Source organism: Macrosteles quadrilineatus, unplaced genomic scaffold (genome assembly GCF_028750875.1).
Source record: "Macrosteles quadrilineatus isolate MER2022 unplaced genomic scaffold, UCM_ALF_1.0 Scaffold_6__1_contigs__length_79288215, whole genome shotgun sequence".
In the NCBI taxonomy this organism is placed as follows: Eukaryota; Metazoa; Arthropoda; class Insecta; order Hemiptera; family Cicadellidae; genus Macrosteles; species Macrosteles quadrilineatus.
In genome coordinates, this window is record NW_026542599.1 from 29726867 (window position 1) to 29871045 (window position 144179).

Here is a 144179-nt window from a genome sequence, read left to right on the forward strand (position 1 = left end):
ATTGTAAGGTAGGTACAATTATCAAATAGCGAAACATACTTCAAGTTTCCATGCTTGTTATTATACAGTAATGCTACCTGAGTGCTAGTGTGGTTACGAAAAATCTCCATTACTCTCACATTAATTCCATACACAGATTAACACGTTCCCTACCGACCGTCACAATACACTGAAACTGAGGGATGGTTATGGTTGGTAGCTAATGTGTTAACACGTTCCCTACCGACCGTCACAATACACTGAAACTGAGGGATGATTATGGTTGGTAGCTAATGTGTTAATCCTCAAGTATTCAAAGGTCCCTGATGTCCAAGACCACTACAAAAGTAGACAACTATCACTATCAGAAGAAAAGGACCCAAACCTCTGCGTCTGAGCACGCTTCCCTTGTTTAACACCTGATATCCCTGGATATCTGCAGCCTATGTATCCTAGGATTGTAGTGTCCAGCGTGCCGCCGCACAGACTTGTCACAATACTTCTCCCGTTTCAAGGGTTCCGACTCTTAGCGACACAATTGTCAGTAGAGAATGGTCGCTGTTTTGTCAAAACCCCGTGTTTGCTCTAAGGCTGTTAAAGCTGCCCACGTTTGGTTTAAGGTTACAGTAGGAATTCTCTTGTTGTTTGTTGTTGCATTGGGTCGTGGTAATGTATACTTCTAAAAACTATTCTTTAATACCAAAAGTGGAGTAGAAGTGGTTTTATAAGCTACATTTATAAACGAATTGTTTATGGTATAGTATTTTATTAATCGCGAATGTAGTATTTTCTATTTGTCCTATATGGTTAAACTCGAATCGGGAGTGTTTCTGGATTTAATAGAATTTACGCTATAGTTCAACGCAAAGAATTGACCAAAACACTCCGTAAATAATGTCAGTTTAATTTTTGGTACTAAGTGTTTTTGTTGAATCAATTTTCTAAATAAAATTGTAATAACTATTCTAATACATCTTATTATTAAAGGAAGATATCCCTAAAAATGTTTCAAAAAATCCTAGTGAATTACATGAGTGACGCAACTTATTATTTAGCTTTTTTCAAAACGCCATATATACAGGGTGTCCTGAACTCTCTATCAATATTTTAGGGCATTGCTCCTGGGTAATAAACATACCTAAATATCATATTTTAATTGTCCGGAAGTCCTTAGTTACTCACACAGCCACCATTTTGTTTTTTCAGTTATTAAATTTTTCTAAAGAATGGTTAAACATACGAAATTGAAACTTTGCACAAACTATGACAACTAGACAAAGCTCCAAAAAAATTATAAAGATTTTTCAAATTCATAAAACAAAATGGCGGCTGTGTGAGTAACTAAGGACTTCAGGACAATTTAAATATGATATTTAGGTATGTTTCTTAACCAGGACCAATGCTTTAAAATATTGGTAGAGAGTTCCGGGACACCCTGTATATATATTAAACACAATTCCAACACCCTTTTAGAAGCCATCCCCAGATGAAGCCAATTTTAAACTCAGTTCTTTCCGGTTGACTTAGAGTTGGTTTTTTGTTTACTATTCGTATATTCTATATATTAATTTGAAACTGTTTTTCTTTGTCATAGCTATTTTGAGAGAACGGCTGGGTGTAGAAACTCGGTAGTCTAAAGAAAGGTCTTGGTCTGTAGATGAGCCATCAAAAGAGAAACATGGTGAATTCCCTTGGGGCTCTGCCCCAGTGGCCTTTAAATTCCTATCCCATGTTATTCTTATGGAGGAAAACGGGGTTTTTGTCATAGCTAATTTGAGAGAACGGCTGGGCGTAGAAACTTTGTAGGGGTATCTAAAGAAAGGTCTTGGTCTGTAGATGAGCCATCAAAAGAGGAACGAGGTATATTCCCTTGGGGCTCTGCCCCAGAAGCCTTTAAAGTTGCCTCTTCAGATTTGTTTACATTACGACCATATGCATAATTCTAATTATTTTTTTAACGAAACAGCTGTTAATATTTAAATTGTGATTTATTGAATTTGTCAAAATGAAGTACAGTAGCCTATTTGCAATGGGTTTTTCTGATTTTAAATTAGATTTTCTTCTGCATCGATTCATGTTTTGCAATATAATGTTCTATTACCAAATCAGTGGAAAATCCTAATATCACAGTAACTCTTAAAGTTATTCCTTTTGGAGTTATCTTATATTTATTGTATGGGTTGGTTTCTGCCTTTTTTACCACTTCTTGGTGATTGTACGTAGGTGATATTCGTTGGCATATTGCATCTGTAGACGTAACTTGGGTTGGTGTAATTATTACAATGGAAAAGAGCGAGAAATCCTGGCCAATTTGATATAGGCTAAAAATAAAACTGAATTAACACTGTTCTACATTTCTTGAGCAATCATCAAAATAATCAATTTGCAAACAATGGAAACATTGAAAAAGTCATAGAACACAACCAAGAAGAAGAAATAGAAATATTTTTTTTTCATTTATAATCGTTGTCATAGACAACCTAATGCGGCTATGAGAGGGGAAAATTTTTAGAAAACACTAAAAAACAAGATAAGCTTTTTGAAAAAAGATAAGATATTTACAAAAGATATTGATTATATCTAACTGTTGTGTAGATCGTGAGTATTTCCATAATCTTTGAGTCGCCTGTAATGCTTCGCAATTGCTCGAATTCGAGCAACAGGTACACTAGTTTACCTAATTTTAAAACCATTGTCTACCAAATAGAACGATATAGTTAAAATACTATCTTGTAATGTTACAACCAAACAGTACAGCACAAATTCCGAAATTTAACTTTCAAATTAATATGAAACATTAGCGTACTGTAAACAAGCCACATGAAACACGGCAAAACATTCTTCAAATATCCAAGAACATGAGAAATCTACTTCAAAGTCTTCTTCAAAGTCAATAATGACACTTATGAAGCATAACAACAGGTTTGGGCAAGTTGTTCATATTACTACATGATATATCATCCTCTGTATAGGATGGACATTTGGGGTTTCAGAAAGATGTTATTAATCAACACTGGCTGGGAGTGGAGACATTTATCATAGAGTTTGAGAATATCCAGCTCTGGGAACTATCCACACTCCACAGCCAATGGATACTATCCTGGGATACTTGTGATCTAAAGCCACTATAAGATATATACTAATGCTATTACCATTTAAATATATCGACACCAACCAAATCGATCTTTAAACGATGGCATTGCCAATGAATAAATTAAGTGCACAACCTAGTTTAAAATAATTGTTTACTATTGAAGATTCAATCGTATATGTGTGGTTAAACGCTTCAAAAACACCAAATCTTTAATAATTGTGTTTTTCCGTCTTCCTGTAAACAAATCAATACAAAAATTTCCTTAACCTTAAAAATGGTAGTTCTGAAAGCCAATGGACAGAGCCCCAAGGTGTAATAATCGAAACAACAATAATACAACAACCTACAATATAGCAATAATTTAAATTATTATTTTAATAATTTAAATGTGTCAATTTCCCATATTAGTGAAACAGTACGTGGTCTCGTCCAAAGCCCATAAATACATGGCTCATTAATTAATAGCTCATTTATTAAATTAAAACAACCAATTCAAATTTGCGTTAGTTATGTCAGACGTCACAATCTCTTAATACCTCAAATTATTCAGTAAACTAACGAGATTAATCAAAAGTAGAGACACGCTTTTAATCCAGCTATCACGAACACTGTAGTAACTCTTGACGAAGATTAAGTTTTTTATTTATCTTTTGAAATAGATTTTGAAAATCATGTATATTCACACTACACGATCTACATTCTGGTTTAAACAAATGGAAATGAACTACGCGTTTGTCTACCACAAATACATAGATAAGAGGTCGCCGACAAAAAGCAGATCAAGTCTTTGTATGTTGAGCTACCGCGGTGCTGGGCGCTGGTCCGGTAATCCCTTGATGAGCCTGCTGGGCCCAGTTGGCTGTAAAAGTGTCAGAACTAATGTTTATGTAGTGACAATGCCGCTGCACGCCCCGGCAGATCACTATGGCAGGGTTGTGTTACTATCTGGTGACATTCGGGGCAGTTTGGTGCAGTTGTGCTTCAAAGAAGGTTATCGTGGAAATATTTAAATCAGGTGGTTAATATTATCATTGACTACTGAATACAGAAGTTGTTGTATTAATAGTCAAAGATATTACAAACCCATTTATGCTAGTTGAGTAGCTGAGTGGTTACAAGGGGCGAGGCCCAGCGAGGTTGCCTCTTGAAGGGCTTCGCCAACATTCACAATTCACTAAATTCACAAATTGTCTTTGGAAAACACAACAACATAATCATGTTCATATACAAAAATAATTTATATTGTAATGACGTCATTTATTTCAAAACGTTAAAATGTTTGGAAAATATCATTTTTTTACTCTGTAACCGTTCACATTAGCAAATATAAATATTATTTATCGTAAATAATTTTTATAGATAGCGAATTTTGCGCTAAACTAAAAATAAATATTTAAAGTTAAATAAATATTTAAGTTTTTAAATATTTTATAAAAAATACCCCTGCCACAGAAAACATGCAGACTAAGTGAATTTCCAGTTACCTGGTTGGATTTTCATTTTTCACTCAAATATATCCTTAAAATGACATATTTATTTCTTATTTAAATAACACAAGTTTAATAAGTACTTACAAGGAAGGTAATAAAGTACTTTTAGTGACACGTTAATAGTTCAGTATGTAATAAATCAATTTTCCAAATATGATCAACACACGTTCATAAACAAGCAAATTACAACAGTTTACTTAATTTCCATAATAATAAACTGGAAATTATGAATTTAATGTTAGTAAATTTGCTTCTTAACCATTAATTGCACATCAACGTGTCAATAAACTAAACTATTTATTTTTAGCTCTACAAAACTATATGTAAGGAAATTGAAATATTGTATGCTTTTAAAGTCAAAAATGGGAAAATTCAATTTTTCCCCGTAAACCCCCTTATACACCGCCGTTACCGTAGTCTGATCTTGCTGGTTTGCGAGCTTGTTCGTATAAATGTTTGTTTACATTTTTATACAAAACTACATCTTAATCGGACCATGTTTGCTCGAGTCATCGTGCTAACGGACATATACAATATATGAATTTGAACGGATGGTATTTTTGGCTTCTTGGGACCTCCGAACGAAAAAGTAAATCGGTCTCGGGTTTAGGTATTGCCATGAGACTAACAATAATAGCTAATTCCTTATGAGAAATTTGCTAACACAAAATTTTTTTGTCTTCCCCCCTCACTCCTCCCCCAAACACGGGATTAAAAATTGTGTAACTTTTCACCATAAGTACTACTATATTGAACATTTTGCAGTCGAAAGCTAGCTTTCACTTTGAATGTTGAGGTTAGGCCGTTTATAACAACAAACCATAAAACAGTGGAGTTAAACAAAAACACACACGTTTTAACAACGACCATTTTTCAAGTTACCTATCGAGAGATGGTGAAAGCCATTAAAGTGGCCCATACTTCAAAATGCGAGTATTTAGTAATAAAAGATTTCAGCACAAAAGGGAAAGTCATTTACAACCATTATAATCTCGTTTCCCAAAAGTTGTGGTCGAAGTTTGTGTTTGTCAACATTTCGTGACGCTGCAATCGCCTTCCTCAGGGCAAGAGAATCCACCAATCACGACGCGGACGCTGAAAGGTTTTGCTACGCCTCGGGGGATGATTAATGGAAATTGCCACTGATTGGTCCACAGCTGATTTCACTTGTTTGGAAAAGTAAATGACACAAAAATAACAACAGGCCTTGGATTAGGCCAAAGCGGTAAATCGTTACGATAAGTTACGGTATGACGCGCTTCAGCAAGATACAGTATCATAAAAAACTCCGTCTAAATACTCTACTTTCCCTAAATAGTACAGTAAAAATAAGTTTTGACCCCAAAAAAATTAGCACAACCGGGGAATTTGGTACAGATGTTGGGTGTACCTTCCTTTTGAACATACTAAAAGTCCCCTAAAATTGAAGCTGTGCTACGGCCGCCATATTGGAAAATGGCGGCATATTTCTGTATTTTTCGCTATAGTGACTTTATTATTAGAGATACAGGAAAAAGCTAAATGTACAAAATGTAGGTCATCTAAAAATACACATTGTTTGTATTTACCATCTTTCTCTAAACCTAACGGTTTTTGAGTTATTTGTTATTAAGTATATTAAGTTTTTTATATTTATCAAAAATAGGTGAAACACATGAAAATTGACCGTTACTTTAAAGGATTATGATAATTTATCCTATTTAGTTAAATAGTGTGATACTATAAAATCTAAAAATTTAAGCTTATTTTATGAATAAAAAAACTCCACCACAGCAAACCTGCAGACTCAGCAAATTTCCATTTGATTAGATGTTTTATTAAAAAACGTATATAAATAAAATTTGGTTCAATAGGTACCTAGGTTTGCTGCTACAGGTAGGTTATTATAGTGTGTTTTTTAAGTAAAATATCAATACCTTACTATAAAATAATTAATTTTCCAAGTTTGATCAAAATATATCTATAAACAAGCAAACTGCAACAGTTAACTAATACATAAGAATAGCATGGGAGTTTTAAATTTGCAATAAACAAATATTTGAGTATACAAATTTTGGTCGTGTTTACTAAAAAGATGGCGAATGGTCACGATTAGAATATTAACCAAATGGGTTTTCAAAAGGAGATGGAGCCTGTTATTTAAGTAATATTAATTCGTACCAAGCACCTACTAAAATATTGTATGCAGTAAGGTAATCTACCATATTTTGTAAAGTACGCAATATTAATATTTTATCTTCATTTTTTACCCATTTAATAGTTAACATTTTAGTATTTTGATGGCACCACCACACTAACTAACTATACTTGAAATCCCAATGTAAATTTGGAAGGGTGTTTTTCGTGTCTAGTTCATGTTGGTGACTAATTAAGTATGGTATAGTATAGTTAGTTTTATTTATCAAAAATCGGTGAAACCCATCGCAATCGACGGTTACTTTCAAGGTTTACGACAATTATTCCTCCCACTTAGTTGATATCAGAGTGATAGTGGTAGTGCCATCAAAATATTAAAATGTTAATTTATTAAATGGGTAAAAATGAGTATAAAATATTATTGCGTAGTTTACAAAATATGGTTGATTTCCTCACCGCATACAATATTTCCGATACTTGGTACGAGTTAATATTACAGTACTTAAATTACTTGCTTCATCTCCTTTAGAAAACCCCTTCGGTTAGTATTCAAAACGTGATGAATAATCGCCATATTTTTAGTAAACACAACCGAAATTTGTATATTTAAATTTGTAAATTGTAAATCTTCAGCTACCATGCTATTATTATGAATTAGTTAACTGTTGCAGTTTGTTTGTTTATAGATTTATTACTTTATGCTAAGTTATTGATATTTTACTAAAAAAAACACACACTATAATAACCTACCTGTAGCAGCAAACGTAGGTACCTGTTGAATTTAATTTTATTTAAATACAATTAATCAAACATCCAATCTAATGGAAATTTGCCGAGTCTGCAGGTTTGCTGTGGCAGAGATGTTTTACTCATAAAATAAGCTAAAATTTTAAGATTTTATAGTATCACACTATTTGACTAAATGGGATAAATTATCATAATCCTTGAAAGTAACGGTCAATTTCCATGTGTTTCACCTATTTTTTATAAATAGAAAAAACTAAATATACTTAATAACAACCGTTGGGCTTAGAGAAAGATGATAAATACAGAAAATGTGTATTTTTAGATTACCTACATTTTGTACATTTAGCTTTTTCCTGTATCTCTAATAATAAAGTCACTATAGCGAAAAATACAGAAATATGCCGCCATTTTCCAATATGGCGGCCGTAGCACAGCTTCAATTTTAGGGGACTTTTAGTATGTTCAAAAGGAAGGTACACCCGACATCTGTACCAAATTCCCCGGTTGTGCTAATTTTTTTTAGGTTTATGGAATTTTTATCTTATTTTTACTGCACTAAAAATGATTACTTGTAATGCTCTACAGTACTTGTAAGAAACAGCTGTTTGTTTGTTTCACTAATACTGTAGTAGCTTCGTAAAATTGCTAGAGCCAATTCTTGTGCCAAACGAAATCGAAATCGTTATAATAATTTAATTAAGGAAGGGCTAAATGTGTAACATTTACCGGGTACACATAATTCAGGACATTATTTACCAAAATGCTTAAGGTTCAAGACAAATAGAAAATATGTGATAAAACCCAACCACGTCGAGGTAAGTTTCATTTAGATTTTTTCTGCTAACGTCTAAAAAAGAGCCTTTTTATTGTAACACTCTTTACCCCTGCATCACGAAATTTACAGAATAATTGAAGGCTAGGAGAAAAATTGTGCATTATACCTGGCTACGCATTCGAATATTACTTGCTGTAGATGTGTAAAAAGAATAATGACTTTTGGGCTGACTAAGAAATTTCTTATTTTTCGCAAAATAATCAAGAAACCTGGGTTGCGGTTAGTTCTGTGGTTAGAGCGCAGGACTCCTATCCTGAAACCCCTGGTTCGATCCCTTCAATCACCAATAACTTTTATCTACGTCGTACCGTGATAAAATAACCGTAATACCGTGACAAGGTGGCTGGGAGTGGATCCTCAGCTGAAGTTTTTCTATTGAATAAACAAAAAAACAGCTCTCACATACGAGATATTTCTTTGTATTGGAGAAATCACAATAAACACAAATAATAAGCATATTTACCAAGAAACATAGAAATCGAATACTCCTCAGCAGCACAAAATTGAGAAAAAGTGAAACCCAGACCTACCTCATATTCAAATGCCTACTGTGGTAAAAAATGTAAAATATTTGACTCGGACTAAGGATACACAAGGTGGCGCCTCGTATCACCTTGTACGATAACAAGCCCAATTAAACAGTCCCAACTAACCCCATTAGCCTCTCATTGGTCTATAAGTAATCCTTTATCTCGAGGCATCGGCTAGGCGCCGGCAAAACTACCCTTTCATTGGGACGCGGTTCCCGGTAAAACGGATTTGGCTTAGGTTCTCGGTAATTCGCTGGTTTAATGGTGCTAACGGGCGGTCAGTAGTGCCGAGGAATGTATAGAGAAATTGTGGATGATTAGTGATAGTGATTATGCGTTGGTGAATGCTTCGATTTCTTTCTTTGAGTTTGGAGAATTTAAATTTTATTTAATTTGAAGAATTGAATTTCAATTTTTTGTGCGGTGAACTGGTGTAATAGAATCTCGGGTACATTTTTGAATGGATAAAAAATCATTATCAAACATGTATTGTAGTTGACAAGTGATTATGCAAAATCGTGAGTACAAATTTATTCTGTTATCTCAGTAACCTATAGTCTAATTAAAGGCAGATTCATAAAATGGTGTTAAACCATCGCCTGGATATGTTCTCAACAACCGACTACAACAAATCAATTAACAATGCCTAATTATGCACAAGTTGACGACACCCGTGACGATTAATAAAAACTATATTGTACTCTTCCTAGCTACTCAACAAACCAATAAAAAAAGTGATATGCATACAAACTATGTGAAGCAATGGATTGCTGATGAAATGAACGTAAACAATTCTACTCATCCCATTGTTATTATGAGAAGAAATATGGCTGGAAACCTGGCATGAAAAATTTAGGACTATTAAAATGATGAAAATATGATCAAACTTCTAGGGCATGTTTTTTTTAGTACTGGAAAGTTAATAACGTCCACACTTAAGATAATTCTAGAAATATCATCATACTTTAAGGCATAGTTTTTTGTACTAGAAAGTCGATAACGTCTACGCTTAAGATATTTTATCATCCTGTTAACTCCATAGCAGTAACAGATGTCAATCTGCGGAGAGATTCAAGCCCACATTTCACCGGATTTTGAAGTTTTTGCTACCCGAGTCCCGATAAGGGGGTTAGGGACATTAACGGATTAGCGAGGACGACTTAACATGCTGGGAGTGACGGGGTGGAACTGAGCTACGGTAGTCCAAGGGGGTAGCTACCCTTACACAAACATACATACTGCAGCATGCTACGGTAGACCAAGGGGTAGCTACCCTTACACAAACATACATACTGCAGCATGCTACGGTAGACCATGGGGGTAGCTACCCTTACACAAACATACATACTGCAGCATGCTACGGTAGTCCATGGGGATGGCTACCCTTACACAAACATACATACTGCAGCATGCTACGGTAGACCATGGGGGTAGCTACCCTTACACAAACATACATACTGTAGCATGCTACGGTAGACCATGGGGATAGCTACCCTTACACAAACATACATACTGCAGCATGCTACGGTTGACCATGGGGGTAGCTGCCCTTACACAAACATACATACTGCAGCATGCTACGGTAGACCAAGAGAGTAGCTACCCTTACACAAACATACATACTGCAGCATGCTACGGTAGACCATGGGGATAGCTACCCTTACACAAACATACATACTGCAGCATGCTACGGTAGACTATGGGATAGCTACCCTTACACAAACACACATACTGCAGCATGCTACGGTAGACCATGGGGATAGCTACCCTTACACAAACATACATACTGCAGCATGCTACGGTAGACTATGGGATAGCTACCCTTACACAAACATACATACTGCAGCATGCTACGGTAGACCATGGGGATAGCTACCCTTACACAAACAAACATACTGCAGGATGCTACGGTAGACCATGGGGATAGCTACCCTTACACAAACACACATACTGCAGCATGCTACGGTAGACTATGGGATAGCTACCCTTACACAAACACACATACTGCAGCATGCTACGGTAGACCATGGGGATAGCTACCCTTACACAAACATACATACTGCAGCATGCTACGATAGACCATGGGGATAGCTACCCTTACACAAACATACATACTGCAGCATGCTACGGTAGACCATGGGGGCAGCTACCCTTACACAAACATAAACACATACTGCAGCATGCTACGGTAGACCATGGGGGTAGCTACCCTTACACAAACATACATACTGCAGTATGCTACGATAGACTATGGGGATAGCTACCCTTACACATACATACATATTGCAGCATGCTACGATAGACCATGGGGATAGCTACGCTTACACAAACATACATACTGCAGCATGCTACGGTAGACCATGGGGTGTAGCTACCCTTAAATAAACATACATACTGCAGCATTCTACAGTAGACCATGGGGATACCTACCCTTATACAAACATACACACATTCATACTGCAGCATGCTACGGTAGACCATGGGGGTAGCTACCCTTATACAAACATACACACAAACCGCAGCATGCTACGGTAGCCCATGGGGATAGCTACCCTTATACAAACATACACACATACTGCAGCATGCTACGATAAACCATGGGGATAGCTACCCATATACAAACATACACACATACTGCAGCATGCTACGGTAGACCATGGGTGTAGCTAACCTAACACAAACATACATACTGCAGCATGCTACGATAGACCATGGGTGTAGCTAACCTAACACAAACATACATACTGCAGCATGTTACGGTAGACCATGGGGATAGCTACCCTTACACTAACATACATACTGCAGCATGCTACGGTAGACCATGGGGGTAGCTCTACACTTACACAAACATACATACTGCAGCATGCTACGGTAGACCATGGGTGTAGCTAACCTAACACAAACATACATACTGCAGCATGTTACGGTAGTCCAAGGGGGTAGCTACCCTTACACAAACATACATACTGCAGCATGCTACGGTAGACCATGGGTGTAGCTAACCTAACACAAACATACATACTGCAGCATGTTACGATAGACCATGGGTGTAGCTAACCTAACACAAACATACATACTGCAGCATGCTACGATAGACCATGGGTGTAGCTAACCTAACACAAACATACATACTGCAGCATGCTACGATAGACCATGGGTGTAGCTAACCTAACACAAACATACATACTGCAGCATGTTACGGTAGACCATGGGGGTAGCTCTACACTTACACAAACATACATACTGCAGCATGCTACGGTAGTCCAAGGGGGTAGCTACCCTTACACAAACATACATACTGCAGCATGCTACGGTAGTCCAAGGGGGTAGCTACCCTTACACAAACATACATACTGCAGTATGCTACGGTAGACCATGGGGGTAGCTACCCTTATACAAACATACATACTGCAGCATGCTACGGTAGACCATGGGGGTAGCTACCCTTACACAAACATACATACTGCAGCATGCTACGGTAGACCATGGGGGTAGCTACCCTTACACAAACATACATACTGCAGCATGCTACGGTAGACTATGGGGGTAGCTACCCTTACACAAACATACATACTGCAGAATGCTACGATGGACTATGGGGGTAGCTACCCTTACACAAACATACATACTGCAGAATGCTACAATAGACTATGGGGGTAGCTACCCTTACACAAACATACTGCAGCATACTACGGTAGACTATGAGGGTAGCTACCCTTATACAAACATACTGCAGCATGCTACGGTAGACTATGAGGGTAGCTACCCTTATACAAACATACACACAAAACTGCAGCATGCTACGATAGACCATGGGGTGTAGCTACCCTTACACAAACATACAAACATACTGCAGCATGCTACGGTAGAATATGAGGGTAGCTACCCTTATACAAACATACACTCATACTGCAGCATGCTACGTCAAGACTATGAGGGTAGCTACCCTTACAAAAACATATACACAAACTGTAGCATGCTACAGTAGATCAAGGGGGTAGCTACCCTTACAAAAACATATACACAAACTGTAGCATGCTACAGTAGATCAAGGGGGTAGCTACCCTTACAAAAACATATACACAAACTGTAGCATGCTACAGTAGATCAAGGGGGTAGCTACCCTCACACAAACATACACTCATACTGCAGCATGCTACGGTAGACTATGAGGGTAGCTACCCTTACAAAAACATACAAACATACTGCAGCTGCTACGGTAGAATATGAGGGTAGCTACCCTTATACAAACATACACTCATACTGCAGCATGCTACGTCAAGACTATGAGGGTAGCTACCCTTACAAAAACATATACACAAACTGTAGCATGCTACAGTAGATCAAGGGGGTAGCTACCCTTACAAAAACATATACACAAACTGTAGCATGCTACAGTAGATCAAGAGGGTAGCTACCCTTACAAAAACATATACACAAACTGTAGCATGCTACAGTAGATCAAGGGGGTAGCTACCCTTTCAAAAACATACAAACATACTGCAGCATGCTACGGTAGAATATGAGGGTAGCTACCCTTATACAAACATACACTCATACTGCAGCATGCTACGTCAAGACTATGAGGGTAGCTACCCTTACAAAAACATATACACAAACTGTAGCATGCTACAGTAGATCAAGGGGGTAGCTACCCTCACACAAACATACACTCATACGAACGTAGTCACCTCTCAAGTAATTCCTCTGGCGGTATAGCTCAAGATGATTAATTTTGATAATTAAAAAACAAACGAACAAAGTGATAATTCTTGCCTCAACGATTCTTTATGAAATCGACCTAATGAAGTCAATCTAGAAATGAAACACATTTATGAATATTCCTTTCAATATTTCAAGCAAAATTTAGAAATTCGAGGTGATTGGTTTGTTTATTAGTTCTAGAGGAACATTATCAACATTTTTTGTGAACTTTTGTAAATAATATTATTTGGACGGATCCTTTTTAAATACTTTTGTTTGGCAAACATAAAGATAATCAGTATTTTAAGTGTGGACTATTTTCTGTGTCGTTGGCAACCTTATCAATTCTTTTCTCTTTGGTTATAGAGGAGCTAAATTAACCTCCATTATTTCAACAACTATGTCACATCCACTAAGTGATCAATATATAGATGTCTGATTTTGTAAACATTTCACGTATTCCATCAAGTAAGTAAGTTGTTTAACCATTTATTCAACAACTGTTATTATAATTAGCATAACCAAATACTTTACGGGTTCTCTTGTGGTCGCTGCTCTAGCATCTATTCTATGCGAAATCCCTTCCCCTACGCAAAACGAACACGATATAATACACTTAAATACTACATGAAACAATAGTCCTACTACTGTACTAAATCATAGACTTTCTTTGGTACGTCTGAGAAACCGTATTCCCAAGAAAAAGTTATAAATTCAAAAGTTAGTAACACTAATTATTTACAATTTTTTGTATTTTTTAATTTTCTGGTTTCATTTTAGTATCTTTCGTTTAGCCTTTTTTGGGCGTATTTATATGTTTATCATTTGACGTTTGCTTTTAAAATATAAGTATTTTTCATATTTTAAATAATTGTGTTACACTGTCGTTTTGCTTGAAATCGCTTTTGATATTTTAAGTAATTTATATTGATGTAGGCTACTCCAAAATATGGTGATTTTTACATATGCTACAGACATTCTCGCTCTTTTCAGTTTCCATTTATATCTAATATATCCATTTCTGTTCATCAAACACTCTATGTGATGTAAACTAAGTTGTAAAACCAACGAAGTATTTGCTGCGCAGTTACACGTTACACGCATTCAACCAAGTACCTAGTACAGCTGATAACAGATATCACGGTTGTGTCGGGTGCGAGGATGCGCGCGCCTAGGCGCAGGGAGAAGGGATGGGGGTCTGCGCGCCTGGGCGCATGTCTTTAACTCATCGACTGGACATTAGGGGGTAGACTGGCTCAAAACAGCGCACTCCATCCCTCTCATGTACATTCAGTTACATACGCTGAATATGAGACAAAGGATTCGATGAAACGATGTGTTGTAAAATGAACACAATTTAGAGAGGACTTTTTCTGGAACGGTTCCTCCGGCGCAGAATCTTTGTGGTTAGAGTACTCGAAGGAGAGATGTTTTGTGCAGTTCAAACTTCAAAGTACAGTATGTGTAATTTATATTGTGAAGGTAGAACTACACGAAAATGAACTACATGAGCGATTGAATTATGTTTTATGTTCTACTAGACATAATTTTCCACGAATTAATTAACGTGGTAGATGTCTCAAGATTTCATGAAAAATTACATTTATTTAAAATAAACCAACATAAATTCTAACCTACTTACTCACTATTTACTCACTATTTCTTCTTATTAGTTCATTTTTGTATTACTTCTTATAGGATTATTTCTCTCGCCCTTTCCCCTATGCTGTGTAAAAATTTAAATATCCAAAATAGCTGTTTTACTTTAGAATGAAACCAAAAAGTATAGCAAACACACATTGATAAATAAACACATTTTATAATATAAAATAAAAATCAACCAACTACCCGAACTATAGATTCGCAGAAATAAGTGTATTTCCAAGTAAATCTGTTGTTTGTGTTTGTAATTTTCCAGAACCATATTTATGAAAATATAGACCATCACTTAAAAGGTTCCTAATGGCTTGTTTTTGTTTATTCTGTCAAAAATGATTTCTCTTGTCAAAATAGCCACTGGGTAAGTTCCTCGACACGTTTTTGTACACGTGAATTGAGCAGATTTTTATGAACAAAAATCTTTCTTAAAATGTAGATTGATTGAGGATTTACTCTTTTTATTACTGGAGTTGGATGATTCAACAATCATGAAACTGGTTAATTAATGGATATTTTATTTGGAGAAATAGCATCTGTAAGGATATTTTATATTAAACACACTTAACAAATGGAATATACACCACAAAGTTTAGGTTTTATTCTACTTCTACTTTGTATATACAGTAGGCTAAACCTATTATTTTATTTATGAATAGAACTTATGTATATTTTCATATTTTATTCTTCTTCTTCTTCTTTGTACGTTGGGAAACCTATTGCTTTTTTAGGAATTGAACTTGATGTACATTTTCTTCTATTTATTCTTCTCCTTATACTTTGCGCATAAACCTATTAATTCCTTCATGAATTGAACTTATTTATATTTTCTTCTTTTTATTATTCTTCTTCTACTTTGCACATAAACTTATTAGTTTCTTCATGAATTGAACTTATTTATATTTTCTTCTTTTTACTATTCTTCTTCTACTTCGTACATAGGGAAACCTATTTCTTTCTTTAGGAATTGAACTTTATGTAGGCCTACATAATCTTCTATTTGTTCTTCTTCTACTACTTTGCACATAAAGCTATTAATTTCTTCATGAATTGAATTTATTTATATTTTCTTCTTTTTATTATTCTTCTTCTACTTTGTATATACAGAAATCTATTTTTTTCTTTATGATTTGAACTTTATGTACATTTTCTTCTATTTATTTTTCTTCTACTTCTTCTACTCTGTATATAAGGAAACCCATTTCTTTCTTATCTTTATAAATTGAACTTTATGTATATTTCTTCTATTTATTATTCTTCTTCTTCTACTTTGCACGTAATCCTTTTAATTTCTTCATGAATTGATTATGTATATTTCCCTCTATTTATACGTATATTTTGTAGGCCTATCCATCTCCCTATTTTGGTTCTGCTACAATCCACGTTTTTTGCCCTGGCTCCTGGTTTTTTTTTGTTTCAACTTTGTTTTTGCTATTACCGTTACTGTTCTTTTTCGGTTTAAACATATTTTTTAGTGTGCCCCATCTCCTCCCAAACATTATACAAATTATGTAGATGTACACTTATTTTGTAACGTGAATAATCTAGTTCCACAAGTGAAATAACAAAATGTTTGAAAACCGTAATAAATATCAAATAGCAACTGTACTGTAACTGTATATGTTTCTAAAAATCTGAAGTTTGGTCAACAGAGGGTATTGCAGTTTATACAAGGACTTCGTCTGTGAAAGAGGGGCGTTTTCGAAATACTTACAGTACTCACGGTATCATAAAAAAATTATTGTAATGAAAATTTTATCGGTTGTAAAAGGATTACAATTATAGTAGGGAAGGGATAAATTCAGAATACAGTAATTCTATTGATGACAATTTTCATGGTAGGCGTACTATTTTTACGTAAGATTTAGTAACGTAGCGAGAGTGATAAAACCAGCGAACACAGCGAATACAGCTTTGTGTGCGAAACTATAAACTTTGTTTTTTCCAAGAACGTTTGGTAAGGACCTATACAGTATACAATTGTTTGATTTGTTTAATCAAAATTCTTTTTAGATTGTTAAGATTTTGCTATCATGTTAAAACAAAGACTAGGGTATTGTAGGTCTACGTGTTTAAAACAATAAACTTCAAAATTATCATTCTATTTAACCACTGCACAATTCATTTCGCAAAAAAGTGCACAACCCTTTATTCTCAATGAAAATGTTTTCCGAAAAATTCCCACCTAGGGCAGTTCGGGAGAATCGATCGAGGGAGCCATTTTCTCCCTCTCTTCTCGCGGGTCGATGCGGCGCGGCTCGGACCAATCAGAGGGCGGGGGCGTGGCTTGACTACGCATGCGCCGACGGCGACGCGGCGTTGCCTCAGTGACTCGCCGGACGTGAAGTAGTGCGGACGTGCGTGGCTGTGCGTGCGTATGGTGGATAGAGCGAGGTGCCTCGGCCATTGCTGGGCCCGGTCAGAACTGTGCACTTGTTGTCCGACACCGGCCTTCGCCCTGGCGAGCGACCACCTACACCACAGGGTGGTGCCGTCCCTGGTAGTCAACCTGAACCAGAGGGGCATCAAGATGTCTCCGGTCAAAGCCGAGCTGGACTCGGACCCCGGCCCGAACAGTGAGTACGGTAGGAAGTCTTGCAGAGTAGGATAGACGTAGTCAGGGAATAGCACTAGATAGAGTAGGTTAGGCTTGGAGAAAATTCGCATGATTAGGGTATAGCCGAGGAAGGACAATGTTGGGAGAATAGAAACCGACGAAGAAAGACTGTTAGGGAGTTCGGTAAGAAATCTCTCTATGGCAGTAGGATGAGTACCGGTATATAGTGAGGGGATATTTATATAAACAAAGTTTAAGAACTGATATGATAAGTGGTTAGGTTCAATAAAAGAATTATACAGGTAGTGCTTTATAGAGCGCAGAATCAGAACTTAGGGCTGTGAGACATTAGGATGGGGGTGAGGAAATACTTCTAGCTAGATGAAAGAATAGTACCTATATCGGATGAGAAGTTAGGTTCAGAGTAAATTCGAATAAGCAAAGTGATGGGGGGGGGGATTCAAGGTATTTAGTGAAGTGCCTGAGCTCAGGTAAAGTAATAGAAACCAACGAAGAAACCCTCTTTAGGAACTCCCCTTGGACAGGATTCTGTATGAAATATTGCTGAGGAGGTAGCAATATTCAGTAGCTAAACAATTTCTAATAATTTGGTTAAAGAATAGAAACCGACGAAGAAAAACTGTTTGAGGACGGGCCATGTCAAAGGATTCGTGGTGAAGTCTTGCTGAGAAAGATATTCAGTAGGCTAAGCATAAAAAATTAAAATCTTCATTTTTGGATAGGCATGATTGGAAAAAGAGGAATAACCTTTACAGTACCTATAAGAAACGTTAGAAACTTGGGCGGTTAGGTTAGGCATAATATAATTTCAGCGGCAATGCAAATTTTGTACAAGTTCCATTAGGTTTTTTGGAACTCTAAATTAGGTGCATCATAGAGTGCAGAATTATAGATAGTCTGGATATTCAAGGTGGTATACATTTTGTAAAGAACTTTTGCTAAGGTGAAGGAATGGAAACCGACGAAGAAAAAATCAAAGCCGCCCGTGTCAAAGGATAGGTCAACGAAACATTTTTAAGTGCCGTGTTCTACTTCAAAAAACACAGATGTTATGAACCAAAATACATAGTACAATAAGGAGTTGCTTGTGACCCTACAAAAATTGATGATCCACACATATTATTCTTCAAAAAATAATACTGGATGCAGTAAATGCACACTCATACGCCACGGGGCGTTTTGAGTTATGTATTCTATTTCTTGAGCATTTGTATTTTGCAAAACGTAATTGTGTGGTTACTGTAAATGGTTTTAAGTGCCTATATCTCAAGATATAGCCTACGGAGTGCCCTTATCCTAGTTGAATTCAAATCGTCTAATAAATCTAAAACTAGGTTCATGATTTCCTGTAGGTCTACTTATTAAAATAAAAGCAATATCTATGATCTCGTTATCTATATATAAATAGGCAAGCATGTTTCTCTAAAACCTTTTTTCTCAGTTCGTGTGCATCGCAGGGTAAATCTGTGCATACTTTTAGAAATATATTTTCCTGTAGATGTACAGAATCCTTTGAAAAATTTAAATAGGCTCAAAAATAAATACAAAAAATCATTTAAAATTTAAAAAAAATTACATGAGCCTTATGGGTTGCCATGGTGGTGACGAAATAATAACGAAATATAAACAGAAAATCAAAACAAATGGAAGAGATTCCAATCACATGTTTTATTTTCAGTGTGGGGTAAAATTAGAGAATTTTGCGCAGTACATATTTTTGTCAAGTTTTCGATCACGGGACGACCTCTAGTTAGTTTAAAAACACAATAATAAAACAAACGTAATATCTTTTTATCAAATAATAATATGAGTCGTAGCACAATAATTAACTAAGATACTTTTTGTTTTCTGTAGGGTAGTATATATGGGAATGAAAGATTTTTTTGTATCCTTAAAGAATGTCATTATTTGGCCTTTTTTATTTTAATTAAAAGTTATTTTTCCTGCAATTTCGCTTAAAAAAAGGCACAACGCATACAGTCAACGGCAATACACATCACCATAAAAGAATTCCAATTTCTCATATCCTACTTAAATATTTAGGGGATATTTCGTAACTTACCTATTCCTTCTGTACATGGTCAATAGCAATAAATTACTCATACTTAACGTTACAATTTTTCTTAAAACTAAAATAAATGTAAATGTAACTAACCATTGTAAAAGATAAAAATACCTGTGAATAAAAATAGCTGTCTTACCATATGTATGGCTTAATTCAATATAAGATTCTTTGGATACAGAATTTCTGAAATTCAAAATGTTTATAAATTGTCACTTTAAATTACCGGTAGTCTTGTAGATTATAAGTATGAGATGGTTCTATTTTATGGTAATATATAATATATACTTCTTAGCAACATAAAGAATACAAAAAATATAAACTATTTTTTGAAGGTCTTGACTTAGGGAATGAATTATAATGAATGAAAATATAAATAATTTTACAGTAAATAGTTTTAAATTGTTAGAAGAAATAGTTTCATCTAGAACTTTATTTACTTCTTAATACGAGAATATATTTGACGAAGATTAGTTGAATGTTGAATGTGCTTTAAAAGTTTGTGTATCATTATTCCTTAGACCTGTTACAACAATCGTTATTGGTCAAGGCATGTTTTCATGTTTGTAGGTTATCTCTCTAACTAACTTAGTTAATCTAAAACCAATTAGCAGACGAAATAATGGTTGTTTTTGTTTTTGGAACGAAATGTTCTTGACTGCGAAACCTTGGATACAAATCGGATGTATTTTTACGCCTTCATAAAACGAAAGTTTAATTATTCTGGGTAACCTTTCGAAGCAGTGTGTAGCCCTATATATTATTTTAAATATGGAGTTTATTGATATAGAAGGTCATTGGTTATTTATTTTTTTTTAAATTGTGTAATAGAGAAGAAATATATTTTTCATGTTGTGGTTGAGAGGACATTTTCAGAAATACGAGGTTGGGACTTTCATTTCAGGATTTTCAGGACTTTCATTCATCGTACCATATTAGGAGATTAAAACATAAATTTTTATCTTTGAAATAACTATATTTATGTATTAGATGCGGCAGCATGGCTTGATTATCATTTCAAAAAATAGTAAGAAAAATATATTTGATGTTTTTGAAGTTGACTTTAATGCTAGTTTCTTAAGAAACTTTTCCAATCATTGGTTTGTATGTAGTATTTTTTTAGTATTTATTGTATAAAACTGCTGTTTTGTCCGTAAAAGTGTTTTCTGTCTAAAAAATAAACAAGGCAGTAAAGTAAGTAGGTTTTATTATTCTGTAGTAATGTGGTACGATAATTTTCACAATACATCTGAATCGATCTGCTAACAATTTCACTTCGAAAATGTTGTGACTTTCTTATTATCATTTTTTTTTTAACAAACAAATTATTTGCGACTCCTAGTAGTAACAACAAGAAATGACGACTCTGCAATTAAATTTAACGCAGGTTGAAAAGTTTCATTCAAAAAGAAAAATGAATTACGATCTAATTGAATCAATTTTCTAACTTCTCCATCCAAAAACTTTTCTCTTCTTGTACAATTCCCTATACCTAGTGTATGATATGACGAGTGACGAGTCGGCCAGTCTGTTGTCACTCATTGTTATCTGTTATCAGAAGACACCTTGTCCTGATAAACACTTTGTAGGGACCGCCTAATGTCTGACTTGATATTTTCAATTAGCCTATCTCTTATCTACTAAGTGTTTACACTTCGTATTTGCTCTAGCGCCATTTTCAAGATCGACCAATCTCGATAGGGTGGTAGATAATGCATGATTTGTACAAACATGGTAAATGTTTTGTTTTTGGAGGAAGTTACAAATCTATTTTATTGTTTGGGCGTTGGTTAATTTTAAAATGTAGACCCCTACATGTCGGAAAGATTTAATAGTGTTTATCGTAAGAGTATAGTGTTTTACCACATAGTATTGATGAAAGTGTGTGTTGGAATATTTTAAACTATATTTGTCATCACTCTATGTACGAAAATAGCTCTTTTCCATACAGCTGATTTATTCGGAAACAGTTTTTCAATCTATACATTTTCCTGTCATAAACATGACTTTTCCTCTTCCAAACAAACTTTTGCCACCATAACCACTATCTTGTCCCAAAATGTGACACTTTCGGGACTAGCAGGAATAAAATAAACTATTAAATTTGCAAGCTATGAGAATTGACTACTTCAATACTTTTTTTAGGTTATTTCAATTGAAATAGGTTAACAAACTTCAAACTCATGCCCTACTGGAACAGAAATTTTACACCTAATGGTGATTGCAAACCTAAACGTAACCAATCAAAAATTCTACTATCTTTATTTGCACATTTGCTTAAAGAACCTTTGCACGACTTTTCGCTCAATCAAACAGGATTTCTAGTGCGGTTTTTTTACAAAATATGATACATAATGACTTAATTTCTCTGCTCAATTTAGCACAGCATACATATACCCAAAACAAAGCAAATTAAGACATATAAATTTTCCTACCTGATACATATGGAATCCTAACCATAATATCATGATTTTTTTCTATTTCCCAGGATAAAAAACCTCCCTGGACAAAGTTACATGGTCATCACCGAAAGTAGTCAGTTAGTTTCAGAACGTTATATTTTCCCAGAAAAATGTTTGTTAAATCCTTGCCACACTATATCAATTTTTTAACAGGATGTTTTTTTAGATTAGTGTCATCCTAATTATACTAGGTTTATAATTTTTAAATGTAAATCATCTAATTTCAGAAAGTTACAAAGATTCCCCCCTAATATTTTTCAACGATAAAACATATATTCTTGTATATGTTGTAACTAAACGTTTTACCAAACCTAAATATTGTATCGCCATAATTCACATTCAATGTTATTAGATCACGATTAAAATGTAGCCTACATTAATTTTTTTCACAAGTAGGGCATACAATTTTTCAAGTGCTTGTGTGGATGTCAAATTATATATCATCACCTGAATATTTTTCATTTTTCAATTACATCACACATCATCTTTCAGATACTTATTACATGTACTATAACACTGACCAAGTTATAACCGTAACACTTTCAGTTTCTACAATTCCACATTTGTTTGTGTTGTAACGGTCAAGTGTGAGTCTATCACTCGCCATCTCGACTCTAGCCTCTAGTCTGTCTCCAGCAATCCTACGACCCTTGCAGGTCTACACGTCTACACTGCAGAGAGAGTAACTTGTAGATTTGCTATCATTTGACGTCGGAATCAAAACAATAAGCCGGCCGACGCCGCGCCGTCGGTGCAAGTGTAATTGTAAAAATATGCAGAAACGGATTTACAAATCAGTCATGCTATTTATATACAAGAATATATAGACTACAAGAGAAAACTAGCATGCAGATATATTTAAATCAATTGACAAATAGTGTTAGAAAGTCTAAAAACTTCGATTTATAAACTTTGATGTTAAATTTAGTAAACTATTCTCAGTCCTGTGTTAGCATTTTCCCCAAGGTGTCCAATTTGAAATTAAAGACGATGAACCAAAACTAAGATACTTTTGGTATCGGTGATTTTAGTATTTATCTTGACTAAAGAGTTTATAGATCGTCGGGGTGAGTTAGGCTTGAAGTGTTATAGTTTAATTGTTAGAATTTTGAACACCATCAATCGTTAAGAGTTCAATAGCCATTTTCATACCTTATATTTAAGATAGACTATTTACTACTTTTGTAATCAGAGCGATAAAAACAAGACTGTTTTGTTATGGGTTGGTCAAACTTAGCTTGGCAGTTTTAGACTGTTACTTCCTTTTCTCACGATCAGATAAACAACAAACAAGACCATTGGTTACTAAGCGCAATTAACTAAACTATTTACCAAGATACTCGGTCTCACGGTCTTGACACTATACTCTCACAAACAAAATAGTTGTATTTTAACTCCTTCTATTCAGCTAAATGAGATGCGAGGACTATTATGGTTTTTTGTTAAAGTTTGGCCGAGCATTTGTTGGGTTCACAGTTGATTCTTTGCGTCAAACTCTGAACAGTTTCCGTACTGACACTTTTTGTCAGAAGCCGGTTACATTAATTCACTATCTTTGCAATCCGAGTAAGCTAGCAAACCGTCGATGCTTCATGTCCAAAGCAATAAACATAGGCTACCATCTTTTACCTTTTCACCCAAGACTACAAAAAATATTGCTCGTATTCAATGAAGTAAGCAGCAGGACCATTGGTTCTTCAGCTTGTCAGCACCAGCGGTAGTCCAGAGCCCTACAATGATGGACGAGGCTTGAGGCCGTGTAGGTGTCCTTGTCGTCGCCGCTAACTAGGCCTCTTGGCCTCTAGTGTCACATAAAAACTCCTAGACTGTCGCCTCTGCCGACACAAGATGCCGGTCTGGAGTCAGTCACACTCACACTTCCTGTGGGAACTACAAGTTTGAATTTGAGAAAGTATAAGTTTACCGAAAGATTGATAAAGTATTGGTTGGACTATGGATAGGACATTTTGAACGTTCAACGTATTTTGAACGTTTTCTCCGTTCCTAAATTGAACAATAAAGTGTAGCTTCTTACCCCTCACTACACTATCTAGCCCACATCATATCCACTAATCTCCCCATACAGATAAGGGAATGGGAGGGAGACTGTCACGGTTTTCAGCAGAAAGATCGGGCGTTGGCTTCTCGGACTGAGCGATGATGCTGCCGAAGAGCTCATCAGATCTCAGTACAGGACATGATAAAGTTGATGATAACAATTCCAAAACTAAATTAGACTAAATAATTGCAAACTACTTCAGTACTGGCACCCTCATTCAAGTATTCTTAGTTTATTATATTATAGATCTGTTATACTCTTTCTATAGTAATTGTTCATGTTCATTTTAGTCTTTTTTACCAACGTTAAATGCCTACCCAATGTCAATTAAGTTTTTCAAACTAAAATTATTATTCTCACGTCGGCAATGATGAATAAATTAGGCACTACGAACTTTGTCTTACATGGGTCCTACTGTACTCACATCCAATAGGATATATTCTGATTGTTGTGCAAATATTATTAAAGAAAAAACGATTGAACTAATGTTATACAAAATAATTGCAATGATTCAGACCTTATTTTCAACAGTATTGTATTAGTGTATTAGTGAACATTTATGATAATGCAGTACAGTATGAAGCTGTGTTAAGTGCAACTTATGTTGTTGGTATACTACATCTTAGGTTTAAATTTCGTAAGTATCGTTATTGCATATAGAAATTTTGAAATGTTCAATGTTTGACGAACAAGTTAATTGATGTAGCATTTCCGAAAACGACGTTAACGATGAATAAAAATATGATTTATAGCCTTATATTGTGTTACCGTAATAACCAGTTTCGAATTAGGTTAAAAATATATTTAGCTCATAGCAAATCTATGAAGTTTTCTAATTTGTCTTGCTGTTACGAATGTATTTACGATAATATCAACTCATGAATATTTTCCGAAACAATCAGATTCAGAACCCGTGCTAAAAGAAACAATCAATCGGGCTAAATTCTCTCCACTATTTAGAGAATACACGCAACATCTAATCTACGCAACAATTTACTTCAGTAAAACCACGCGTTGGAGTCTCCGCGGCGGAGTCACCGCCTGAGTTATAAATTGTCTGATAAAATTTCTTTATGTATGTTTGGAGAACTCGCCTCGAAATTTCGATTAGTCACATTAATATATGCCTCGGAATATTCGTCCCACTCGTAATTATATTATCTGGAATAGTTCCAATTAAAATTCTGGATGGGTTCTGAGAATAGTTGTATAAATACTTTCCAGTCTTGCGATTAATCTGGTTAACGTTTTTAGGAAATTAATCACTTCAAGCTTATATCCGTCAAATCAGACGGTTTTAAGCATCTGGATATTTAATTTTAGGACATTTAAGCTAGATGGGAAAATGCATGACAATTTCGATATAAGAGTAGATGTGTGCGATGCGATATTCAAATAGGCTACTTTAAAAATTTAGTATGAAATAATTTCACCCTAAGATCTGTTTCAAATAAGTTTGAATAATTATTTGACCTTTTTGTCGTACCGGAAAGTAACGGTACCTTTTTCTCTGACGACATTTGTTTGATGCAAAGTTTAAATTTTAAAATGCCGTAGAAATTAGATTTACTTTTTGGTAGTAAACAAATTAAACATTTCATTTTTAAACATATGCTAGACAATGTAGTTATCTATGTAGTGTTCTACCAGGCTAAATTTCGTACCGTAGGAGCTTCGCAAGGAGTTCATTTCACATTTGAATCTAAAGAGTGGCAGAGAGTTCGAACATTTGATTTTTGGACGTTATTATCAGACCAAGACCAAGAAGTGATTGTACATTTTTGTGAGAGCATATCTGTGTGATACTACGTTAGAATTGTTATTGCCTTAAAAGTAAATCATTTCACTCTTAAGTCCACTCTAAATCCGTAAGTTTTAAAGCATTTTGCCATATAATTTTGAGATAAATAAGTTATTGACCATTTAAATTTCCGTATGACACGAAGAAAGAAAAAATGAAATCTTTTCACACTCCGACGAAAGGGTGTAAACATGATTTTCTGTGTGTTATACAACTATTTATTTCCGTATAAAAATATCCATTTGGTAAGATGGTCAAATTCAGTAACATCTTAGGAATTTAGCAAGACTTTTTCCGTCAGGTGAACCGTTTGAGGTGCCACATATCCTGAAGTCATAAAACAGAAGTTGAGACAACGCTTTGAACCCCTCCCAGTGTCTGGCGCCTCAAGGTAGGCGTCTAGAGGACAGAGAGAGGGTAGAAGAAAAGTCAGGCACAGGAATGTCTTTGATTCCTGTGTTCTAGGAAAAAGTTTCAAAACAACCAAAATAGCCAAATGTTTGCGAGCAGTGGTGTGGTTTATTTCGCCTTTGTGATGCAGGTAAACTATTACTATCGTATGAAGCGAGATACGTCGATGGTTTGACTTTCTATTTTTGATTTATTTTAACACAGTCCTAGAAAGTGGCGAAATGAATCTTGATTATTACACAGATACACTATTTTGATAACAAGGTTGGAAAACAATATAATTTCGTTTCAGTTCGATCCTAGGTGCATCAATCTTGCAAACCTTCTTGTAAATATTTTGTTTTAAACTATCACAATATTTTAGGTAAAACATGAGTTTTTTTAGTTAAGTTTTTGAATAAATAAATTTGTTTTAAGAATTTTGTCAAATCTCAAATGGCCTGGCAAAAATAATTTACAGATGAACGGCAAAACGTAAATTAAAATATCTACAAGAAACCAAAATAGTATAAATCATTGTAAAAAATGAAACCAAATTAATTATCAGTCTTTGACGGTTATCACACAAAATCTAAGTACCTCCTAACAAGTACCAATAAATAAACGAAATTGCCAACAGCGGATCCATAATTTCGACTCTCGGCAGTTATTTCTTATAATGCGGACAAGAAATAAACAAATTGATATAGAGCGGGGGGCTACAAGATAGGGAACGAGTATACCACCTACGGTATAGCAATATCACTTGATAGGCGTTATCAGCGGCGGCGCGGACATGACTGGGTGCTGTGTGAAGTTGCCGACACTGGAGTGACGTCATACTGGACATCAGCTGATCTGATCAGATGATGAGTAACAAAGTGTCGTAGGTCGTACCAAATCCGGACGGATGATTGATATGCCATACCTCGATGGCCATACCCGCCAAGTAGTCCTAAATATTATTCTATCATTAACTTTAAACCTTTATAATTTTTAGGCTTTCATTTTCTATCAACCGATCACTGCTAGTTCTTGTACGGATGTATAGTTGGTTTATAGTCCTATATTTTAAAATGACCCATTTGTACATGCAATTTTAGAAAGCATTGGAATGCTCAGAAGTAGGTAAATCCGAAACGTAGAAGATTGAACTATAATTTTAAGAGTTAACTATTGCTTTCCGAGGATAATTGAAAGAGAGGAGGAATCTATAACTGTATACAAAACTATGTTAAAAGGTCCAACTTATCAGAATCTGATTTGTGTTTTTTAACCCTTCACGTGGATAAGGTTTTTCTTAAGTTTTTACGTGGACAAAATGGAACTTTTTTCTAGGAAATTAGAAGTTGGACGTGATGAAACTTGGATTCTGAAGCGCATCAGCTGATAAAGAAAGATTCCATTATTGGTATTTCGATGCGGCGTTGACACGGCGCTGCGGAACTTTGGGACGTTGTCTACAACGGCCATGACGTAATTATGGTCAACAACTGATAGTGAAAATATAATTTAAAATAACGTCATAGTGAACATAAGCTGATACGGCACTGATTCATGATCACATGATATTGCAGCGGACATGGAGTATCTTGTTTGAAGTTGCCGATGATTTTGATAGTAATAGTTGACATAGTTTGATACCATGCTGATTCATGATTTGTTATCTGCTGAAGAAGGAAGACTAACTTCCTTGTCTTGATTTATACCTTACGAAATAAATTAGTAACAATATCGCTAATGCTGTTGAAAACTGGAATTGTCTAAAAATACTTTGAGAAGTTCATTTTTGGTGATGATGGGTTTAATTTAGTGTTGCCTTGCGTTGTGTCATTTAGAAGATTATCGCGGAAACAGTTCGTGAAGGGTTATGTCTGCAATAGATATTCAAACCTTGGAAATATACGCGTTGTTTCAAAACGTATCATTTATGGAACTCTTTGGGATCCAAGCCACCTTTTTGACACAACCTTTATGAACCAGACTGAAATAATTTTCAATCTCTAACGACTTAGACACTACAAAATTTCAGTCCCACAGTTTTAGAACCGAACTGAAGTTCCCAAAGACGCATCCTCGTCGGAAACGGGCGACATAAAAAGTGGACCAGACGCTGGCAGGACACTACCCAGAGACACGGGTACGTAGGGTCGGCGAACTGATGAATGTAAGGTTGTAAATGTCCAAAGGACGAAGGACGCGACCAGGCGCCAGGCTGGAAAGTGTGCGACGCCTGAGGACCTGCCGTAGTTGTGAATGAACCTAGAGTTGTAAGCCCATTGTCTTTAATTGGGAACTTGTAATCTAGTTTGGACGGTCCCTTTAATGTGTTATGGCTTCATTAGATTTGATTTGACCCGTTTGTCGGTTTGGATTTTACGGATTTTTAAGTAAACTTCGAAACTTGTTGAGTTTTTCAGATGAGAATTCGGTTTAACACTCCAAGTGAGAAGCTACGTCCGTAACTTCTTCTAAAAACTCTTTTAATACATTTACAGGTACTCTGTGTCCGATAAAAAAAATTGATAATTTAATCCAATCATACATTTGGTATATTTGGTCTCATTCGGTGCATACTGTGCAACGTATAAGTTCCTAGCATATTCTGAACACTTCTGAAATTCATGCAGTGTTTATTTTTTTGCTTGTTATTTGATTAACCGAGTCACGAACGTTCCTCCTACAACGTCTAGCGTCTTGAACAAAGTATCAATTCTATCCTTACAATACACTATAATGTTCATACGTACAGTGTCCCTTTGCTTGTTGTCTGCTAAACGGAAGCTTTTTTCGTCATAAGTCTCATTCTTCCGCACAATACACTATTTACAGTGTTTGCTTGATTGTTTTCTGATGAGGGTTTGTACATACTTTTGATCGTGTAGCTATTTCTTGGGTCATTTCCGTATGTACAACTAGTGTGAAATAATATACACCCTATAATGTTCGTTCATTGTTTCGCTGCTGATTTGGTCTTACAGTTTATCTGAATGCTATTTCTAGTAAAAGTCTTAATTTCATTAGTCTCGTACGAAGTTTCACATTCATCTGTGTGTCCCATATTTATCAGCTGAATACACTGCATGTTGGCACGCATAGGTCGGTTTGCAGTCTCCACTCTGGACTTTGCCCAGACTGGCCCCGTGTTCACTGTCCAGGTTACTCGGGCTTCGTTCAAATCCGCTTATTGAGATCCGATTTGCCTGATATTGTCATATCTTGGCCACGCTCTTCAGACGATCGAACTGGAATCGGGGATTTCGATTATTTACATCACTTCGATTTCTGAGTGTGAAAAACAACCTGGACAGCTATTAGTGGTATTTTCCTTCTTTATCTGTTTAGCTGATCACAAACATAATAGCTTTGTTCCATGTATCAACGTAGGTGTTCATAGGCGTAGAAGGGAAATGTTTACAGGAAGAATGAGTATAATAAAAAAAAATACATGATGGCACCTTACCTCTGAAATAAACAAATGTAAGAAATGATTGTTGTTACGACATAGCTCTATCCTGTGATTTAATAAAATATAAATTTATCATCAGCTTATAAATGTGCACAAACACATGGTTCTGGTCTCTTTTTAACACACTATAAGGGTGTTAGTAATTTAACAGGTACGAAGTAAACACGTATAACCAAATAACAAGCAAATCATGTTTATGTAAAACATTTCAATACAAAAAATATACGTTTAACTTGGAGAATTTACGTATTTAAGTCTCGTCAGTCATGAATTATAGCAAGATAGTTTAATTTAGGGGTTTAATCACAATGGCATTCGGTTTTTATAACTTACAAGACAGAACACTGTTTAATTCTGAGAAATACTAAAACAGTACTAAATACATTTAATTTGGCCTCACTAACTTCGTTCGTGTCCATGAGAACTTTGATTGAAGTCGAATTAAACACGCACCTATCTTTGTACGGGAAAGATTCATGTGACCATAAACTATTGTAAGCTAATTTTATGATATCATAGCCATCGGTACATTAAGTGCAATGATAATTTCAATTCTTAAGAGTAAACAATTATTTTTCACGATATTCTCTGTTTATACGTGAGCTTGGTTCTACCATAGGCTTTTATTTCTCAAAGTGTGACTGATGTAATAATAATGTATGTCCGACCATAAGTAACGATAATTTCAGGTAATATTAAAAAAGGAACTTCTGTATTCGTGATGCAGACATATTTAAATACTGTAAAGAGAACCATAGTCATGACACGTGTCATAGATTACAATGAAAGATAGCCATTTTGCATGTGCACCCGTCACGGTTGTACCTCGAGCTATGATGTTAATTAACAAATGGAACTTACAAGTCTAATATAACCATCTTGACTTTATACCTAAAACGATATACCCGAAGGATTTTAAGTTAGAAATTGCGTAAAAGCACGAAAATGTGTTTTTTTGTGAAGAACAAAAATCGTCTCGAAAACATATCCTTGGGGGACGCCTTTCCGTTCATTTAGTTTCTGTCCGAAATACTATTTTATCGCGGCTTCCAACTAATCCAAAGACTTTTTCATAGCGATTACCAGAAGTTTCCTCAATTTGTTTGACCAACCAAATAGACTTTTTGATCATCGGCTGCAATGAACCTTAGAGAACACCAGGTAAAAACTTTATGACATGTATTTTATTTTTTAATTGCAAAATTATAAAAATATGAATTTATCATGAGATATACGTAATAACATAACGCAAATAACGTAATTTATATTATAACGTAATTTATATAATATAGGTTTGCCACCAATCCAAGTATTTTGGCTTCTACGGTATCTCATGAAATTTTTCGGATACCTTCATCCAAACTCAAGCACCACAATCCACATACTAATCTTTATTTCATCGTGTACCATTATGTTTTGCTGCTATCTTACTGCTTCGTGTACTGATGTGTGTTAAAAGTATGGGTGACAGGTCCAATCCCCGGCATACCCAAAACTTTGAAATAATTTTACCGCATTCCCTTCAAAGCATTTGTGATTCTTTCATGCAAATTATCTGGCTTCACTAAAAATTTCTGTCGGATTCAGCAGCAAACAGACGTGACGAGTGGGTGTGTCCAGGCAGTGGTGTATTGACCGTTTAGCACGGTGTTTTGTGGGTCTTACCATTTAGACCTTACACTTGGTGGCGCCACAGCCGCAGAAATAGACTTCAACACAGGATTACACCTTGGATTATACTATATTTGATTTGCTAAGTAGATTACAGTTGACGTTCGATAGTTTTGACTTGTGACTGGATTACGGTTGGGTTTAATCGAAAGTTTTGATAAATAAATGAGCTTTCACCCGATTACGTTTACGAAAAAAGCTTAAGATTAATTAAATTTTGACATGTTTTTGGGAACTTTATTATCTGATGATGTTTCTCTCTTTTTAACAGACGGAGACAATGATTTACAGCCACCGAATTTTTCGATCGATTGTGTCACTCATTTTCGATTCGGAATGTTAGGTAAAAGCGTTTAGTCAATATTTTGAATATGCTTTTTACGTTCGATGTGAATACAAGCCCAAAAAAAGAGAATACGCTCATTCCTTTTTCTGCGATACAATATAACTCTCTGCTGGACTTTCATCGCGGATTCAGCTACATCCAAGCAGGAGCACACCCGTGCATTGGGATGACCTGTTTGTCTTAAGCTACGCCCAATGACTAATTATGTTTTGATACGTTTCAAACGTCGTGGACGTTTCATCGAACTATTAACTTCTGTAATGTCTTCGGGCTTCATTTGAATAAAGCCTTCGAATACTATAGACCTAGTTATATTTTCCCCCGTCATTTAAGACTCGTCATAAATATATCATTTCACATTCAAGCTAACTGTCAAGATATGACTTCTTGATTTTTCCACCTCTTTGCTCACTCAGTCTACTCCAGGTAGACTTCAGCTATCGCCTCCACTCCTATTACACCTCTCTACTCTTCTACTCCCGACTTGTGACCCTCTACACACTTCGTCTCCTGTTTGCCCATATTAACAGGCATGTCTCGACTAATGGACAAGCTACGGTGCCCGGGCGGTTTAATGACCGAGCCTTTGAAGCCGCTTGTTTGATAAGAGCGGCGCCAGGGTCCGGTTTTTGATATCGACCCCCCCCCCCCCCCCCCCACCGGCTACGACACCTATGTCCCATTCCTTTATAGCTCTGCCGCGGCGAGGTGTCGAGGTGAGTGAATCAGTTTGTTTAGAATATCTAGTTTTTTTTTTAATTTTTGAAATTTGTCGATAGAGAAACATTTGGTTTTTTTTTTAATTTTTTAAATTTTAAAAATTTGTGATATGGAAACATTTGGTGAAAATGTACACTTCCGGATTTTGTTAGCTGATTTAGTTATTTATTGGTTGCTATTTATTCGTTTTATAAATTAATAGGCTACTAACAAAATATTGAATCATAAATGCTGTAGTGATATTGGTTTGTGTTTTTCAAAATAATTGTAACTAAATAGTCTTAATTTAATTGTGTAATGAGCTTATGAATGGAAATTTATGTTTAATATTGCAATAATTTGGGTTATTGTAACCAATAATTGTTGCTTTTAATCTAATGTAGAGTACCCATGATGTAAACTACACACATTATTGTATTTATTGTTGCCTTTTGGAATCCTTACGTGCTATAACTATTCAATTTTTTTTATTATTGATTCTGTTAGATTTCTGTCAAGGAAAGATGATTCACTTTCAGTTAGAATACCTCAGGTAATAATTAATTTTACTCTCTAGCCTACTATTCTTTTGCTTCTCTTTAACCCACTCTTTTTTTGCCCGGCCTCTATTGCCCCAAAGGTCATTTGTAGCGAGATTGCAGGGATTGCACACCAAACAGCTTTGTAGCAGCTGATCAAAATTGGCACCGTTTTCAAAAACTCTTTCTCAGCGCTTCATTCAAGGTTCCACAATAACTTCTAACCTATAAACCATTGACCCCGCTACTCCACTTCTCCATAGCGCCAGGGACACAAAAAGTGTCGCTGGGCAGTTTGGGATCTCCTAATTAATCGGCCATCCACTAGACATTTCCGGTGGCTCTATAGCCCTTGACAAATTGTGGAGTATCTGGGCCCAAACCGTCAAATTAGGGCTGGCCCTGCTATTTTGGGTGACCCTTGTTGTCAAAGGTGGCTAATTGGCAAGATCCTATCTGCTATCTTCTATCTGCTCTTCGCCACACGTCTGCCGGGCACTATGAATCAGCTGTCTAGACCTTGCTGTGGTTTCCTAGACGCGTAATAGATGCGCAGCGGTTTAGATGCGCAGCGTCTTTTACCTAGGTCCCAAAACGCAGCTGCCGTGAGTGGTTTCCTAGACTGCGTACAATACACACGGTTGGTGCGTAACATAAGTTCACGGGAGAGATTACTAGTGGCTACTATGATGTTATACGATGATTTAGATAATGACACGGATATTTTGGCATTAAAAGCTTTGAAGAAGCGTAAGCAGTGAAAAGTACATGATTAGGAACTGTACGTAGCCCTCTCGGATCTTTTAACTGTAGTGTTAAAGCAAACATGTCAATTTAAAATGTAAACAATAAATCTTAATTTACCCTGTCCAACTTTGCTTTTACTGTTATCATATTTACCTATTCGGGATTTACCGAATCGATGAAAATACCTTTTATAACTGCAATAAGCATTTTATACTTATACGCCAACCCCGTAAGAAGTTTGGGTACTATGCTAGTAATTAATATAGGCTTATTCCTAATATGTTCAGGAGTTGAAAAAATAATTATGGGGGCTCTTATATTTGGGAGTTGGTGTTGTGCTGACTTGAAAAGAATATTTGTCAACATTAGATTTATTTACTAATAACAACAATAAGAAAATATCTGAGTACAAATTAACTGTAGAGAACATGTAACATGGGAATTCAATATTAAAATTACACGTTATGAGGAAATTAACACTACATAACGATTGATATGAAATATAATACTATAAATTTTAATTGTATAAACAAAGTACTTCCATAATATTAGGAGAATTCTGCCTTCTGTACAAAATGCATTGCACAAGACGTGTCTAAAACGCAGCGTAACTCAGATTTGACTGCTCTGAAAGCAGTCGGCCAAATACGCAGCTATTGGTGCGCGCGTATTAGATGCGCGCGCATTAGATACGCAGCCTAGGAAACCACTTACACGAAACTCCATAAGACAAGTGTGCTGCGTCTTAGATGCGCACACGCAGCGCATCTATTACGCGTCTAGGAAACCACAGCCTTACTGTCTTTTTGGAAATCGGTCGTGTTGGCTGAGGTAGGCTTCCGTTTTAATCATGCGACCGGGAAGTTCATGCTTTTGCTACAGTACTCTTGTCATGTAATTAATACATACGTCACGTTATGTGATGAAGACTCAAAATCAAGTACCTTTAAGATTTTGATTTTAAAGATTTTGAATCTTTTAAAAATATATTTTAAATAGACTCCAAATAGAAAATAGAGACTATAAATTTAAACAGTGGAAAATTGTTAAGGTTCTTTAAAAATAATTCCATAGGTTTTTCTTTGAATTAGTATATACTTTCCATAGTTTGATGCTGTTTTTTTTTATATTAAAACTCAATTTAAATTACAAATTAATAATTTAATATCACCGTTCAACTGCTCAAAATTCTTCGGGACTTTTTTCATCCCACTACGATTTCCCCCAAAAATAATAAATGGCAAAACAGTGGCATTGTGCTATATAGCAACGTTTGACAGGGATTTACATAATTTATTTTTCGTGATGTTCCTCATCCAACTGACATTTTTTCAATAAATGATTGATGCGAGTGTAAATTAAATAACGACACATGTGATCAACAATGAATGGCAACAGTGAGTTAGTCTTAATTTACTTGTTCCGGTTTATTATTAATTTCTGGCGTTTTTCAACTTGTAATGGGTCTCTCACATTATCCTGTTCTTCTCCATACGATACCTTAATGTTAAATACCACTAAAATTAATTTTTACTGCTTACTTTATGCAAATTAATTTTAAACTGTAGTCAATACCACTACACATTGTCCACTGTTAGTTGTTTGTAATTAATAACCGTTCCTGCACCAACCCCCTCTAAATTCTTATGACAAAACAAATCTACGTTTTTTAGGTCAAAAAGTCGTATGGATCGAGTCAATAAATTTCTCAGTTTTTACATTTGAGCAGTGTCAGTTAGTTGGAAGTCGCCGAATCCAAGGAGAGGTTGGTATCAGCTGGCTGGTTGCCAACTATACCCACTCCATAGGTTGTAGACTATCCCTATTAATAGTCGGTACCTCTCCGAACATCTTTTGAAATTCGCCGATCAAAATTTGTCTTTTGAGAAACAAAAATCCGTAGTGTTGAAGGATTTTGTCACGTTAGACACACCATTTATCATGTGTCTGGAATGTTGTGAAATCCGAATTTTAGGTGGGCTTGTCTGTTATTAATTATTATATATCATCTTTGTTGGATTGAATGTGTCATGAGAGGAAAATGTAGTTTATTAGTAATTGTGGAAAATCGTTTTACTGTGGAAAGAAAGTTTAATAGTTTTAGATCAGTTTAATTTTTCAAGTTTTTGCGTATTTTGGTTTAAAATTTGATAATATCGAAAGATAAATGGTAAAATAAATTTATTGAGTTTGGAAAATGTGTAATGTATAAAATCAGTATTTATCTCTAAATCATTATTTTGTTGAATTTTTTGTCAAACTTCAAAATAGATTTCCAATTTTACTGTTGAATGTAATGAAGTGTCGTAAAGGTTTGTGTCGTAAGAAAGTGTGGTACATTTTCTACTGTATAAACGCTTTTTATTTATTATTTTGAGACTGATTCTTCATTGATTACTGGTACTTTTACGTATTGAAATAAATGCGTTACTGTTTAATTTTTCAACCTAATATTTTCCATATAGAGAGTTTCCATAAGAAACGTTCTTACGTTGTGTCCAAAACTTGTTTGTATGATTAGGCCTATACTATTGTTAGCAGAAACATATTACATTTCCTATTTCTTGTTCGTATTATATTAAGTGGTTCTTACATTTCCTATTTCTTGTTCGTATTATATTAAGTGGTTCTATAGTTTAATCTTTTTACAATACACATTCGATTACACATTCTACTTTAAAATACTCTTGTTCCGTTTTTGTTGGTTTTGTTTGATTTATCATAGTTATATCCTTTATACTCTGTTTTTGTTTTATTTCTGTCCACAAAACTATTTAGAATAAAATGGCTCAAAAACATCATTACTCAATCAGGCTAATAACACATTTATAAATACTCACTATTATTTTGGTCAACTACATGGGGTACTTCGTGTGAATACACCCTCAGCGGTCTATATTACTGCAATGTCAATGTCACGCAAGTAGAAGAGTAAATCTAAAACTCGCACTCCTCATATCACGACACAATCCACCCTCAACCCCAGGGCAGATCTTACCCTCGGAATGAAAACGTCGTAATCTTGGTCTTTAGGACAAAATCCCACATCCCCAGAAAGTGCCCTAGTAAAATACAAAACCGCCGACTTTGAGCCCGGCCCCGCCCCTAATTCCGGTAAGAGCGCCGACAACCCCGTAATGAAATTATTGGACGGACGTCCCCAAAACTGCCCCCCCCCCCGGATAAATGAAATTAATTAGCATAACAAAGACGTCCCTTAGCGTAAAAGCAGGGGTTGTTTTTTTTTCCTTTCCGTTGTGTTTTCCTGTGTAGTCTACACTCTGTAGTTATTCAGTGTAGTTATACATAAGAAGGTGGAGACTGGACAGTTTAAGTTAGAGGTTGTGTCTTATTTTTGCAAGTGTGACTAATTATTTTTGTCAGTATAGGTAGTGTTAGGAAATAGAATTCGAACAGCTGCGATGATTCTAAAGATCTGTTTTGAGCTTTCCTTACTTCGTTTAATGAGTTCAATATGCTCCATTTGTGTTAATCAATTTGTCATAATTGAAATTAAATAAACTAGCTGTTACCCACGGACTTCACCCCGTTTGACTTCATTAGTATTAATAAGACTATTGATTGGTTAAGTTAAGCAGAAATAGACAAAACAGAACATGGTAATAAAAACTAATAATCACACCTGATTTTAATAAGTTAATACTCTAAATTGAAAGAATAACATACAAATAAGTACAGCTGAGGTATTTTTAACGTAAGGTATATGGAAAGTTCCCTTTAGAAAGGAATTAGGGCAACTCCTGAAATAATGAATATTTTTGCGCGAGGTTTATCGTCATGAAGTATATGTTTTAAGTATATGTTTTATTGGGGTGTGACTTGTAGTTTTCTTAAAAGTACATGGGTACTTTGGGCTTTATATATGGATAAATTTATATTCCATTTTGTAACGTGGGAATTTATTTGTTATCTCTTGAACAATATTTTGGGGAAGATTATGTGTGTGAAGTAGAACGATCATATACTGTATGTAGGTTATTGTGTCCCAGTTTTATTATGTATTTTAAGAATATTTACTTACCATTTTAATCATCTACAAAAACAGATAATTCGGTGAGATATATTGGTTGCTAAACTTATTTTGTTGTATATCGATTGCTCTTGAAATATCATATCATTTGACAGAAATTTTTATTGTAAGCCTCTCACTTTGCCCAAATAACGAAGGCTATTTAAATCGTAGCAGCGAACCATAATATTTATCGAGTCAACAGTTCCAATACAACAGGCGAAGACCTATGCTTCAATTTTAGTTTTATTTTAATCCTATAATTAAAAAACACGATAAATCAATAGGAAATTCATTTAGGCTGTAGGCTGTGATGTTTTTGTGCCAAATAAGTGTGTTTTGTCTTACAACGGTAGACTACTATACGGTAGTTGCCTTCCGGTTGTGCGGTTGTGCGGCCCGCGTGTGCGGTGTGCGGCAGAGGCGCGGTGAGCGAAACAAACACTGTAGCGAGCTGGTGATTGAACAAGCAAACTTCTCCTGAGCTAAATGTGAGAATATACAAACAGACCGGGTGGTCTAGCGGATCAGGCGCCATATACATATACATGAGTGTCAGTCTGTATATACGCATACAAGCGGAGTCTGATAATGTGCGATGATAAAGTATAGGGGTTTTTTGTATTGGGTTGTTTTGAGTGTACGCAAGAACGATAGAACTTGGCTGAAATTTCACACAAAAAGTATCTTGATTTTGAGTAAGTGCACGAATATCGTGAAGGCATATTCGTATCAGTCTCAAGTTAAGCCCAATGGACGATTAAATTTGAAGGTGCAAGTTTCAGTTGTACTGATTGTATATAGTCTTCGACACAGGATAACCACCGTATTTTACTTGCTTAATTTTCACCTAATCTTTGAATATTTAAATATATCAACTAGTTCTTTAACAAGTATGTGTTTAATAAATAGGTAGATAGGATTACTTACTCGAGTAAAATGTATGCATTCAAATGTTTTAAGGAAGAAATTTAGGAAGTAGATATTAATTGCTCCCATAACGAAAACTACCACAATATGGGTTCAGATTTATATATCTATTGTCTAATTATGAAACTCATATTGTCCCGAATCTATGGAAAACTCTTCTTCTCCAGACGATACCTATATGACTGGAAAGAAATTAAGTACATTGCAGAATTTATATTCTGAATAGTAACTATCCATCTGTTCAAACTAAACCCTCGTAATTCAAATAGGAATTCAATTTTTTTTGAATTTTCAATAATAGTACACTTCAATCTCCCAACTCCCTCTAGTTTTTCTGGACGTTTCCAAAACGTATTTTCAGCCCAAACCCCACCTTGACTCATTAGCTCCAACTGCTTCCTTCTTATCTTCTGACAACTAAAGGCTTAACGTGACAGAACAAAACAGGATTGACCAAACATAAACAAAAGCTCACCGCGTCACGCATTGGCAAGATGGCGCTTGCATCACGCTAGGATTATTGGGACTTATCTTAATCATCTTGCATCACGCTGCGCTGTTCGGATTATTGGGAATTATCTTAATCGTATTCCGAGTTGTGACAGGTCAGATAAACATACTAATATGTCTGGTCCGCAAGACGGGATGTTTGTGGAGTTAATTAGAGATAGCTACTTCTCACGGTAATCCCCATGAAAATGTTAAACTAGAGCTCGATTATGTTTATACCCGAAACAATGTTGTCGGTTCGCGTTAGTGTATGCTCGGGTAGTTTTAACCGTGTGTTTGGTAGTGATTAATTTTTTTGGTTGGTTTATTTTTTCTCGTTTTGTCAAAGATATTTTAAACATTTCTTTCCACTTTTATTATGGACAAAAAAGGGTTATTAACCCGTAAATGGTTAAGCTACATATTAGGTACTAATGGGCTAGTTTTAGTTTTTGAGCAGTAAGTTGGCGTTGGTATTTATTCTTTCCTGATTTGAAACAACGAACGGTTCGCATCAACGTTTTCGTGATGAGGTAGCGTTTTCGTTAATAGTGATATATATCATTATTTTACCTCCGTTTGAAATTGTTTCCAAATGATTTTGTGTAAAAATGTACTTCTTTAATCGTAGTGAATGTTTTAAACTCAGTTCTAACAGCAACACACTCTGAAGTACAAATTTTCCCAATACATTTTTAAGTCGAACTAGCTGTTGGCCCGTCCTTCGTACGGGAATCAAGTAATCGATTAAAATTGAATATAATTCAGAACAGCTAGTTTACACGCATTAAGAAAAATTCTGGCAGTTTCAATAGGGAAAATCATCTAGTAAACAAATATCATGTTCCTACAAATATCCTATTTCTTTCATCCGAAAGTTTAGTGTAAAATGAAGTGAAATTAATATAGCTTTGTTGTTGGCTATCAGCTGTTTCTGTAGCCAGGGTCATTCATAGGATTTTGAACAGGTTCAATGTACAAATAGACATACAAAGTACTAACACAGATATTAGGGTCAAAACATTAACAAATGACGACACTGACCCCAATATTTACTTACGAGCTAGTTTTCTTTTTCGTGTGGAAAGTTTTGAATATGCATTTTGATTTTTTAAAGGTAAGATCGGTTCGCGTTTTATATTTGGGAATTTTCACGTTAAAACAATTACTATTTGCTATTCCAGTCCTTGTAGTTTTGATTCCGAGGAGGCAAATGAAGATGAAGAATTTTAAAACGTGCCAGCGCATACTGATCAAAGTTTGGCGGTGAACGCCTCACAAGGCAATAAACGGCATCTGTCCGGACAAAACCTTCCTTCAAACAATTTAGATATGGTCATCTGCGTCAATACCTAGTCCTAAACGCGCTCGCTGGATATATAATATCCCAGCGTACTTCTGTAGATTAATCCCGATCAATCCAGGTACATTTCCATTCGAAGACTAGTTACAACTTTAACATGAGAATGGCATATATAGTTGAATCCAGGGTCTAGGGCAATGCTTTGAAAAACATATCAACTAAGTTAACAACAGGCTACAAATGGATGGATAGGATATTTGTGTGTCTAAAGTCAATGGTTTAACTGTAGTGTTGTTCCAGTGTAGCAGTTAACCGGTGGTGTTTGAGGCTAGTTCCTGTACATATTCCGTTTGCGGTGCGCCGATTCCCGCGCTTCCATTAATATACCACAATATCGCGGGAAATATATGTGCGCAGACCGATCTAGGCTTATACGACCACAATAGCTAGAAATTACAAGTTTGGGGCCTCACTAGGGCTGTATAGGTATAAAAAGATTATTTGGTACTAATAAAATAGTAACTTAATAGAAATAATTACAAAATTAAGAAAACTCCCTTTTTGCGCCTTTTCGTTATAGGTAACGTATATAAACAGGCATTCCACAGAATGACAATGATTCCATACATTGCTTAAAAATAAATCTGGCAAAGTACAAAATAGATCTCATTTAGCCTATACAGGGTGTCCCACGAGAGGTGTCTCCAATTGATTACAGAAAACGGCTTAACCTATGAGGATTAAATAAAATTATTTTCCACTAAATCGATCACAAGGAATAGTGTAAGATTTTTTTAACTTTTTTCCGACACAGGGTGTGCTAAAACTGAGGGTCACTAGTTCAAATCTCGGAATTTTCAAAAGTAAACATATATTATGCTATACACCATTTTAAAGGTATTAACTAGAAAAACATTTTGGCGAAAACATAAATTAATTATCTTTTTCCGTTTCAAAATGGCGGCAGTTTTTTTTAAATCAATATTTTTTAAGACTCAGTGTTTTTCCTATACCAATGTACTTAGCCCTTCTCCGGTTGAATTTTCTTACTTGTTGTGAAATTTGATATGCTACAAGTAAAGGTTTTTTGAAACAACAAAAATTAAAAAAAAATAATTTGTAAATGCCCATTCTTAAAAATTTTCAAATAGAAACATATGTCAAAAGGCACATCATTTTATTGGTTTTTTAATTCTGAACAACTTTGTAATTTACACTTACTTCGTATCTCTTTTAGTTTTTGTGTAAATAACAAAAAACCTAATTTTCCTATATCAAATGCATGTTATTTGGGATTTACACTAATAGCCCCATTTCAGGAAAAAGTTGTTGTGTTATTTTTGTTGTTTTTGTTATTTGTGTTGTTTTTTATGCTGATCTGGCCTAATAAATTACTTATTGACTTATTCTTAAACCCAAATAACATGCATTTGATATAGAAAAATTAGGTTTTTTGTAATTTACACAAAAACTAAGAGGTACGAAGTAAGTGTAATATACAAAGTTTTCAGAATTAAAAAAAACTATAAAATGATGTTTCTTTTGACATATGTTTCTATTTGAAAATTTTGAACATTGGGAAAAGTTTGCAAATTTTCAAAAAAAGTTTATTTTTATTTTTGTCGTTTCAAAAAACATTTACTTGTAGCATATCAGGGTAAAGCTACAAATGTTTGTCTAATAAATACAGTACCTTTAATATGATCTATAACATGATATATGTTTACATTTGAAAATTCCGAGATTCGAACTAGTGACCCTCAGTTTTTGGCACACCCTGCATCGGAAAAATTGTAATAATATTTTCACGTTATTCCTTGGGGTCTCTGGATCGAAAATTGCAATATAAAATGGTTTAAGTTACATTTTGCGTCACACAGCTGTAGTTAATATTTACTACATCAAGGATCGTTTGATGCAAAAGGTAACTTAAACCATTTTAATTTTATATTCGAAATACAGTAATGTTTTTTTGCAAAAAATGTCATGCCCATAGTGTAGGACTAGGTCGTCCTTTTTCCGCTGTTGACACAGTTTCTTGCACGTTACAGCTCATCGCTTATAATACAGTTCTTGTAACAGACTGCTCAAGTTACTCTGGTACAAGATGGGTACAAGTACAACGGGATATCACACTCTTGTGATCTAGAGAGAGAGAGCGTGAGAGAAGTAGGGGCGGTAACGGAGGGGTGATGGAGGGGGGCTCCTCTCCCATTGGTCCACTCCCCGCCCCGCCCACCCTAATGTATTCCTACACATTATAAATAGTCCCTGCATTCCGCAGCGTCTCAAGACACCGAAATGACGTCATCCGCCAACTATAACGTGATAAACATTCGGAATTGCCTCCGCGTTCGTAAACTGTAAAAGGACAGATGGAATAATCAGAACTACACTGAGTGCATGGTTATTGTGTGCAGGCTGTTTGCTATGGCATCGTAATGTGCTTGCACTTCAAGCCGCACACAATGTGTGATGTGGGAGTATCGACAAATGGTGTGCTTGTAAAGGTTATGATTAGGTTTGGTTTCGTTTTACGTTTTATTTATTTACCATTATCCACAAATGTCAATTGTGTTTGACGAAAGCTTAATGTATGATTTATAACACCTTTATTGGCTAAAAGCAGAGAGGCATTAGTTATTGAGGTAATATCTAATTAATTTTTAGCTTACGATAACGGTTAACCCACGGATAAAAAAACAAATATTTAATCAAGTGTAAAGTCAAGACTTTGGTGTTGTTATAAATAAGATATCTTAGGATTACTAAGGCTTTAGGGCTACTAACTGGAATCCGATATTACTATGGATACCGGAGCATAAGCACCGTGCTTTCTATAGGTTCTTTTTAATTATACCTATTTGGCCGAATAATTTTGTGTCATAAGCTACTACAAAAGTTTAAACTGGGCAAAGAATAATAACAAACAGACCCACTTCAAAAGATAAATCTAAGTTAATATTCTGTTTAATATTTCACACTTCAGCAACTTTCTAACGGATTTTAAAAAAATCATTCAGTAAGTAGGGCAAAATTATATTGAAAGCTCTACAAAATAATAAATGAGAAATGTCATGAACATTTTGCATGAGTTATAAATTAATAAAAAAACTAAAGGACTAGTGTAAGGGATAACAGTAATTATGGACCCTAAAAAGTATAAGTATAATTTCAACATAAATATAATATAAAACATGATCGACAGCAGCAATCAATCAAAATAAATTAATAATTACTGTAAATTAGGGTCAACATAAAATAAGTTAAATGAATACAGATCAAATCTGTAAAACTACATGACACAGAAAACATCTTCCTACAACTTGTGCTGAAGCAAGTGCATAATCGTCCAGGAACTGATGTCACACCACACATAAGTTATTCGAAAATCTTGATAACAATATACTGCGTACGTAAAAATATATTCCTGCATACGTGAAATGGGAGTACGTTTTTATAGCTAAACTATAGAATCGAAGAACAAATACATACATTATACGAAAATAAAATCACTATAAGTATAATGCAAAAGTAAATTTTTAGATTCGTTGTATCTTTTAATATTGTATTTAAACAAGATCAAATTACCGTTACGTATTTTGCGTTACTATTACCTATTACTGTACATATTTTCCGTAAGAATAACGAAACAGAGTAACATCTAAATTTAAAATATCCTCCCAAATTGTTAAATTTCTTTGGCCCATAACCAACAAGACACCGGAGGGATTTACCCCGCGTGAAGAGGTCCAAATTAGGCTAATGCCCGGTGACCCCCGATTGGTGTCGGTTCATTAGATTTTTTGTCCACGTCGGGTGTGAGTAGTGAGTACTCATTGGGTTAGAAAATGACAGCGTGAAGAATGAGCAACTGTCAGACCATATGCACTCGTCTGAATGCCCCAACAGTCATGCAGTATAGTTGTAGATAATATAGAACTAATTTAAATTTGCAAGGAAAATTACGATGAGAAATGTTCATGGACGTATCTGTTGGAAATTTATAATATTGTTATCAGTGTTTCTAAGTGAACAAATAATTTCTACGAATCATCAAAAGATTATTTTGGCCAGTTTATATTGTTTGATGATCATCACAGACGTTTAGTTTTTAATACATTCTTACATGATGTTCCCAAAGATGCACCGATCATTATGGCCTTCGTCCGTGTATGATGTTCTTATGAAATACTTCCAAATGTTTACGGCGTTTTTGTTCAAACCATTCCTTAATTTGACTCTGCCCTAGGAAAATGCAATCATTATCAACCTCTAGATATTCCATACATGCTCCCGTGGCCATAATGTTCCTCCATTTAGATGTCTTTAGTGTCTACGATAATCTGTGTACAGCAGTTATTATTTACCTAGAGACGATTCTTACCGCTTTAACATTTCATAAGGAAGCTTCCAAACAACAGGTCAACGTTAAGACGGTGACTGCCAGAATTCGCAATGTGACCTGTGCATGGTCTAAATCCTTAATATGTAACAGCTGCATCAATGTATTGGACTAGAAAGATACATGTTATAGCAATCTCATAATGATGTTCCTGCAGAAGCTATGCTCAATACTTGTGTGGTTAAGAGGGGTTTTTTACAACAACCTGTTTGTTGACATTAAGTTTCTTAACAACTCCACGTCATTCCACCAGGATGGACCACTACCTGAGCATGGCGTAACATCGTCAACATCATGCATTGTGTTGGTAAATGTTTTGGATTGCACACAAACAACCGGGGTTTCTTTTCGTTGATTTCTCATGGTATTTTCCTATGTTTCAGAGAAGAGAAGACTGAGCCTGTGCGTTGGTTGTGGCGCCCAGATCCACGACCAGTACATACTGAGGGTGGCACCTGACCTGGAGTGGCACGCGGCGTGCCTAAAGTGTGCGGAGTGCCATCAGTTCCTGGACGAAACATGCACGTGCTTCGTCCGGGACGGCAAGACCTACTGCAAGAGAGACTATGTTAGGTGAGTAACGAACACCCAATGTTTTGATAGGAAAGGAATGTATACATAAAACATTTTTAATGTCAAATTGAAGTGCTTAACATTTCAGAACTGTCATAGACGAATCATATTTTTCACGTGTTGGCTTTCGTTACCTGTGTCCAGAATTGGTAGATTTCTCGGCACCTATCGCGTCCTCAAAATACTACCACACCTTTTGGGTGTAGCCCCACCCCTGAGGATTATGCCACTTGTGCAAGGGCGAAACGTCTGGTAGAGACTTTCATCTGACGCTCAAGTGGTGCTCTGAAGTGGTACAGAGGCTAGGGTAGTCTCTAGGCTTATCATTGACGATGGTGCCACTTCAGAGTGAAACGTCTGGTAGTGTTTGCTGTTAGAAAAAAAAGGATTATGCTCATGGCTTTTGATTATCCGTGAGAATAAAGATCACTACTACAATTTTTGATCGGTATAAACTCAGTTCTGCAAATTCACACATATGAAATTCTGACTGAGTTGTTCTACGCACAAATTTCAGACTGCCACCTTGTTTACCGTAGAGCTGAAAGTAACTAGCTTCGCTAAAATCCCTCCAGTATTCCGTCGTATCAAAAAAAAAATTAATTTTCTGTAAAGTGTACCCCATTTTTAAGCCCCAACAATATCTTCATCTTAGGATACAAATAAAAAAATAATCATTTACGTGAAAAACTATATATATATCAACATTATTGACCTAATAACAACAAACGTACCACCATTATTGGCACCTACAAACAAGGACCTCACAAAATACGCCATAAAAAACATTTGTACACAAAGTTCATCGCTTTCAAGTGAAGTAAGTAAATCCATGGCCCTGTCAATCATGACACGAATCGCTTCTCTGACGTTTCGGTCTCGATGTAGTTTGTGCGGAATCAAGAGTTGCCCTGAGGATGGCCCTCTATATCGGGGCCGAAACTTCGACGAGCAATTTGTCGATTTTGACACAGTCGTCACCAAACACCACGATTCTACAAGTGACCTTGGAAGCCTATCCAGCAACATATTACGTTTGACTAACTCAATAAATACATAGATTTTAATTAAGTTTGTTAAGTATATTTTTCATTCTCTCCACTGACGCCTGAGTTTGGAGACGCGGAAAAGAACAGAACAGCGAGGTGTTTGCGCAGGGTCGCGAGGGGACGAAGAGCAAACACGGACGACAAACAGAACTGTCACAAGTGGGCATTGTCTTGTCTCCCTCGCTTTGTTTTATTTCCGACAGATCGAACAGTTCCTAATATTTAGAAAGTGGCGAATATCATTGTGGTTATATTGAAAATCCCCCCCATAACGATATTCTGTTGATGAGGATTCGCATAGGAAATTTGGTAAAATAAATGCGAAATATTTTTCTCTGATTTTGTGATGAATAGTAATATGATTTAGGAAGTAAATTTTGTTCCATTTAATAGTTTATAACTTAATACCTTTTACATGACAGTAAAAATACATAGTGAATTTGTCTAAATCAATTAGCGGATGGTGTTCTCAAATATAAAGACATTTCTTATAACTTAAATAATTTTCTCTTTTTCTTTGATGAATGGGATTCGAACTACCAGCTCTATGGTGGTTCGATTGGTTCATATACAGTAGTAGATATATTCATGTCACTTCTGGGCCAAAAAAGGAGCCACTCAAAAATTAAATGAATTTTCCTATTTTTTTATACAATATGCTATATTTTTTACCCTTTTAGGTCAATTTCTAACATATTCATATTTTTCTAGAAAAAGTATATAATTTTGATGAAATTTTCATGAATATGTCTATATTTTACATAAAATTGACTACAAACTGAAATGTTTTTAAAAACAAGTAAAATTTTAAAATTTTTTATTCAAATATTCTAAATATTTTATTTAAATTATTGTTTTTGTAAATAATATTTTTTCTATTTGAGTTATTCAAAATTTATTAAAAGTTTTGAATTTCTCAGAAAATTCTAATGATATTTGATGTATTACAAGTCCATATTTCATTTTAAATAATTTTAAACTTAAACATGAAATGTTATCAAAAATGATAATCTTAAGATAAGAAGATAAGTATTGATTTAAATTGAAAATAAATGTCACCAATGAAAAGCTTGTTAAAAATTAGTGCTATTTCATATATTATACATTTCTGTATGATTAAAGATAATGTAAAAATCAACAAAAATAAATTGTGTTGTAAATATAATCTTATTGAAGGAATATTAGTCTATGGCCTAATTTGTTTGGTCGATCTTTTTATGAAAATAAGTGATTGAATAAAATAATAACCAGTTGAATGTTAGTAAATTGCAGTGTGGATTATAATAATTATTTTGATTTATCTAAACTAATTGAAAAGTTTTTTATAATTAATGCTTAAAATGTATAATCAATGGTTAAATAGTTAGCTAATGAAACTAGCCGATTGAACAAAAAAAAAGTGTCAAGTTAGCAAAAATCTCGTCATTAGCTATCATAATGGGTGTGGCTCTGTCGACTGGCTGATTTTCTATGTATATTCTCATTTTGTTTTATGAAGAAATATTTAAAATAAGAGTTTATTGATGGTAAAAGTTTATTATTTATTGATTGAAGATGAAGTATAAAGAAGATTAACTATGAAAATTGTGAAACTATCGTGTTGTGAAGTGAAATGTGTTTGAAGTGTTCATCACCATATTTGGATTGTTCAAGTGTTTTTAACTAATATTTTAATAAGTAAAAGTGATTTATTGAACTATTTATAGACTATTTTTATTGTTTGCAATCATAACTTGTTTATAAAACAATCAGAATTTTCAAGGTCAAGTGACTGCTGCTTTGTTTGATAGTTTTTTGCCAAACCATATGACATTCAAGGACAGTGTGCTTCTAAAGCACGCTTTGATAAATCTGAATTCTACAGTAAATATTTTGTGTAGAAAAATTTAAGTGACTGTGCTGTTTTATTTGACAGTTTTTTTTGCCAAACCAAATGATGTTCAACGAAAGCGTGCATTGAATGCACGCTTTGATAAATCTGAAATGTTCAGTAAATATTATTTGTTTATGTTTGTGTGAGTTATTTTGAATTCCTATTCAGTAATTTAACTGTTAATATCGAATGTTTCAACTTATTATTCGATTGTTAGTATCGAATGAAATTATTTGAAATATATTGTATGTTATAACTTGAGTGTTTTTAAACCAATCTTAACCAAATTTGAAACATACACTCATTGAATATTAAAGAATGTTTTTGACTTATGTTAAGGGTAGTTTCATCCCTTATTTTGTATTTTATTTATAAAATGTAAAAAATTATTGAATAATTCTAAAACTTAAAAATTATGAAAAATGATGTTTAAAATCAATGTTTTTACTAAAATTTTCCAATTTAGGGTGAACTACCCTTAAACTAAAAACCTTAATAACTTCTTTGTTTTTAAAGATATTTTCATGAAATTTGGTATGATATATCTATAAGGTAAGTACAAATTTATTAAATAATAAAATTTAAAATATTTATTTCTTGTGACCTTGAAAATCAAAAATTTTTATTTATTAATATTTTTTTATGAAACAAATTTTAAATTAACAATAGTAGTCTCATTATTCATAAAATATAATAATATTTTGAAAAATATGTCAAAAAGTAGTAAATAAATGGTGGTTTTATAATAATTTTATTTGATTTCAGTTATATCATTTTTAATCACATTATACTCTAATAATCTTTCAGACACAACAACCACATAGCAATTAGTTTTACTAGCAACAGTTATATCATAATCAAAATCCATATTTATAATAATATCATTCTTTGAACCAGAAATATTAACAGGAGTTTTTGTTGTATCAATCACATATAATGGTCTATTTTCAATGAATTCTGTTGGATCATAATACATTTCACTATTGTTATAATAAACCTTTTTATAATCTTGATACATTTGATATACAATTCTAAATTTTTCATTATTTATATCTAGATTTATTAATTCATCAGGATAATAGTGACCATTTAATTTTACTCTAATATTTTTAATATACATACTATCAAATTTTGAAGTGTCATATAATTGATCATTAGTTCTACCTTTTTGAAAACCAATTATTATAAATTTTGGATTATAGATGTTTCGATAAATATTTGTTATATCAAAACTAACTGTTTTTCCAGTTATTGTCTTTTGTTCAATACATTGCCAATGATTAAAGTGAAATAGTATTTTTTCTTTTTTAGTTATTTCATTAATATATTGAATTTTACTTGTAGTTTTATACTCAATTATTGGAACTCTAATAAAAAAGTCATCAATAATTATTTTTCCAGCACTTGGTAATGTAGTATCATCAAAAGTTCCATCAACTTTTTTAGTTTTCCATCTAAAAATGGCATCATTATCTTCAGATCTAACAAAACATATATTGAATCCTCCTTTGTATATTGGAACATTAACATTTTCAAAGAAACCTAATCCAAAATGTGATAGATTACCCACAGCTTCAAATGTTTTTTTGAAATCTGATTGAAATCCATTACAAATGTTGGATACTGCTTCTGTTTTTGAATAAGTAACAGTACCTTTTATTGTACTTAATTGTCCAGGATATTCAATTTCCTCAATTAATTTATTATGTTTTCTAATTTCAATTTTTGAAAATAAGAATGGTACAAAATTATTAATCAACTTTACATTATCTGTAGCACCATAGTCTCTATCATCAGATTTTTTTAGTGTTCCTGAAATATAAAATTGAAATTTAGATGTACAAAAACCATCTCCAAAATCAATATTAAATTCAGTTTTTTTGTTTGGTTCATTCAAATGTAGTTTAGATAAAGGATAAAAATTTTTATATTCAGCTCTTTCAATTTCATAAGTATTAGCCATTTATTAAGGAGAAATTTATGAAAAAAATATGGAAAGAAAAAGGTTTTTTAAAACCAGTAAAATTTTTGTAATAAAGAATAGTTTTATAAATCTTTTTGGAATAATTTAATCAAGTTCGTCATAATCCATTTTTTCTTTAAACTGTTCAATATTCAGTGCATGATCTATGATGAATTTTGCTGATATATTTTGATATTGTAACACTATTTCCCAATCCAAATCATTTTTATATTTATCAATAAAATCTTCATCTAAATTTTGATACTTACAAACCAAATTAATATAAGCATTAAGTTGATAATTAATAAACTCATCAATAAATTGTATACTTAATGTTTGATATTGTGCAATTTTTTCCCAATTTAGTTTATTTTGAAACAATCTGATCATATCTTCATTCAATTCATATTTTTCTGAAATAATATTCCAATCTTCATTGGTCAACATAAATTGGTTTCTGATAATAAAAAGATCAAATGAGTTATAGTTTGCCATTTATTAGGAAGAAATTTTTGCAAAACAACTTTTCTTTGAATTACATATACAACATTTTGCTTTAATCATATTTTTATTTTTTAATTTTATTGCTTGAATGTCTTTAGAATTGGTTTTTTGTTTACATTTAAGACAGTAAATAAACTCCATTTATATAGTAAAAATTATTGATCTTCTTGGTTTTCTGTATTAAGTTTATCTTCTAATATTTGTGCTAATCCAGCAGTTACTAATCTTATTTTTTCAGCAAGTTTATCTTCAAGTTGTTTTTCTAAATCTTCAACATACATTTTTAGATTAAATAATGAATTAACCAATTCATTTAAATCCTGTTTAGTTTTTGAATGATCATTACCAACCTTAATAATAGAATTTAAAACTTCATTTAACTCAGATTTTATGACAACATCATAGTCGTTAATGCTTGGTTTTACATTAACAATCCTTCTAGAATTAATACTTAAATAATTTTTGGATAGACTAATAGCATTAACCAAATTATTAGTTTTCTTAATATGGTTTTTTAAATCCTTATTAATATCATTAAAAATGGAATTTAATTTTGAATTAATATAATCATTTTTTACTTCAATTAAATCTTTTTTCTGTCTACCAAATAGATCAAATATATTTAATGAATCCATATTTATTAAGAATTAATTTATTGATTATGTTATCAAATCTTATATTTTTATTCAACTCATTTAATACAAAAACACACAAATGACCACATATAGGTGGATCATTATAATTTTGAATTTGTGAATCATTAAAAAATATATTGTCTTTTCCTAAATATTTAACAATTTCCTTAAAAGGTTTATTAACAATTTTTCCATAAGAATCAAAGTAATATTTAATTTTATCTTTTTTATAATAACATATCCAATGAGTTCCATTACCAGAAAAAGAATCTAAATTGACTACACCACATTCAAATTTATTAACAGTTTTTGGAAGCATATCTCTCATAAAAACACCTCTAAAATTCTTAATATTTTGACATAATTTTTCTAAATCAGCTAAAGTCAATGGGTTGAAATTTTTTTCTTAACATATTTTAATGTTTTTTCATCTAATCCAGATCCTTTTACATTAGCTAATTCTTGATCTAACCAATTTATAAATTCTCTAAATTTTGGAATAACATTGTCTTTTACTACTTTAGCTCCTCTTCTAACTTTTGGTGTTAAACTATTTATGCCAGGAATATAATCAGCAACATTTAATATTTCATTTAATAAACCACCATCTTTTATTTGTTTAAGTTGATTGTAAGAAAATTCAAGTCTTAATCCAGTATTTAATTTTTTATGTTTTTCTAATTTATTCAATTGTCTTTTAGTTAATAATAATACATCATTACCATTTTTAAATTGATCTATTTCAAATTGTATAGTCAAATTTTTATTTTTCTTAAAAGCAGATTTAATTTTAGATTTTTGATAATCAGTTAAATTTACCTTAACTTTCTCCATTTATATAGGTTAAAATTTTAATCCTATTTCTAATCCCATTCCAAATTTTCTTTTTAACCACATAGCACCTGATGTTGGTAAAGCAACTAATCTTTCACCTATATCATGATCACTAGATGTTGCTATATCCCATGCTTTATCTTGTAATATTTTATCAGCAATATCATTTCTAGATTCTGTATCTTTATGATCTCTATAAAATATATCATGTTCTTTAGCAGCTTTATCTAAATCATTTATTCCAGGATCACCTCTTTTTAATCTTTTTTGTAGCTTAGTTCCAGGTCCTAGATATTGAAAACCAGGTACATGCAATTCAAATGGTAAATTATTTATAAAATCATTTAATAATCCTGAACCTATAATTGGTGATGTTATAGTTGGTAATATTCTTTTTAAATATTTTATACCATCAGGTTTTTCAATTAATTCATCTAATTTGTTTGAAATAAAATCTTTAATAGCCCTTTTTTCATTGATAAAGTTATTATTTCCAGCTTTTTCTTGAGCATATATATAATTGATTATACTTTCTAATTTGTTTAAATCATCAATATATCTGTATTCAATTTTATTTTCTGAATATTTTCTTATACCAGATCCTTCAATATTTCCTTTAGAATCCCAAATAAATTTAATCAAATTCATATATTTATTACCTTTACTTGATTTTGGTTTTCTAGTACTTGGATCATTATTTTTATAAATTGAATCTGTTTCCCATAAAATTTTTGAGTAATTATTTAAATCATCTTGACTATATAAATTATCATCTGGTTTGTCTTTATATGTCAATAATCTCCATAAACCTTGAGTGCCAGTATATGTTTTACCATTAACAAGTAAATCATCATTATCAATTACTGTTATTTTATCACCAATCATAAATGATTTTTTATGTTTATCCCAATACAAACCAAATTTATCATCTTTTGCTCTAGGTAAATATTTTTGTGCAATTGGACCAATGATTTTATTTAATATTTGAGGTGAAACAATATTTGGATCTATAAATGTTGATTCTTCTTCAATAATTTGTTCTCTTATTGGTCTAAATGGAGTACTTGAAGGTAACATAAATTCTTCTTCAGATTGTGGTATTGATATGTTTGCAAATTGATTAACAATAGGTACTAAATCCATTAAATTTTTATTTTCATTTAAAACATCACCAATTTTATTTTCTACTTTACCAATTGCAGATGTTATTGGTTCATATGCTTTTTGTTTAATTTGTTCATAATTTTCATCAATTTTAATCTGATTTTTAAATTCTTTTATTAATTTTTTTTCAATTTCATCTAACTTTTTAGCTTTGTCAACAGTTATGTTATCCATTTATTAAAAGAAAAAATATGTTAACATAAACATAAATGATGTTAACATAAACATAAACCATGTTAACATAAACATAAACTATGTCGATTAAGCACAATCAACACTACACTAATGATTAATATAAATAAAACAAAAATAATAAGTAAATCTAAAATTAAACACAAACACATCATTTTTTATTTTCTGTAAATTTAATAAAAAAAATAAACACTAAAGATAAGGCAAATATTATTATAACAAATATTTTATCAACAATTAAATCAAGCATACACCACATTTATTTAGAAGAAAATTTTATATTAGAAAACTTATTCATATATTTTCCTTCATTTGTTTTTAATATCAAATTCATAGTTAAAAATCCATAATTTTCTTTCCAACAATCATTACAAATATCCTTAAATTCATTAAATGACATATCAGAACCTACAAAATGATCAAAAATTTGTTTTACATAATGATTATTTTGCTTAAAAATACATAACATATTTAAATTATTCTTTATTAATTTAATGTCAACTTTTGAATAACATTGTGAAAGATAAATACATGATATGTTTTTATGTCTACCCATTACAAAATAATCTTTTATTTTATCTTGATTTTCTAAAATACAATCATCAAAAACAATTAATGAATTTGGTTTACAATCATTTAATGAAATTATATCTTCACATAAACCAAAGAAATTTGCAACTTTTTTGTTAATGTTCATTTCAATATTTTTAAATCTATGTTGTAGTTTTATATATGCAGGCTGCTCTAATGATTTACTAAAAATATATAAATTTGTGTATGGTATCAATCTTTTATAGATAAAATTTAATAGTAATGTTGTTTTACCAGAACCACTTGATCCTATTATTAACAATCTAATTGGTTGATTATTCTTGATTTTTTCATCATATGTATCAAATTTTATCTTATTTTTTTCCTTTAAAAATTTTTCCATTTAAATAAGATGAAATTATTTAAAATTATAGGCAATTCTTCAAAGATTGAACTAAGATTAGAACATCCAATTCATTTAGATGGAAATTATAGTATTGGTCTTTGTGGATTTTATTCAGATAATTTTATATTAAATGTACCAAATGATTATAAAAATATATATGGTTTTAGTATTATTGATCAAAACAAAACAATTGATCAATATTTTAATATAAAGAAAGGATATTACACCTTAGAAGACATAAAAAAATTATTTACAAAAAGTTTAACAGAATTTAAAAATAAATATGATAAATTTAATGAAAATGAATTTTTATTAGAAAACAATGGTCCTTTTATTGTAATAAAATCACCTGTTAAAATTATAGTCACAGCTTTCATAATTGATCTATTAGGGTTAAAAGATGAAATGATTGAACCAAATGTATTAATAAAAGGAATAAAATTACCAAAATTAAGACCTTTTGATGTTATTGAAATCCATTGTAATTTAGTTGAACCTAGCATTGAAAATCATAAAGATCATTTACATTTACATAGAGAATCTGAAATTTTATATTCTTTCTTTCCAAATATTGAATATGGTTTAAAGATTAGTGAAAAGCCAAATGAAATTAATTATGTTCCTTTAAAAAATATGAATAAAATTCAAAATATTAAAATTACTATTCAAGATAATGAAGGAAATTTATTGAATAATGAAAATGTAAGATCGATTGTGTATTTAAAATTAAAAAAAGAATCTTCTATATAAAATTAGATTTAAATGATTAAAAATATAAGTTTATAAAGGTTTAATTATCAAATAAACTATTGAATTTATGGAATTTATTAAGATGTAAGTCACTAAAATTGCAACCAGTTTAATTGATTAAAAAAACAAGTTTGTAAAGGTTTATTTAAGGTTTAATTATCAAATAAATTATTAAATTTATGGAATTTATTAAATATTTGACGCGTCGCAAAAATCGCGACGCGTGAATAAATGATAAAAAATGAGTTTATAAAGGTTTAATTATTAAATAAACTATTAAAAAATATGAAATTTATCAAAATTATTAAAGTTTTTTATATCATAAAAATCTTGAAGTAGATTAATTGATTAAAAAAACAAGTTTGTAAAGGTTTATTTAAGGTTTAATTATCAAATAAATTATTAAATTTATGGAATTTATTAAATATTTGACGCGTCGCAAAAATCGCGACGCGTGAATAAATGATAAAAAATGAGTTTATAAAGGTTTAATTATTAAATAAACTATTAAAAAATATGAAATTTATCAAAATTATTAAAGTTTTTTATATCATAAAAATCTTGAAGTAGATTAATTGATTAAAAAAACAAGTTTGTAAAGGTTTATTTAAGGTTTAATTATCAAATAAATTATTAAATTTATGGAATTTATTAAATATTTGACGCGTCGCAAAAATCGCGACGCGTTAATAAATGATTAAAAATGAGTTTATAAAGGTTTAATTATTAAATAAACTATTAAAAAATATGAAATTTATCAAAATTATTAAAGTTTTTTATATCATAAAAATCTTGAAGTAGATTAATTGATTAAAAAAACAAGTTTGTAAAGGTTTATTTAAGGTTTAATTATTAAATAAACTAATAGATTTTATAGAATTTATTAAGAAATAATCAAGTCACTAATATTGTGACTTGTTTAAATAATTAAAAATATAAGTTTATAAAAGTTTTAAAACTAAATAATATAGAGTTTGAAGAAATAAATTATAAAAATGATAAATGTAAATTATATAGTTCTATTAAAAATGATATAAAACAACTTAATAAAAGAGAAAGAATTTAATAAATTGGAAAAAAGTAATATACCTATAAATTGTAATAATTCAACTATAAATATTACATATTAATTATATTTTGATCATTTTCTTTAAAACTATCTTTAACGTATTTTAAAACTATATGTAAAAATGGCATAATACAAAAATTAAATGTTAAGTGATAAACATAATATTGGTTGTACTTAAAAAGATAAACTAAATGTTTATTTGATATTTTTGTTTTATATAAATATAATTTTTGATCATTTTTACTATTTATTAATTCTTTTGGTATAATTATTATTTCCATTTATTAAAAATATTTTTTAATAAATTCTTTAATTTTAGTTCTATATGGTTTTAAATTTTTATCTTCTTTATTCTGATATATATTATAATTTTTATATCTAAATAAAAATATTTTACCATAAGTCATATTTGGATATAAATATATTATTTGGTTATCATTTATATTTAAAACTTCTTTTGGTATAATTAATGCATGTGGTTGATCGCTCATTTAGTAATATTTTTATGTCCCCAAGGTAATGTATCTACTCTATTTTCACATACAAATCTTTTATTATCTTTATTACTTAAAGCTAATTTGTTAATTCTCACTGTGTATAATTCATGTTTAAAACTTCTAATACATGTCATCTCTCTATATTGTTCCACATCATCAAACAAACATTTCTTAAAATCATTCATATTAATTGACTTATTTACAACACTTTTCTTGATTCCTTTACATTTAACTGGATTTTTCTTATCAAACTCATAACTGTATAGCTTTGATCTTAATCCACAATATTCTTCTAAAATTTCACCATTTAATTCATCTTTAAATTTTCCAATTACTTTTTTATTCTTTTCATTAAAACATTCATGATCTTTCTTATAATCACTTGTATCGAAATCATTTATATTTTCTTTAATAATTTTATAAGGATCTTTCTTTAATTCCACAAAGTAACTATCAGTGTCCATATATAATAGTTTTATATTTGGATCAAATTTCTTCAATTTTTCATAATAAAATTCATACATCAATAGCTTTGATAATTCTAAAACTGAAAATCCTATATAAATTGGTTTATCAAATTTTACTTTTTCTTTAATCATGTGAGAAGCAATACAATCGGTATCAAATATCTTAAATGTTTTAAAGTTTGGTTTTTTAGCTAGTTTTAATGAATATTCTTCATTACCTAATTTTATATCACATCTATTTCTAACATTTTCCATTGTCTTACCAAATACGGAATTATTCATTAATTTGAAGAAGTCTTTTTCAAAATCTGACTTTGATTGAGCTCTTAATTTTGTATTCAATTGAATATATTTTTTCATATAATTGTCTTGATCAAATGCAATCACTCTATTGACTCTTTTTAGTTTTAATCCTTTTTTTAAGTAATATTTTAAGTTTCTTGAATGAACCACATAGTCTTTTTTATTAAATAATGTAGTACAAAGCTTATTATTATAATGTTCAGGAGCTAATGGTAAATCCTTGTGATTATCATGTAATTCCTTTGGATATTCTAAATCAACATCTAAAATATAACCATAATCAGCATTTTCATCTAATTCTAATATAGTTTCTTTCCATTCATCAGTTGTATATACATTTGGATTCATCCATTTAATATCTTTATATGGTAGTTTTTGACTTAAGGCCCATCCATATAAATTATTAGCATCTACATATAACATATAATTGTCTGGTTTTGTCTTATCATAATTTTTTGTATATTTATTATTAGCTTTACAATATCTAGTGACACATTGAGAAATTCCACCTCTAATTCCTTTTTCAATCATTAGATACATATTATAATCACTAATCAATTCTAATTCTATTTTTGTTAATTTTAACATAGAGTCCCATGCTAATGATGGTGATGTTAAATAATGTGCAGGGTCTAATTGATAGTTCTTTAAACAAACTGATCTAAAATTTTCAAATATATCAGCTAATAGCATCACATCTTGAATATTGTATAAATCAGAATAATTTCCTAATGTTTTAACTTTTAATTTATTCCAAACTTTTAGATAGTATTTATAATCATCATCACTAATATTTTCATCAGTTAAAGAACTATAAAACTGTGCTTTATCTAATATTTTATCATAATTTAATTTTTCAATATCATCTATAAACTCATAAGGAAATATACCTTTAGAAGATAATATTTCAAATGTTTCATAATCTTTTTCAATTATATCAATGTTTTTTATAAATTTAGTCAAGTGTTTAAATTCTTTCAGATTTTTAGCTAACTTATCAATTGATGAGGCCATAAATCTAAACGTATCTACAAATGAGAATTTTACAAATTTTCTAGGTTTATCATCTTCAAATTCATAACCATATCCTGAATTTACTGAATAATTTATATATTTTTCATCAGTATTTGCTATTAAATCAATTTTACCATATTTTTTAGCTAATTCTTTGATAAACAAATGTGTATCATAGTTTGAACTATTATGACAAAACACAGGTATATTTTGTGGAAATTTTAGATTTAAATACAACTTGAATGTGCTGCACCTCTAAATTTTCCTGTTAAATGACAGTGATCTCTTACCTTTCGTCTTGTATCATTATCAAAACCACTAGTTTCACAAATATGACAAACACTTGCTTTATGATATTCAATTTCTTCATTTTTAGTTAAACTCATAGGCTTTTTGTTTTTCGAATTATATTTTTTAGCTATATACTTTGAAATCTCATCTAAGTATTCAAATAATTTATTTGGTACATTTTTCATTTCTTCATCTGTTTTTGCTCTATAACAAATTGGTTTATATATTTTATTAGTCACTCTAGAAACTAAATAAATTGTGAATCCATAAGGTATATGTTTCTGAATTTTATTTGTATATGAGTTGTTTGGATTATTTTCACAAGTATTAATCTTTTTCAGAATGCTTTCAAAATCCATATAAATTACAAAAGGATGTTCAAGTTTTTTACAATAATTTTCAAATTTAACAGTTTCACCAGGAAATGGCAAAATTGGTCGACAAGGTTCAAGAGATTTACAAATTATTAAATGTTCACTTAAATCTTTGTTTTTGTAAAAATGTGTTAAACATCTTCTACAAATGAATTTCTTATGTCTGTTACTTTTTGTTAATTGAGTAGAAACAAATTTACTTAAATCTGTTATCAAAACATAATGTGAATTATTATCATTTTTTATATACAATAGATCAATATCTAATCTCGCATTGTAATTTTCAGATATTTGTAATGGAACAATCTTTTTATCTTCATCAAATCTGTATACATTAATTGACATGGATAGATAATTATATTTAGAATCAAATGATCTTTTTTCAAATAATTTTATATCTTTTAAACTCATTGGATAATCAAATTCTTTAAAAATTTCATCATTCAAGTAATTTTTATATTGTTTTACTCTATGTGGATGATCAAACTTTTTATCTTCATATTTATCAATAGCACATCTAATTGCATAAATAAAACAATATTCATCTTTATTTTTGAAATTTATACAACACTTTTTATTTTTTATTTCAATTGGTAATTCAACATATGAACCACCATTTAATGAATTATGTTTACTTAGTTTTAAATTTAAATCTAAACATCTTTTTAATGACCAACCAGATCCTTTTGATGGTTGATTTAAATTTTCTCTTAATATTAATTTTTTAAATTGATCATCAATAAATTCATCAGTGTTTAATATATCTGAACTTCTTAAAGGATAATACATTTGGGTTTTTTGACTATCACCATTCACTAATTGTCTTTCATATTCACAAGATAATGATAACTGACCTCTTTTATTTTTAAATTCTTGTTTTTCAATCAATTTTTTAATTTCATTTCTTTGTGATTCTAAATATTCAGATATATCTAAATCATCATTTGAATTTGTTAAATAATACTCTTGAAAATAACCTTTTAATGATGACACTTCCTGAATATTTATTACATTTTCCTTTGGAATTGGTTTATTTTTTAAATGATCAGTTAATAATCCAATCAATTCTTTTCTAGTTTTATCTTTTATTTTAATACCATTTTTAATTGATAGATTTTGAATAAATTGTAATGATCTATATTTTAGATTATTAGGATTTTGTTTGATATTATTTAATCTTTTAATTAGTTCATCTCTATTTAAATTGTCAACATTTCTAACAGATAATTTGTTAGCAATTTCTTTTAATTTTTCACTGTTAAATAGTGAATAATTTGTTGGATCATATGACTTCTTTAATTCTTTTAATTGATCTAAATTTTCGTTTTGATAATCAACTATTTTATTTTGTTTACACCAAAGTTTTAAGTTATTAACTTCAGTTTCATATTTAGTTTTATTTTCAAAATGTTTCTTTGAATTATAATGTCTATTATAATTTTTAGATAATATATTCTTATTACAATAAGGGCATAATATATTTTTATTTGTACGCTCCATTTATTAGAAGAAAAATGTCCACGATTTATTAAGAATAATTTTATTTGAAAAAATTATTGTTGTAAAATATAAATATTAAGATAAATATTTATGTGTTAATTTAAAAATTATAAAAGTATTTTAAATAAAACTTAAACTTTTTTAAAACCAGTAATTTTTTTAAATAATACTTTCAAAAATTAATATTATTTTTATGAATTTTCTAATTTATTTATGTTTTTATTATGAATTTTAGTTTGTAAATGTTTTTGAAGATAACTAAGCCATTTTAAATCTCTACCACATTCACAATGGGTTGTGACTCTCATCATTTTTCTAACACATTCAATACAAATTGCAAATTTTTTATCTTTACTATAATAATGTTTATGAAAATTTTCCATATCTTTTGTTTCCTTACAATTCAAACATACTTTTTCACTTTTTTCTTCTACTATAATATTATCATATAATTTTTTTCTATAAATTAAATCACATTCTTTACAATATGAAAGTAATCCATCTTTATATTTTTTATTTTTATAAAAATTATTAATATTTTTTAATTGTTTACACTTTGAACATTCCTTCTCCATTTATATAGTATAAAATTTTACAAATTAGTTTTCTTCAATTCGTAATCATAAAAACTACCAAGTATATCTTCATCATTCAAGTCTTTAATACTATATGTAACAGGATTTGTATTATTAATTCTGGAAACAACAAATATTTCTCTTGACCAATTGTTTTTATATTTATTTGAAAAAGTTGATTTTTTGTTTCCTATTCTAACTCTATCATTTATTTTAAATTTAGATTTTGTAATTATTTTTGGTGGGATATATTTAAAAACTGTATTTAATAAATCATTTTCATTTTCTTTATTTACCTCAATTGGTTTCATTTTAATTGTTGAATGATATGAATTATTATATTCTTTAACTATTTCTTTAAGAATATCAATCCATCTAAAATTTTTATTAATTTCAAATAAAACTTTCATTTTTTCATTTTGAGTCCTATTATATCTTTCAATAATACTTGATTTTTCTTCATTTTCTGTATGATACATTTTAATATTATATTTCTTTAAAATTCCATTAAATTCTTTATTTACAAATTCTAATCCTTTGTCTGTATGTAATAAGTTTGGTGGTTTATGGCCAATTTTTATTGAATCTTTAATTATTTGTTCAAATGCTATAGATACATGTTTTCCATCTTTTTTCTTCAATGGTTTTGACCAAACATATTTAGAAAATGTATCAATAACATTCAACATGTATTTATAACCATCATTTTCTTTTTCATAATTTTTCATAATGATTAAATCAGCTGCCCATAAATCATCAATACCTAATGTAACTATCTTTCTTTTTGGAAATGTTTTTCTTATTAGAGCATGAATTTCTTTAGCTTCAATTATTTGATCTTTTTTATTTAATTCTTTTTTTATTATTGGTTTAATTTCCTTTTTAATTATTTTACTTTTATTTGTTTTACAAATTGAACATTTAGTAGCAATTCTAAACAAACCATTCTTCATTTCAACAATTTCTGGATTAATATTTTTAGTTTTCTTCTTACATTTATGACACTGAATAAGTTCTTCCATTTAGATATAAACATTTTATATATAAATGGATATATGTTATAAATGTCGTAATTTTAATAACTTTACAATTACTAAAAATTATATAGGATGTAATATATGTAAAAAAATTATTTTTGAAAAAAAGATTAATAAACGAAAAAATAAAAACAAACATCTTATAAATATTTTAAGAGAATTTAATCATTTTCAACCATATCGCACACAACAATTAATCAATGAAATCTATACATTATGTATTTTAGACAATAGTTTTGAAATAACACCTAAAAATATAAAATTATTCTTAAAACAAAGAAATTATACAAACTGGATATTTTACTATCAATTCTTAAACAAAATATTCAATATTGATTTTGAATTAAATTTTGAAGATAAAAGAAATATTACAGTAATTTTTAATGCATATTTCAGTTTTACAAAAAGAAATATATCATTTAAAAAACTATTACCAATGATTTTTAAACTTTTAGAATTGAATTTTTATATAAAACCAGAATTTGATGATATTTTTTTTAAATTCTTAAAACATCTATCAACTTTAAATGATCCATGCATAATAAATTAACATAATGGTTTTTCTGATAACATAAGTGATACATCAGATATTATTTAAAAAAATAGAATTTTAAATATCACACAACAGTTCTAACAAACTGTTGTGTGATATTTAAAATTCTTTTCATATATTTCAATTATTAACTGTTTAAAATTTCTATAATTATTTTTTGTAATAAATGGATCTATTAGAAGAGATTAATAATATTGGAGAATGTAAATTCAAAGAATATAAACCAATAAAAAGTTTAGAATTGAATACAAAATATAAAATAGAAAAATTTGAAAAAGTTAAAGATAAATATGGACCAACAATTATTGTTGAATTAGAAAAATGTAAAGTTCATTTACCTCATAGATTTATTAATATATTTGATGAAAAAACAATTAAAGAATTAAATAAAAAAGATTTAAACTTAATTATTACTGAAATTAAAACATTCAAAGATAAAGAAACTGTTTTAGTTAAATTTGTATAAAAACTACTCATTAAATTTTAAAATTTTACTTGTTTTTAAAAACATTTCAGTTTGTAGTCAATTTTATGTAAAATATAGACATATTCATGAAAATTTCATCAAAATTATATACTTTTTCTAGAAAAATATGAAAATGTTAGAAATTGACCTAAAAGGGTAAAAAATATAGCATATTGTATAAAAAAAATAGGAAAATTCATTTAATTTTTGAGTGGCTCCTTTTTTGGCCCAGAAGTGACATGAATATATCTACTTACAGTTCCTTATACAATACACGCTGTAGTGCAGTCAATATTGGGAACACACCGTACAATGGTTTTGGATCTAGCTATTAGTGATTGGTAGGTTTTGAACCTTAATCTCTAAGACAAAAGTCTTACGTTATTGCCATGAAACATCGTCACATGTAAAGTTTTGCTCTAATTTCACATGCATAAAACAAAATTTTTCGTATACGTTATCAAACGATATTTTCTCTGAACAGAGCTCTAGTTTCTGAAACAAACGTTCGTGAGAAAATTATCGCAGTGTTAATTAACGTTGAATAGATTGTTATGCGATACTGAGTCCGACGTTTTTGCGTGTTTTAACACATATCGTGCTTATTTGCTTGGCACACGGACACACTATAGGCCCTACTCTATAGTATCTAGTTGCGCCTGGTTTAGTTGTTTTACTGTACTATACAGTATTACTTCATCTATGGTACAGTACAAGATGTTATTTAAACAACAGCACATTCGTTCCAATTTTTTCCAGCTATTTTATGAAAATGCTCGTATTACCTAAAGTCACATACTGTATTGTAAATCTGATGAATCTCTAAATTAACGTCACACTAAATAAAAATCACATAAAGCAAGGACTATACCAATATTTTCTCAAATTAGAAAAAATAGGGTCACTCGCTTTCCAACCACGTCGTGATTTCCTCTTCCCGGGTGTTGTCGCAGTTTTTTAAAACACCTTTGGTACTATCTGTTAAATAAGTCTCTACCACAAACACTATTACCAAACAGTATTTTCCTATCGAGAATCAACTCCAAGTAGAAATAACGGTTACATCCACACCTGGAGACCTGGAGCGATCCAACCACGACTTCCACCCCGGGTGTACGACGTCCCATGACGCCCGTCTGTGTGGTCCCGCGGGAGGTCAGGAGGTCGCGGGTTCGAGCCCCACAGGAAGCGTATTTCTGGATGTATGTTGACAAGACCCAACCCTGGTAACCCGAGCCCGGACGTTGGATGTTTGCCGACCTTCACCCCAGGTGATGTGGGGATGAGAACGGACGATGGGGTGGTTTGGGGGAAAACATAACTGGCAGAAATCTAACGGGTGAAAGTATTTACGAAGAAATTTATTTGAGAGACTATTTTAGAATAATAATGTAAAAATTAAAATTTCAACCACACCCGCCCCCTTTCTATAACTTTGCGTGGTGACTGCATAATAAGGGTTCATCGCCAAGGTTAAGTGCATAGGATTGGAGGCGAGTTAATACAGGTTGTCAAAAATTGGTCAAAATTACAAAATAAACAATTACGATGAAATGTTTGAAAGCCAATATCTGAGACTCGAATAACCTCAAAGTGAAGAAAGAAAATTGAGAATCTCAATTTTAATTTTAACTAGCAATTAAATGTTAATTTGGGGTTAACTAAAAAGTACCAGAATTGAACTACAACTATAATTCGGCATCTTCCATTTTGGGCTCTAATAAATAGTTCATTTATTTATCAAAGGCTTAAAACAATATTGTCGATTGTTTTGGGATTTGCCAGTTTCATAACTGTAGACCTAAAAAGAATATTGTATGTTACATGTTAACTAAATAAAAACAATCTTAAATAGTCTTTATCGCTTGCACCCATAGAAGCAATTAATTCCTCTTTAATACAAATATAGATACAATATAGCATACATGTACCACCACTATGTATGTGTTTGGCCTGTAACCAGTTTAATAAGTTTTAATTGTTTTCAAATCGAGACACTGCATTTTCAACTAATCTAATATTTTTTCAAGAGAGTAGAGTACTTGTGTTTACTGATAAAAAAACATGAGATATTTTTCTACAACACCAACGTAGACAACTTTTTTACCAAAACGTATACAAATCCAGTTAAAAGAACTTTTGTACTTTTGATATTATAGTTGTTCAATAACACATGTTTTATGGTTCGTAATTCCACCGCAGTTGTTTGTGGCACGTGTGTGTTTTATAATTGGAAATAAGGTGTTGGAATGAGGACAATTCGTATTCCGTAGTTATTCAAATCACCAGCTGTTTCCTGTACAGATAGTTTGTCTTATCTTCACCTGATTCCCACACTTGTCTTTGCAGATTGAATTCAGAGGGAAATCACATTTGTTAAGGTTACGGGAGTTTGTAAGGAAAGTTTTGTTATTTATTAGTTTGAAACATAATCTGTTGACTATTTTAAATTTATATTAGTTGAAAATGAATTTCATGAATGTTACTCATAGTAAAAGTATCAATCGATTGAATTCAACCAATCGAATTAAGATAATCGCATGTTCTTTTTTATAAAACATATTTTCATGCACCGCTGCACTGTGGATGTTCCTCTTAACTTTCGAAAGGGGTACATTTAATGAATCAGTTCGTATCAAGACTAAACAAATTCGAACGGGTTATGAAAAAACGTAGGTACTCATTAGATTTTGGTTTCCAAATCACTGCCTAATATAAGTTATGTGACTTAAAAACATAAAAATAATGGTCCAATTTATCATAACCAGCGCATCAGAAACGACCAAATTCAATAACAACTTTTTAATTTAAATTACTTAATACCGGCGACGTCTTTAAAACTTGTTTATGACACTAAGACTTCTTCTAAAGCTAAATATTGTGTAAAAACATTCGAATACAATATGTATTACCTTTACACTAATCTAAAAATATATCTCAGCTAAAATAATTTAAACCCTATCCCCGTCTCGTTGTCTGCAGCATCCCATTAAAGTCATCTCCACTCCCGCCGTTTATCACCCGCCAAAACTAAGTGGACATAACCTAATATTGCAAGTGCAAACGCCCCAGTGATCAGCTGTTTTATCGCAACAATGTGATCAGCTGTTGGCGTTGGGTGCTAATCACATCACAGCCCGTCACAGTCGCAGTTTTTATTGAATCAAGGTCCAGTGACTAACGCCGCTAACGCCCTCGCTGGGGGAAGTGATCAGGGTCTAATCAAGGGGCATAATTGTCATCTAATGGATGGATCTAATGGCGATGTTTGTTTTCGAGCTCCCAGTCAATATAAGCTGATGGCTCAATTGCGTTTTTGTCCCCTTACGTAGGTGGGTCGAAAAGCTATTGAATATATCTAGTACTATTAGGCATCGGTGTACAAAACTGCTAAAATATTTTATAGTTTGATGTTTCAAATAATTAGCATTGTAAGCTTCCACTATACATTAAAGTACAAAACCCATTTCCATCACAAAATGTAAGCTTTAGGATGAAAGTAAAGTAGTTAGTTTAAAAAATGTAGTTTAAGTACCTAGTTGCCGCCGACAGAGGGCACTGAAAATAAATAATTAATGATTACTGACGAATTTTGCAGCATTCTAATTAAGCAAAATAATATCAAAATAATGTATAAAATATGTATTTTATGACACATCAACTATAGACATAAAGAGAGAAAAAGAATGTTAGCAGTAACGCACCCAATGACAGGCATATTCAATCATGATCTACAGTATGACTATTTTAATAAAAAATCTGACACTGCTGGTCCATGAAAAGAGCCTACCTTCGGTATCGTAAAATAAGTGTAATATAAAACTATTTCCCTACATGGGGCATTCTCTAAAAAGTATTAGCTCGACGTAAACTAAGTTTTAAAACTAACTTATAAGTTATAACTTGTACACGTGTTATGGAACTATTGAATCGTGATTTACCATCATCATAATCAATTAATCATGTCAACATAATTTTTAATGTCATGTCATGATGTTCCACCATAATAATGTGCACTTACACCGGTTTAACATCCTTACTTAAGCCCGGAATGTCTAGAGAACAACTGGAGTATGAGTTTATTGTAGTGCTGGTGTTCAATATTTTATGAGAATGATAGAAACGCCACTTTATCAAAGGTCTCAATGTTTTACACAGCTTTGTTTAGTTACACATAACACGCTAGTACTTTATTTTGCGAATCCTAAATGTTTTATATTCACTAAAAGTTTTTTAAGAAAGGAAATTTGACCAATAAATGTGACCGTACCCAGTAACGCAGTATGTTTCAGCTTGGTTTACAAACAAGTATTCTCGATGTATCGTCCTGGATTGCTGTAACATAAACTACATAAAACAACAGTTCAAATCCCATAAACACACTTACACCATAACATATATATATATATATATATATATATATATATATATATATATATAAACTATATCAGCAGTTGATTCCTCGAGCATCAATGTTTGTGGGGGCTGCACACTGCACACTGCACGCTGCACGACGCGCAGGAGATCAGTACCAAATTGATGAGCGTCTTAAAAGGGCTTTACAGGTCCATGTGGTTGTTTGTCATCTTAAGAACCGCTGTTTGGGTGGGGGAAGTGGGGGAAGGGACGCAGACACGTTTTCCCCCCTTTCCACCCTGAAGGCTCCCGGGTTTTATGGGGGACGAAAATCTTTCACTGCTAGGGTGGTCTGAATCGTTCCGCAGTGGCATATTTTGCTTACTTTCTTTCCTAAAATATTTTATGCAATTTTTGATAGTAGATTGTTTTTGAAAATAATAATTACGTCAAAAGCAAGTACGCATACAAGTGATTATTTTGTATCATGGGCTAGATGTTTATATGTTTTTAAGTGAATATTACAAATATATACACTTTGAATAATTACAAATACCAGTTAGTTATTAGGGAAACAAATTGCTTAACATTCAAAGAATAAAAGGCCAGCATACATAATTTGTACATGACTTTTCTGCATTAGAGTTTTATGTGAATCATTTTCCTTTTTCGTGTTGCATGTGTTTAGCACAATGAATACTCAACCCGTAAAAATCTACGTAGTAAGTAGATAAAAAACAAATTTAAAAATGAGAGGATAAATCGTTATTTCCTCTGTATTCAAAATCGGAATGTTCTCTGATGTCTTTTACCTCACTCGTGTACGTTGCTCAGGAAGTTATAAGATATTCAAGTATTCATGTTTTCTAAAGGGAAGAGTCGGCTAGGGAGACAAGATTAAATATGTAACTGTTTTTTTTAACTTAAAACTGGATGTTTTGGAGAGCCTTTTATTATTTTTTTATTGAAAAGTCTGAAATATATTCTGAAACGTCTCATAGCAAACAATGAATTTCTAACTATAAATTTGTGATGTGTCGTACAAAAGATTATTTGCTCAAATTTATCTTTTTCACAAATCATCCAATAGGATTTTCTTATAAAAATCCATGTGTGAACAGAATCAATCCTCACCTATCGCTTCTGTTATCTAATTGCTTTTCCCACCTGCGTATCTTCATTCAGCAAATAAACCAATTCCTCTTTTACAGGTTATTCGGGACCAAGTGCGACAAGTGTTCGCAATCCTTCAGCAAGAACGACTTTGTGATGCGCGCCAAGACGAAGATCTACCACATAGAGTGTTTTCGGTGTTCCGCCTGTGAAAGACAGCTGATCCCCGGGGACGAGTTCGCGCTCAGAGAGGACGGTCTGTTCTGCAAGGAGGATCACGAAGTACTGGAGAAGGCGACCAACGGCGAGAACAACAATAACAACACCAACCTCAACAACAACAACAGTTTACACCACAACGAGGGGTCCAACTCCGGTGAGTTTGTAAAAAGCTAACGAATTAAATCGTTTGTCGATTTTATCCATTGACGTCTCATTGGAAAGAGCGTGTCGTGTAGATTTGCAAACTGGCTTACATTTTTGAAAAAGTCCCTTGGGCTCTGCCCCAGTGGCTTTGAAAGTTCCCATGTTATCCTTATGAAGAACATAATTGTTTATATTTTGATCAGCTGTATAATTTTATTGCTGTTATTTACTTTTTAATTCAATGAAACACATTGAGTACATTTATTTACTATTTGAGTTTGTGTAAACATAACCCCCAAGACGGATCGTGTTAGTATGGTTGTATCTTAAATTTGTGTATTTATCGTTGTTTTGTGTCGCTATGATGGATTGTGTTAGCATGATTGTAACTTAAATTTGTGCATTTATCGTTGTTTTGTGTAGCTATAATTTGTTTATTATTTGTTGTTATTCCTTTTAAATGTCTCTGACGCAACGACAACGAAACATAGACAGGAAGCGCAATCGTGATAACGACCGCAGCTACAGAACAGCGAACCTGAACCTGGACACTATTAGGTTACAAATGCGCCCTAACACTACCCCAAAACGACTTTTCGTTCTCAATTGGCCCTCTATTAATGACCTGTGTTGCCTGGACAGCGAGGCATTTTGAGAAGGAGAGAACCGTCCGGAATGCTTTAGGTTTATCAATAACGAAGATAAACAGGGTCTGAGTTACACAACGGTAATATTTGAGTTGATCTTTTAAACTCATTGTAAATATGACTGTTATTCAATCTTAAATAACTCCTGTAATACTTTGTTATTGCTCGAATTCGAGCAACATGTACACTAGTAGTTATAATAACAAAATCCGCTCCAAATATGCTGGGTTGTTTTAAGTGTTGTAAGATGCTAACTTAGAAATACTTTATCAAAGACGGTAAGTCAGCGAATCAACAGTTGCGGTCTGTTGGGAGAAATATTCTTTCACGTTACAGGAACAATAAAATTGAATCAAACAATTTAATCATGATTGATTATTTTTGAATGGAAAATTGAGTTATTTTCGTCTCAAACGCGCGAAATGAAAAACATCCATCAGTCATACGTTCATATAAATTATATTCACTCTATATGAACTCTTCGCGTAATTATGAAGATAAATGTTTGACTAAACTATTGGATTACCGTTTTCTATCCTAATTTAAACATTGTGAACCTAAGCTTTTCACAAGCCTCGATCACTTGGAAACACAATGTTCCACTTGTAAGCCCTTCATTGGCCGATTATCCGGATTAAGGACACAGGGATGTTCCCAGGACAGACAAGTGCGGGAAGTATTGATAAGAGATAACACCGCTGTTATCACCGTTATCACCTTGTTGTGACAGCTGGCTCGGCGGCGACCCCAAAGAAGGTTCGTGTTTGGCCTCTAATATTTACCGTGATAAAAACCACGGAGAGGCCAGATTGGTAAATAGTCCCTACCGACGTTTGTCCCACTGTTTGTTGGAGACAGATCGTAAATCCTGCCTTCTTCGGCTGACAGATATACGAGCGTGGCTTTTTGGCGGAATGAGTTGTGAGTTTTTGAAGTATCTTATCATATACGTAAGGAAAATCGCATTAAGGATTAGATTGTGTCAATGCTATGCCCTACGCTACGAATACTTTCGTAGAATTAACCTCCATAATATGTACAACGAGAAAACTGTATTTTAGCATAGTCAGCGCCATTGTAGATCGAATTAATATAAACACCAATTTTACATTTTTTCTAAAGTTATGGTAGGGTTCCTATGAATTCAATTCATCAACCTGCGTCGTACATTAGGTATATAAATACCTTTTTTGATAGCAGCGTTTTAACAACGATGTGATAATATTTTCCCAACATTTCACAATCGCATTCAATTAAAATTTTGTATGAAATGATATGTTTTGTTCTGTAATCATAAACAAATTCTTCCGCTTTCATAGTGTATTTTCTTGTACCCCTTTTTAAAGAGATACATGATGTGTAAGACAAGTAACACCACTAAGTATAGAGTAAGGGTTTCTTCATGAGCTTTCAATATTCCCATGTTTTCATCTCATTTACCTTTTCACTGGGCTTTCAAGAGTTCTATTCCATTCAGACTTCTACAATTGTTTTATCACAAGTTCATTATTACTCCTTATTATTATTCCCTAAGTTTTCTGTTTTATCACTTTGATCTTCATTATATTCCGTTATAATTGTTTAGGTCTTAACAAATAATTTTAAGATATTTTTTCTGGGGTTTGGATACATTAAGGGTTAAAGAGAACAGAATGAAGGTTTCATCTGTTTACATGTTTTGCAACTAAACACCCTCAACTTGACACACAATGTGTTTATATAAAACTGTATTCCTGGGCTCAATATAAATCACAAAACACATTTTTCCCATTTTAGACAGTTTAGTGGTTTAACACTCCCATTCTCCTGACTCCACGTGTGCTGCATCCAAATTGAAAAAAAAAACTAAAATAATGAAAAAACACATCAGAAATTGGTTGGAATATTCATATCTTACAAAATTGAACTTAATTACTCAATTTCTCTTATCTTCTCCACATTTCCCCGAGCGAGACGCATGGCTGACAAGACAGTTAATCATTGCATATCCGAGGCTCCCATCGTCTTATGCATATTAATTTCTTGTTTGTTTACTCCACGATTCGGCAACTCTGAAAGACAAGAGACTGTTTATCATAATTAAATCGCGTTCTGTAGACTGTTTGTCGTTATCTTTCTTATCCCTGCGAGTTCCCAGCAGTTGGCTGTCTGCTGGAAACATTTTCCTCCGTGATACTGAAAACAATTTGTTCTTTCCTAATTAGTTGTATTTTAAGCTCACCTATTTTATTTAGTGTTGTTTCTATGTTAGAAATGTTAACTTTATAAAATCATTTGCCATCAAATCTTTTCTTGCGAGATACTGGGGAACAATCAGTGCACAATTGTACTGCCAATTAGATACTTTCAGATCTAGCCTAGATTTAACTAAACGTTTTACTATTTAAAACCAAATTGTGTTGGGTTCTTTACTTGTTTTTGAAATAGATGAAACCCAAGGTCGATGTAAGTAACTGAAAAATGTTATCGACTAATTATGTGCCTTCATGAGGTTTTATTGTTTTCACACAAAATATTTAATTTTCTGTACTAAAACCAATGCTATGAACAATAAGAGGTACTCTGTAAGATTTCAAAGTGTAAACAAACTCGTAGTAGTCAACAGTTAATTTTCTGGTTTACGTGAGAAATCATTTAAGATAAAAAATGAATTTATATACCTCCTCTTCTGTGTGGATAGTATTACATGGTACTTGCCATCTTCCTTGTATTTTTATTTACAAATAGTTTTTACTGCCGTACTCCTAGAGCCATAACCAAAAAATCGTCGGCAATCGTTTAATATATATGTGAATTCATTTGATTATTTTACCAAGCACCTAAGTAGCTTCTTTATAATTTAGTAGCTGCTGTACCCGTGCTTTGCAACTGGAAGAGGACACAAAATAGAAACATTTTGATCTTCATATTTGTTGTATATAAAGTTACACATCTACTAACGCTTTTAGAAACAAAATTCGGCTGAACTTAAGTATCCATTGACATAAATAAATAAAAAAAATATTCTATAATGAAGTTTTATATTGAACTAGCTGGCCCGACAGACGTCATCCTGTTCTAATGTGGCTTTATGTCAATGCTCGTTCATTTTCAAGATGAGCTCGTTCGCATGGCTCAATCACGTCCTGGTTGAAGTTCGTTCGCTACGCTCACTCACCTTTAGGTTGGAGCTCGTTCGCTGCGCTCCCTTGCCTTTAGGTTAGCTCGTTCGCTACGCTAACTCGCCTCCGGGTTGAAGTTCGTTCGCTACGCTCACTCACCTTTTGGTTGCAGATTAGCTGTTGTCATAAATTTAGAAAAATATAGTGCTGCACCCTGTTGGTAAACCTATTACCTTTTTAATGCTATTGAACATCACAGAATCAAATTATTTAGTTGAACCAGCTGTTAAGATTATTTAATTCCATTTCAATATGAGTACTCTAAGGTTAACATGGGAAACTCCAGAGCCACTGGGGCGGAGCCCTTTTGACGGATCTTCACCAAACTTCACACAAACCATCCTTGAATAATGCTTAATAATGCCAATTTGTTGAGCGGTTTCGGAGCCCATAAAGGACAAACAAACAAACATACATACAATCATACATTGGATTATATATATATATATATATATATATATATATATTTAATAGTACTGCACCCTGTTGGTAAGCCTTATAACTTGTTAATGCTATTTAATATCATAGAACCAACTTACAACACAACAGCTGACAACCAGCTGACAAAATGCTTTTATTCTTTTTAAATATGAATACTCATAAGGTTAACATGGGAAACTCCAGAGCCACTGGGGCGGAGCCCGAAAGGACTTTTGAGATAAGAATGTGTCTATATGTTAATCGGGAATGTGAGCTATCATCACACCAAATTTTAGCCCAATCTGACCAGTATTTTTTGCGTTTACTTGTCACAAACATCCATACATCCAAACTTTCTCATTTATAATATTAGTAGGATATTTACTCTCTACAGTTTTAACCACTGTTCCCCACTGTATTACCAGCACCACACAACTGCACTGTTGGCCAGCAGCAGAGCAGCTAGCAGCTAGCAGTCCCGTTGTCCGTATCGATTAGTTCCTGAGTAATCGCTTTAAAAGCCTCACCTACCCCAGTCACTACCCCCACCCCTAGCCATCACACAATATTATTTTTAACTTATTGATGACTGGGACACACCCTCCGATGGTCCTAAGTCGGTTTTTTAATCTACGTCATCCCCAATCAGAATCATACTTGCTGTCAAAAGACGGGTTTGAAATTTCGAGAAATGGCTGTTATATTTTATTTTTATTTAATCTGTCAAGTCCAGTTTAGATCTCAACGTCTTTTTGATCAGAATCATGTTCGTTGGGAAATTTAAAACGTAGAGGTTCAGAAACATGTAGGCATAACAATTGTTTATGGTCTGTTTCATTTACTTGCTCCAACCACCAACACCGATATACATATTTTACTTTTTCCAACTCAAATACATTTAACATTTTAACATTTTAAAGTTATGCAGTGCTTTATTTAAGTTTACGTTTGTAACTAGGATTTAAAACGAAATAAGTAGTAATTCTGTTTATATAATGTGAAATAACTTAGATTGCTTCGATTCAGAAATTCAACAGCCTTTTATTGGCTTGATTAGGTTTAGAAAAAAATGCACCGAAAAAGTAGGCCTCTCATGTCTAACTTCCGTCGAATGCCGCCCACAGAGAATGAAAAAGTTAAACAAACAGACAGAAATATTAGACGAGCAACTATCACAACACCAGGTGCCGAGTGTTAAGCAGGACGCTTCACGATTGTATTTATAAATCGTCTAAAATTACATCACAATGTGTGGCCCTGGTTAATAGCTTGGTACAAAGTTGAACATTGACACGCAGTTTATAATGGTGTCAAGAATATGGAGGTTTATGTTGATATTGTCAGTGCTATTGGGAAGTGTGTTCTATGTGGGTTGATTTGAGTATCTTTGAATACTGGATGGTGACTGTATGGCTATTGCTATGGTTATCCATATTCAATACAGAGGAAGTTCTGCTCAACTAATACTATCTTATTTTCGGTTTCTAAGTTTGGACCATTATTGAATGGCGGGATTTGAACGAGGACCTCCGGGAGTCTAATTCTCTTACCTCCAGAGTCGGGCAACTGCACCTCTTTTACATGGATTTATATTCATCAACTTCATTCATAATCAAACTATCAAAGAATTTATTAAACTATTTTAAATAAAAAAAAAAATGAAAATCCACATCTAACTGACGTGTTTCTACTTTGCAATATCTTATATATTCAGCTGATTGGCTGCAGAACGAATTATGATCTACACCTTTTTTGTACACATTTCTTGCTTGCCTTGCGTGCTTTGTTATCTTTCTAAACAATTCTAGACTTTGCTACTTCATTTCATTACCCTCTGCGTAAATTTGAGGCCACTCAAAATATCGACCCAGAAAAGTATAGCCACATTTTACGTGCTTTACTCTAAAAACAATCTCAAAACATCCAATGTATGAAACTTTCATCGAATTTCAAATTCATCGGGAAAATTACCCAGTTTTTCACCATCTACAGCTCCAAGAGTTCCATAGAGTAAAAACGCCATAATTGGAGTGGTGTGCCGGGTGACACAACGTAAGCCCGTCATCAACTAATGTACTTCTTGACCAATGTAATAACCCTTTGTTTACCTTTGATCCCTTTATCCCGTGTAGCTGAGCCTTGCATTACGCGATTACGCCCCTGAGCGTCCACCACTGGCTACTCGCCTTTGAGCGGACATTTATTAATTGAAACACGGATGCAATGGCGTCAAAGGGGTGATTATTAGTAAAGTGGACCGTGTCTTTGCTCTTTGGACAGTTTTTACTGGTTTATTGATGAGTCTTGCAATTTGAGTAATGAGAAAGTATCGTTATTGGCGAGACGAGGTTTGATAGAAAATGTATTTTTACGTTGAAATTAAAATGGATTACTACAATACAACACGGACGGGTGTATTTTGGAGGATGTATTTTGATGTCACACAACCACCTAGAATTTAAATTTTGTTCACACTTTAAATTTCGTGAAACCCAAAGTGGACTGATTCCGTTTTGCAGCCTATATAATAACGCGAAAAGATGAGCTTTACTATTTTCCTAGCCCTATCTATATACTTGGGTATTTTCAATAGCCATTCCTTGTCATTTTCATATAGTTAGGTTCTTTGTATCGACAGTATCGTATTAGTACGCTTATGTATTTTCCTTAGCCTTCCCATGTACATGTCAACATTCTTCGATCCTTTCCCTCGCCTTTTCTTGTCCAATCCGCATCTTTCAGTCATTCCTCTATCTCGCTCCTGTGTAGTTTGTTAAGAATCTCTCTTTTATTGCATTTCCTTCTGCCCCGTAAGTTTCCTTAATTCTTCCTTCTTTTTTCACTGTCCATTGTACTTTGTTCCTTTTCCTACTATTTCCGGTACTATCAATATTCTTAGTTCCGTTCCCTTGCATTGCTCTTTGCTTTTCCTTCTTGTCCTTGGGACCTTACTATCCTTTCCTGGCCCCCGTCCTTATTCTTTGACTTCATCCCATTTTTTTTTCTTGTTCTGTCCCTATCCGTAGGAACTTAACCAACAACCTCGTCCTATCCTATCTCGTACTCTCCAAATCCTCCTCTATTTTCCATCCCCTTATTTACCGTAGCTTCCTCACATTTTCCTCTTCCTAAGCTCTTTCCTCGTTCTCCTCCGCCTTTTATTTTCTCCTTTTCTCATTCTTCACCAAGTTTCCAAATCCACATGGCCCCCGTCCTTATTCTTTGACTTCATCCCATTTTTTTTTCTTGTTCTGTCCCTATCCGTAGGAACTTAACCAACAACCTCGTCCTATCCTATCTCGTACTCTCCAAATCCTCCTCTATTTTCCATCCCCTTATTTACCGTAGCTTCCTCACATTTTCCTCTTCCTAAGCTCTTTCCTCGTTCTCCTCCGCCTTTTATTTTCTCCTTTTCTCATTCTTCACCAAGTTTCCAAATCCACATGGCCCCCGTCCTTATTCTTTGACTTCATCCCATTTTTTTTTCTTGTTCTGTCCCTATCCTTTGGAATTTTACCAACAACCTCGTCTTAACCTATCCTATCTTGTCCTCTCCAAATCCTCCTCTATTTTCCATCCCCCTTTACCTTTGCTTCCTCACCTTTTCTCCTCCTAAGCTCTTTCCTCGTTCTCCTCCGCCTTTTATTTTCTCCTTCTTCACCAATTTTCCAAATCCACACCGAACTCCGTGCCTGTCACATTGACTAACGTAATACCTCGACATCACCAACCTCCACACGGTCGCGGACCACGATGCGCATCAATGTCGCTGTCTGACACTCCACGCCCCGACACGTTGTCTTGCTTGTTTTGCTGTCGATGCCGCGATAGACCAGTCAATGTCCATCCGCGGGTTTACGTATTCCACGCACGCTTGTTAATTGAGATGCGGCGTCGTGGAATGTGGATCAAAGGAGGCGCCGCGGCCGGTAGAGGGGGCAGCGTTGACTTTGGATATTGTTAAGTGGGCTACTCGATACAGTCAAAACGTAAGCATGGTTTGATGAAGGTCCGATAAACCTGTAAGGGCATTTAGGTCGATTAAGTTTATTATCCTTACATAAATTTCGACCTTTTATTAGTCGATTTTACATTTTATAAATACCCAGGCCTGATATATACCCTAGCCACTGGGTATTTAACCTGCTCACACCACTAAGTATACATAAAAGCAAGGAATTCATACCGTACCTAAAACAAATTTCAGTTAGTCTATGGATTACAAATCTATGAGGAAGAATATACTCAATAAGTGAATACAACAGGGCATTCAACAGAATGGAAGTTGGACGAGAATCTTTTTTCTTACTTACCGCTTCCTTTTAGGCTATCGATAAGGTAATATATTTTTATAAAAATAAAATTAAATATACAAATTGTGTTGTTTTATTTTACTTTATTAACGATTTATTTCTTCGTGATTAAGAGTACAAGGGCTTATTAAAAATTACCCATTTTATATAAAAAGGAACAATAGCTATAAGTCCACGGATCCGGAAAATTTTCGTTGTCGTACTCAATCTATACATCACAAAATCAACCAGACTATACTATTATATCGACTATGTACACCATCGTCAACGATATAACTCTACAGTTATAACACTCTACGGTTCGCACAAACGAGTTTTAATCAGGTCACGCTTCAAATTTGGAACAATTTTCTGAATTAAAGCCATATGCAGACGACGCTCTGACAATAGCCAGTTGTCGGACAGCTGGGGTGACATCGTCACGGTGTTCGCCCCTTTTTGACCCCCCCCCCTCAGCTTCCCTCAGGGGGGTGTGTACCCTCTTACAGTGGCAGTGCTACCACCAATTACCTATTCATGTCGCAATTATATCTGGTCGCGATTACGATTCGATTTTAATTATCGCATTGTATCGCTAAAGAGCGCTGGGGTTGAAAACTGCCTTGGGCGCGAAATTGATCCAAAGTGGGCGCTTCAAGTGTTCAACTTAGGGTGCGTGTGTGGTCGGGGGTTTTGAAGTTTCAAATATGAAAATGTTCGGTTTAAGTGTTTTGATGAGTTTCTGTTGTGTGAGTGTGACTCATTTTTACTTTTCGTTGATAGCGAAATTGTTTAGCTACGTAATGCAGTTTCAACCCTAAAATTTGTAATTTACTGTCTCTGAAGGGATTTAAAATTTGTCTTAGGTTTCACAAGTTTACTTAAAACACCGATTCTATTCAGACATCTCTTACAAACCATGAAATACAACTGGAAATATTTAAATTTCATTTCAGGCAAATATGTCTTTTTAATTTTTTAATCTATCTTCATGAAAATAATGGCATTTACCTTAAATTGATCACTAGAAGTGTTGAAATGCTATCAGAAAAGCACAAGATTTTCTAAAGGTATAGTTTGGGATCCAAGTAAAATAAGCAACCCGTCGAATCGCCAAGATAACCACTCGTAAATCAAGTCGAGACTAAGACACCATCACTCTCTACAACTAATGTTCGGATCTGCGGTGAAAAGGGCGCTCTAAAATCTTCACTCTGTTGGCAGACAAACTAAAGGTTAAAAACCAAAAACTTCGATTAAAATGTACTTTCTGCAAATATATGATCATTTCGTTTCAATTGTTAATTTCTTACTAATGGAAACACACATGAATTCACGTTATAAGCTGTCAGTGTTGAAAACCACTTGGTGAAAATAAGTGACATCTCGTTACTTTGCAAGCGTTAGAGTAAAGCAAACAAATAAATATGTCATGACATGACTACAGCGGGTCGTAGAGTAGTGCTTTGTAATGTCAATAGTGTCAAATGTCACAAATTACTATTATAATTCTTATGGCAATTGACTGTCTTGAATTATTGATTTTGATTAAATACCAATCACGATTTCCCAATAATTGTACTTTACTATAAAAATAGAGAACTACTTCGTTATTCTATTTATTAATGCTTCTGGGTATTGCTCGCTTACTATAATCATTTTCGGGATTCCGAGTATAAAATGAAACCGCATCCATTGTGCCGTATTTTTTTTATATATTTCAACAAAGAGTAGGAAGTTAGTGTTGTAAAAGTATAGTGCACGTATGTCATATGCATGTGTGAGTTTGCGCATGTACGTGTGTTTAAACGTTCTTATCTTCTGTATGTACATGTTAGTAAGTTTTCGCAAGTATATGAGTATATGTGTGAGTATGCACTGTATTGTATTGTATGTATATGTTTGCGCATGTGTTTGTGCGCGGTTGTTCGGCGCTCGAACGAGCGTTTCCGGCGAGCCTGACAGACGCAAACAGGTTGTACAAGAAAAAAGCTCTCGGAATCGACAAAGATGGCAATTAATTAAAATACTCGCTCTGCAGAAAAGTGATTAATTCAAACACTCGGCGCGTTGAAAAACGACAAAGAACGGAGGAAGGACTTTTATACAAGCGGAGCCGAAAGTCATCCTCATTTCTCTCTAAATACATTATAACACTGGCTATTGATTCTTCTAGGGGGAGGGTGGGTGCTCTCTGTGGGGGAGGAAGGCTCTGTACAAACAGAACCGTACTCTCCGCTGTAATTATATTTTTTAAAACCGACGTTGCGAAAGATAATCGAGTTGGAAATTGAAAGAAATATCTTTCTTCGAGAGCAAATAGTGGCCCGCTAGCTTGGCAGAGAAATAATTTACTTTCTTTCTACGAAATCTTTTTCGAAACTCTCCTTTGCGCCCTCTCTCCCGAGAATCGCTTTTATGAGACTAATTTCGCGTTTTAAAAATTCCAGTAATAATGAAAAGCTCTCTGTTTAACTTGAGAGATTTTCCAACGTCCGCTCTTCTTGTGTCGAGAAACGTTTGTTTTTCCGAGACACTGCGGATTTAGTTAATCACTGGAATTGCTCTATTTACTCATTTCTCTTTCATAATTTATTCAGGCGTGTTATTTGTATAAAATTAATATTTTATAAGGTATTTTATTCGCAAGTAAAAATCATGATGCAGCATTGTTATTTTAGAACGAATAAATTTATTATAGAATCAAAATATTATCTAACACTAGCGTAGACACCGTAGACCCCCGTAGACCGATGTAAGGTATATTATATAATAGGTGTATGTTATTATTTCAATATACCCTTGTAAGTACATTATAATAATAACATGTAATAGGTATGCATACTGCTACATAAGAAATGAAAAATACAACAAATTCTGCTTACACACATAGTTTAAGTATTCTAATGCTATATGCCATGTCTCTAATTTCAAATTTAGCTCAGGAAGAGTCCATGTAAAAAACAATTAATATAGATATCCTTCACAATCATGAATTTTAAAAACACAGAAATCACAATGGGTAGAAAGTTAATATCTTTTCATTCAGAATAGTTACTTTTTCAAATCGCCATGGATTCCAAAACCTCTAGCTTCGAAACTAGCTTTTGAAGGTAAAACTGCAATACACAATAAACAACCTATATAACAATAAATTAGTCTGTATTTACGAGTTGTAACTGTGCCAACTACAAGGATATTTAACTTTGTAATAAAATTATACTACAAACTTATAGCAATCCAAGCAGATCACAAACCAACAACAAACTCTGTAGTGTTGCCAGCAGCAAGGCGCCGGCTATAATGATAGTTAACAACCGAGCTTGTCACCGTATATTGTAGTCCGTTGGGACCCGTACGGGCCTGTTATACGGTTTATAAGCTCGTATTTTCACGGTTAACTATTCTTGGCCGTTTATTTAGTTGTTTCGCTTTGTAGTGGAGGTAGTTGTAAATTATCTTCAAAGGTTTTCAAATGTTAGCGAACAATTGTTTTTGTGTGTGTATTTTTTTGTTGGCTGTGGCATTGGCTAGCCTTTTGATCTTGGATTGTCAGTACAGTAGTTAGCTCTAGAATTATGGTAAAATTAAACTTTATTGGGTGCCATTTAAAAAAAATCATCGCAGATCATCAAAAATCTATTTTTTGTGATTTTCGGACTCTGAAATCTATAAGACTGTTTTCAGATAGAAACATACCAAATTCATAAGTTCTAAAATATCTATTAACACTAACCATTAAGTAAATTACTTCAACCATTCAACCAAGCTATAGAAGGGGATTCAAATATTTCCAATACTAAACCACCTGTAAGCTCGTAATAATCAAGGCTCCACTAGAAAAAAACCATGCTGCAGGATACATGACGTCACACTAGTGGATGGATTCACTGCCATATTCCATATGTTTGGCTAAATAAGCTGGTTGTTTTTAAGATTTAAAGGGTATTTCCTTTGGTAATTTTAGTACAACTTTGTCCACCACTGTGACGTATGTTGCGCTGCCAGTGCTGAAGCATGGCCTTTTTTAGTGGGGCCTTGGTTTAAGTATGCATATCTAACCTTAAAATATTAATATTGTCTTAGAATTTACCTTCATAGTCAGCGTTCTAGGTTTCATATATCAGCTTTAAACGATTGTTGAATTTGAGCATTTTTAAAATCCAGAAAGACCAAACAAATCCATCTAAGAATTTTTATAATTGGTTCTATTAGTCTAAGATAACTTTGGTACAAACACTACCATATTAAGGTATGTACCAATAAACTTGGTGAATACCATTTAGGTAAATATTGCTCCCTGTTGAAAACTTTTACAAAAAATAACTTAAACTTAAAAACCTTTACAATCGCAAAAGTATACAGTAGTATAGTAAGTATACACATCGACGTTATCTTAAAATTACGTCTAGATTGATTGATATGAATCTCTTGATGTCTTAATTGTCTCTGGTTGTTTTGCCTTTAACAAAATATTATTGTAAATAAATAATTGGTGAAAGAGTGTAGACGAAATCTAGTACAAATATATATATTAAGGAGCGCAGTATTAGTCTTATGTGAGTAACTAATCAGAACGTTTCAGAATATACCAAACTAGGGGCGTTGCAAATCTAGTTTAACACAGTTGAAGTTCTATTTTGTTCTAGCATGACAATGGTGAAATTCTTCAATGTTATCTCTCGTTCTCATCGACCTGAAATAAACAGCTATCCGTCCCTTAGTCACCAAGATATTTATGAGGGCTGTTGTTTGTTGCTGGATAAAGAACTTTCTGAGAAATTGTCTTTAGTTTACCGGTTATTTCGATCTTTACTGAATTTTACATAGGGCCTATAGTAGAAGAACTTCACACTATCTAGGCTGTGTTGCAACTTTTGTGATTTTCCATATAAAATATCATTGTACTCCCACGCTTACTAATGATAATTGTTGTTGACAAGCAAATGAGAAAATACGTTTTAGATTGCTGATACCATTTATTCACTATATGATTTCTCTATTGTTACTCTACGAGACTAAACACTAATTTTTATTACGTCTTTTGTTACTGTTGTTTATTCACCATAGATTATTAAAACAACATGACAACTGTGTATACAAAGGATGGTTAAAATAGAGTTTCTATGATCAACGGGGGCACTGTACAGTTTTTTGCGTATAATTCTTCTCTTTTGAAAGCATTAGTTACCCAAATAACAATTCTCAATTGCTAATTACTTAGTCCAATTGGTCAGTATCACATGAATCAATCTCACTGCTGTTTAGACCGATATCTCCAACCGTCATCGTCTACAACTACCACAACGAAGTTGACAAAATTTTTCAACAATTCATCACCTCCAAAACCTCAAACATTTTGTTTGACAAGTGATTTTCCGCATATTCATCACTCTGGACGTTGAGTTCTAAACATATCACATTTCTACAACATCTGTTCGACAGACTAAACCTAGTGTTGATCTTTCAGCGCCCCATGACGTGTACACAATCACAGCATCACATGGAGGTTCCCAGGATTAGACCATGGGATCTCACAAGTGTTTTTCGCGTCACCTCCTGCTTAATCAGCTGTTTTATTAAGTGCTCCCGCCTCCCTCGCCCTTTCAATACGGGATTTGTCAGATTTGAACAGTTGAATAGTCTCATAGGTTGGTGAGTCTAGTGCAATTTTGATGGGTTAGTTTGAGCTTCGTGATTTTATTGGTTGAAAATGGACATTCTCAGTTTTAGTTTCCCAAAACGGTTTTCAGTTTACTGTGATTTATTGATAAGTTTGAACATGTCATAGCATAGGTTAGCGGATGGAATTCAATATTCTTTGGTTCAAGCCTCGTATTTCTAAAGAATAATATTTATATTTCAAACCATTTTTTATTGATATACTTGTATAATTTGCTATTAGTGGTTAGTTCATTGATCCCTAAAATAATAAAGGAGATTTCTTTAAGTTTAGCCTTCTCAATCTATTACACACTCTCGTCCTTAGCTTACCCGTTACCATTGTTTGTTTACTGTGATTAAAGTGCTATTATTAGTCATTACAGTCTAGTTTGTGTGTCGAGTAATCATTTTATTTAAACAAGATTATGAATGGAAATATCCGTTATCTGATTCGTAATTACTTCATTGGTCCTTAGTTGGATAGACGAGTTACGGCACAATGTTGAGTAAGTTAGAGCTTAATTAGTTAGTTGCATTTTAGTCAATAAATTTGGTACAACTTGTTATTATGGGTCTAGGTTTATCAAGTTCCGTTAATTAGGTGTTAACTAATCAAACACCTTATTATTAGTTCACATATGTATAAAGCAGTCATTCCGCTGATTAAGCAGTGATAGAAACCCGTGCGCAGCAGTATAATGTACTTCACAACCTAAAGTTTCGAGTCTATACTATTCTGAGACGACAAATAACACGAGTTTGGTCGATTAGTAATGTTTACTTCTACACATTGTTCATATTAACATTTGCATTGCTTTAAACTCAGGTGTATTAAAACTGTTTACTAGTTGAAACTAAAAGATACGCCGTATTGTTTTGGGAACACAACTATATTGGTAACTCTAACCTAAGGGTTTCTATTGGCTATCACGAAGCTGATGAACAACCATACTATGTTCGAACTCCTTGCCTTGTCCTGTTTTACACTTCAGAATCTATAAAATGCTCTACCTAATTTTGCAAAATACTGTTCAACCTTTACATCATTCATTGGTAGTTTTCCTGATGAATTATTGGACAAACTAATGAAAGAGTGGTAACTAAAGTTGACCCATTGTTTTGGGCCATGCTAATTACATCTGAATCCAGAATCTCCTAGGACCGACCATCATCCAGATTTGATGGCGAGCACTTCCACATCTAACACAATATTCCGCTCAGTATATCATGCTGTAGTATTTTTTATTATTTTCACCTCTAACTTCACTTCTCTTTGCAGATTCCTCCGAGTCAGGCTCCAAGAGCGGGAGAGACAGCAGCCGCGGGGGCGCCGCCAAGGTGTCTTCCGACGGTAAACCAACCAGAGTGCGAACCGTGCTGAACGAGAAGCAACTGCACACCCTGCGGACCTGCTACAACGCCAACCCTAGACCTGACGCGCTCATGAAGGAACAGCTGGTGGAGATGACGGGGCTGAGCCCGAGGGTGATCCGGGTGTGGTTCCAGAACAAGCGGTGTAAGGACAAGAAGAGGGCGATCGCTATGAAGCAGCAACTGCAGCAGGAGAAGGTGTGTATCTAGTAGTGATAGAGATTGTGGTATAGATTGTGGTAAAAATAACTCTTCTAAACAGTGTTCTTGCTCGACAGACATAGCAATGGCATATTGGGAAAAGTCTTGGGTTTATTAGATTATTGGAGAATTTTAATCCCGGGCTTTAAGAGCAGACGTACAGTGGCCTAAATTAAGACCTGCCAAGTCTCATCTCTATAGTTTGTATGATGGAACCTATCTCTTGAACCTCCGTCTACCTAGGACCGACCTGAGCCTTATGTAGACAGGAGGGTAAGTAGACCGGTTCCATCATACAGACTATAGAGATGAGACTTATAGTGGTTAGTAGGCTTCAATCTAGTAACTGAAGAGTCTGAAAGAACAATTGGGAAAAATTACGTTATCTGTTTAAACTTGGTGATTGCCTAGCATATCGTATCCTGAAACGTACAATTGACATATAATAAGTTGATAACATGTATGAAACTCTTACAAGCGGTCTACTGAGGTAACCTACTTTGGGGTTGGATATTCAACAAAATTTTCAAAGAGGCCTTTACAGAGTGTGCCGAGGGAACTCAGATGAAAAATAAAACCCGGTATTGGTCTAGCCTAATAGTTACGACATGAATTGCTAAACTTTTATGGCCAAGTGGGTTATACTGCTAAAGCATCTTGAGGAAACGATGATTTTATGAAACCGATCAGGGAAATTGCCACTACCATCCATAACGAATTTAATCAAAGGGGGATACGGTAACTAGTTGTATAATTTTTGTTAGATCTTAAATCTTCTCCCGATCTCAGGCGAAACAGTATCTAGAACTCGCAAGAATAATCATACAGAGAAGACTATATTTCGTATATTACTTCATTGTATTATTGTTGGGCGTCTCAACTGGACCAGCTTCAAGGTTTGGATCTGAACCAGATATCTCTTCCAATGTCACTTCCAACAATCTTGAAATGCATCTCATAATCCTTAACCTTTTCATATGAAATATTTCCTCACAAAACTTGAAGTGACGACCACTAAATCACTTGATACAGTTTCCAAGTCAAAAGTCCAACTGCACTTAACTCGTCCAACTTACAAATTTAGCGACATCGAGTCAATTCACAAATAACCCGACAGTCACAACTGTGGCAAAAACCGACGCCTGGAAGCGGCAGTGGCGTCTACCGCGGTTGTGAATCAAACGGTGGCGCCTAGCATGGGAAACTGCTTCTCCTCCCACCCAGGCTATATATGGATCTTACGAGGTACCGGCTGGAGTGCGATAGTCTATTCTCATTTGTATGGAATTTGGAACACTTTAAATTTTTAGGATGTTGTTTGCAATTTTTGTTTTTGACACTTTGGATGTACATGTATATAGGGGAAGATTTTATTTTGGACACCATTTAAAATTTACCATTAAATGTTTACTTTCAAAGTAATAAAGTAGAGCTAAATAGGTACGAATACTTCGAGCCTTACATTTATGTACGTACATGTTGTAATCTAGTCTACAATATCAATTTTAATGACTGCTTTGCTAAAACGTTTTCTAGAACTGTAACTAGTTTTGCTATAGGCCTAGTGAAGTTTTGCTTCTAAAATAACATTTATTGAGTATCAAAACTCTTTGATAGTTTCTTTTGTAATAAAATCATAAGAAAACCCTTAATTCCCAGGAATTATTTCAGATGAATCTTTTAAGATTTTTTTATTTATAATAATTTAAATCTATAATTTTATCTAAATAAAAACTCCCCCAAGGATAACAAATTGAGTTTCAACCACGGCTAGTTTATTGCTAAAAAACAACCATTGATGTGCATAATCTGTACGATTAATTGGCGCGTTGAGTTCTCGGACCGCCTCGTAAATCACGTCCCCAGCGACACGCCAGGTACGACGCCAGCGCAGTCTGTCGGCGACAGTCCTCAGGTGTGACTTGACCTTGGGTGATAACGCTGGGCGGAGACTGGCCGCCATCTTGCTCAGCCTCCGCTCTCCACCGCCTTCTGTATCTGGCGTGGGAAACTGTCGAGTCATGCGTCTCCTTACATGTACAATGTTAAATTTCCTACATCGAACTAGTAATAAAAACCGTTAACTTTATAAAAGTGAAATTTTGAAGTTATTCTAGAGATTGTTTCGGATATTTTCTATGACGGTTAGTAAAAAAAAAAAAAATTTCACGACGTTTTGGGATCTGGAATCTAATTCCGTCTTTAGGTGGGAGAGTAATTTAAAACATTACCAATATTGAGTTTCAAACAAGTAAAACTCCATGTTTGGTATTAAACGTAATGCGTTTTAGTTTCATCGATGTAGAATGTGGAAATTGTTGAATTGACACAGTATATAAACCAAAGCGCACAGAATAGAAATAAACAGAATAAACCAACGATGGTGTGTATTCATCATGCTGTAAAGTCATTTTGATGGGTAGAATTGTGTCTGGCTACGTTTGAGCATAGATAAAAGGAGTATAGACATACTCCATAAACATACATTGTCTATACTCCTTTTATCTATGGTTTGAGTGTCTCGGACGTCGACTAAACATTGTTAAGGGTTTAAAGTGTTATAGCGTTGACTGTATTTTCAGTCAATGGTTATGGTGTGCGAGGCGAGAAATACTTTATGGTCTATGGTCATAATACCAGAGCATCTGTTCAATTAATAAATCTTACGTTTTAGTACTTCTGTAAAGTTTTTTTAACATGGTATGGTATAGGTTTAAAGTAAACCTTAATATAATATTTTACATAGTTAATATATTTTTTTAATTTTTTTTATCTTTACCAATATGGGAATGAAATTGTTCATGAAGTTACTTTTACCACGCTTCATAACTTTCTATTCAAAAAATTGACTATAATTCTGATTAATGTATCTCGTCCGATACAAGTATATTAAACGAATTATCTCATAAATAAAGTTACAAGTTGAATAAATTCAATTTGGGAGATATATCAAAACATCAAAGGTAACCTATAACAGCTTCCATGTTGTGTAGATGGGTACCGGACACCATTGATGGGTTATCGAGTAGTCATGGTGGCACTAAACATACTTACTCACTAAAAAAATCCCCTAAAAATTCCAAAATGGTCGTCTTATAAAATCTATCACCTCCTCGCCTATAAGACCCTACCAGTCCCGACCCTTCTTTTACCTACAACCCTTACTTTGTCCCCTATCACCCCCAGGAGTCTAAAACACGTAAGGCGATCCTCTTGTCGGCGCGGCGGTTAAGGACACAGGACCAAAGTTTGCCCAAGTTTTGTGTTTGTCAACACACCTTCAATACCTGCTTAGCATGCGTCCTCTGCTCCTCTCCCTGTTGTCCCTTGTCCCTTCGACCCTAGGGATTCAGTGTTTGCCCAGGCGATGCTCTTCTCTTTTGTACGACGTTTTCTCTGTTATATTTAGCTCTGTTGTTTCTGGCCCAGTCGGTGTTGATTCTGGGGATTACTCGAGCATTGTTATAGGTTTGGAAGGAAGTCAGTCTTTTTATTGTGGTAGTGTAAAATGTTGATTTTTTACATTTTAGGTGTTTTGTAGAGTTATAATAGGCATATCTTGATAATTGCATAAATAATCCCTAATGCAAGCGGCTCTTAATTTGGCTTCTGTAGAAGGACAATTAAGAGCCTAACACCTATTTAGATCATTATCACTAAAATATATATTTAATACCGTACTATAAACGTTCAATTTGAAGCGTTGCCTGTCTTACATAAACAATGTCAAAAGCATATAATAAAATTAATGTGGTTTTATTATCTTAAAAGGTATACTGTATCACTGCACTTTTCATTTACCAACTGTTAAGTCAAAATTGTATGTGTTATATTTTCAATGAAATTATAATTTTGGGTTTTTATCGGTCACTTATATTAATTCCCAGATACAAATAAGATTCAAGGAATTATTTACAACGATAGTGCGATTTTTTTCTGGAAATATTACACATTATGTATTTCTATGTTTTTTCTGTTCTTCTATCGTACGCTAGTTATAAAATAGTAGGTCTACATAATATCACATAAGGTCTACATCAAATATTTTATATTGACTGTGCTTTTCAATAAATTCATTTTTATTTTAAACAACATACTATCGATGTTAGTGTTTTAAACTGTTTAAAATCATTGAATAAACAACGATTAATAATTCAAATACTCCCCAGTAATATCATAGATTAAACATACAGTATGTTTAATCATTGACTTATATATATTCAATGGTTTAATCTATGGTAATATTCACCACAACGCAACTATGGGCATCGCCTGAAAAGTCAATGCGACAACCCGCCATACAAAGTACCCATATTGCCTAGCCTGCGCCGTTACATTCTGACATCCCTCTGAAAATCACTCCTAAAACTGGATTATGAACTATTGAAACAATTTTCTTTACAAACATTAAATGACTTGTTCAGGTTATAATGGTCCCATGAGAATGCGTATTGGTTATATGTAACTTTGTACAACTGGTTTTTTACCGATGCTATTTTACAGATCGGAGACACATCGTTGCTACCGTGAAAAATATGCAATAGCATTATTATAAAGATATAAATACACAATTGTAGTGTTCAGCAATCCATAAATGGACCGCCGTTAATTTATAGTTTAACCTTCGGACTAATACTGTTTTCCAACACAATTTCATCATTATTCCAATCAAGCTGCATTTAAAATGTTCAATAATAATTAAATAGTTGAATAAAATGCAATGTAATTGTCTGCTATTGTTTTTGGATTGAACACCAAAAGAATACTGCCTAACAGTTGACGGAATCATGCGGAAAAATATTGATAAAAAATAGTTGGTTTAAAATTAATATCTGAAAATCGACGGGTATCGATAACTGAAGTGCAAGTTAATACAAATACTTGATATCGTATTTGACACATTTCTTATACCTACGCTAATTTTCAGGCAAGTCAATGAACCTTAAATTCACACAAAACACCCGACATTACAAGACAACAAAATATTATCATCTATAGCCTTATGCCTTATTTTCTAAACATCTAAATAACATCTTTAACCGAATCTCAACAGTAAAACCCATCGAGAAAGCCACCAAAACAATAAAGTAATTCCACCAGAGATGTAGAGTCTTGAGTTAAGATACGACTTGTGAAGATCGCGCAGTGAGGACCTGGACCTAGTATTATACTTTGTAATTCGCTACAACTGTGGGGAGGAGCGGTTCTTTTTATGTTATTTATTTGGTTCGATTCCAGCTACAAATCTTTAGTTGGTTGTAAGAGAGGTTTTATTTGGTTTAGTGTTTCCCATTTTAGAATTTTCTTTATGAGTTAGAAACAATTTTTCCATTTCCTCTTATAGTTATTTTATATAGAGATGGACTGTTAATACAAGATTGTTTACACACATTTGTAAAACGTGTTAGTTGATTCCCGTTAAAAAACAGATAACTGTTAAAAAAATTATTGGGAAGAACATATTATCTAAATTGAAAGTTTAAAGGATAAATATTATAGTATTATCAAGCTATACTAAGTTTTCAGTTCTTTTTTTTACAAATTTACAACTCTGAGCAACTACTGTAGGCCATGAAACTATATTCAATTATATCTTATAGTTAAAAGATACAAAATTATTTTAAGTCTTAAGACTAAAACAAGTATAGGCTTACTTTTTATGCATACAATCAGAATACCATCATTCTATGGTTAAAAAGACATATTTTTATGACGGTTACTAAAATATTTGGAATATTACATAAAAAACAAAGATGACCTTAAGAAAACGAGTCAAAACCAGTTGTTAATTAAGACTGACTGACTGAAGTGTCCTCAAGATATTTATTTGAAATCAAAGGGACCGTTCTATAATCAAGTTTGTCGATTGGTTTGTCAACAGAATGAGTTTATCAATGACACTATTGAAAACCCTTGTTGTGATAAACCATGTTATCATAATATGATAACAAGATAAAAGCACAAGAGGTTATATTGGGTTGATTGGCGTAAGTGTTTTTAAACAGTGTTTTGTCAAATATTTATGGTTATATCTTTATATGGTATATCTTTTCACAGGTGTTTTGCTATTAAGAACCACTTATCTCGAATTTCATTGAGAAAGTTTTGAGTGGGTTACAAAATTGAGGGAACCGTGTTTGATATTTTGCTGGTCATTTTGAGGGTATTTCCTATAAAACTTGGAAGTTACAAATATGTTACATTGTAAATGATTCAATTTAAAAACGTATGGTACAAAATCGGGCGTAGTGAAGAACTCTAAAATATCCAAAAGGCGTGGTAAGGTAAACTGTATTACTCCCTGAAATGTATAGGAAATTAATGTAAACTACTGGACAAACTAGTATAATGTTTAAAATGTTTGCCCTTTTTATTAGGTTTTAAGTTGCCGAGGAAAACAGAAAACCCCTATAATGCCGATTGAAGTTAAAGCGGCATAACCATTCCCAGTAGAGAAATAAGTTATAATATTGGTTACGCCAAAATATGGGACATATTACTCTTTCAATAAAAATGGTACAATGTGAAACAAAAACTGTTTGGGATGAGTATCGTAGTGCAGTACCCTCTGATATCCACGAATGATGTTATAATTAAGTATGACTATCAGGAGTACACATAATAATCAAAATTACGTGTTACGATTAAAAAATACAGTGAAAACCAAACAAAATGAACGTAAAGAGTATCGGACCTACAGCGCAACCCTGAGGCACCCCGCGGGCTAAATCACGATATCTGCCACTTGATTGCGCACAAGCCTACTTGAGCCAATTACTGTAGAGGAGGGCTCAACATCCCTTATTGTCACACCCCCGGCACAACACCTCCCAATTTGTGTCATCTTCACTCATTTCACTGGGCGACCATGATGGGGCGAAATTGAAGAGGCTATTACATGCTTAAGGATTACACAGTCGGGCGCTTCTGAAGATCTTGTAAGGTTTTGATTGAGGTCACTTGAGTTTTTACGCTTGGTTTAATGTAATTGGAGATGTCTTTTACACCAAAGAAGGTGTAAGAGGTTTTAAACTTTTAGTACATTAAAAATTGTTATTACTCTTGAGTAATCCCAAACACAATGTTTTAGTTTCCACACTCGTGACTGATTGAAATGTTCACTTGGTCTTAACAGTTTATTAAAAATTTATCGATTTGTTCAACCGTTATATTGGTTATATTGGTATTTTAAATTGTACATAATTGGAGTGAATTTTATTGATATCTCTCAAAAATTGTACAAGCTCAAATTTAAATATTTAAAAACATTTTCAGCAAAAAATTTCAAGTTAGTCTTCTTGGGTTTCTTGAGCTTGTAAGTATTATCCTGTAATAATGATCACTATGGATTGAATTAAAGTATGCTATTTCCACTTCTCACAGCTTTTTCTCTTATTGTCATACAATACAAGTCGCATAAACCTCTACAAAATGAAGACACTGAAACGTTTATATATACTTTTATTAATCTAATTTCCCTAATATTTATGCATCATCCTGTAGGGTGATTTTTAAGAGTGTCCCAAATCTTAATATTATAGCTTTATACAAATTTGATATTGACAATACATTTTGGAAACATCTTCCAAAGCTTTTACTTCAATATCGACAATTCTAGTTAGAGATTATTACAAAAACTCACTAATATTATTGCATCATTCGTTGGCCCACGAACGTTCAAAGCCGCAGCGTCATGAAATTTAATTTTATCTCACTAATTAAACCACAAACTAATTTGCGATCGCACAAAGCTGGGATCTGTAACTCGCGGAACTATTTCTAGTTTTAATTAGTTCGCATTTTCCAATCATCAGTTTGTGGTGATGAACAATCTCTATGATCTGTCCGCTGATTATGACTGCATTGATGTAATTTATAACGAATTTGTCAAACAAATTTGTATTGTACTTTTACGATGGTTACTTATATTGGTAACTTATAATTCTTATTCACACAAAAGATTAGTTTTGTTAAAGGGGTTGTTATAAATATCGTGTTAAAGTTGTTAAAGTTCAATTAAATTTATTTATTTGCTCAAGGGAACTAAGGGGATTTCGAAAAGTTCCTAAGGGAACTAAGTTTTACCCGAATTCATTTTACTGATTCACCAGTATTTAGGACCTACCACAGATTAAATAGTGGACGCTTACCCTATTTGATACACTTGTGTTGATAGCAGTTTGCGCAAAGATTGTACTGTATAAAGATAGAGTTAACGACACTGTAGAACATTTAGGCCCCTCGCCCACTATACGATTTCGGTCGTACGACACTGTGTCGGAACGACAACATTTCCACAGTGAACCATTGGATCTTATGAGAGCTCGCCCACTGTACGATAATCTCACGACTACGACAAACTGTCGTGAAGCAGTCGTCCACTGCCACTGTGATCCACGACTGTCGTACGACTGTTTCACTCGCAGTGGCGTACACAATCAAATGGGCGCTCGCCCACTATACGATTTTTATCGTATGTCGTGCGTTCTCCCCAGTAGTCTTATATATACTTTTTGCAATTAACTCATACTTAGTCATTATTATAGTTGTTATATCACTTTGCGTATTTCTTATCGTGAATAAATATTTTTTACAATTCATTCATACTTTTTTATTATAATGTTTGATATATCACTTGGTCTTATTTTCCAACCATTATTTTGCGTAATTTTGATCTTCCTATTTATTTTTTACAATTTGTTTATATTTTTCCTTATATTATGTTTAAATACTGCATCACTTATGAGTAAATATACCAAAATAATTATTGAAAAATGCGAGTTTTGCTATTATTATTGTATAATCTTAATTATTAATTATATTGTGTAAAAAAGTTTCACTAAAACATATAAATATATATTTTTGTAGATTATATTGATAAAATTAAATCTATTTAAAAACTAATCCAAAAACAATTAACATACATACTTTTTACCAGACTATCCCAAAACCCTATGATAGTTATGGTAAATTTAAAAACTTGTAAAATGCATGGACTAATATAATTTGAAAATTTCTTTCAATACATTAACTAAAAAATAATTTACACATTAAAATAAATGTTTCTTTAATGCTGTAGGCCTACATTGGCAACTATCGCTTAATCTACGCCACAGCAGCCACATTGCAACAACACGTAACGGAATAATTGTTTTACTATTTGATACAGAACCACTGTTTTAAGATATTGCGCACCACACCTACACCTCACTCTTCCAGGGCTACCGAGCAACTGGCCATTTATCCGACAAAGTGTCGTAAAGTGGGCGAGGACCACACATATGATAAGAATATCGTACGACACAGTGTCGTACGACCGAAATCGTATAGTGGGCGAGAGGCCTAGGTACCAGCCTTGGCGAGTGAATTAAACACTTCTACGAGTGTAAGATACCCTTCTGATAATTAATTTCACAGGTTTCTTCACACTTTTCATAATTTAAAATTTATATGAATATTTTCTGTACCTTTCTTGACCTAGAGACATACCTCCTTCCATCCAACTGTTTCTTCCTAGATCAGCCTTTAGTCCTCGCCCTAGTTAACCCTACGTCCAGCGACCTCCTCCATCCATAGTTCTAGATACCTCACCATGTACCCAGTAACGCTCTCACGGTGTGCAGGTGCAGATGGGCTACGGCAGTATGCAGGGTATCCCTATGGTCGCCAGTTCACCGGTCCGCCATGAGAGTCCCCTGGGCATGAACCCCATAGAGGTCACCTCCTACCAACCGCCGTGGAAGGCGCTGTCGGACTTCGCCCTCCACACGGACCTGGACCGCATGGACCCGGGGGCTCCTCCATTCCAACACCTGGTAAGTCAGGTGAGTTTGCGACCACCTTTCTTAATAGGATAGATCTTTTGCTTTTCCCAAACCCTCATCGTGAATTGACGAAATTTCCAATCTGAAATTTTACTGTAGTCAAAAAGATTTTGCAACCACGTGTTGAAAGAAATTATATTGTATGCTAACGGTGTTCACGTACTTCCCCGTCTCTTTATCTAAAAAAATGAGATGTTCATTTTCTTTAGGCTTCAGTAAAAAGTGGCGACTTACTGCGAAATACTGCAGTACTTCAGTAAGCTTTAGAGGCAACGAATTTAATCAATTATCTTTCAGTCTATTATTTGTGGTGACTAAATACGGGTTATTTTTTTAGAGGACTGGATATGACAGCGTTCTGATGTTAATTAATCGCCAATAACTCTTAGTGATACCTATTTTTAAAACTGATTTTCTAACGATTTTATGCTTTGAGCACTAAGATTTTCTAGAGTTAGCAAATTTTGGAGGATAAGGTGAGCATTATAACCACTATGATGAAACGATATTCCAAAACCCTTAGAATCGCACTTTGAAACCCACTACTGAATTTGTGAGATGTTAATCACTATTTATCCAACTTGCATGGCATAAAATATATCTTTGTCATATTGGCAATCATATATTTTGATCTACTCAGTGGTGAAACTCCCCTCATCCAAAACAGGGGACACCTTAATTTTTCTAGGGTTGAAAGTCAACAAGGTCGCTCCGATCACCACAAAGTGTCCCCAATTATCCAATACACCCAATCAATGTCTGAGTAGACCGAATCAAAGTGAATTTGGGATCAGATCAGATTTGTTTGTGGCTACCCCCCTCCCCCTCCCCACGGGGGCTTTGAGACCTCTGCACAAACACTACCTCTTGTTTGTTAGGAAACACAATTTGAATTGCAACTCCTTTTCAATGGAGACCGTTATTTGGACATTAATATTGACAGACTCTTTGTACATTTGTCCGTGAGTTTGTTTTTCGTTGCTTCCAATATCTGAGTGCAGTTATCAATCTGTGTTTGAAATTATGTTGTTGAAGTGGATGAAAAAGTATACATTTGAGAGAGATAAATCAATGCAGATTACTGTTCAACGTTGCCTATTAATAAATATGATTGCATTTTAATGTTAAATTTTGCCGTTTTGTAAAGAACATTTGTATTTGATCTTTGACAATGGCTAAACTGAGAAGCTGCAATATTAAACAGGTTACCCAAAAGAGATGAAATTGATGAAAGAGATGAAACATTGTCCTTGATGGATTTTCAAACTTTCTTATAATTACCTATTTCTTCTGAAAACTTGTTCGCTTTACAATAGTAAACGTTTATTGAGTTTAAGTTCAATGACGAAGAGACAATCATCGATCAATGCTTGTTTTTACTTGTTTGTCTTCGTCAATCATATTATGGACAAAGTCCCTCAAAAGTCAAAATTGTTCTAACAAATAAGTAATTGTATATTATCGCTCATCAGCAACTGAGACATTCCAAACATAAATCAACAACAAATTGACCAAACCAATCTTTTTAACGCATTTCCTTACTGCAAATTGCGACAATTTACCTTATATCCTCTAATCCCTGCCGCTTATGCCGTGTCCATCGCAGCTTATGATGATGAAATGGACGGTTTTGGCGGGACGGGGGTTGAGTTTGCGCGGGTAATGCTATAATCCCCCGGTGAAAAGCCAGCGCACACCTCTCACATCTACTGTTTCACGAAATGGCTAATGGCGTTCCTCTAAATCGAGGGATTATCGCTCGGCTAATACAAACGTAGCCAATCTCCGACTACATGGGCATTATGCAAATATGTCCGGGCAGAGGGCTGCAGCGTGCAGCGCCCCTAGTGACAGGGACGGTAACTACAAACACTCATTGATCAATTGATCATAGATCGTAAATGAAGCGATCTTTGCGTACATATTTTGACGGTTGTAATCGGGGTTTAATTAGTTACAAAACCAAATACCGAACTCAATGAAAAATTCTTCTCTAAAGATTTCAATTGTTTATCGAGAGGAAAGATTATCACAGCATTGAGTCGAAAAACCTTAATAATTTACTGTAAACGTTTCCATGTTTAAAATAATTGGATTAGTGTGTGGGAGGAAAAGATACATTAAGAGTATGATGCGTTCATAAGTAAAACTTTCACAAAAATGCTAAGGATGCCACACAAACAAATTTGTTGGAGATCAGCTGGTTTCACAAAGCACAGTGCCTTAACAAGAACGTACACATATTAGGAAAATAAGTACGGTCACAATTAAAGAACAGTGTTCTTTCGTTACGAAAATTCTTGCGTTTGCGGAATGGACTTTTGTTTCTTCCTGACAAATTGCCTATACCATTAGAAACAAAGGACAATGGGGTTTACAAAAAATCTAAATTTGAAGAGATTTTCTCCAGTGGTTGAAAAAGTGGCCAGTTGACCACGAAAATGTCTACTTTTGTGATGTTTATTTTATGTGTCTCTATGGACTTAGGTAAGCCTGCTTTCCTGTCAATTTCCTTAATAAATTTGAAGAGAGTTAACGGTGGGCTGGGCTTACTTCCTTTAACATCTCAGTGCGATAAATTATTCTTCTTACTACATAGGGTTGTGATTTGGCGTAATAACCGAAGAGTAGGATTTAGTCTCAAATTAAAGGTAGATCTTTGTCAGCGCTCTCTAGCAGCGTTTCCAAGTTTCAGATGACAATAGGACGAGAAGCCTACTTACAGTTTCCACTGTCAATTTCAGCTTCAGTATCCAAGTCTGGCGTTGACACCGGAACTGTCTCTCTGCCATTCGAGTTTTCCGCAAACTGCGGCAGATCTCGAGTATTTGCCGAATGTCAGCGCCAGTTCGGACAACGGTTTCGGTTTGTTAGGTTGACTGCACTGTTTACATTGGCTACACTGGAGTCGGCTTCCGGCCAATGATTGACGCGGGTGCATTAGCGCTGTCACTTCCATAGGCGTAAACAAAACTGAGCTTGTTTATCGTGTCAGCTGTTCAAAAATTCAATGCGGTGATGCCAACTTTGGAAACGTGAAACTAGTGAATTGTACTTGGATTGCAAATAGTCAGTACTGTAATCAGACTGTGGTAGTGTCACTTTTGTAGTTATTCTTTTTTATTTCTTTGTATGTTAAATTTAACCGAAAAATATTGTGCTTGCATTCCAAAAATAAACACATTTTAGAATATTTATTTCTCCTAATGTTTTGACATATCCTTATGATGGCTATCCAACAACTACGTCGAACCTCCTGTTCATGCAAGTAAATAATTGCATTGACGGACTATACACATACTGCGTTGTTATTAAAATCAATGAGTACGGTTGTTAGTAAAATTGCTTTGCATTACAGATCATACGACGAACATATTTACGTTTATTTTAGTGATGTTGCATGACAAAAAAAATAACGGAAATAGCAATTTTTTCGTAATATACCTATAGCTTATATTATTTTTCCAAATTTTTAATCATCAATATCACAACAGCCTATTTACAATATTTGAGCATAATATAAAAAAAAGTACATTTATAACTGCCGTTTTAATCATAACGCGATTAATTAATCTGTAATCATGACTCACTGTAGAATATATTATTTTGAATATATATATTGTTTATATCGATATTTACTTCCTCCGTGTTTTTGTTTCTCATTGTTTGCAGAGAAATCACGTCATTTTCTATTTTCGGTCCCAAGACAATAAACCAATGGTTTAGTCGTATGCAAGGGTATTTTATTGAGGGTTCAACTTTTTATCTAAATAGCCCTAAAAGCCCTGGATCGGGTCACTAATCCAAAAAGGTGTCAGACAGGCTAAACCCGCCGGCGCCGTCTGCCCAACAGACGTTTTGTTTTGGAAATGTTTCTCCCTTTTGGAGACACTTTTGGCACCACTTTGTTACAACTGTGGGAATCTGTTTTAGTGTTATTTGAGGTTTCCTGTTATAAAGACCTATCGATAGATTTTGAATTTATTGTTTGATAATTCTGAAGAAACTGATTCTTTTTCCAGTGGCGGAAAGCTTTTTACTTTTGCTTTTTACTGTGCAGAAGATCAAATTAAAGTGAATTTTACGAATACATAGATTGAAAGGGTTTGGTTGGTAAATATATGACGAAACGTGCGCATCAATGTTTTATATTTACTTAAAATGTTTAAGGAAATATCTTCTGGATGCTTATTAAGATTTTCCCTGTCTACTTATGTCCAAAGGTGGATAGTTTTGAAAAGGTCCAAAATATTGTGTTCCTTAAATGATTACTCGTTGATTTACTATATTTGATAAATACACTAGCTTTGGTTATAAACATTACTACAGAATTGCTTCAAAAGCTCCCAGAGGCAAATATTTTCAATTAAAACAACAATGAAGATATATTTGGACATTTTACCGTAAATTATACAGGATTGTGGTTTTCTTTCTTATGATGTAATTGCTAACTTGGTAATAATTTTGATGAAAAGCTGTCTTCATCATCCATCAATAGTACTTTCTACGTTTCTCTGAAAATTCAATTTATTTTCTTTTGATGACGATTAAAATCAGCTTCTCACATCCGAAGTGTTTTTTCTAGAATTCACGTACTGTGTTTTATTTCCCTCACCCTGTACTTGGTACAAACCGTGCACCAAGTAACTTAAAATTATACGAAATCCTTAAACCTTTGACAAAATATTGCACAAGACCCCTCTTCTACCTCTCATTCCTTTTTACTCAGATCCTTGTCGTTTACAATGGAATGACTCTTAGTAATGCATTATCAAGATTTGTTCCATGTTTTGCTTACAAATTTAGATTCTTCATCAAAAGATCTCGTTGAAATTACCAGAATCAGATAGAGCACTCTCAAAGATCAATACCTTCATTTTCTTCCTTAAATGTCACAAGGATAAGGAACATACGCATTTTCGTGTTTTTCTTCATCAAAATCTTCTTCATCAATAGGTCCCGTTGAAACGATTGATACTTGATTCACCAATCTATGAGAAGCACTTTTATTTTCTTCCTTGAGTGCTACAAGAAACATGTACTTTCCCATATACCCCATGGTTTTCTTTGTTGAAATGTACACTCTGAATCACTTGAGCCTGATAAAAACAAGAGTACTCGATACAGCAATTTTCAAGATCACCTTCATTTTCTTTCTTGCGCCTCATTCTCTCCCATTTCTGGCGATCACAAGACAATCGATACAATTTCCAAGTCTCATCTTGGCGGGATTCCTCGGGGCGACTTCCTGAAGGGTTATCTGTGATGGATGTGCTGGATAAAGGGTTGACAGGCTTACCTGCTATCTCACCCATTACCTACTAATGTTGAGGCCGGCGCCACCTCCCCCCCTCGTGAGAGGGGGCCGAAACCCCCTTTTTTCTCTTTCTCTTCTCGCGTCCACCTCTGACCAATTATCCTTGCTGCGGATGCCACGGTGCCGAAATATCCACATACAGTTCACGCCACAGTAACTTTATGTTATTATTTCAACAGTAAGATACTTTACACCAACGTGGGTTTATTTTTGATTGTTTAAATTCTTTATGTTATTTTGTTCGTTTCTACGTTTTCAATATATTATCAACGTATTTTTTTTGACAATATACTACTCAAGATTCGTGATCTATCACGTCCAAGTAGAGTAATTTCGTTTCATCCTCATGATCCTTACTTAAGCATCGGTCTTTGCAAAAGTTTAATATTTTTGTAAATAAATACATTGGACTCGTCTTTGATTAAATCCAGTACAGGAATATGGTTAAAGAATCTGAAATGACATCAATTATATTGTGGTATATATAATTCAATACATACATTAAATACAGAGTCACTTTAGAACTCTCATTGTATTCAATATTTGTCTAACGTAAAATCAATCAACCTAAACACTGTACTGTATAATATTATATCAATCCCACCTATTGAGCCTACGCATTTCTTTTTCTTTGAGAAAGTTTAATATTTCTGAAAAATAAATACATTAGACTCGTATTTGATTAAATCCAGTACAGGAATATGGTTAAAGAATCTGAAATGACATCAATTATATTGTGGTTTATATACTGTAATTCAATACATACATTAAATACAGAGTCACTTTAGAACTCTCATTGTATTCAATATTTGTCTAACGTAAAATCAATCAACCAAAACACTGTACTGTATAATATTATATCAATCCCACCTATTGAGCCTACGCATTTTTTCTTTTAGGTAAATGTATGTCCCCAGACAGCCTTTTCATTTTGTGTTTTTGGTCAAAATACAGTACATAGTTCCGATGTTTCAGGCTTACTTTTGTATTTTTGGGATTTTCCAATACTAAAACTATCTAAGAAAAAGCTTTTACGCTTGTCCTCTGATATTTTAACAAAAGAATAAAACCCTCTGTTATTATTTCCCTAAAATAAGATAAAACTTGAAGTCGAGACAATTTCATTCAAATACAACTGGTCATGAAACTCGCTATAAAACATCCTTAGAAATTTACAATTGGATGACAAGTCTACTTGCACAAGTCAAAGGGTACGCCTACATACAATTTAATATACCTTAATAATATACCGCAGCAGGAGATTAGCTTAAGTTTACCAACATACCCGCTGTGCTTGGAGGGTGGTATTGTCGTTATAGGGTAGTTTCAAACAGTAGGCTAGCTTTGTGGTGGTAAACATCTTAGAGACGTAAGTATGGGCAAATTATAAGATTGAATTTTTTTATGTTTATAATATGAGGGCGACTTGATGAATTTATCGAAATATAAAGTCGTATTTGTACCCCTGGTACAAATTTTTCAAGTCTTAGTTTGAAAATGAGGGGAGTGAAAATAGTAAACTTTAAACCACATCAATATTTAATCCAAAAAGAGTGCTTTCACCGGTTTTATATTCGGTACAAATAGGGTCTAATGCAACAATACTGGTTGTGAACCAATGAATATTACTGTACATCTAAAGTATGAGAAATCTACTATATTTAAACTGGTTGATGTTGTCGTGAAGTTATATTTACTTTATCTTGGTAGAAAACACAGCTTCAGGTTGCAGTTCATAGCGTTTATAATTAAATTTTATAAACGCAGTGGTACAATAATGTTTTCTTTTTTAATTGAGAGGAGTATAATAGTTAAACAACTATCTAGGTTCGTACGAACGTAATCTATTAATGGTATTGTAAATAATGAAATATTTTTAATCTCCAAGTTTATCCAAAAATAATAAAAAGTAGTCATAAAGTGTTGTTGACAGTACAAAATCAAGTCAACGTTTATCAAATGGTGATATATACACGTTAAGTGTTTTGGCTCTTCAATAAAAAATATTTTTATTTCTTCAAATTTATAATATTTCCCTGGTATTGCATGCAGTACAAAACAACGTATTGTAACATTGTATTTTCCTTAAGCAGCTTTCAATAAACAATTACTAAAATAAACGGTCAAATATTATGTCGATAAAGGAATGTGTTACATCCTTTATTCACATTGTCAATAAACAATTTCTTGTGTGTATATTTCAAACCGATCAGTAACTTTAGTTTCTTTAAATTGCATCTGGTTCCCTGGGGTCGGGGTGTTTGTACACATGTATGCCCAAGGCATCAGAACATCAGCACGCGTAACACCATAAGCCATTGTAAGAGGCTTGTACAGTAGTGTTAGGCGCAAGGGATTTTGGGGCTACATGCGCAAATTTCCTGCAAGCCGATTCAGTTACAACATTGAAAATGGTGAATTATATCATTCTTATTTTTGGAAAATACAAGACTTACTGCCTTCAAATCTTGAAATTCATATTTTATTTCAACTATAGAGATAATTTCAATGGTATTCAACTTGAATACCTAATGAAAATTTATAAAAATGCTGACAAAGTAAATATTAGATATTTAACTATTATAAAATTACATAAAGCTTTAGTTAGTGTATGAAAAAAAACGTTGTATTCTTTTTCTTCCTTGGTTTGGAAACGAACATGGTTTTACTTCCTATGGTCTAAGTAAAAATATATGTACAAGGACCAAGTGAATACACTGTAAACGGCATCACTGACTTTCCCGATAAATGGAGGGAAAACATAAATTTTTGGGAAAGCGAAATTTTTAAAGTGATAGAAGTAATCAATACTACTTCGTGTGTCTTTTCATTACGTTACTTAGCTTAGCACAATAGGGTTAATAGATTAGATATACATCATGATAAAACAAAAATCAATCCATAGACTTTTGACAAATCAACTTAATCACAGATCACACAGCAAAGCTAGTTACGTAAAAAGTTACGTAAAAAAAACTCGCTATAAACTGTAAATCAGACGTCTCTAAGCCACGCCTATAACTCTGCATTGATCGTTCCCTTCTATTGAACGCCCATAATAATAGCCTAAGTACACACTTAGAGCCGTTTAGGTCTTTACAACCGTAGATAAAACTGCCATTGAAGCGTAATGGGCAAATCGCTGCATTTAGACGTTGCGCCCTGCTTTGCTCAGTGATGCTGGGTTAAATTGTGTAGGCCTAATTGTGTCGTGTGGAAGTTATAGGTACTAAAATAACTGGGTGTACGCGTTAGTCACGTATGAGAAGGAACGAACGACTGTCCGATGCGTACAAATAATTTGTTTGTTAATAGTAATTGCGTTTTAAACAAAGGATTAATTAGTTGTTTCCGCAGCACCCTATCGTATGATAAATCAAATCCATACAAATTCTCACAAACAATGAGGAAGTTCGCTTGACCATCAAAATATCGCTCAGTGCCAGTTCGATCATGAGAAAAAACTGTAATTTTTTATGGTCCGCAACTGGGTCCAGTTGGATTACTAGTCCAGAAGGCTTTGATTGTTTGGCCTTTTGTTTAAGAAATGTTCCTGGAAAAAATACCCTAGTAATTATCAAAGCCTATCCCGAGTGGATAATTTCACTCCATCCTACATTAATCTTAGATTAATACAGTATCATTGACGTCAAAGAAAATATGTAGCTTGATATACGCACTTTATAGGGAGTTTCTGTCTAAAGAGTAATGATAATGATCATAGGAATAATGCTCGAGGCTTGTTTATTAAAACGTGTTGATGGATGTAAAGTATTGGCTTTTTCACTGCTTCTGACACCACCTGTAGTATTATAACGATTGTGAGCGTGACTTGCAGATCGTACACTCATGTGAAAGATGTTAATAATATTGAACTTTTTGCCGATTGTAACTACACAACAGGAAAAAAGTTGCACAACCGTATCCTACGGTAGTTTAGAAGTCGTCAGATTGGATGAAAGGTGCCGTGGCGCGTGTCCTACCAAGGACATCAGAAACAGTTGAACACATCAGATATCGGCTTGACACCGAGGAGAATTGAACTTCAGACATTCAGCCGCGTCCTTGTCATTTTCATCCTCCGATGTCGAACAGCTCCATAATCTTACTGACTATCGAGATTTCGAAAAGTATGTTATTAAAGTCACGTGTAGCGTCAACATATGTTGTTAATTGGATGTAATAATTTACCTTAGTGTATTATTAAAGACAAGTGGAAGCAGTGTAGGTATTGCTGCTGAAATAGCACAAAACTCTATAGTATCTTTATTAAGGTTTAAATTAGTAAACCCTAATTGCTGTAGTCGTCAAAGGAAATTAGAAATTGTTGGCGAAATGTAGCTAAGATTACATAATTCGTCTTAAAATCAAAATTTTAAGCTGCTACATAGTTAAAAAAGATTTATATCCTTGAAAACTAAAGTACCAAGAAAATAACAATGACAACACAACTAACACAACATAAATCAAGAAAATGTAAAAAAATACTGGTTCCTTCACAATATACTTTCTTCTAAGTAACCACAGTAAACAAACTTATCATGGGTTTAATTAGCAAAAATAGTACCTAATGTTAGATGGACTTTTAACTCCCTATTACAGAACCCATATTTTATAGACGTCAAATCAAATACTGTAGATTCGTAAACACATGATACCAATTGAAAATTATTTACCACTTGGAGAAACCCGTTGAAATCGACGGTTAGGGGCCTCTTCGTTTATATGGGCGTGCGGCTTCATTGGCAACAAATAATGCAAATAAATGACATAGCAAAGTGGCATTTCCAAAAATAAAGAATACTGTAAATTGGCTGTTACGTAAATATTAATGTTAAAATGCATTGTTAATCAACGTATCGTATAAAGGATGATGTGGTCTAGTTTAAAAGGAATATGACCTTTCTGTCATTACAGTAGCTGATCAAATAGTATTTACTCATTGGGCCATTTTCCAGCCAAAATGTCGTGTTATTTTCAAAAATATTAAACGCAATCTCTAATCTTGCCCAAAAATGTCTCCTCAGGGTACTTTACCTTAGAGTCTCTATGGTGATTTAGTGCTACACCTTCACCTATATTTATCACACCATACACTCTGAGAAAGATGAAATTATCGAAATTGCCTATAGTTTCCAATGACTTATGGTCGATTTAAATTGTTTATTTATTGACTTGAGACTTTGATTTCTAAAGAATTGCAACCTAATTATTTATCGTATTGTGGCCATCATTGCATAAACTTATTCCTTGTCAAATCCTTATCCTTTGAGAAGATTTCCCCGATTTCCCATACACTTATCTCTAACATTGCCCTGGACCCCAACGCACCCCAAGAAATCTAGTGTGCAGCCCGGAACTGGGCATTTAAACAATATTTGGAAGGCTATTTCCTCATCTACACATCTTGCTCTCTTTTACATCTTGTTCCTAGTAGCTCGGCATTTCATATTCTTCTACTAACCCAGATTTACTTGTAGTCAACCCTCTAGCACAGATGTTCGAACAGGTTAATGTGAAGACAGATGTGGATGTTACAGATGCACGGGTTCGATGTCCACGGCGGCCCCCACCCCCCACCACCCCCCGCACACGACCAGGGTCTGGGCCCTCCCCCTGGGGACATGGTCCATCCGGACTCCGCGGACTCCTACGTCACCTACCTGGAGAGTGATGATAGTCTACATCACGACGGCTCGAGCCCATAACGGTAGGTTTAAAGGTTAACGTTATTAGGTTTATAAGTTAAAGGTGTGTTGAATTTATTGTCGATGGTATGGTGATGGCCTTCCAGCATTGGCTTTGAATAAAGGAGTAGAAAATCTCTATGGACCTTCTGCAGCCAGTTTTGTTTTAAACAGAACCCTGAGCAATGACCTCTTTCTAAGAGTTTGCTGCTATCCAAATTCTTATTCATTCTCCTGATGATCCTAAATCCTGAACTCTGGAACGGTCTAAGTTTGTTGAAGAGTCTTGTTAATTGCCAACAATTAAGATTGGGCACCATAAACTACCTTTCGTAGTTATTTTAGTTTCAATATACACATTTGACATATTGTATACACATGTTGTCCTGAGACAGTATTGTAAAGATATTGAATTGTTCACAAGATGATTTGGTTTATAATTAATCTTGACATTGTCCAGTGAGGATCAAGATTTTAAGCATCCCTAACTATTTTGTAACTACTCTTAATACTTGAATTACAGTTTGCAATCAGATTCATAAATTTACATTCATATTCATATTTACTCATATTTATATTCATTTGAGATGGGGACGCCACCTAGGTGCGTATTTTAACCCAAATATAAGTGAAGGATGAGTGTAGAATGGTGTAGCTTTGTTACTGACGAAGATCAGCTGTTTCATTAGTTATGACCAATTATTGAAAGCCAAGACCAAGGACAGCTCAGTCCAGTTTGGGCTAAAATCTGACTCCTTATCAGACCTGCACAATATACTGCCCCATAAATGTATCTGGACATAGCCTCATCTCGTAACAATTCCCTGTATAGGAAACTATAAACATGGACATTTAGTTTGCAATCTGAATTATTATTGTAATTATACTTTTACATCATTAGTTTCTGTAGTACATCATATTGGTTCTTGTCGAAGTCTCTGGACTTACAGGACCTTATCTTGTAAAATTTCCTTTATACTAAACACTATTTTCTGTTTTCAGGTCAGAGCCGTGACGTAGTGCGCATGTACAAAGTCGTCTGTACATACGTCCCGACTGTACATAGTCTTGTACATAAGTGTCTTAGGAAAACCGACGTGAGTGATTGTAATGTTTCGTCATCTAAGTTGGGCTTTGACCTAAACCTTTGGGGTTTAAAACTGTTGGTTTTAGGTTGCTATGAAAATTTTCAATAAAATATTTATTGAATATTATAAATACCTGCAGATACGTTCTAATAAAATATATTCAAATTTGTTGATCGGACTTTATGTGATACTTTTATGTATGGGCTTAGTGTTCTTTATCTCGAGGAGTGATTGAGTAAATTCTTAAAACTGCACAAATTTAAAATATTTTGTGTCATACTCAGAAGCCAGAAATTTGCAACAATAAAAAATATTCATGTTATTGGCTGCTGTCATACAGTTTTATTTTTTTTCACATCTGTGACAATTTTATAATTTTCTAGGAAAATATCTATTCCTATGGAATAAACTGCTGTAGACTAGTTACCTATACAAAAAAACATCCTACTTGCAACTATAAAGCCAAACTTACATGACGAAACAAAAATATACAAAGTGTACATTAAATAATAAACCAACATTTCTCAGTGAAGTAATTTAATGGGTCAATGTTTAATCAGTACTGCCGTGGACCGAGTTTTTAAATCTTGACGTAGGAGGTTGTATTGTATTTTTAAATTTTTTAACTTAACATAGGATAAGATCATTTTGTCATTTAAGTGTTGTTATACCCAATTTTATTGTTGAAGCGAACCTGTGAGATTTTATGAACTTATCCATTCGACTTTGCTTTTGAAAAGTTAAAGTAAAATATTACTGTGTAAAACTCCATCAATTTAATTGATTCCTTAAAGTTGATATTGTTAAGATTAAATGTAAAACTAGAACGTGATTTTATTTTATAAGTGATTCTTTGCCCTTCTTACATTTCCAACTCATAGTTCTTGAGACAATAAATTACCATTGTAATTTGTTATTCCCTAAACTTGGTTGTTATTTATTTTTATATGTAGCCAAAATCACGATAGACTCGTTCCTAAAAAGAGGAAACTAAATAATTTTGAATTAAACAAGAAACTAAAAGGTATAGAGAATTAACACCTCATACAATAAAGTTTACTTCTCTGTTACATTCAAACAATTTCTTACAATACCTTTTTTGAAGGTTTACACATTGAATGAGTTGCAAGTTTAAGTATAAGCGTTGTTCAAATTTATGAGAAGACCTGTCAATGATGAAATAGAATCTTCTTCAAATCTTTAGACAAAGGTTTCTCTTTTTATTCTGCCATAGTGGAATCACCAAATAAAAAGTGAAATCTTTGTTTAAAGATACAGTGTGAAATTTTCAAAATTGATTTTTAATCTGATAAATCAAGTTAAATAACAATTTAGGTTACCTTAAAGAAATAAGTAGACTACTATAAAACGATTTTAAAAATGTAATTGTTTAAATATAACCATTTCGTTATATTTTCTAGTTGTACCTCAAACCTGTGTGTTGCAATTTTGTTAACATGTTTTACCCATGTAGATATTGAGTGTACATTGTACATGATTGTACATACTGATTTGTACTGTAATTGAGTTGCTGTTGCTGAGCACAGTTCAGAGATTCTGTGTCGTCAACATCAATAAAACAATATTAGTTGATTCTCCACCGCCATGTTTATTTCATTACCTCTCTCTCCGAGTGCTCGATTTTCAATTCGTTTAGTTTTTCTGTTTTTGTTTGTTTGCCCACCGAGTCCAATCTATCCAAGGCAATTGCATTTTTCATTTCCATTTTGTTTTCTGTAGTGTAAAGGGATTACTTTTCCTCGTTTTTACTAGATTAGCCAATAGCATTCGCCATTCTTTCTGAAGGATGTATTTATTTTAGTTGTGTTTTTTTCATGTTGCAGAAACAATACATTATTTTTAATGTTGCCTTATGATTGAATTTATCGATTTCGGATTTTAATTATTTATGAAGTATTGCTTGGTTTCGTGTATTAATGTATTAAACTAGTTGATCAAACTAAATTTTACTGTATGTGATTCGTAGTTCTTTCATCAAGTTTCTGCACATACAGAGTTAAAGCATAGAAATGTGGGGTTTATTGTTGAATGTTCGGAAAATACTTACATGCTTGAAATAACGTATGAAATTCAAATATTAAACTAATAAATTTGGCGTAGACTTCTACCGTAGACATATAGTTAACACAAAATAAATGTTTAATTATGAAGGAAAATATAGCAAAATGTAATGCAAAGTCGAAGGCCAGTTTTCAGTAAATAAAAGTACTACAGTATAACAAATTAAGTCTTTCCCATTTCTTTAGTTTAAAATATGTATTTTGGGAACTCACAAGTTCTTCTGTTCTACCATTTCAGTCTAAACTAAGATTTCTATAACAAATAGAGTATGTTTTTTTATAAATAAATATTTGATTTTCACACTCTCTTGACGACACATCCACATGACGTTTGTTATTCAGATGTTTAACAAATTTAGACCTTCATTGTAACTATCTGCAATCTTTGACTATAGTATCCAATGGCAAATGCTGCAGTACAGTGGGGTATATTTGTCATACTGTTCGATAGTATGTCTCTTTACTGCATTCAATAAAACACACTCCAGAGTTCAAAAGTGAAAGATTCATCTACAGGCTTGCAGTAAGCTGTTTAGCAAACCATTGAACAATAACTCAATACTCTGTTCTGCACTTTATGTAAAACCTGTTCTCAAAACCAACCTAGAAAATATCGTAGGTGTTTAACGATAGAACACGTGTTTAATAACAATGTTAAACCTTTAGTCTATACCATTGACTATGAATCCTTAAATGTCTATACACAGGAATAAATTAGCCTATAAACTCACACAATTTAGTTAGAATATCCACAGTATACACAATAATTATAGTTCTACAGGCGTTACAGTTCAAATAGCAACAGTCAACACAGCAACAGTATCACGCAACAGTCAACAATAGCATACTGCTAAACTCTACTGACGGTAAAATAACTATAGAACATCAGGAATACCCAAAACTCAATACATTTCCCTCTGTTCGTCTGGGTAGTAAGATGACATTCAGACTATCGACCGCCCCCTTTCCCCCCCCCCCCACCCCCAACATCAATCACTTCTTAAGAGTTCGTGTGAAAAATCTACATTTTCCTGAGGGGCAGCGAGGCGCAAGGGGTAGGTAGGGTGAGGGTAGCGACCAATACGACAAGAGATGCTATCTTTACTATAACGGCCTTCCAAGAGGAGGGGGGAACTATCAATTATGTCAGGATACATATTCTAATACTAGAGGTAGGTAGTGATAGGTGTTAGGTGCACATGTTTAACAAAGATTTGTATACTTTACTAATGTATTTACTAATGAAACAATCCTGGAGTTGTGGGTGTCGTTATTTCAGGATGAAGATTACAATTAAAAATAGATAGGTGGTAATTTTAGGGTGAATGTGGGCATGTCAGTTCTACAGAGTTACGACATAATATTACATTTTTAAGGGTTAAAGACATTACTGTATTGAGTATGGAAATAATTTATGTGAAGAGGCTATGTATAAAAACCATGTCCCGTTGCACGGACAGAACAAATAGTAACAATGTTCACAATAGGCAGATGGTGGTTATAGATTATTGGTGGTCATGCCAGTTTCAAGGAGTTAGTACAGTAATTTGACATTAACGGTTTGAGGTTTTATTGAATTTAGTAAGAAAACAAATGATACGGTATTTGTAAAGTTTTAGTCTTAGTATTCTCAAATAGAGAGAAAATCCCCCTCGTCCGAGTTACCTATCTCCGATTTTCCGGAGTGGCCTCCGAACCACTTAGTCATCGCATGATATAGCAAAAATTACTGTACAGCAAAGATTTCCAAACATAATATATGGGCCCAGCTTATGAAAATACAACATAAATATAATGTGATTGGCTATACTCGTATATCGCCACTAAAGCCTCGATGAAAGCTGAGGAATCATATTTAAACCATTTAAAAAATATAGATAGTATAAGTATAGTAATCTCTAGACATGAAAACCTAAAAAAATACTCATGACAATTTTCAAACTCTATCTTGTAGCTGTCAAAACACATAAACCCACAACCATGCACGTCATATGTTCAAACTAATCTTCGTCATGTTTCTTCACCAGTTTGGTATTTTCATAACATGCCAGACTCCCGACAGAGAAACTGCAGCTTTTAGTCCTGATTACAGCCTAAAAGCATCTTCATCCTTATCAGATAGGCGCCTGCTCTCTATTCAAACATTGTACCACGGATCAATTGTTTCTTTGTAAAATAATAAACCTATTGTTTTGCTAGGTAAATTTGTAATAGGTTGGAACATTTAAAATTTTTGACTTAGCATCAATTTATGTGGCAGGGTGAAAAGGATTCTCACCCAATTTATAATACTAAATTTATTACTAACTAATAATAAATTTACAATTTATAATACAGGACGCTAGAACTGAATTATAGTATTTAAAACTAAGGGATACAAACTAGACTACATTTTAAAATTGGGAAATCGTCTAGTGGTTGGATGTAGTTTTGGGAGCATTAATACATTTTCCTTATTAGAAATACTGCAGCAATACACAGTACGGTATTATACAATTATGAATTTGTAAATTTAAACAAATCTGTGTTTTAGAGGAGTAAGAGTTAAGATAGGAAGTGATGAAAATTGAAAAATGTTATATAAACACTCAACTGTTCTAAGTTTGCTTTACAAATTCAATTAAGGTAAGACAGGCGTCAAAATGTTTTTTTTACAAAATTTTTTTATTGTTTATTTTTGCAGACCTGTTTTTTTTTGTTTCCATAGATACTAAAAACAATATAAAAATAATAATATATCTATGTTTTATAAGAGTTTTTCTGAAACTTAACAAGCTCCGTTTTGTCAATATTCATAACTCGTCTTTTTTAAGACAGGCGTCAAAAATTTTTTTACACCACTTTTTTATTGTTTAGTTTTGTAGACCTGTTTTTTTCCATAGATACCAAAAACAATATAAAAATAATAATATATCTATGTTTTATTAGAGTTTTTCTGAAACTTTACAAGCTCCGTTTTGTCAATATTCACAACTCGTCTTTTTTAGTTTTTCGCCATTTTCCGAAAGTTGAGGTTTTTAACACTTCGGTACACTTTTTGGCAATATTTACGAACCAATTCGAACAATTTTTTTTTACTTGTTCCTTGTAATGTTTTCTATAGTAATAGGAACCAGTTTTTGTGTTGTTCAAAAAGTCAAAAAGTTATGAGGCCTTTTATGTGTAGTAAAAAAATGTAAAAAAATCAATAAACAACAATAATCCATAAAAATGTTATTATTCAACCAAATTAACTTTTGGTTCCTATTATTGCTCTTTACTATGGCTAGAATAAGCCCAGAAAAAATCAGCTACATATGTTAATATTTGTAAAAGTTATGTGTACCTAAATTATATGAATTTAACATGGGCGAGATAGGGACGCCCGTCTTACCGGAATCACGATTGCCATAACAAACATTAACGATTAGACAACGTTCTGACATAAGATTGTACAGGCTACAAAATATAATAACGAAACAAATTAACGAAAACATGTACATAATTGTTTCACTAACTTAGGTTACACTAGACCATTATCATTCATATTCTACAATTATTGTTTATGAAAATTTATTATACATGAAATTATTCATAATGTTGTAAACATACACCCTTAGTTTTATAAATCAATCTTAGGATAAAATGGGTTACTTCAACTCTTATCCCTTTGTTTATCCATCTATGGACATTTTAAAATAATGTACGAGAAACCAAACAACCCATTCAAATGATTTACTACAAGCAGAAAATAAAATGTCAGCGGAAACGGATATGCAACCACGTCCTTCTAGAGGAACTGTCTCTTCCTTCCGTATCCTGAGAAAGGTGTTTCCGCCCGCAACGACCTTCTAGATCTGTAGATCACAAGATAATTGGTAATTTACACTTTCTTTTTGTTGTAAAGAAATGTTTGCATGGTTGTTTATGTTAGAGCCAAACTTACATGATACATAAATATATAAAATGTAAGTTTAACTAGAAACTAAAGTTTCACATTCTAAAATTTAAAGGGTCAGTTTAAATAATTTTTATTATGTGTTTGTTAGTAGGTAAATTTTCTACGGTCTTTGAAGTGTCGTGTATCTATATGTGGTTGTAAAAATATATAGTAATTCCAGGTTGATGACGAATACGTTTTTTCAACAATACATTACTTACAATGTATTGTAGATTACCAAATACAAAGTTTTTATTAACGTTCCAATACATTTGACTATAGTTTTTCTACTATGTACTATAAGGTAGACAGTTCAAAAGTATTGCCTTCCAAACTATGTATTATTTTCTCCAATAGTCAGCCACGCAAACTAACATTGTTACATTCATATTGGATACAAGCCATGCTATTTTTTGAACCTGCCAAGAGTCCAAAAACAGTATCACCTCTGTACTAATAAAATTAACAACCCAAAACAGGTAGAAACACAAAACATCAATTTTAAGATTTCCTATAAATTTGAACTATGAATTGGTCTGTAATTTATAATGAAACCCATATAAACGACCCATTTATTACCAACTTCCCAACAACATGAACGTATAAACATCCCTTAGGTGTAATATTAAGCTGAAACTAACTAAACCTTATACAATATGAAGGAACGAAACCTAAGTTTTAACTTTTTGAAAGTATAAAGAACCAATTTAACATATAACTATGTTTTTGTATATATATATTATTTGTTCACCTATCACTAACCTCTCTTTTACAGTTTGATTGAGGCAGAGACGTAGGTTCCAGAAAAATACAAAACATTGGTTCTCGTACAAAAATATGTAAAATACCGAATTTAAAAAAATCCCGATAGACGATGGAGCAGACAAGAGGGGAACGGGCATCGGTCGATATCCATTAGCACAAGGGGTGAGAATAAGGGGGGGATAGGGGGATAAAGGGGGTGAGAGAGAGTACGGGAGAGTACTTGACACATAACACCAGCGTACACTGTAGTCACACTATACTCTTTATGTGGGGCCGCCCTTGTATCTCCAGAGTCTCTATTGATGGGGTTGCGATAATATCTCGATAGATAGTAGTACTTTTGGAGTAAATCTTACCGTCTGTTCTACGTGGATTCAATATATTTTTCCTCCAGTTACCTTACAAAGTGGCCTTCCTTGCACTGATTATAGCACAGAGAAAGTTGCTAATTGCTGCATCTACTTACTTTTGCCGCACTCTTATTTTGCCTCACTCCAGTATTCCAACCAAACAACAGAAAAAATAGGTTGGCAACACAAGATACTACGACCTCGATCAGCTGGTCCAGTGTTTCCCATTTCGTTCAATGCTTGGAGTAAAAAAGTGTTGTACGGTGTTTTAAAAACTAATTATTTATATGCGTTATAGTAACTGTAGGAAAAATATAATGTGTAACGCGAGTGCAAACTGCCTTTGCTGTACTCATGAAACTTTCCACACTCGTGCGTAAATATTTCCCTCATGTACACTAGTTACACAAACAACTATTGTGTTGTGATATTCATGTATATCCGGAATTGTGTGTGTACAGTGGTGTCTGTTACCCGGTCCATGTTAATATATCAAAACACTACAGTACTTTTGGGTTAGGTATCTTAATATAGGTACCCCACTGTAGACGTACACAATGTATGTTTTTACAGTTTTGTTTAATTTCTTGTGATTTTCAACGCAATTTTATTCATTTTTGTTAAAAGAGCTGTCCAAATCCTGGTTTTGGGTGGTCTCTGTTTCACTGAGTCAAGATAATATTTAAATATAGATTAAATATTATCTTGACCCATCATATGTCTGTATAAAGAATACCCCCGCCGCAGCAAACCTGCAGACTAAGCGAATTTCCATATGTCTGATTGGATTTACACTAAAATGTCTACTTAAAAATTTAACATTTATTTCCTATTTAAATAGAATTATTTTAACAGGTACTTAGGTTTGCTGCATCAGGGAGGGTAAAACTTTTTTTTGTAAAATGTTAATAGTTAGTAAGAAATAAAAACATTTTCCAAATTTGATCAAAATATGTTCATAAACAAGCAAACTACAACAGTTTACTCATTCTCCATAAGAATAACATGGGAATTTAAAATTTACATTTTTTTGGAATTTTCTCCGTAACCATTAGGCGCATAGTAACACTTCATTATACTAAATTATTTGTTTTTTTAAGCTCTACAAAATGGTTTGAAAAGATTTTGCAAAATTTTATTTTTTTGGGGTCAAAAATGGGAAAAACCTATTTTTACCCCATAAAACCCCCCGTAAACCCCCGTTCCCATAGTCCGATCATGCTGGTTCGCGAACTCGTTCGAGTTTATCCCGCCTTACACCTTCAAACCAAATTTTATCAAAATCGGACAAAAATTACTCAAGTTATCGTGCGGATGGACACATATATATATATATAATATATATATATATATATATATATATATATATATATATATATAGATATATAAAAATTTGAACGAATGGTGTTTTTGGCCTCTGGGGACATCAAACTGAAAAAGTAAATCGGTCCCGGGCCTAGGTCTTACCATGAGACCTACGGTAATAGCTACTTCCCTATAGGGAAATTCGCTAATAGGAGGGTAAAATGAGTTTTTGTAACTAATTTATACGCCATTTTAAGTATTTTGTTATTTTTCTTTTTTTATGAAACTGTGGAAATCTCCTGGTCTTGAGAGGTATGTTTCATGGAATCACGACGATTTCTCGATATGTAGCCTACCCAATATGTAAATCTGCTCACACAATAAGTTATTCTGGTATTTTTTTTACTTAATTTTGTTTATTTTCATTCGATGTTTTACGTCACAATACCTCCATGGGTTATCCTATATTCTAAAACAAGAACATGTCCAGGCAAACTTTTTTCTGTCGAAGGATTTTTTCCTTTAATATTGAGTATTTGGCCACGAGAAGTCGATTGGAGTTGGTCACAAGGCTGGCAAAAATCCAGTTTCCATCCTACAGCCCTTGAAAGGACCCATGTTATTCTGAAGTTAACAAAAACAGCTGATACAGATTATTTTTACCGTCGTCATTTTGATTTACGTGTAAACAAAAAATAACTGCATTGTGTAATTTGGACTAAACGTTTTAAGAATGGGCATATTCAGTTTGGTTTACATAAATATTGCAGTTTAATGTTTTCATGGTTAATTTAAAAGATTAAGAATGAAACGTGGAAGACCTCCGAAGCGAATATACAGCGAAGCTACAATTAATCGTCAGGAAACAAATTTCACCTCTTCGTCTACAACCAAGCCAGTTCCAACCAGCTCATACATCTCACCAAATGTCTCAAAACCTCAGCCAAGTCGCGCATAGGATAATAATGAAGATAAATAAAATTTAAGATCTTATAGTCCTACAAAATAATTAACAACAGGCCGATTACCTTGATCAGGAGTGTCGACGAACCGCTGCTCGACGTTCGGAAGAACGTCAGCGCACTGAAATTACTCAAACTCAAACCTCGCGGATTTTGGATATTCACGAATGGAACCGTTTGACGTGGCATGAATGCACACGACGTGTGCCCAAACTAATCCGTAGTCAGAGAGCAGTTCTTCAACATCCAACCTCCTGATCCAGAAATCTGGCAGGTAGGAAATGGTAGAAAATGTCGCTTGAAGCTTCCGGTTTGATCACGAGGCGTGAGGGATGGCCTCTCCCCGTAGCCTACAGGTAGCCTTAAAAACACTATTCCGTAGCATTTCATTAATGACCATTATAAATTCAAAACGTCAAAAAACTAGGAGCTTTTAGATATAAGTGTACAGTTATGTCAGTGGTTAATATTAAAACGAAATGTTTACTCAAGTCACGGTACTGCAAATAATCTAGATGCTTTGCTATGAAACAAGTGTAACTAGACACACATTACATTTCAGCGATTAATAGTTATTTGTGCAACTAGTGAGGCAATTGTACTTTGAACTCGAGTTTCACATTATACCTTTCCTACAGTTACCATAAAACAAATAAATTGGTGAAGAAACATAACCTATTTTTACACAGAAGTGAACTTTTAATATAACATTTAATGTGAAGTGACAAATACAACAGTACAACAGCTGACCAGCTGATTTACAGCCAGTGCTGCCAACGTATTTCGCGCGCATACGACGTTGCCTGCATGTTACGCGCTCACTATTCCGTGGTTTCTCGTTGCAAATCTGGAGTGAGACAAAGTAATTAGAGTGAGACAATGTTAACATTGTCTCACTGATGAGCGAATTGGACACTTTGCTTTCTCAAATCAGTGAGAGAACATGTGCATTGTTAGGTAACTGTAGGAAAATGTTTTTGGTTTATAATAAAACTATTTTTGTAAATGATAAAATGTGTCTAAACAAAATTGCAAAACTAAACGATACAATTTTTGTTCGAGCTGAATAAACTCCCCCTTTAAGATGCGAGAGTTTGAGTGAGCTAAAAAAGGAATCATCCACTGAACAATCGAATTGGAAACTTTCATTATCACAAGTAAAAAGCAAAGTAAAGTAGAGATAATCACATTTGCTCCGCACCCCCTTTCCTACTCCTCGTACAACCACTTCCTACGTACCGCTCTGAAGGCGTAGAAAAATACCTAGTCTGCTAAAATAGGCGTTCATCGAATAGGGAACAGAAAAAGTATTAGTAAGTATTTTTCTTTTATGCAACTGACCCAAAGTAAAACATTTATTTCATTCTAAAGGAAACACATTCGTGAAGAACGAGTAAGATTGAAATGGATCCAACTTTTTTGTCAAAATAGTAAATGAGAGAAACTTAGATTAATGTAATAAAAAAATACAACTTCGATAACACTTTTTCGTGTTTTCTTGTTATACGATATTATTGACTAGAATTAGAGCAATTTACGTTCCAAGTGTAAACCAGAGCCATGTAACAGTTTTCCGGTCTATCAATATCGTATTATGACAACTGAAGAGTTTTTGCCATTATCAGCAGACTAATCTACAGTTTTGGCTGAGGAGAACGTATTGACTTGGTCTTGGGACTGTAGTTGCTGTATTTGCTCGGTCGCTAGGCAACCAAGCAAGCCGCCTCTACTGTCAATACATTCAGTACGCAGACCCAGACTAGCGTATAGTTGTAGGAATTTAAAGTAAGGTAAACGCACCAGTAGCTGACAGTATAAGAAACTATACGCACTTAATAATCCGTGGTTTTGAATAAATAGGAACTACAGAGATATTACGGATTTTATATGATTCTAAATTTAGTGTAGTTTTCAAATTTGTCATACAAAAAGGGTTTTTTGAATATATTTTATAGCATTTTTAAACTTAATTCAACCTTTGTACGTGTTCCAGTGGCTGACAGTGAAAAAAAGTGCTTGTACCAGTAGCTGACTGTCAGTTGTCCCAGTAGCTGACACTGGAACTATAAATGTACTAGCTGCTAAACCTAAGGGTTTTATAATTTATAAGACGAATAAAATATAACTTAATAATTGAATTATAAAATCGTGTAAAACGTTATTAAGAAAATTTATTTTACATATTTTAAAATAAAAAATATTTACATTTAAAAAATATATATATATTTTATATATATTTAAAAAAAATATACATTTTTTTTTAAATAATTTGGCTTATTAATTAAAAAATTAAAATCATTTTATAAAAATGTGAGATTACATAAATTATAAATAGCATGCAAATTTCGATGGGTAAAAAAATTTAATATTGTGCAAATAGCAAATATCCCCTGTCAGCTAGTGGAACTTGTATAGCTTTTGTGTACCAAAGCCTGACATTGATATAATTTTAAATCCAAAACCCCTAACACCCCAATTTTATCATGAAATTGTCAATTAAGGTATAATTGATAAAAATAATTAGCCTAATCATTAATACTATTTAAGAAATTTAGCGAAATGATAAAAAACCAAACTTACCTTCTTAACAAGTTCACCACCATTCAGCGAGTATGAGCTAAATTTCACTGATTTGTTTGTTAACAAATCAAGAATAAACATATGTTCTTCTAACAATGCAATCATGTGTAAATATTTTTAAGAGACCACATTATAATGTAAAGAAACTCAAACTGTCAGCTTCTGGAGCACTGTCAGCTACTGGTGCATTTACCTTAGGTTAAACTTTTGTGTGATGTATTTTGTTATCTAATTTTTTACAAATGAAAATACTGTATGACCAGATCACCAAAAACTGTAGTGATATACTGTATCCTCATATCACGATATAATGCAAAATCATGTATCAAGCTGTTTACTTTACATTGACACAGATTCTACTGTAAAATTCCGGCACCCATCATGCAAAATGCTAATGCTAGTACTGTACCAAAATTCATGTAGCTTCCATCGTTTATTCTGAGCACATCTGTAAAGGTTTTTAGTTTTTGTTTGCAAAACTTTTTAAATGCATATTTAAATTGTGGCGTCACCAGCTCAATGATGAATAATCAATAATAATATTTTTGTTTGTTTACGGTTTATTCCTTTAAATACATTTTAGTGTTTATATTAACATGTTTCTAAATATTTTTTTTATTGTCTTGTTCAGTTACATTTACTTACCAAATTTGGCACAAAGCTTTCTTTGGAACAAAAACTATTGGAATCTTAGTTGGAAGCACAGTTTATGGACTAGAAATTCAGGAAATCACAAAATCAAACATTTGTTGTAAAAACTGCAATAGATAGCAGGTTTTATAGAAAAAGTGTAAAACTTTTGGCTTTCAAACCATTGAACCATAACTGTATATAACTACCAAGTCATCTAAAAATATTTGAACAGCAATTCTACGAACGCGGAAACAATGTCCAAAGCTGACAGTCCTTGGGTCTTCATTTCGCCGATACTTGGTGTCGCAAATACAGACAGAAGCAGTAAAACTTGCGCGGCGCCGACGCTGTGATTTTAGAAGGCAATAAAGGGAAGTCGGCGCAGCTCAAAGACGAGGTCAAGGCAATGATATGCAAGCTCAGCAGAGCTTCGTCTGTGCTGAGGAACTGTTGGCATTCCTGTGGCAGTGATACTAGCACTACTAGTGACAGAACAGGGAACTACTTAGACAAAGTGAAGTACAGGACGCTGTTATAGATACGTCGGCGCAGCTCAAAGACGAGGTCAAGGCAATGATATGCAAGCTCAGCAGAGCTTCATCTGTGCTGAGGAACTGTTGTCATTCCTGTGGCGGTGATACTGGCACTACTAGTGACAGAACAGGGAACTACTTAGACAACAGGTGTAGTACAGGACGCTGTTATAGATACGTCGGCGCAGCTCAAAGACGAGGTCAAGGCAATGATATGCAAGCTCAGCAGAGCTTCATCTGTGCTGAGGAACTGTTGTCATTCCTGTGGCAGTGATACTAGCACTACTAGTGACAGAACAGGGAACTACTTAGACAAAGTGAAGTACAGGACGCTGACGGCACAAAGGAAAGGTGAGGTTAGGTTAGGGCATTGATATGCAAGCTCAGCAGAGCTTCGTCTGTGCTGAGGAACTGTTGTCATTCCTGTGGCGGTGATACTGGCACTACTAGTGACAGAACAGGGAACTACTTAGACAACAGGTGTAGTACAGGACGCTGTTATAGATACGTCGGCGCAGCTCAAAGACGAGGTCAAGGCAATGATATGCAAGCTCAGCAGAGCTTCATCTGTGCTGAGGAACTGTTGTCATTCCTGTGGCGGTGATACTGGCACTACTAGTGACAGAACAGGGAACTACTTAGACAACAGGTGTAGTACAGGACGCTGTTATAGATACGTCGGCGCAGCTCAAAGACGAGGTCAAGGCAATGATATGCAAGCTCAGCAGAGCTTCATCTGTGCTGAGGAACTGTTGTCATTCCTGTGGCAGTGATACTAGCACTACTAGTGACAGAACAGGGGACTACTTAGACAACAGGTGTAGTACAGGACGCTGTTATAGATACGTCGGCGCAGCTCAAAGACGAGGTCAAGGCAATGATATGCAAGCTCAGCAGAGCTTCATCTGTGCTGAGGAACTGTTGTCATTCCTGCGGCAGTGATACTAGCACTACTAGTGACATAACAGGGAACTAAGACAACTGGTGTAGTACAGGACGCTGTTATAGGTGCGTCGGCGCAGCTCAAAGGTTAGGTCATGGCAATGATATGCAAGCTCAGCAGAGCTTCATCTGTGCTGAGGAACTGTTGTCATTCCTGTGGCAGTGATACTAGCACTAATAGTGACAGAACAGGGAACTAAGACAACTGGTGTAGTACAGGACTCTGTTATAGGTGCGTCGGCGCAGCTCAAAGGTTAGGTCAAGGCAATGATATGCAAGCTCAGCAGAGCTTCATCTGTGCTGAAGAACTGTTGACATTCCTGTGGTCGTGATACTAGCACTACTAGTGACAGAACAGGGAACTACTTAGACAACAGGTGAAGTACAGGACGCTGTTATAGGTATGCGCCCGATACGTTGGCGCATCTTAAAGGTAAGGTCATGACAATGATATGCAAGCTCAGCAGAGCTTCGTCTGTGCACTACTAATCTACTAATAAATGTCAACACAATGAACCACTTGGATGACAGGACGTTGATTAAAGAGTTAAAAGGTAGATCTAATTACAATACTCTATGCTAAAGTAAAGTGCAATATGGTAACTTAATAAGAAAGTTTTATAGTGATAGTAAAGGATGGAAACTATAAAAAATAATATTGTAGTTTCAATAGTTTCATGAATCCATTACAGGTCCATTCAACATACAACGGAGTTCTCTGTGAGCATATCATTGACAATACTTACAGTACTACTTGATCCATGTAGAAGGGGTGTTTACATCAAAATTCAGATAGGGGAAATTGTACTTTGTACTTTTTCCAATATTATTGTATGGGTCATCCAAACTCTGTTCATTAGCTTGTGATTAGAGCGGTTATTTCTGATTTGGCAGAAAAACCTCGACGTCGCGTCAGCCAAGGATGGGATTAAACGCTTGTTCTAACCAAACCACTCTACACTCGTATTTTGACAAGGCATTTATCGACGTCTTGGAGCGTTTCAAGCCACGACAAATGACCTGAACAGCATCCGAGATGGTTGCTTTGTCGTTGGTGTGACTTATTGATGGGGATCCCTTACAACACAAAACAGAGGAGATGTTAATAATACAATTTGAATTTTAACTGAAAACGCTTTTATTGCTATTTAGCAAATATTACTGGCCAAGTAGACTACACTGAAGTGTAATTGTTTATTGCAATTGTTATTTTGGATCTACAATTGTTTGGTGGGAATGGTTAGAGAGTGCTTTGAAATGACGTAGGCCTATATTTTGCGATCTTTGAGTCATTAGTTTTTTTATAGTTAGATATTGGCCCCATCTGCCCTTGATCGTACCTTTAAAAATGGCTGTGGCTAAAATAACAAATCTATAATCTCTTAGTCTTGGTCAGTAACAAATCGGACCTATCATCCATTTAACATTCAATCTTTCAATCATCTCCGCCTTTAAATACAACTGGAGCGTCTGTCTTGCATTCACCTAATTTATCCACGTTTTTCGCATCTGTTATATAAAGAGGCAACTCAAAACCATATCAAAGTGAACTTTATCCATCGTCAGGATTCTTTCTTCCAATTAATGTTTTGGCTGCAGCCTTTAGCCTGTTTCCAAACCATCAAGACCAGGTGCACAGAACGTCTAATGGTAGCGGTCACACCAGGCTGTTAATAAGCTCGTATTTTGGCTCTATTACTGTTCTTTTCGCCGATTTCGCAAGGCGCGATTAAAACGTCCGCAGTTGAGCTGTTTATTGGAGGCGGCTCGCTGCAATCAAGCTATAAAAGTAAGGCGGGAGCTCGCGTATTGCGTGCAATAATAACAGTCCATCAGGCTTGGCTACCAGAGGCTTGCGTGTTGTGTCCTAGTCCTTCGTGAGCTATCCGCAATGTGCTTCTGTTACAGAACTTGTGGTGACAGATGTATTGATATGTTACCAATACTTATAGACTCTGGCGACAACTTTTACACAAAGAAGGAGGGTCTAGTTACATCAATAGTCGAAACTCCTTAAAGAAAGATATTTTTTCAAACTAAGAGTTTCAATTGAGTTACATTTCCTAAAACCAAAGGGGAATGTGTAACTAGGCTTAAAGATCACAGTTTTCGCTCCAGTGTCATCTCCGTTACAAGCACGGGTACTGCAGCTAGTAGTTTATAAAATAGTTTTATGTTTGATTGCAATATTTTTGAAGATTGTGAAATAACAATAAAAAATTGTGACCCTTTGCTATCTTACAACAGGACGACGTTAGATAGTAATAAGACCAGGGTTTGAATCATTCCCATAAAAGGTAAGGCACGAAAACACAAAAACTTTGATCAAATAATCGTCATAACACGAGAACGAGGTTAAATGCATAAGGAATCTACTACCCTCGTCTCCACAGCTTGATCAGACACTATCCTTCCATATTAGGATTTACTGATGAAATTCTCACAATCTGTCTTGTAACACTTTTCAAACAAAAGACGAGCTACCTGCAGACTGGAACGATAAGAGAATTAGGAGATCGAGTTAGTCTGAGGTTGGGGACTAATTTGTGAGGACGGACAACTCTCAAAATTTGATTATCCTCTCCCCCCACCGTAGGTAACTTCGTTTTGATTATAGGTCCTTTTGTCACAATCCTTCCTTCATCTTTTGTTCTAGATCTCCTCTGTCTGTGATTTGTTTATGTATTATGGATTTTATGAGACAAAACTATGAATATGCAAATTACATTTTGTTACAATAGTAGACTGTGTGCTCTTTACTTTTGCCATTTTATACGGTATGATCATTGACAAATGGATACTGAAGTAGACATCCCATCTATATGGAACAGCCGTTTCCAATTTATTAAAAGAAAATAACGTAGTTATGTGAGACAGTCACAGAATGCGCTGGGGTCTAAAATTCCATTTCCTACCTTATTTATTGTTGCTGACCAAGTTGGTGGGTCAACAGTTGCTATAGCTCACCACATTATAAGTCATTCTACAGTATTAGTTTGACGTTGTTATACAGTCCGTGTACTCGACATAAATTAGTGATTTTAGATTAGCGCGCGCAATCTATCGGTGGATCATATAATTAAACTACGACGATTTTCATTTACAAAACTGGAAATAACTTTAACATGAGAATGGAGTGTATAGCTGTCTTAATGGTCAAGTCAAAGGTATGATAATTCACACGACTTAATACATTTAGGTTCAGTTCAGAATAAGTTATTTTTAGGTCGTGAGTTGCATCTGTCAAAGCAGTGATTACGAGAATGTGTACTATTTTAAAGGATAAGGAGGGTATACAAATAACCAATTATATTGCAGGGAATCATTTATGATCATTAATTATCTTTGGGTGTAAGAGAGGGAGAGTCCGTGTACTTTCCCCTAAAAACTTTTGTAAAATCTCTTAAAACGATATTTTTTTTATTTTTAACAAAATTAATCTATGTGTCACAGAAAATTGCCAAGTACATTGCATCTTACCTGGTCTAGGAAATGGCCCCGCCCCTGTCTGGTGGTGCCCGTGACATGAGGGGACAAGTAATATTTTTCAAATATATAGTGTTATTTGGACTAATATGATTTTTTAACGGTGAAATGGTTACTTTACAAATTTAGATGAAACTGCAATACGAATACCGAACCAAAAATTTCTTGGGTGTTCCTTAAGAATGATTTAAATCAACTACATAGATTTTGCCATTCTTTTAGTTCAGCTAAAGATAAGCTATTTTATAAAATAAATAAGTTATAAATAAGCATAAGTTATGTTTAAAACCGGGGGAAATTGAGTATTACATTTTGATTACTAGAATCCATAGTCAATGGTAGTACGTTGATAATGTCATCTTTTGTAGAATAATTTATAGACTATTTTACTACTTTAACATTATTTCATAAAAAAAATTGTACGGCCTATCCTGTATCGTTATTACTAAACAGTAACACATATAGTCGTAATCGTAATAGTCGTATGTGTGGATCAGCACCGCCACGCCACGCACGCCACCTTTAAAGGTGGCCGTGATAAAACATGCATCACATAAAGCTTCAGACTTTATGACAGAGTGTAATAATATTCGTGCAGTACCCAAAAACCGGTATATTTTGTATTCGTTTTTATGTAGGTGTTATGTTAGTTACTTCCTGTTATCCTTATAACACTAAACATAATTGCTGTAGTCACTATTATTCCCGTAGATAACTTTAGTCACAGCATTAAGTGTCATTGTTTTTCAGGCCACACTCGTACTTGATATTGGGATTGGAATGAATATATTGATCAGGGAAGGAATAACACATCGAATGGATTGATCATTAATATCATAGAAACATAGACTATTATAACACTAGAATTCTCCTCCCATTGTAAAAATCTTGAACGTTTGATTATTGAAATAATATGGGTTTTATGTTGACAACATCAAACGCCAGTGTTGACGAAATTATTTTTCTCTTATTTTAGGATTTATTTTATGATTTTTCCTTACTATTAGGTTATACATCAGACGCATAAAATATACAACACAAAACCAAAAATTGTTGTGGTCATTGACCACTTTTTCAACCACTGGAGGGAAAAAAGTGTCTCTATGGACTTATTTAAGGCAAGCCTGCTTTCCTGTCAATTTCCCTAATAAATCAATAAAGCAGTGTTTTAAATCTATGCTTAAGCGGTGCTTATGCTATTTAGGCAGCGTAACTGCATGGGGAAAATTAGTAAGCTTTTTGATCAGCAGGAAAAGAATAACTATGAGTCAAGATTTGATTGGCTGTTGGACTTTTTTCTGCTAGTACTAGTACTATAATTGCTTTTTGTGTTTGTCTGTCTGTCTGAGGTTATGTTTTAAACTACAATTTGGACAAATTTTACTAAACACGGAAACACGAATTTTCAATTAGGTAGCCTATAAAATTGAAGTAAAATGGCTGATGACAAGGACAAGGATACAATCGTTCAAGAATTTCAGTTGGATCCCGATGCAGAACTCAGATTCGAAGTTGAGAACAAAAATGAGACAGTAGTGATAGAGGTAGGTCTTAGTCTCATACCGCTAACTTTACTGAGTGATAGGTAGGCTAGTTTTAATTTTACATAATTCCAATCAAAATTACGTAGGCTAACAAACAATATCTGTTCAAGCCAATACAATCGCAGGAATCAATGATTAGGTAGGTAGTCTTTGGGCTCTTGTCGGCGTTTTCAATATTAAGTGACGGGACGAAAAAGAGTACGGAGACTTTCACAGCTTAACTCTAGGTATATCTAGTCTGGTACAATGCCTAGTAAGATGTTGATGTGTTGCTGCTCTGGAAGGAAACTCCTCAAATTGCCTAAGTAGGCCTAACACGTATTTTATGCAGGCGAGGAAATAACTTAGTGACTTAACCCTGTTAGCATGACCAGCCTGGCAATGACAGGCTTGCAGTGAGCCAAAAGATTGCTGAAGATGAATATTCTCAGACCTCGTTTTTGCAGGATCAGTAGGCTATTTCTTCGGTCAAGGGTGTGTGTCCCGACAACAAATCACCATAGCTCACATGGCAATGAAACATTGTGTGATAAGCGCCATAGACAAATAGAATAGATACCTATAGACTGTCAAAGGAAGGTTCGGGAGCCCACCGCTAGGAGTGTCGTGTAGTTACGGCGCACACCGCTGCAGGCGAGGAGCGCAGGAGCCGTATGCGACCAGCAGATGCTGCAGCAGTGAGCGCCGTAACTACACGGCAAACCTAGCGGTGGACCCCAGAACTTATGCTAACCGCAGCACAGCTGACGGTCTATATTTATTCTATTTGTCTATGTACACGTTCAACAGGTATTTCTGTATGACCAGATGCCTAAGTTTCAGAAGCAGGAAGCATACCCTTGATAGTTTACTGCAAACTTGGTCTACATGGTCACTCCAGGTTAGTTTCTGGTCGAGATTGAATCCGTAAAACTTCAACGGATCATTCAGAGGAGCACGTTTGGCCAGACTGCAGACAAGAGACTGTGTTTTGGTTTGGTTCAGCTTGAAGCCATTGGCCTCAAACCAGTTCGAAGCTTCGAGTAATTGTGTATCGGCTTGATCGACCATAAAGTGCTCGACGGGCAGTTTTAGGGTTAGGCCTAAAATATAAATTTTTAAAAGGCTTAGGTGCTAGGTCTAGGTCTTGCTAAATCCCTGCAATCATCACTGGCTTGTCCATGTAAACTCGTACTGAACCGGTTCTTCACTGTCTTTGATCAACCCATAGAGAAGTAGGTCTAATATAGTCTATAACGATGACCAGGCTTGATGCTGAAAAAAATTTACAATAAACAAACAACCTTAGTTTTTTGCTCGTCTTTCAAACAAAAAATCATTTTGTGACCTTTATAATGCTTTTATTCATACCACCAATCTTAAATTATTTTGTTTCAGGTTAAAAGTGGAATGGCTGAAATATTTGGAACTGAACTGGTCAAAGGCAAGTCATACACATTCCATACTGGGGCCAAAGTAGCAGTCTTCACTTATCAAGGTTGTAATATAGAGCTCAGAGGAAGGAAAAATATCAGTTATATTGCCAAAGAGACTCCTATGGTAAGTTTATGCCTTTATGCCCTTTCCAGAAAGAGAGGGTTTTGCATTATTATCTTTGCCTCTAAAGCTCAAGATGCAGGGACTTTTAGACCGTCAAGAGAAACTGTCCTAACATCTATGACATCAGCTCATATGTACGATTCTTCTTCCGTAGATGTTCTACCTGAACTGTCACGCATGTCTGGAGCAGTTGCGTATCAAGGCGGAGGCAGACTCTGGGCGTGGACCCGTCACACTAGTAGTCGGGCCTGTAGACGTGGGCAAGTCTACAGTCACCAAGATACTGCTAAACTACGCAGCCAGGATGGGCCGACGACCCATATACGTAGACCTTGACGTGGGGCAGGGAGGCATCTCCATTCCCGGCACTATTGGTATGGACTTAATCTTGTTAGGACATATAAAGGTGCTAACTAAATATAGTAATCCAAAAGATTTGCTTGTGAGTTGCAAATTCAAACTAGTAAATGCGTTTTTTTAAGGGATGGGGTTTGTTCATGGCTTACCTGAGATAGGTATAAGACTAGGTTTTATGGACAAAATAAAGGTTAAACAATCTAACACTGATATTTCATTGTGTGGGACTTACCGTATGTGATTTCTATTGAACTGTCAAATATTTCATCAGCTGTTATATCTATATAAATTTGGGTTTAAACATTTCATTTCATAAAAGGACTGCTTTAGAGAGTAAAGATAAGATTTTAAGTAAGATTTTACACTTATTCTTCACTCTATTCACCATCAACTCTGTGCTATATTTTGCTTATCATTTTTATTCTATAAAAAGTAAAAATCTGTTACACTAAACACTAGTTTAAGTTTATTTGCTATTTCTTTTATGCGTTGTCCTGACTGTTTATTCTGTCTAGGCATCCACTAAGTATTTTTCAATCCTCCATCCTATCACAGTTCATCTTCCTTTTGTTCCCCTTACATCTGTTACTATCAACTTAATTTTCCGAGAAATTCTCTCTTCTCGCTCACCCATCTTTATTCCTAATTCCATCCCACTTTGATCTTAATATCCGTTGAAATCTCATCCCTCAACAAGTGTTCTTTTCCATTCTCTGTTTATACTTCCATCACATTAATTACCCCATGTTACTCTTATACCAAACAATGTTGATAACCTTACAATAAACCAAAGTTATCTCTTGGCCACACCAGGTGCTGTGATGGTGGAGCGACCTGCCTCAGTAGATGAAGGGTTTTCTCAACAAGCTCCTCTCGTCTACCACTACGGGCACAAGAGTCTCAACCTTAATCTTACTCTGTTCAACACACTTGTCTCACGCATGGCGGAAGTAATCCACGAACGAATGGCAGCTAACAAGAAAGGTAATCACGTCAAAAGTTGTATAATCTAATCTGACTTGGTTATTTTGAAATATCAATGTCCACAGGTTAAGTGTTGGTGTTTATTTTCCAAGTTTAGAGGCTCTAGAAAAATTATTTATGTTAAATAAATGAATGTGTAGTTGTGGGAAAAGTTTCTATTTCAGAGTTAGTTGTTAACATGATATTATTAAGATTAGAGAACATTTTAAATATCTCGTTTAGAAGATTGAACACTCTTTTTTAAGTCAATATATTTAGTAGGACTCTCAAATTTTATTTTGGAAAATTACTTGGCTTTCCATTTGATACCAATCATCTGGGGCTTACCCAACTTTTAATAAGGCTGAATAATCTGCAGCAAGCATTTTTAGAAGCCCTTCATTTCAAAACTTTATTATGAATATGAAAATAAGATTATGAATATGACTCTTTTAATTAGTAAACTTTCTACAAATATATATTTCTCTTGCTCCGCTTCCCAGAGGTGACACTGAGCTGAAATCAGACCTGTCACTTCTCTTTAGGAGTATCCATCCATGCCTAACTTATGAAATCACTAAGGCTACTTGCTACTACTAAAACTTTCTGGGATTTCTACATTTTCCACTGATTGTGTATTTTGGCCTGTAGCCTTCATCATACTAATATTATAAATGTGAAAGTTTGTGTGTTTGTTTGTTTATTTGTTTGTTTGAAGTTCAATCACGCATTAACTACTGGTGGGATTGTGTTGAAATTTGGTATGATGATAGCTCACATTCCCGATTAACATATAGACATATTCTTACCTCAAAAATCCTTTTGGGCTCCGCCCCAGCGGCTCTAGAATTTCCCATGTTAACCTTATTAGTATTATTAGTAGATATGTAGCCTAATAGCTGAATTTTCTTGACTTTTGTCTATTGCATTTGTTGTAAATGTTGAAGGACAATAAAACGTTTCTGATTTCTGATTCATATTTAAAAGGAATTAAATAATTTTGCCAGCTGTTTCAACTACGCAATTCGTTTCTATGATATTCAAGAGCATTAAAAGGTTATACGGTTTACCAACAGGGTGCAGCACCATTAGTTCTTTATACATTTATGACAACAGCTAATTTGAACCAAGCAGCAACAAAAACCTGTGTGTGAGGACTTTACTTCGTTCTATTGCTTAGGTGAAGTGATAGAACATTATGGCTATGGTTGATATTCTATATCCTATAGTATACAGTAGATTATAGTAAATTTTCCAAATTTTCTCAAAACGTGTCCTCTCTCATTGCAAATGCAAAGCACGAGTATTTAACTACAATAAGCATTGCATACTAACCCCGTACGAAGGACGGGTACTCAGCTAGTACATTATAAATACCAAATCATAAAGTACATAGGCTATTTTTATCAATATATTTCTATCATGTTACAGCTAATGCCTCTGGTATCATTATCAACACCTGTGGTTGGATCAAGAACGATGGCTACAAGCATCTGATGCACGCAGCACAGGCGTTTGAGGTAGACGTGATTCTGGTGTTGGATCAGGAACGACTTTACAACGAGCTTGTCCGAGACATGCCCAACTTCGTCAAAGTAGTTTTGTTGCCTAAGAGTGGCGGGGTGAGAATTACATTTTCTAGTTCTTGATTAGTTCTAACTTAAGTATTAGTTTCTATTATAATTTCTAACAGATATATATATACAGTTAAAGAAAATTTTCTATTGCTTAAAAAACTGAAAATATAAGAATATTTCAAATATTTGTAATTTTTTTAATATTTGTAATGTGTGTTGGATCAGTTGACCTTCATTAATTGCACGAAGTGTAACCTCAAGACACCAAGTATCCTCCAATTCAGTTGCATCTATATTGCAATTATGATTTGTATCAATTGCCTCACACATTAGCCTGCCAGATGCATAAAAACATCCCTGAGGATTTGAATGATTTTTGTTAGCCACCTCACAGCCAGATCTGATTTTTAATGGTTCATTTTTGGCAAACAATATTTTAGCTCCTAAATACACTGGTCTGCATAATAATAGTATTCAATAACAAAAACATTGCTTGTCTTCTACAAAACAGGCTATCCTATTAGGTATTTTCTATTGCTTTACGATGACTTTGTACTTGAAATGTTATCACACAACCCAATATTTTACAAAACAATCTGAGGACCTTTAGTCTGCGATGTCTGTGGTCACGGCAAAATCGTAAACACCTAAATAAGAAAACATCTTTTGGGGTCACGGTAGGATCGGGGACGTCTTCTTACTTAACTTCTGCGGTCACAAGACCAATAACATCTTCTGCGGTCACGGCCAATTAGAGAACATCTTCTGGGGTATTGGGAAATCAAGAACTTCTTCTGCAAACTTGATAACATCTTCAGTAGTTGCGGTGAAATCATGAACATCACGCACATCTTACGAGGTTAAAAAAATATTCGACATCTTCCCTGGTAACATTATTGTCTCCCACAATCACAGTAAAATCGTCAATCCCGAGCCTCTTCGTAAACAATCTCCACGATCCCGGAAATTTGCACTAGGTTCGGCTCGACTCGATCCAAGCTTGGCCCGACAATCATTTTCTGCCTGTACGGATCTCTTGTGCCAACCCGAAAATATGGAGTTCCCGGACCCGTAGACCCCTATTAAAATACATGTCATTAAAATACAAAATAATAGTATTAAAATACACCTGGGGACTAGGAATCAAGAAAACCAGGTTTATTTTTTCAGATTTTGTAGTAAAAAATAACAGTTAAATTATTCACATTATGCCAGTTACCACAGTAGTTTTATTCAAATTTTAAAAACAAAGCAACAACCAACAACATATAAATTGACAAGACAAATTAGTTTAAAAAAATGTATATTGTATAATCAAACATTTTAGATTTAAATTTAAAATTTAATCATTTATCTCAAGTAGGTACTCATAAGATCACCCTTTTTACTGGGGTTTATCTAAATATATAAAAGGCAAAGCCCTCACTGACTCACTCACTCACTCACTCATCACTAATTCTCCAACTTCCCATTTACCTAGGAGGCTGAAATTCGGTACACCGATTCTTTGGGCATTAAATAGGAAAACTAAGTAGTTTTTATTCTGATCGGGCTTTCGGGCTCCGCCCCAGTGGCTCTGGAGTTTCCCATGTTAACCTTATGATTTTTCATATTTAAAAGGAATTTCTTAACAGCTGTTTCAATTCAACAAGTTGGTTCTGTTCTATGATGTTCAATAGCATTAAAGTTACAAGGATTACCAACAGGGTGCAGCACTATTATTTTTTTTAAATTTATGACTACAGCCAATTTGCAACCAAAAGGTGAGTGAGCGTAGCGAACGAACTTCAACCTGGAAGCGAGGTAGCGAACGAGCTAACCTGAAGGCAAGTGAGCGGAGCGAACGAGATCCAACCCAAAGGTGAGTGAGCGTAAGCGAACGAACTTCAACCAGGACGTGATTGAGCCATGCGAACGAGCTCACTTGTGAAGTTAAACGGGGCAAAGCCCGCGGGTACAGCTAGTTCCTATATATATATATATACCTACCCCAACCCCCGGCTAGAAAAGTCAGATGGACGACCATGCATGGGGGTTCCAACGTGCACCAATCAGAATATTGATGGCTTTTTGCTAAGCGTGCTTGTGATGAGAAGGCTTTAAGCCCAACAAACAATTTATACAGGTCTCTTGAACAAGGAAATAGCTTTCTGTATTTTAAATCTACTCCCACTAAACGCTACATTACAATGTTAACCAACCTGTTTATACAAATAATTAGCCATTGTCACCAATAATAATAATCTATAATATTAAAACGAAACAGTGTAAACAATGTTGTAACAATGTTTACATATTTTAATTCTTCATGGTAGCTTTCTGTTTACATTTAATGTTTGTCTGCTTTAACTTTGTTTGGGTTAGGCCCGGAAATATTGATGTCATAAAAAGAAGATCAAGAATAATCAGGAATCACGTTTTAAAATTACCACCACAACCTCAGCCGGGTTTTATACAAAGATAAACAGATAGATGACATAGATTGAACACAACGTCAACATTGACCTAGGATACTGCAATTAGACAACTCATCCTTTGATGAAATCGTGTTCAGTTGTGGTTACGTTTGGGGTTGCCTATATCAGCGCCCCCAAACATGAAAATATCACTTTTATTTCAACTATGAATATATTGTAGTTTAAATTAACTAATATGGGAAATTACGATGTACATTTATTAAATGAGGGTGGGTAATTATCAAGGATAGAACTGATAACGGTATGGATAATAAACATTGACAATTACGTCATTAGCTTTACTATAGGTCGGCCGCTTAGAAAACGACCTCCTCCAGCATTGGTTTAGCATTAGCGCGCAGGTCGTTTTCTAAGCGGCCGACCTATAGCGTGTTTACTTTTTATATTCCTGCTGCATGTGATTCTTTTTTTCAAATGAATATTATTTGAACCAAACAGCTGTTTCAAAACAAACTGTTATTGTTTTTACTTTTCTTTGTTTACGCTTATTTATTTAGCAATTAATGCAGTAAAATTGATATAAAGGATAGGTGTGACGATTAGTTTTGATGTTAGGACACCAAAGTTAAATTGGTACTTACGTATTATACGGAGGCCACTTATTTTACAGCGCGCTGCGGCGGTTAGGTTAGGTTGGGTTATCATAAGTTTTTATGACTCATCTCGTATAGTTCGATTCATAACGAAACTAGGAAAGTTCTACAAACATATTTATGATATCCCAACTTAACCCAACCGCCGCAGCGCGCTGTAAAATAAGTGGCCTCCGTATAATACGTAAGTACCGTTAAATTATTTGTAATGTGAATTTTATTTGATATTATCGTTTTATTTTAGGTCGTATCTATTCAGACCTACTGGAAATTGTGTATAGTAGTTGTATTGTGGTGATAATAATTATGGAAGAGGCAGGTATGCTATGGAAGGTGGTATCGTTGACTAGGTCTATACACTTCTCAATTGACTATTAGTCTCCCTACGCTACATATTTGGTCACACAACATTTGTTTACAAGATGATTTTTCACATTAAAACTGCTAGAAACTTTGTCTTTATACGTGTAAACTAGCTGATCTGAATTGTACACGGTTTTAACTGACTACTGAATTCCCGTACGTAGGACGGGCTAATACCTCGTCATATTTATGATTTAAATATTTTTGTGCCTTTAAAAAACTGTATAAAAATATATTAATGTATTCCATGATTTTCTACAGGTTGTAGAAAGGTTACAAAGTTACCGGATAGAAGCAAGAGACATGAGGACGAGAGAATATTTCTACGGAGCAAGGACGCCACTACACCCACACTCCTTTGACGTCAAGTGGGCAGATCTCAAGATATACAAGGTTGGCGCCCCTGCCCTGCCTGATAGCTGCATGCCGCTTGGTATGAGGGCGGAGGACAATATGACAAAGCTAGTAGCAGTGTCTCCAGGTACTGTGGAACATTGTTTCTTACCTTAGGTGAAAGGTATGTGATTGTAATATTAAGTTTAAATGTCCGCTTAATAGTTTGGCCAGTCTTGTATGAATAGTCTGTTTAATTTTGATATTTACACACCTCGTTTAGTACAATAATAGTACGTAATTATTTATCCATAATAAACTAATACAGTTGAATTGTCTTTTATTCAGGCTCTTTGGTCTAACTAATAGTACAAGTCAAGACTAAAAATAATGGATACTAAAACACACATTTTGTGCGTACAGTAACAGTACTAAACTAGCAGAGTCCTAATCCAAACTAATTGGAACCCTGTTTGCATTAGCCAAAAATGTGGCAAAATGAAATCAAACAATGTTTTTGATTTTATTTGCATGGAGCAACATCTGTGATCATCTTCTTGTTCATGACAACCTTAAATACCCCCGCCGCAGCAAACCTGCCGTCTAAGCGAATTTCCATTTGGCCGAATTGATTTTCAATTGATCTATTTAAATAACATTAGGTTTAACGAGTACCTAGGTTTGCTGCTACAAGGAAACTAATAAAGTAGTGTGTTTTTAGTAAAATATTGATAGCTTACTATAAAATAAATAAATTTGCCAAGTTTGATCAAAATATATCCATAAACAAGCAAACTACAACATTTTACAATATTCTCCATAAGAATAACATGGGAATTTTAAATTTACAATTTTTTTAGTTTTCTCCGTAACCAATAACCGTACAAAAACACTTTGATATACTGAATTGTTTGTTTTTTTAAGCTCTTTAAGAAGGTTTAGAGAAAAATTGGGAAATTTTGTGTTTTGAGGGTAAAAAGTGAGAAAAACCAATTTTTACCCCATAAAACCCCCCATAAAACCCTGTTCCCATGGTCCGATCATGCTGGATCGCGAACTCATTCAAGTTTATCCCGCCTTACACCTTCAAACCAAATTTCATCAAAATCGGATAAAAATTACTCAAGTTATCGTGTTCACGGACACATATATATATATATAAATCTATATATATATATACCTATATATATATATACATATATAAAAATTTGAACGAATGGTGTTTTTGGCCTCTGGGGACATTAAAATGAAAAAGTAAATCGGTCCCGGGCCTAAGTCTTACCATGAGACCTACGGTAATAGCTACTTCCCTATAGGGAAATTCGCTAAAAGGAAGCAACAAATCACAGTTACTGTTAATAAATGAACACTCGGCTATAGGCTTTTAATTTTTATTAAAAGTTCCCAGTTTCATACCAAAAATTCAGTACAGTAGAACCTTGATAACAAGACTCTCATAATAATTATTAAATAAGTCTCATTATTAAGATCAGGGGTGACATGTTATCAGGGTCTTGTTATCAAGGTTCCACTGTACTTTCTAACAAAATTCTCAGACCTTTTCCCGGTCATCAAAATTCACATAGGCCCCTACAAATAATATGGACAAATTTATGTGACAATAGTACGATTTTCAATTTAATTCATTTGGGCTAGCTTGTTTATTATTATGATTTCTTCTTTTGTAATTGTTCCAGGTCCTAACCTTTTGCATCACATTTTGGCAATCACTTTTGCAAACAGCATTGAAGATGATGTGATTCAAACAAATGTAGCTGGCTTCATATGTGTGTAAGTATAGTTTGTCCGTTGTAAACTCTCGAATAAAGTAGTTACAGTAGTTATCATTATCACTGCTTTTGATATAATACACCCTTCTATGTGTGTAGTATTAGTGGACACTCCCATGGTTTGGGAATCCGTGACGCTACTGGCATTAGTTCTTACCATACTGAAATTAATGTTTTCTGTCAATATTTGTAATTATTTTTACCACATGTTTGTTTTCAGGACAAACGTAGATGTCGATCGTCAGACAGTGACAGTGTTATCGCCCCAGCCAAGACCATTGCCGGACACTATCTATCTTCTGTCTGAGATACAATTTATGGACAGCCACTAAAAAAAACTACCATTTCATAGAGACTATTGTCTGATTTCTGTATTTTCTGTTTGTGTCAACAAGATTGAGCAATTGTCTATTTTGTGGGATATTTTATGTAAAGTAATAAAATTTTTACATCATGATCCACAATGAAATTAACATTGTACATATTGAGACACTCAGGAATTAGGTATGATTAATTTTGTACCTTTACAAAAAATAAAACTTAATTGTAATTTTGTAATGATTGTTATTTATTTTATCCTCTTATAATCTCCACTTAGATTTATTACTTATCAGGTAAAAATGTTCATTTGTTGAGGCAGAAGATCCACTTGCCTGGAAAATTTAGGGACTTAACATCGCTAGATTACTGAAAATGCTAGGAGTTGTGAAAAAGCTTGACTGTAAAGATAGCAGAAGTACCTTTAAAATAAGGAGTAAAACCACTATCTATAATTATATTTCTATCAATTTTATCAAACCAATTTTGAATTAAAATTCATCTTTGATTAATTGTCCAACAATTCTGTTGCTGAAACCATTAGGATTTAATCTCAAAGGCCAGTCAATACATCATGAGTTTAAATCAAACCTTCACAACATCTATGCGAGCATAACTGGACAAAAACTGTTGAAAGCAGTAAGGTATTGTCAGTTACACCATGCTGACGAATCTGATTATAGAATGTGAAAGCCTTTTGATTAGCTTTTTGTCATTAACAAATTATGATAAGCTTAAACTAACTTGCCAAGCAAAGTCAAAAACTTATCCTCTGTTAAAAAGTACTAGCCTACCTTTAAAAATTCACAAAAAAACTGATATAAGGGTAAAAAAATAAACATGAGAATACTGAAGTTAAAAATGATTTTTAGTGGGTTTCCTGCTAAATACTGACAATTTAACTAAACCATATCTACAAAAAGAAAAGGATTATTCGACCAAATTTGAACGTCTAATGGAATACACATAAGTGGTAACTTGTTATGAAAAACTCTGATTTGTACACACTTTTGTAGGTCGCTTTAAATGTAATTTATCTATGATGGATAAGTTACAGTACGGTAACCTAACTAAACAACAATAATTTTAGAAACTCAAAAGAATATTAGTGAATTTCCCACACAGGGATGAAGCTATTACACTGTGGCACGGTAACAACTAGAGGCATTGTCCCCAGAGGCCAAAAACACTAAATTAGTTCAAATGTTTTTGTACATTCGGCCTAAAAACAATATCTAAATGTCATCTCACGTTAGTTATTTGGTAAATATAGCAACTAGGTCTAATTGATCATTTTTAACATGGTCGTACATTGTTGAGTTTTTGTAAATACTTGAGAATTCACAACATTTTAGGTACCGGTAGCCTATTAAAGCCAACTAAGCTAATTGTACATAGTTATATTAAGATTTTCAAAAGCTAACTTTTATCACATTTTAAGCTAGGCTGTAATTTTTAGCTTAGTTTTAATAGGCCCATTAGTGTTTTACTTTTTTACTTATATAGGCCTATAAGTTACTGTACAATGAGCATAGTTTTGGCACCTATTTTATTGGACTCACCTAACCTAACTTAATAATACTCCACTGCCCAGGAAAGGTAGAAGTCTATTTTCTTTAAATGTTTATTGATTTCACTCACTGATATTTTTTGTTGTGTGGAATTCCTAGCATCAGGGAATCGTTTGTAAAAATCACTTGAACTCGGAGAGTTTTTACTTTCTTTAACTTTTTTCTTGCATGCAGAGAACAGCTGATGTGTTTCACTTAGGGCTGCTAAAACATACAAGCTCTTTTTGGATTCTGAAGGTCCTTCGACAATTTGTCTAACATCCTCCTTCAACTGTCCTTCGTCTACATTGGTCAAAACACAGCTGTTACTAACTGCAGCTAGATGAACGGCTGCCACAGCATTTTCTGGATCTTCAAATACTTGATTGCTTGAAAGGTTTTTACTAAGGGAAACTATAGTGGTTCCTGCTTCTTGTGGGGAGTCAAGATAGTCGCCATTGAATATACGAGCCGTAAGACTGTATGCTGCGAGTATATTAACAACATTCCATCTCACACAGGGTGAGGGTGAGACTTTGGACAATTTTGATAATGGTTGGATATTCTCTAATAGTTTTGGTATATTGGAAGGAAGTTCAGGGGCTTGATTGACTGTGTCAAGGTCAGTTACAAGTTTCTTCTCCTCTTTGAATAACCACCAAGGCTGCCAATGAGGAACAATTTGGGAAACATCTCCTGAACGCAATAGTTCTTCAAACTGCTGTTTTTCTGCTAATGTTAATTTCTCCCACACTGAATCAGGATCATCAAGGTCCACGCCTGCTAGCCTCCCTGCTAAATCTTCAACGCTATCATCATCATCTGAATCAGGAACTTCTTCGTCAAACTGTTCATCAATGTTTTGCACTCGTTGAAGTATTTCCATCATTTTGGACTGTGTTTGAGGGTCAACATCCTCACTTCTAATTTGTTCCACAACACAGTCTTTGTAAAATGTTTCAGAACACTGAGAATGCAACTCAGACTGGTAACATTTTAAGGAACAGTATGGAATATTACATTTGGGACAAACATACTTTGAATCAGCTTGTTTACAAATTTGACATTGATTTGCACTTTCCATGATTGATCAAATTAATCAAAACAAATCAAAATATAGTGTTGAAATACTAAATAAGCCTATGAGTTCAATATTAAATGTCTTTTCCTAAAATTACTGGCACATCAGTGATCACACATTAAGCATCTTCAGGACTGGTTTACCATCCAAACACGATACAACAATTCAGAAACAAATATTTTAGGAACGGGCTTTCCACTATTCCAGAATATTGAAAATTGATTAAAGACAGTTCACCCCACTCAAATAACAAGACGAACTTACTTTTTACACATTAAATACGATATCATTACGTTCAAGTATCTCTCCTAACCTCAAAGAATAAAGAGAGGTTATGTTGTTCTGTTTTTGACAGCAGTCACTTCGTTGTTTCCAGGCGGATCTTTAGTTTTCATGAAACTGAGATGTCTGTTCTCGTTCCTGTAACACTCTAGGAATATAATCATTGATTATAAAGCCTATGTATTTTACACAAAATTCAGATATTATTATTTGAATTAAATCAAATAAATTGTAAATAAAGTTTCATTTATAAAAAAAATGGTTTCTTTTTTTGTTTCATAAATGTAAGTTTTTATTTATTTATTTGATTTAGTTCAAAAAATAATATCTGAATTTGGAATTTACTATATGTTGTAAAAAAAATTAGAACATCTACTAAATTCCAAACATAAATATACCAATATTGAAGAAAATTTAATAATATTAGGGATAGAAAGAGATAGAGAACAATATAAAGTAAAAGAAGAAATTAATATTTATATGAACTACAAAAACAACAAGTTGACAACAATCCAAATGAAAAAATACCAAAATTTTAGAAAATATTAATGAAAATGAATACAAATATATCATATAGAATTTAAATGAATCAATGAAGACATGAATTATGTAACAAGCAGGACATGTTTTAATATTATATGTTATTTGTTATTATATTATTTATTTACATATTTTTATTTGAGTTTTTTAAAATTTGAAAATGGCCTAGTGCCTAAACCTGGTTAGGAAGTTTTAAATAATTTTACACAACAATACCCCCGCCGCAGCAAACCTGCACACTAAGTGAATTTCAATTTGTCTGATTACATTTTTACTAAAATATTTCCATAAATAAAACCAACATACTACTTAATCCCAATTTAAATAACATTAGATTTAACGAGTGCTTATGTTTGCTGCTACGGGGAAGGTAAAAAGTGTTGTTTGACCATACGTCGATAGTATAGGACAAAAAAAATTGCCAAATTTTATCAACATCTATATATATAAAAGGCAAAGCCCTCACTGACTGACTCACTCACTCACTCATCACTAATTCTCCCACTTCCCATTTACCTAGGAGGCTGAAATTTGGTACACTGATTCTTTAGGCATTAAATAGGAAAACTAAGTGGTTTTTTATTCTGATCGGACTCTCGGGCTCCGCCCCAGTGGCTCTGGAATTTCCCATGTTAATCTTATGAGTACTTATATTTAAATGGAATTAATGAATCTTAACAGCTGTTTCTGTTTAAATCAAGTTGGTTCTGTTCTATGATGTTCAATAGCATTAAAGTTACAAGGATTACCAACAGGGTGCAGCACCATTATTTCTTTTACATTTATGACAACAGCTAATTTTTAACCAAAAGGTGAGTGAGCGTAGCGAACGAACTTCAACCTCAAGGCGAGTGAGCGTAGCGAACGAGCTAACCTGAAGGCAAGTGAGCGCAGCGAACGAGCTCCAACCTAAAGATGAGTGAGCGTAGCGAACGAGCTCCAACCTAAAGGTGAGTGAGCGTAGCGAACGAACTTCAACCAGGACATGATTGAGCCATGCGAACGAGATCATCTTGAAAATTAAGAAGTTAAACGGGACAAAGCCCGCGGGTTACAGCTAGTATATCTATAAACAAGTAAACTATACGGTAACAGTTTTCATTTTCTCTATAAGAATAACATGGGAATTTTAAATTAGACTATTCTTGAATTTTCTCTGTGACCGTTAGACATACAACAGCGCTTCAATATACCAAATTATTTCTTTTTTATGTTCTACAAAATGGTTTGGAAAGAAATTGAACATATTTTTGTTTTTTTTTCGGTCAAAAACGGGGAAACCCCATTTTTACCCCCATAAAACCCTGTTCCCCAGGTCCGATTATGCTGGATTGCGAACTCGTTCCAATAAACGTAGGTTTACACGTTTGTACCAAATTTCATCAAAATCTGATAATTTTTGCACGATTTATCGCGCTAACGGACACATATATATACAGTATATGAATTTGAACGAATGGTGTTTTTGGCCTCTAGGGACGTCAAAATGAAAAATTAAATCGGTCCCGGGTCCAGGTCTTTCTATGAGTACTACGGTTATAGCTTCTTCCCTATAGGGAAATTCGCTAATAATAAAAGGAATAATTATAGTTAGTCACATGTTCAGCTAACTTAGAATTTAGAGGATCTTGATTTATTCTTTGTTTAATTTTGTGTATATTATATAATATTTCTGTTTTATTGCAACTGTAGGATTTTTTCAAATATCGGACTTGTTTTGTTGATGTTCATGGTATTCAGTACATTTTTAAGGAAATCTTTTGTTATTTGTGTATATATGCAAATCTTCTTTGACATTTAATTTTGTTTTATTTCTTTCAAATTCTAGAATTTCTAAATTTGTATTTATATTTTTGTATTCATATCGAGTTCCGATTAGGTGCTCTGCAAAATTTGATTTCATTGTCGTTTTTCTACCTGATTTTAACGCTTGTATATGTTCTTGGAACCTTTTCTTAAATTTTATATTTTATATTTTCGATTATTTATATACGAATAGTATGAAATAATATGATGGATAAATATATGAAATATGAATGGTCAAATATAAATAGTATTTATATCACGCTAAAATATTGTTTTTATTATGTATATATACATAAAAATTTGAACGAATTCTCTTTTTGGTTGAGGGGGACATCAAAATGTAGTAAATCGATCCCGGGCCTAGGTCTTATGCCACCTACGGTAATACAAACTACTTCCCTATAGGGACATCCGCTAAAAGTGTACCAGTAACTTAATCACATAGGATAATTATTTATTAACTTAATTCTTACTATATTAGACCAATCAGCAAATTTCAAGGTATAAAAAAATACAATCTTTCAATATTCCACTTTCCTTAGAAAACCCGACTTGACAGTAGTAAATGTGTTCAAATAGCCAACTACTGCAAGTTCGTCACAAAAGAAGTGTTCTGGGGAGTGTTGTTGAAGGTCTAAATCCCGCTCATTACTGAAATTCGTAAAAATCTCAGTTAAAGTAAAAAATTTGTATTTGTTTGGGTCGTGGGTAGGTCTGCATCACTGTATCACTATCGTATCGTAGTTGTACTGGGCGGAGATGGCGTTTGCCTTTTAGGGAGAACCAGACATAACTTTCTCAGCCCACAATGTCCTGGGCCTCGTGTAGCCAAGAGTGAATCATCCTTCTAGACTCAGAAGCTTCCTGAGCCACCAACATACATCGTCACCCAATCACCAGTTAAGTTAGTGAAGCTACTACCTATATGCATATATTAACTCTAATATATCAATATCAGTGACAGATGATGGGATTTTGGGATGGGGGTATAACATCGGGGTATAATAAATAATAAGAGTGGAAAAGCTATACAGTTCACCTACATAGACAATAGACAACATGTATGAAATTGTATTACATTATTCAGTTTACAGTGGACCAATTGCTCCCTAGATACTAGAGTACTGATAAATATTACATCTTTCACAAAGAACACAAGCACTAATTCATCCTTATCTTTGATCTTTGCCAAAAGTCTTATATGGAACAACCAGTTCGTCAAAGTAATATTAACATAATTGCTTTTCTTGTTGTATGACATAGGACCTCAGTAGCTTTTGGAAGTTGTCCTTGTCGCCTACATTTCAGCTCATTTTGGTTCTATTGTCTGTTGTAACGAAAAGATTCTGAATTTTATTGGTTAATGGTCAGTATATGGTTTTATAAAAGGGTTATAAGGAGGCTATGGTGCCTCGCATCGGGGTAAAAGTAGTAGTGTCATCGGTAACAGAATCTGATATTTTTACCACGTGAAAATAGACTACAACAATTAATATTTTTTTGGTTGGTCAGCTGTTCCTGCTAAATCAGCTGTTTTTCAAAACACAAAACTGCTAACTTTTGGAAATGTGAATGGATGTTAGGTAAAAATATCTTATTCCCTATTTAGGGATATTCCCTGTGTAATGTTTTCTTATTTGTTTCATCCATGGAAACTAAATCGATAAAATAATTTTCTTGCGAATAAACTCTGTATCTTTAGAATCCTTTAGGGAAAACAGCAAAACACTTCCCAGATACACACAGAACGATTTTTCAAAGTTTCATGTCGAATGGGAGGACATCCCAATCGCATAAAAGAATGCAGGACACCTTATAAAAAATCGTCGACCTGTATAAACTGTATTTAACGTTACCATTATCAGTAGTGTTGTTTTACTATTATTTTATCAAAACAGTAATGGATAGTCTAAACATTTCACGCATAGTAAGTGTTTAGCGCGTGATTACGACGAGTCTGTGAGTGTTAAATATTGACTCGAGCTGGAAATGCACGTCAAAGTGTAAAGTTTGATAGAAAGGATTTGCGTGAGTTGCGTGAGAATCTGCGTGATTTGCGAATTACTGTCTTGTCGAAGACGTGTTCAATTTTTTCTCCGTAAAATTGTTTACGATAGAACAAGAAACTTTTGAACACTTCTTCATTGTTTTATTGACATTCGTAACGCAGTTGAACTCACAATTTATAAATGTATCCTAACCTATTTGTTATGTATGTATGAGGTTATTTCT

The 144179-nt window shown here is 33.7% G+C and overlaps 3 protein-coding genes across 7 annotated transcripts; 2 read left to right on the forward strand and 1 right to left on the reverse strand.

The window, feature by feature from the left end:
• The first annotated feature begins 17357 nt into the window (after positions 1 to 17357).
• Positions 17358 to 107402, forward strand: LOC128997282 (insulin gene enhancer protein ISL-1). Of its 5 annotated transcripts, none has more exons than XM_054422902.1 (7): positions 17358 to 17747; positions 45535 to 45724; positions 69339 to 69616; positions 85070 to 85359; positions 94986 to 95186; positions 106029 to 106213; positions 107193 to 107402. In XM_054422902.1, exons 1-6 carry the CDS (start codon positions 17549 to 17551, stop codon positions 106209 to 106211), a joined length of 1341 nt encoding a protein of 446 aa, XP_054278877.1. In that variant the 5' UTR covers positions 17358 to 17548; the 3' UTR covers positions 106212 to 106213; positions 107193 to 107402. The 5 variants fall into 5 exon arrangements, with proteins under 5 accessions (XP_054278877.1, XP_054278880.1, XP_054278879.1 ...); XM_054422905.1 differs by having other exon boundaries at positions 106044 to 106213; XM_054422904.1 differs by having other exon boundaries at positions 94986 to 95177.
• An 18777-nt stretch (positions 107403 to 126179) lies between these two features.
• LOC128996596 (protein CLP1 homolog) lies at positions 126180 to 136928 on the forward strand. The gene is made up of 8 exons (XM_054421992.1): positions 126180 to 126378; positions 127756 to 127917; positions 128072 to 128291; positions 129088 to 129258; positions 130669 to 130859; positions 134509 to 134728; positions 136278 to 136371; positions 136591 to 136928. The coding sequence occupies exons 1-8, from the start codon at positions 126271 to 126273 to the stop codon at positions 136700 to 136702; spliced, it is 1278 nt and encodes a 425-aa protein (XP_054277967.1). The 5' UTR covers positions 126180 to 126270; the 3' UTR covers positions 136703 to 136928.
• A 614-nt stretch (positions 136929 to 137542) lies between these two features.
• LOC128996464 (zinc finger HIT domain-containing protein 2) lies at positions 137543 to 139632 on the reverse strand. The gene has a single exon (XM_054421818.1). It carries the CDS (start codon positions 139320 to 139322, stop codon positions 138261 to 138263), a length of 1062 nt encoding a protein of 353 aa, XP_054277793.1. The 5' UTR covers positions 139323 to 139632; the 3' UTR covers positions 137543 to 138260.
• Between the last annotated feature and the right edge of the window lie 4547 nt (positions 139633 to 144179).

What these genes read in the sequence shown, in the direction of transcription:
- LOC128997282 (XM_054422902.1), top strand. Translation starts at nt 17,549, where the DNA reads ATGGTGGATAGAGCGAGGTGCCTCGGCCATTGCTGGGCCCGGTCAGAA. An exon ending in CAACGAGGGGTCCAACTCCG is followed by an intron (nt 69,617 to 85,069) that starts GTGAGTTTGTAA and finishes TTCTCTTTGCAG; the next exon opens with ATTCCTCCGAGTCAGGCTCC. An exon ending in AGCAACTGCAGCAGGAGAAG is followed by an intron (nt 85,360 to 94,985) that starts GTGTGTATCTAG and finishes CACGGTGTGCAG; the next exon opens with GTGCAGATGGGCTACGGCAG.
- LOC128996596 (XM_054421992.1), top strand. Translation starts at nt 126,271, where the DNA reads ATGGCTGATGACAAGGACAAGGATACAATCGTTCAAGAATTTCAGTTG. An exon ending in TGTTGCCTAAGAGTGGCGGG is followed by an intron (nt 130,860 to 134,508) that starts GTGAGAATTACA and finishes GATTTTCTACAG; the next exon opens with GTTGTAGAAAGGTTACAAAG. An exon ending in GCTAGTAGCAGTGTCTCCAG is followed by an intron (nt 134,729 to 136,277) that starts GTACTGTGGAAC and finishes TAATTGTTCCAG; the next exon opens with GTCCTAACCTTTTGCATCAC.
- LOC128996464 (XM_054421818.1), bottom strand. Translation starts at nt 139,322, where the DNA reads ATGGAAAGTGCAAATCAATGTCAAATTTGTAAACAAGCTGATTCAAAG.